This window comes from Spermophilus citellus (genome assembly GCF_964194105.1).
Source record: "Spermophilus citellus genome assembly, chromosome: 12".
In the NCBI taxonomy this organism is placed as follows: domain Eukaryota; kingdom Metazoa; phylum Chordata; class Mammalia; order Rodentia; family Sciuridae; genus Spermophilus; species Spermophilus citellus.
In genome coordinates this window covers 51,470,990-51,615,168 of record NC_138198.1, presented here as the reverse complement: position 1 = coordinate 51,615,168, position 144,179 = coordinate 51,470,990, and the positions used below count along the sequence as shown (strand labels likewise).

Genomic DNA, 144,179 nt, shown 5'->3' with positions numbered 1-144,179 from the left:
TGCCAGTAAGTTGGGGCCTGCTGAGTAGTGGGCCTAGAGCAGTGGTGTGCAGGTGTGTGATAAAACATCTGTGGTGGGGCCATGTGGATCTGCCATTGGCTTCCAAATGGCTTGTGACTGACATGGTGCAGTGTGCAGACCCTTCTATGTAAAGGCATCTTGTTATATGGAGAGGTTTCAGGGCAATGTTCAGAATCAGGTTGCTATGGTCAAGGGGGCAAGCTCTGTGGGATAGAAGCCTGGCTGGTGCATTCTCCTAGGACCTTGACCCACCACACGTGACAGAACTCCCTCCAGCACTGTGTCCCAGTTGAACTCCTTGTATTTCCTGAAGCAAATTCCAAACTCCCAGTGCAGCAGCAAGAAACACCACGAAAAGTGGAGGATGACCCAATGGCTTCACAGTCCACACAGGGAGACACTTAGACCCCAGTGGCCACAGTTTACCTGCAAAGAGAGAATTCAGCACTTCTGCCTCATGTTCATTGGAAAATCAGAAACCATGTCCTCCAGGTCACATAGATGCAGACCAGGTTTGATGGTCTCACTACAAAGGAAGCTAAAGCTCCTGACAACAACATATATTTCAAGTGCCCAACCTCAGAGGCAGTTTCTCAGGAAGTCTTTAGGCCAGCAGAGCTCCACGTTTGTGGAGTGTTTACCCTGTCCCTTACTCATGGAAACTAGTCTACCACTTCCAAGGTTGTGAACTCCTGAGCATTTTCCATTCCACATATGTATTCATAGCATTTCTAACTCTTCTCCTCAAATTGTGTCTTACTTATTGTGAAGGTAATGTCAAGGCAATGTTCTGGATGAGAGTGGGAAGATTTTTTTGTAGCACATATTGGCCTACACATTGGATTCATTTTCCTATTTTCCGTTCGAAATACTGAATCCCTGACACTAACCCATACCCTACTAGGTTGTTACTACGAATACTAATATGATGGAGAAAAATAACTCAAACAGAATAGAAATACAGGCAGTTCAGAGGAGGCCTGGTGTATAGTTGGACTTGCCTTTTGCATTGTAAAGGGTAGGTGTTATAAATCTAGTCCAATTTAATAGAAATAGTTCTCCATGTGTTTTGAAAGTTAACAAATATGTGAATTCCTGTCTCCCTTTCTCTGTAGCCTATTCAGCAACATGCATTTTTACATGCACATATAGAATCCTACCTCCTATCCCATGTCCATTCTTGTGAGGTGGCTGACTTGGCAGATACAAATTGTGAGAAGAGATCACTCCTCCTAAACGCTGTTGGAACTGAAAATTCAACCTCCAGGTGAGCTTCCCACTTGAACAACCTGATACATAAATACATGTTCCGTAAAATAAATATTTTTGGATCTGTGGATGATAAATATTTCATGATGAATTTCGATTGGCATATATATTTCTACTCTTTAATGTCTGTGTTTGTGTGTGGTTTTTTTTGTGTGTATATATATATACACACATACACACACTCTCCAGATTTTTCAAAATACGAAATGTCTGTGTCATATTATATACTCCCTAAATTCATTCATGTTCATATATGTGGATTTATAATCAACTTTTCACAAGATTATTCTCAGAAATAGTCAGCCACCTGAAATACATATTTGTTTCCTAGTGCTAAAATCCTAATATTTCTACAGTAACTGACCCAGTTTAACATGAATGCAAGTAGATTCCTATGGGACATGATGTGTATTTTGACGTTCATTTTTATTCAACACTGGTACATTACGATTTCTTCAGGTGATGCACATCATAGGATATGTATTTCATCCTCAAGTTCACAAATTTCTAGGCATTTATTTCCCTTTCAATCACTTCCTGCTTCAGAACACATGTATTCCTCCAGGTTTCTTGACTGGTCTTTTCATGAGACTTCTTTCCAAACACATTCTTTTCCATTTCCGTAATCCCTTGTGAAGCAAAACTCACACCCCCTTCATGGTAAACCATAACCCTAATATCACCATTAGATGTATAACTGGTTGGAATGAATGGTTGTGTATCAATATTAGATTTCCTATATATTTTCAGATATCAATTCAATCCATTATTTAAATTGGAACCTGTTATAATATTTATTCCCAGTATGGTCTATTCATGCATTATCTCTATATTCATAGACCCAGGGTACACCTATTTGTACCCCCAAAGGCTAATTTATATGTCTTCAACATATTACTCCCAGAAATGGTGGAAGAAACACTCATGTCACCTGATCTACATATACATTTTATCACAGTGATATTCTGGACACAAAATGCAAAGGTCACACTTATGATTGCACCAAAGCCTCATTGGAAAGTGAGCATGGATTACTAAACACATCCTTGTCCAGGTTGCCTAAGGCTCTCAAATGTCAATGCTATTGGTGACTACACATTTGTTTCTTCCTAAGATGATATATTCAACCTCAACCCTGATGAAAATGTCTAATCCACTCACTCACTTTATACTTTGCCTGATTTCCTAATGTCTCTATTGATATCTGCTTTCCTACATATGTTCCCCAGTTCATCATTGTGACTGACTCTTCACATGTGCTGACGTTTACATTCACTCTCTAACCGACACCCTATTGCTAAAGAACTTTGGGTCCAAATTGTATACTCACTCTTCTTCCAAAACTTACCAACTATCTTCCAAATCCTACCTACTATCCCTTTTTGACTGGATGTTCTCTTCTACATTCAGTCATCCAAGGTACAAGGTCCTATGCCATTGTATATCGATTTATCTGAAACATCTGTGCAGAAAGTCATTCAAAGCTAAGTATCCCAATCAAGGGCCCAATGCCCTTCTGGCCTTCAAATCTTACTTGGATTTCTGTTTTCATACATATATTTCACCTATATATTATTATAAATATCGCAGGTTCCCAATACCATTCTTCATCCAGCAGAGTGATTCCTCACCCAAGTCAAACAGGTTCTTAACCCTAACCATACACTCTTCCCTCAATCTAACTTTACAGAAGAGCAGGGACAGAGTGGGTCTTACAATACAGGAATGTGGGGGATCTTCCACCTGCTGAGAACCTCAAAGGTCCATGCAGAAACGATCCCTGGAGAAGATGTAGGCAGCTATGAAGGACCTGAGAGAGCAGAAGTCATCTTCCATGGCAAACAACCTGGTCAGGATGAAGGGATGTGTCTGAATGAGCCTCTCTCTTCTTAATGTAGACAAGATGGACCAAAGCAGGCCTGTGTGGAGAGCTGTTCCTTGGTGCAAATGGTTGATTTACCATTCTAACTTGTGAAAGTGTCACAGGAAGGAGGGGCAGCCTCCATCTCATGGGAGCCTTGGAAGCAACTGTTAGGACACAGCGGTTGCCAAGGCAGTGACCTCATTCAGTTCCTGAAGGAAGTGACCTCACCTCACTTCCTTGGTGATGGAACTCTCTGAACTTGGGATCCAGGAAGCCAGGCACCCAGAGCCAGTCCCAGTCCCAGTCCCAGTGGGCTCACTTGTTTGGATTTACCAAGGACAGAGTCAGTCTTTCTTGGTACCCACTGAGGTGAGGATTGCCAAATGCCAGGAAAGCTCTGCAGAGGGGCCTTTCCTGAGAAAGCAGGTAGTGGCTCACTGCTGGCTCCTGACAACTTCACAGAGTTGGCCAAGGAGGCCAGATGTGAGACAGGACAGGCCCTTTCGGGGGAACATAGTATGGCCCACCAGTCAGACGACACTCCGGGTAGTCACAGACCAACTTGGAAGGAGGTGCCTTTGTGGGTGTGGGTGTGAGTTTGTGGTTTTGTCTCATGTTCTGAGAATAGGTAGGAAAGGCGGTTTGTTTGGTTTGGAGTGGACTGTTTCTAGTAAGGCTTTTGACAAGGTGAGTGTTTCTATGTTTGTGTATCCCACTGTGTCCCTGGTTGTAGACATTAGAAAAGAGAATGCATCAATGGATGTGTCCTGTCTAGTAGAAAGCTTCCCAGCATTCATCCTGCCCAATTTATGAATGGACTGCGGCTTGCCTTATGGATGGGCAACACCTACTATCTTCCTAAGTTCCTGTTTTCTTCCTGAATTCTGGCCACTCTCCAGAATAGGCTCATGGTTTTGTGTCCAACATATGTACCACCTCCAAGCTCGGTGACATGGCCATGTACTGGATAGTTGAAAGGAATGGTGAGCATCTCAGAAAACTCAGATATCAGTGTGACCAGTAAAGTCTCCCTGGAGAAAGCCTGCTTTGGGCCTTTGGCTTACCTATCATTCTGTGGCCCTGAATGTCAGGAAGGCCTTTGCCTCAGGGCACCCCTTTGTGAAGCCTGAAGAAAACAGTTTTCAAATGGAAATGAATGGGCATCACCTGTGGCTCTTTGCTTAATTGCTTTGCAAAGGGATGTGTCTGAATCAGCCTCTTGGCCCTGTGTGAGGCTGTGGCTTAGATTGTCAGCACCTGATGGATCCAAAGAAAGATCCCATGTGTGCATCCAAAGCCAAATTGGCACAAAAGCAGTCATCCTGGATGAGGTCTCTCGCCTTCCTCTGTAAGGTTCCTGACCTCCATCAAGTGAGAATAGGGATCCTTTGTGTCAAATGAGTCCTTCAAAGCCATGCAGAGGCTAGCCCATAGGTGCTTGGGTTTTCTCATGACTCCAGTTCACACAAAGAATCTATACCCGGCAGTCAGTAGGCCTCCAGTTGGAGAAGTAGAGCAGTATTAAAGGCAGGCCTATTTGATCACTCCAGGTCCACAGGAAGGGTGTCCAGTCCACCCTGACATTAGGCAAATGAGAGGCAAGGGAGCTTATTGTGGACACTGTCTTGGGCTGTGCCCCTCATGGAAACCTCCAGCCAGAGGTTATGATGAGTGTCTATATGGAAGAAGATGAGGGCCATGTGGCAGTGTTTTGGTTTGAATTGTGGTGTGGCAGTGGGAAGAGATGACTGGGTCCACCTGGGCTTGAACTCTGGTGTGATTCCCCTTGGAGACTGAGTTCTGGAACTGACCTCAGAGAAGTATTGCCGTGAATTGTGTCGGGATGTTAGGAGGCCACGCATGAGAGTCGCCCTTGGAAACTGAGATCTAGGCCCAGGCTGGCTTTCCACAGAGCACTGGGAATCTCAGCCCGGATATCACATGAGTTTATTCTTAAAGACCTGGCAGCCATCGTGGAGAGTCCAAACACACGTGGACCTCACATTGTAGACCTCAATGGGCCTGGCTTCCTGTGACCTTTTGGCCACTCTTTGGGAAGCCTTGTTTGTGAGAGTTCTCCAGAGCTTTCGTTGAAATGAGCTTCCTCACCATTTAATGGTTCCTGAAGGAATGGAAACACACAGTGCCTCCAACTTCATCCTTTAAAAATGGCTAGCTAGATAAATACCATGACATTTTTGAAATTCCCATGACCAGGTGGCACTGGAGAACCTTTGGATGTCCTGTTGCTGATCATGAGTGTACCAGACAGTGCCTTGATTGAGTGGGTTTCATGAAAATGGTGTAAAACAGAGATGCCAGTAAGTTGGGGCCTGCTGAGTAGTGGGCCTAGAGCAGTGGTGTGCAGGTGTGTGATAAAACATCTGTGGTGGGGCCATGTGGATCTGCCATTGGCTTCCAAATGGCTTGTGACTGACATGGTGCAGTGTGCAGACCCTTCTATGTAAAGGCATCTTGTTATATGGAGAGGTTTCAGGGCAATGTTCAGAATCAGGTTGCTATGGTCAAGGGGGCAAGCTCTGTGGGATAGAAGCCTGGCTGGTGCATTCTCCTAGGACCTTGACCCACCACACGTGACAGAACTCCCTCCAGCACTGTGTCCCAGTTGAACTCCTTGTATTTCCTGAAGCAAATTCCAAACTCCCAGTGCAGCAGCAAGAAACACCACGAAAAGTGGAGGATGACCCAATGGCTTCACAGTCCACACAGGGAGACACTTAGACCCCAGTGGCCACAGTTTACCTGCAAAGAGAGAATTCAGCACTTCTGCCTCATGTTCATTGGAAAATCAGAAACCATGTCCTCCAGGTCACATAGATGCAGACCAGGTTTGATGGTCTCACTACAAAGGAAGCTAAAGCTCCTGACAACAACATATATTTCAAGTGCCCAACCTCAGAGGCAGTTTCTCAGGAAGTCTTTAGGGCAGCAGAGCTCCACGTTTGTGGAGTGTTTACCCTGTCCCTTACTCATGGAAACTAGTCTACCACTTCCAAGGTTGTGAACTCCTGAGCATTTTCCATTCCACATATGTATTCATAGCATTTCTAACTCTTCTCCTCAAATTGTGTCTTGCTTATTGTGAAGGTAATGTCAAGGCAATGTTCTGGATGAGAGTGGGAAGATTTTTTTGTAGCACATATTGGCCTACACATTGGATTCATTTTCCTATTTTCCGTTCGAAATACTGAATCCCTGACACTAACCCATACCCTAGTAGGTTGTTACTACGAATACTAATATGATGGAGAAAAATAACTCAAACACAATAGAAATACAGGCAGTTCAGAGGAGGCCTGGTGTATAGTTGGACTTGCCTTTTGCATTGTAAAGGGTAGGTGTTATAAATCTAGTCCAATTTAATAGAAATAGTTCTCCATGTGTTTTGAAAGTTAACAAATATGTGAATTCCTGTCTCCCTTTCTCTGTAGCCTATTCAGCAACATGCATTTTTACATGCACATATAGAATCCTACCTCCTATCCCACGTCCATTCTTGTGAGGTGGCTGACTTGGCAGATACAAATTGTGAGAAGAGATCACTCCTCCTAAACGCTGTTGGAACTGAAAATTCAACCTCCAGGTGAGCTTCCCACTTGAACAACATGATACATAAATACATGTTCAGTAAAATAAATATTTTTGGATCCGTGGATGATAAATATTTCATGATGAATTTTGATTGGCATATATATTTCTACTCTTTAATGTCTGTGTTTGTGTGTTTTTTTTTGTGTATATATATATATATATATATATATATATATATATATACACACATACACACACTCTCCAGATTTTTCAAAATATGAAATGTATGTGTCATATTATATACTCCCTAAATTCATTCTTGTTCATATATGTGGATTTATAATCAACTTTTCACAAGATGATTCTCAGAAATAGTCATCCACCTGAAATACATATTTGTTTCCTAGTGCTGAAATCCTAATATTTCTACAGTAACTGACCCAGTTTAACATGAATGCAAGTAGATTCCTATGGGACATGATGTGTATTTTGACGTTCATTTTTATTCAACACTGGTACATTACGATTTCTTCAGGTGATGCACATCATAGGATATGTATTTCATCCTCAAGTTCACAAATTTCTAGGCATTTATTTCCCTTTCAATCACTTCCTGCTTCAGAACACATGTATTCCTCCAGGTTTCTTGACTGGTCTTTTCATGAGACTTCTTTCCAAACACATTCTTTTCCATTTCCGTAATCCCTTGTGAAGCAAAACTCACACCCCCTTCATGGTAAACCATAACCCTAATATCACCATTAGATGTATAACTGGTTGGAATGAATGGTTGTGTATCAATATTAGATTTCCTATATATTTTCAGATATCAATTCAATCCATTATTTAAATTGGAACCTGTTATAATATTTATTCCCAGTATGGTCTATTCATGCATTATCTCTATATTCATAGACCCAGGGTACACCTATTTGTACCCCCAAAGGCTAATTTATATGTCTTCAACATATTACTCCCAGAAATGGTGGAAGAAACACTCATGTCACCTGATCTACATATACATTTTATCACAGTGATATTCTGGACACAAAATGCAAAGGTCACACTTATGATTGCACCAAAGCCTCATTGGAAAGTGAGCATGGATTACTAAAAACATCCTTGTCCAGGTTGCCTAAGGCTCTCAAATGTCAATGCTATTGGTGACTACACATTTGTTTCTTCCTAAGATGATATATTCAACCTCAACCCTGTTGAAAATGTCTAATCCACTCACTCACTTTATACTTTGCCTGATTTCCTAATGTCTCTATTGATATCTGCTTTCCTACATATGTTCCCCAGTTCATCATTGTGACTGACTCTTCACATGTGCTGACGTTTACATTCACTCTCTAACCGACACCCTATTGCTAAAGAACTTTGGGTCCAAATTGTATACTCACTCTTCTTCCAAAACTTACCAACTATCTTCCTAATCCTACCTACTATCCCTTTTTGACTGGATGTTCTCTTCTACATTCAATCATCCAAGGTACAAGGTCCTATGCCATTGTATATCGATTTATCTGAGACATCTGTGCAGAAAGTCATTCAAAGCTAAGTATCCCAATCAAGGGCCCAATGCCCTTCTGGCCTTCAAATCTTACTTGGATTTCTGTTTTCATACATATATTTCACCTATATATTATTATAAATATCGCAGGTTCCCAATACCATTCTTCATTCAGCAGAGTGATTCCTCACCCAAGTCAAACAGGTTCTTAACCCTAACCATACACTCTTCCCTCAATCTAACTTTACAGAAGAGCAGGGACAGAGTGGGTCTTACAATACAGGAATGTGGGGGATCTTCCACCTGCTGAGAACCTCAAAGGTCCATGCAGAAATGATCCCTGGAGAAGATGTAGGCAGCTATGAAGGACCTGAGAGAGCAGAAGTCATCTTCCATGGCAAACAACCTGGTCAGGATGAAGGGATGTGTCTGAATGAGCCTCTCTCTTCTTAATGTAGACAAGATGGACCAAAGCAGGCCTGTGTGGAGAGCTGTTCCTTGGTGCGAATGGTTGATTTACCATTCTAACTTGTGAAAGTGTCACAGGAAGGAGGGGCAGCCTCCATCTCATGGGAGCCTTGGAAGCAACTGTTAGGACACAGCGGTTGCCAAGGCAGTGACCTCATTCAGTTCCTGAAGGAAGTGACCTCACCTCACTTCCTTGGTGATGGAACTCTCTGAACTTGGGATCCAGGAAGCCAGGCACCCAGAGCCAGTCCCAGTCCCAGTCCCAGTGGGCTCACTTGTTTGGATTTACCAAGGACAGAGTCAGTCTTTCTTGGTACCCACTGAGGTGAGGATTGCCAAATGCCAGGAAAGCTCTGCAGAGGGGCCTTTCCTGAGAAAGCAGGTAGTGGCTCACCGCTGGCTCCTGACAACTTCACAGAGTTGGCCAAGGAGGCCAGATGTGAGACAGGACAGGCCCTTTCGGGGGAACATAGTATGGCCCACCAGTCAGACGACACTCCGGGTAGTCACAGACCAACTTGGAAGGAGGTGCCTTTGTGGGTGTGGGTGTGAGTTTGTGGTTTTGTCTCATGTTCTGAGAATAGGTAGGAAAGGCGGTTTGTTTGGTTTGGAGTGGACTGTTTCTAGTAAGGCTTTTGACAAGGTGAGTGTTTCTATGTTTGTGTATCCCACTGTGTCCCTGGTTGTAGACATTAGAAAAGAGAATGCATCAATGGATGTGTCCTGTCTAGTAGAAAGCTTCCCAGCATTCATCCTGCCCAATTTATGAATGGACTGCGGCTTGCCTTATGGATGGGCAACACCTACTATCTTCCTAAGTTCCTGTTTTCTTCCTGAATTCTGGCCACTCTCCAGAATAGGCTCATGTCCAAGATATGTACCACCTCCAAGCTCGGTGACATGGCCATGTACTGGATAGTTGAAAGGAATGGTGAGCATCTCAGAAAACTCAGATATCAGTGTGACCAGTAAAGTCTCCCTGGAGAAAGCCTGCTTTGGGCCTTTGGCTTACCTATCATTCTGTGGCCCTGAATGTCAGGAAGGCCTTTGCCTCAGGGCACCCCTTTGTGAAGCCTGAAGAAAACAGTTTTCAAATGGAAATGAATGGGCATCACCTGTGGCTCTTTGCTTAATTGCTTTGCAAAGGGATGTGTCTGAATCAGCCTCTTGGCCCTGTGGGAGGCTGTGGCTTAGATTGTCAGCACCTGATGGATCCAAAGAAAGATCCCATGTGTGCATCCAAAGCCAAATTGGCACAAAAGCAGTCATCCTGGATGAGGTCTCTCGCCTTCCTCTGTAAGGTTCCTGACCTCCATCAAGTGAGAATAGGGATCCTTTGTGTCAAATGAGTCCTTCAAAGCCATGCAGAGGCTAGCCCATAGGTGCTTGGGTTTTCTCATGACTCCAGTTCACACAAAGAATCTATACCCGGCAGTCAGTAGGCCTCCAGTTGGAGAAGTAGAGCAGTATTAAAGGCAGGCCTATTTGATCACTCCAGGTCCACAGGAAGGGTGTCCAGTCCACCCTGACATTAGGCAAATGAGAGGCAAGGGAGCTTATTGTGGACACTGTCTTGGGCTGTGCCCCTCATGGAAACCTCCAGCCAGAGGTTATGATGAGTGTCTATATGGAAGAAGATGAGGGCCATGTGGCAGTGTTTTGGTTTGAATTGTGGTGTGGCAGTGGGAAGAGATGACTGGGTCCACCTGGGCTTGAACTCTGGTGTGATTCCCCTTGGAGACTGAGTTCTGGAACTGACCTCAGAGAAGTATTGCCGTGAATTGTGTGGGGATGTTAGGAGGCCACGCATGAGAGTCGCCCTTGGAAACTGAGATCTAGGCCCAGGCTGGCTTTCCACAGAGCACTGGGAATCTCAGCCCGGATATCACATGAGTTTATTCTTAAAGACCTGGCAGCCATCGTGGAGAGTCCAAACACACGTGGACCTCACATTGTAGACCTCAATGGGCCTGGCTTCCTGTGACCTTTTGGCCACTCTTTGGGAAGCCTTGTTTGTGAGAGTTCTCCAGAGCTTTCGTTGAAATGAGCTTCCTCACCATTTAATGGTTCCTGAAGGAATGGAAACACACAGTGCCTCCAACTTCATCCTTTAAAAATGGCTAGCTAGATAAATACCATGACATTTTTGAAATTCCCATGACCAGGTGGCACTGGAGAACCTTTGGATGTCCTGTTGCTGATCATGAGTGTACCAGACAGTGCCTTGATTGAGTGGGTTTCATGAAAATGGTGTAAAACAGAGATGCCAGTAAGTTGGGGCCTGCTGAGTAGTGGGCCTAGAGCAGTGGTGTGCAGGTGTGTGATAAAACATCTGTGGTGGGGCCATGTGGATCTGCCATTGGCTTCCAAATGGCTTGTGACTGACATGGTGCAGTGTGCAGACCCTTCTATGTAAAGGCATCTTGTTATATGGAGAGGTTTCAGGGCAATGTTCAGAATCAGGTTGCTATGGTCAAGGGGGCAAGCTCTGTGGGATAGAAGCCTGGCTGGTGCATTCTCCTAGGACCTTGACCCACCACACGTGACAGAACTCCCTCCAGCACTGTGTCCCAGTTGAACTCCTTGTATTTCCTGAAGCAAATTCCAAACTCCCAGTGCAGCAGCAAGAAACACCACGAAAAGTGGAGGATGACCCAATGGCTTCACAGTCCACACAGGGAGACACTTAGACCCCAGTGGCCACAGTTTACCTGCAAAGAGAGAATTCAGCACTTCTGCCTCATGTTCATTGGAAAATCAGAAACCATGTCCTCCAGGTCACATAGATGCAGACCAGGTTTGATGGTCTCACTACAAAGGAAGCTAAAGCTCCTGACAACAACATATATTTCAAGTGCCCAACCTCAGAGGCAGTTTCTCAGGAAGTCTTTAGGCCAGCAGAGCTCCACGTTTGTGGAGTGTTTACCCTGTCCCTTACTCATGGAAACTAGTCTACCACTTCCAAGGTTGTGAACTCCTGAGCATTTTCCATTCCACATATGTATTCATAGCATTTCTAACTCTTCTCCTCCAATTGTGTCTTACTTATTCTGAAGGTAATGTCAAGGCAATGTTCTGGATGAGAGTGGGAAGATTTTTTTGTAGCATATATTGGCCTACACATTGGATTCATTTTCCTATTTTCCGTTCGAAATACTGAATCCCTGACACTAACCGATACCCTACTAGATTGTTACTACGAATACTAATATGATGGAGAAAAATAATTCAAACACAATAGAAATACAGGCAGTTCAGAGGAGGCCTGGTGTATAGTTGGACTTGCCTTTTGCATTGTAAAGGGTAGGTGTTATAAATCTAGTCCAATTTAATAGAAATAGTTCTCCATGTGTTTTGAAAGTTAACAAATATGTGAATTCCTGTCTCCCTTTCTCTGTAGCCTATTCAGCAACATGCATTTTTACATGCACATATAGAATCCTACCTCCTATCCCACGTCCATTCTTGTGAGGTGGCTGACTTGGCAGATACAAATTGTGAGAAGAGATCACTCCTCCTAAACGCTGTTGGAACTGAAAATTCAACCTCCAGGTGAGCTTCCCACTTGAACAACATGATACATAAATACATGTTCAGTAAAATAAATATTTTTGGATCCGTGGATGATAAATATTTCATGATGAATTTTGATTGGCATATATATTTCTACTCTTTAATGTCTGTGTTTGTGTGTTTTTTTTTGTGTATATATATATATATATATATATATATATATATATATACACACATACACACACTCTCCAGATTTTTCAAAATATGAAATGTATGTGTCATATTTTATACTCCCTAAATTCATTCTTGTTCATATATGTGGATTTATAATCAACTTTTCACAAGATGATTCTCAGAAATAGTCATCCACCTGAAATACATATTTGTTTCCTAGTGCTGAAATCCTAATATTTCTACAGTAACTGACCCAGTTTAACATGAATGCAAGTAGATTCCTATGGGACATGATGTGTATTTTGACGTTCATTTTTATTCAACACTGGTACATTACGATTTCTTCAGGTGATGCACATCATAGGATATGTATTTCATCCTCAAGTTCACAAATTTCTAGGCATTTATTTCCCTTTCAATCACTTCCTGCTTCAGAACACATGTATTCCTCCAGGTTTCTTGACTGGTCTTTTCATGAGACTTCTTTCCAAACACATTCTTTTCCATTTCCGTAATCCCTTGTGAAGCAAAACTCACACCCCCTTCATGGTAAACCATAACCCTAATATCACCATTAGATGTATAACTGGTTGGAATGAATGGTTGTGTATCAATATTAGATTTCCTATATATTTTCAGATATCAATTCAATCCATTATTTAAATTGGAACCTGTTATAATATTTATTCCCAGTATGGTCTATTCATGCATTATCTCTATATTCATAGACCCAGGGTACACCTATTTGTACCCCCAAAGGCTAATTTATATGTCTTCAACATATTACTCCCAGAAATGGTGGAAGAAACACTCATGTCACCTGATCTACATATACATTTTATCACAGTGATATTCTGGACACAAAATGCAAAGGTCACACTTATGATTGCACCAAAGCCTCATTGGAAAGTGAGCATGGATTACTAAAAACATCCTTGTCCTGGTTGCCTAAGGCTCTCAAATGTCAATGCTATTGGTGACTACACATTTGTTTCTTCCTAAGATGATATATTCAACCTCAACCCTGTTGAAAATGTCTAATCCACTCACTCACTTTATACTTTGCCTGATTTCCTAATGTCTCTATTGATATCTGCTTTCCTACATATGTTCCCCAGTTCATCATTGTGACTGACTCTTCACATGTGCTGACGTTTACATTCACTCTCTAACCGACACCCTATTGCTAAAGAATTTTGGGTCCAAATTGTATACTCACTCTTCTTCCAAAACCTACCAACTATCTTCCTAATCCTACCTACTATCCCTTTTTGACTGGATGTTCTCTTCTACATTCAATCATCCAAGGTACAAGGTCCTATGCCATTGTATATCGATTTATCTGAGACATCTGTGCAGAAAGTCATTCAAAGCTAAGTATCCCAATCAAGGGCCCAATGCCCTTCTGGCCTTCAAATCTTACTTGGATTTCTGTTTTCATACATATATTTCACCTATATATTATTATAAATATCGCAGGTTCCCAATACCATTCTTCATCCAGCAGAGTGATTCCTCACCCAAGTCAAACAGGTTCTTCACCCTAACCATACACTCTTCCCTCAATCTAACTTTACAGAAGAACAGGGACAGAGTGGGTCTTACAATACAGGAATGTGGGGGATCTTCCACCTGCTGAGAACCTCAAAGGTCCATGCAGAAATGATCCCTGGAGAAGAAGTAGGCAGCTATGAAGGACCTGAGAGAGCAGAAGTCATCTTCCATGGCAAACAACCTGGTCAGGATGAAGGGATGTGTCTGAATGAGCCTCTCTCTTCTTAATGTAGACAAGATGGACCAAAGCAGGCCTGTGTGGAGAGCTGTTCCTTGGTGCGAATGGTTGATTTACCATTCTAACTTGTGAAAGTGTCACAGGAAGGAGGGGCAGCCTCCATCTCATGGGAGCCTTGGAAGCAACTGTTAGGACACAGCGGTTGCCAAGGCAGTGACCTCATTCAGTTCCTGAAGGAAGTGACCTCACCTCACTTCCTTGGTGATGGAACTCTCTGAACTTGGGATCCAGGAAGCCAGGCACCCAGAGCCAGTCCCAGTCCCAGTCCCAGTGGGCTCACTTGTTTGGATTTACCAAGGACAGAGTCAGTCTTTCTTGGTACCCACTGAGGTGAGGATTGCCAAATGCCAGGAAAGCTCTGCAGAGGGGCCTTTCCTGAGAAAGCAGGTAGTGGCTCACTGCTGGCTCCTGACAACTTCACAGAGTTGGCCAAGGAGGCCAGATGTGAGACAGGACAGGCCCTTTCGGGGGAACATAGTATGGCCCACCAGTCAGACGACACTCCGGGTAGTCACAGACCAACTTGGAAGGAGGTGCCTTTGTGGGTGTGGGTGTGAGTTTGTGGTTTTGTCTCATGTTCTGAGAATAGGTAGGAAAGGCGGTTTGTTTGGTTTGGAGTGGACTGTTTCTAGTAAGGCTTTTGACAAGGTGAGTGTTTCTATGTTTGTGTATCCCACTGTGTCCCTGGTTGTAGACATTAGAAAAGAGAATGCATCAATGGATGTGTCCTGTCTAGTAGAAAGCTTCCCAGCATTCATCCTGCCCAATTTATGAATGGACTGCGGCTTGCCTTATGGATGGGCAACACCTACTATCTTCCTAAGTTCCTGTTTTCTTCCTGAATTCTGGCCACTCTCCAGAATAGGCTCATGTCCAAGATATGTACCACCTCCAAGCTCGGTGACATGGCCATGTACTGGATAGTTGAAAGGAATGGTGAGCATCTCAGAAAACTCAGATATCAGTGTGACCAGTAAAGTCTCCCTGGAGAAAGCCTGCTTTGGGCCTTTGGCTTACCTATCATTCTGTGGCCCTGAATGTCAGGAAGGCCTTTGCCTCAGGGCACCCCTTTGTGAAGCCTGAAGAAAACAGTTTTCAAATGGAAATGAATGGGCATCACCTGTGGCTCTTTGCTTAATTGCTTTGCAAAGGGATGTGTCTGAATCAGCCTCTTGGCCCTGTGTGAGGCTGTGGCTTAGATTGTCAGCACCTGATGGATCCAAAGAAAGATCCCATGTGTGCATCCAAAGCCAAATTGGCACAAAAGCAGTCATCCTGGATGAGGTCTCTCGCCTTCCTCTGTAAGGTTCCTGACCTCCATCAAGTGAGAATAGGGATCCTTTGTGTCAAATGAGTCCTTCAAAGCCATGCAGAGGCTAGCCCATAGGTGCTTGGGTTTTCTCATGACTCCAGTTCACACAAAGAATCTATACCCGGCAGTCAGTAGGCCTCCAGTTGGAGAAGTAGAGCAGTATTAAAGGCAGGCCTATTTGATCACTCCAGGTCCACAGGAAGGGTGTGCAGTCCACCCTGACATTAGGCAAATGAGAGGCAAGGGAGCTTATTGTGGACACTGTCTTGGGCTGTGCCCCTCATGGAAACCTCCAGCCAGAGGTTATGATGAGTGTCTATGTGGAAGAAGATGAGGGCCATGTGGCAGTGTTTTCGTTTGAATTGTGGTGTGGCAGTGGGAAGAGATGACTGGGTCCACCTGGGCTTGAACTCTGGTGTGATTCCCCTTGGAGACTGAGTTCTGGAACTGACCTCAGAGAAGTATTGCCGTGAATTGTGTGGGGATGTTAGGAGGCCACGCATGAGAGTCGCCCTTGGAAACTGAGATCTAGGCCCAGGCTGGCTTTCCACAGAGCACTGGGAATCTCAGCCTGGATATCACATGAGTTTATTCTTAAAGACCTGGCAGCCATCGTGGAGAGTCCAAACACACGTGGACCTCACATTGTAGACCTCAATGGGCCTGGCTTCCTGTGACCTTTTGGCCACTCTTTGGGAAGCCTCGTTTGTGAGAGTTCTCCAGAGCTTTCGTTGAAATGAGCTTCCTCACCATTTAATGGTTCCTGAAGGAATGGAAACACACAGAGCCTCCAATTTCATCCTTTAAAAATGGCTAGCTAGATAAATACCATGACATTTTTGAAATTCCCATGACCAGGTGGCACTGGAGAACCTTTGGATGTCCTGTTGCTGATCATGAGTGTACCAGACAGTGCCTTGATTGAGTGGGTTTCATGAAAATGGTGTAAAACAGAGATGCCAGTAAGTTGGGGCCTGCTGAGTAGTGGGCCTAGAGCAGTGGTGTGCAGGTGTGTGATAAAACATCTGTGGTGGGGCCATGTGGTTCTGCCATTGGCTTCCAAATGGCTTGTGACTGACATGGTGCAGTGTGCAGACCCTTCTATGTAAAGGCATCTTGTTATATGGAGAGGTTTCAGGGCAATGTTCAGAATCAGGTTGCTATGGTCAAGGGGGCAAGCTCTGTGGGATAGAAGCCTGGCTGGTGCATTCTCCTAGGACCTTGACCCACCACACGTGACAGAACTCCCTCCAGCACTGTGTCCCAGTTGAACTCCTTGTATTTCCTGAAGCAAATTCCAAACTCCCAGTGCAGCAGCAAGAAACACCACGAAAAGTGGAGGATGACCCAATGGCTTCACAGTCCACACAGGGAGACACTTAGACCCCAGTGGCCACAGTTTACCTGCAAAGAGAGAATTCAGCACTTCTGCCTCATGTTCATTGGAAAATCAGAAACCATGTCCTCCAGGTCACATAGATGCAGACCAGGTTTGATGGTCTCACTACAAAGGAAGCTAAAGCTCCTGACAACAACATATATTTCAAGTGCCCAACCTCAGAGGCAGTTTCTCAGGAAGTCTTTAGGCCAGCAGAGCTCCACGTTTGTGGAGTGTTTACCCTGTCCCTTACTCATGGAAACTAGTCTACCACTTCCAAGGTTGTGAACTCCTGAGCATTTTCCATTCCACATATGTATTCATAGCATTTCTAACTCTTCTCCTCCAATTGTGTCTTACTTATTCTGAAGGTAATGTCAAGGCAATGTTCTGGATGAGAGTGGGAAGATTTTTTTGTAGCATATATTGGCCTACACATTGGATTCATTTTCCTATTTTCCGTTCGAAATACTGAATCCCTGACACTAACCGATACCCTACTAGATTGTTACTACGAATACTAATATGATGGAGAAAAATAACTCAAACACAATAGAAATACAGGCAGTTCAGAGGAGGCCTGGTGTATAGTTGGACTTGCCTTTTGCATTGTAAAGGGTAGGTGTTATAAATCTAGTCCAATTTAATAGAAATAGTTCTCCATGTGTTTTGAAAGTTAACAAATATGTGAATTCCTGTCTCCCTTTCTCTGTAGGCTATTCAGCAACATGCATTTTTACATGCACATATAGAATCCTACCTCCTATCCCACGTCCATTCTTGTGAGGTGGCTGACTTGGCAGATACAAATTGTGAGAAGAGATCACTCCTCCTAAACGCTGTTGGAACTGAAAATTCAACCTCCAGGTGAGCTTCCCACTTGAACAACATGATACATAAATACATGTTCCGTAAAATAAATATTTTTGGATCTGTGGATGATAAATATTTCATGATGAATTTCGATTGGCATATATATTTCTACTCTTTAATGTCTGTGTTTGTGTGTATTTTTTGTGTGTATATATATATATATATATACACACATACACACACTCTCCAGATTTTTCAAAATATGAAATGTATGTGTCATATTATATACTCCCTAAATTCATTCATGTTCATATATGTGGATTTATAATCAACTTTTCACAAGATGATTCTCAGAAATAGTCATCCACCTGAAATACATATTTGTTTCCTAGTGCTAAAATCCTAATATTTCTACAGTAACTGACCCAGTTTAACATGAATGCAAGTAGATTCCTATGGGACATGATGTGTATTTTGACGTTCATTTTTATTCAACACTGGTACATTACGATTTCTTCAGGTGATGCACATCATAGGATATGTATTTCATCCTCAAGTTCACAAATTTCTAGGCATTTATTTCCCTTTCAATCACTTCCTGCTTCAGAACACATGTATTCCTCCAGGTTTCTTGACTGGTCTTTTCATGAGACTTCTTTCCAAACACATTCTTTTCCATTTCCGTAATCCCTTGTGAAGCAAAACTCACACCCCCTTCATGGTAAACCATAACCCTAATATCACCATTAGATGTATAACTGGTTGGAATGAATGGTTGTGTATCAATATTAGATTTCCTATATATTTTCAGATATCAATTCAATCCATTATTTAAATTGGAACCTGTTATAATATTTATTCCCAGTATGGTCTATTCATGCATTATCTCTATATTCATAGACCCAGGGTACACCTATTTGTACCCCCAAAGGCTAATTTGTATGTCTTCAACATATTACTCCCAGAAATGGTGGAAGAAACACTCATGTCACCTGATCTACATATACATTTTATCACAGTGATATTCTGGACACAAAATGCAAAGGTCACACTTATGATTGCACCAAAGCCTCATTGGAAAGTGAGCATGGATTACTAAAAACATCCTTGTCCTGGTTGCCTAAGGCTCTCAAATGTCAATGCTATTGGTGACTACACATTTGTTTCTTCCTAAGATGATATATTCAACCTCAACCCTGTTGAAAATGTCTAATCCACTCACTCACTTTATACTTTGCCTGATTTCCTAATGTCTCTATTGATATCTGCTTTCCTACATATGTTCCCCAGTTCATCATTGTGACTGACTCTTCACATGTGCTGACGTTTACATTCACTCTCTAACCGACACCCTATTGCTAAAGAACTTTGGGTCCAAATTGTATACTCACTCTTCTTCCAAAACTTACCAACTATCTTCCTAATCCTACCTACTATCCCTTTTTGACTGGATGTTCTCTTCTACATTCAATCATCCAAGGTACAAGGTCCTATGCCATTGTATATCGATTTATCTGAGACATCTGTGCAGAAAGTCATTCAAAGCTAAGTATCCCAATCAAGGGCCCAATGCCCTTCTGGCCTTCAAATCTTACTTGGATTTCTGTTTTCATACATATATTTCACCTATATATTATTATAAATATCACAGGTTCCCAATACCATTCTTCATCCAGCAGAGTGATTCCTCACCCAAGTCAAACAGGTTCTTCACCCTAACCATACACTCTTCCCTCAATCTAACTTTACAGAAGAGCAGGGACAGAGTGGGTCTTACAATACAGGAATGTGGGGAATCTTCCACCTGCTGAGAACCTCAAAGGTCCATACAGAAATGATCCCTGGAGAAGAAGTAGGCAGCTATGAAGGACCTGAGAGAGCAGAAGTCATCTTCCATGGCAAACAACCTGGTCAGGATGAAGGGATGTGTCTGAATGAGCCTGTCTCTTCTTAATGTAGACAAGATGGACCAAAGCAGGCCTGTGTGGAGAGCTGTTCCTTGGTGCGAATGGTTGATTTACCATTCTAACTTGTGAAAGTGTCACAGGAAGGAGGGGCAGCCTCCATCTCATGGGAGCCTTGGAAGCAACTGTTAGGACACAGTGGTTGCCAAGGCAGTGACCTCATTCAGTTCCTGAAGGAAGTGACCTCACCTCACTTCCTTGGTGATGGAACTCTCTGAACTTGGGATCCAGGAAGCCAGGCACCCAGAGCCAGTCCCAGTCCCAGTCCCAGTGGGCTCACTTGTTTGGATTTACAAAGGACAGAGTCAGTCTTTCTTGGTACCCACTGAGGTGAGGATTGCCAAATGCCAGGAAAGCTCTGTAGAGGGGCCTTTCCTGAGAAAGCAGGTAGTGGCTCACCGCTGGCTCCTGACAACTTCACAGAGTTGGCCAAGGAGGCCAGATGTGAGACAGGACAGGCCCTTTCGGGGGAACATAGTATGGCCCACCAGTCAGACGACACTCCGGGTAGTCACAGACCAACTTGGAAGGAGGTGCCTTTGTGGGTGTGGGTGTGAGTTTGTGGTTTTGTCTCATGTTCTGAGAATAGGTAGGAAAGGCGGTTTGTTTGGTTTGGAGTGGACTGTTTCTAGTAAGGCTTTTGACAAGGCGAGTGTTTCTATGTTTGTGAATCCCACTGTGTCCCTGGTTGTAGACATTAGAAAAGAGAATGCATCAATGGATGTGTCCTGTCTAGTAGAAAGCTTCCCAGCATTCATCCTGCCCAATTTATGAATGGACTGCGGCTTGCCTTATGGATGGGCAACACCTACTATCTTCCTAAGTTCCTGTTTTCTTCCTGAATTCTGGCCACTCTCCAGAATAGGCTCATGGTTTTGTGTCCAAGATATGTACCACCTCCAAGCTCGGTGACATGGCCATGTACTGGATAGTTGAAAGGAATGGTGAGCATCTCAGAAAACTCAGATATCAGTGTGACCAGTAAAGTCTCCCTGGAGAAAGCCTGCTTTGGGCCTTTGGCTTACCTATCATTCTGTGGCCCTGAATGTCAGGAAGGCCTTTGCCTCAGGGCACCCCTTTGTGAAGCCTGAAGAAAACAGTTTTCAAATGGAAATGAATGGGCATCACCTGTGGCTCTTTGCTTAATTGCTTTGCAAAGGGATGTGTCTGAATCAGCCTCTTGGCCCTGTGTGAGGCTGTGGCTTAGATTGTCAGCACCTGATGGATCCAAAGAAAGATCCCATGTGTGCATCCAAAGCCAAATTGGCACAAAAGCAGTCATCCTGGATGAGGTCTCTCGCCTTCCTCTGTAAGGTTCCTGACCTCCATCAAGTGAGAATAGGGATCCTTTGTGTCAAATGAGTCCTTCAAAGCCATGCAGAGGCTAGCCCATAGGTGCTTGGGTTTTCTCATGACTCCAGTTCACACAAAGAATCTATACCCGGCAGTCAGTAGGCCTCCAGTTGGAGAAGTAGAGCAGTATTATAGGCAGGCCTATTTGATCACTCCAGGTCCACAGGAAGGGTGTCCAGTCCACCCTGACATTAGGCAAATGAGAGGCAAGGGAGCTTATTGTGGACACTGTCTTGGGCTGTGCCCCTCATGGAAACCTCCAGCCAGAGGTTATGATGAGTGTCTATATGGAAGAAGATGAGGGCCATGTGGCAGTGTTTTGGTTTGAATTGTGGTGTGGCAGTGGGAAGAGATGACTGGGTCCACCTGGGCTTGAACTCTGGTGTGATTCCCCTTGGAGACTGAGTTCTGGAACTGACCTCAGAGAAGTATTGCCGTGAATTGTGTCGGGATGTTAGGAGGCCACGCATGAGAGTCGCCCTTGGAAACTGAGATCTAGGCCCAGGCTGGCTTTCCACAGAGCACTGGGAATCTCAGCCCGGATATCACATGAGTTTATTCTTAAAGACCTGGCAGCCATCGTGGAGAGTCCAAACACACGTGGACCTCACATTGTAGACCTCAATGGGCCTGGCTTCCTGTGACCTTTTGGCCACTCTTTGGGAAGCCTTGTTTGTGAGAGTTCTCCAGAGCTTTCGTTGAAATGAGCTTCCTCACCATTTAATGGTTCCTGAAGGAATGGAAACACACAGTGCCTCCAACTTCATCCTTTAAAAATGGCTAGCTAGATAAATACCATGACATTTTTGAAATTCCCATGACCAGGTGGCACTGGAGAACCTTTGGATGTCCTGTTGCTGATCATGAGTGTACCAGACAGTGCCTTGATTGACTGGGTTTCATGAAAATGGTGTAAAACAGAGATGCCAGTAAGTTGGGGCCTGCTGAGTAGTGGGCCTAAGGCAGTGGTGTGCAGGTGTGTGATAAAACATCTGTGGTGGGGCCATGTGGATCTGCCATTGGCTTCCAAATGGCTTGTGACTGACATGGTGCAGTGTGCAGACCCTTCTATGTAAAGGCATCTTGTTATATGGAGAGGTTTCAGGGCAATGTTCAGAATCAGGTTGCTATGGTCAAGGGGGCAAGCTCTATGGGATAGAAGCCTGGCTGGTGCATTCTCCTAGGACCTTGACCCACCACACGTGACAGAACTCCCTCCAGCACTGTGTCCCAGTTGAACTCCTTGTATTTCCTGAAGCAAATTCCAAACTCCCAGTGCAGCAGCAAGAAACACCACGAAAAGTGGAGGATGACCCAATGGCTTCACAGTCCACACAGGGAGACACTTAGACCCCAGTGGCCACAGTTTACCTGCAAAGAGAGAATTCAGCACTTCTGCCTCATGTTCATTGGAAAATCAGAAACCATGTCCTCCAGGTCACATAGATGCAGACCAGGTTTGATGGTCTCACTACAAAGGAAGCTAAAGCTCCTGACAACAACATATATTTCAAGTGCCCAACCTCAGAGGCAGTTTCTCAGGAAGTCTTTAGGCCAGCAGAGCTCCACGTTTGTGGAGTGTTTACCCTGTCCCTTACTCATGGAAACTAGTCTACCACTTCCAAGGTTGTGAACTCCTGAGCATTTTCCATTCCACATATGTATTCATAGCATTTCTAACTCTTCTCCTCCAATTGTGTCTTACTTATTGTGAAGGTAATGTCAAGGCAATGTTCTGGATGAGAGTGGGAAGATTTTTTTGTAGCACATATTGGCCTACACATTGGATTCATTTTCCTATTTTCCGTTCGAAATACTGAATCCCTGACACTAACCGATACCCTACTAGATTGTTACTACGAATACTAATATGATGGAGAAAAATAACTCAAACACAGTAGAAATACAGGCAGTTCAGAGGAGGCCTGGTGTATAGTTGGACTTGCCTTTTGCATTGTAAAGGGTAGGTGTTATAAATCTAGTCCAATTTAATAGAAATAGTTCTCCATGTGTTTTGAAAGTTAACAAATATGTGAATTCCTGTCTCCCTTTCTCTGTAGCCTATTCAGCAACATGCATTTTTACATGCACATATAGAATCCTACCTCCTATCCCACGTCCATTCTTGTGAGGTGGCTGACTTGGCAGATACAAATTGTGAGAAGAGATCACTCCTCCTAAACGCTGTTGGAACTGAAAATTCATCCTCCAGGTGAGCTTCCCACTTGAACAACATGATACATAAATACATGTTCCGTAAAATAAATATTTTTGGATCTGTGGATGATAAATATTTCATGATGAATTTCGATTGGCATATATATTTCTACTCTTTAATGTCTGTGTTTGTGTGTTTTTTTTGTGTATATATATATATATATAAATATATATATATATATATATATATATATATATATATATATAAATATATATATATATATATATATATATATATATATATATATATATACACACATACACACACTCTCCAGATTTTTCAAAATATGAAATGTATGTGTCATATTATATACTCCCTAAATTCATTCATGTTCATATATGTGGATTTATAATCAACTTTTCACAAGATTATTCTCAGAAATCGTCATCCACCTGAAATACATATTTGTTTCCTAGTGCTAAAATCCTAATATTTCTACAGTAACTGACCCAGTTTAACATGAATGCAAGTAGATTCCTATGGGACATGATGTGTATTTTGACGTTCATTTTTATTCAACACTGGTACATTACGATTTCTTCAGGTGATGCACATCATAGGATATGTATTTCATCCTCAAGTTCACAAATTTCTAGGCATTTATTTCCCTTTCAATCACTTCCTGCTTCAGAACACATGTATTCCTCCAGGTTTCTTGACTGGTCTTTTCATGAGACTTCTTTCCAAACACATTCTTTTCCATTTCCGTAATCCCTTGTGAAGCAAAACTCACAACCCCTTCATGGTAAACCATAACCCTAATATCACCATTAGATGTATAACTGGTTGGAATGAATGGTTGTGTATCAATATTAGATTTCCTATATATTTTCAGATATCAATTCAATCCATTATTTAAATTGGAACCTGTTATAATATTTATTCACAGTATGGTCTATTCATGCATTATCTCTATATTCATAGACCCAGGGTACACCTATTTGTACCCCCAAAGGCTAATTTATATGTCTTCAACATATTACTCCCAGAAATGGTGGAAGAAACACTCATGTCACCTGATCTACATATACATTTTATCACAGTGATATTCTGGACACAAAATGCAAAGGTCACACTTATGATTGCACCAAAGCCTCATTGGAAAGTGAGCATGGATTACTAAAAACATCCTTGTCCAGGTTGCCTAATGCTCTCAAATGTCAATGCTATTGGTGACTACACATTTGTTTCTTCCTAAGATGATATATTCAACCTCAACCCTGTTGAAAATGTCTAATCCACTCAGTCACTTTATACTTTGCCTGATTTCCTAATGTCTCTATTGATATCTGCTTTCCTACATATGTTCCCCAGTTCATCATTGTGACTGACTCTTCACATGTGCTGACGTTTACATTCACTCTCTAACCGACACCTTATTGCTAAAGAACTTTTGGTCCAAATTGTATACTCACTCTTCTTCCAAAACTTACCAACTATCTTCCTAATCCTACCTACTATCCCTTTTTGACTGGATGTTCTCTTCTACATTCAATCATCCAAGGTACAAGGTCCTATGCCATTGTATATCGATTTATCTGAGACATCTGTGCAGAAAGTCATTCAAAGCTAAGTATCCCAATCAAGGGCCCAATGCCCTTCTGGCCTTCAAATCTTACTTGGATTTCTGTTTTCATACATATATTTCACCTATATATTATTATAAATATCGCAGGTTCCCAATACCATTCTTCATCCAGCAGAGTGATTCCTCACCCAAGTCAAACAGGTTCTTCACCCTAACCATACACTCTTCCCTCAATCTAACTTTACAGAAGAGCAGGGACAGAGTGGGTCTTACAATACAGGAATGTGGGGGATCTTCCACCTGCTGAGAACCTCAAAGGTCCATGCAGAAATGATCCCTGGAGAAGAAGTAGGCAGCTATGAAGGACCTGAGAGAGCAGAAGTCATCTTCCATGGCAAACAACCTGGTCAGGATGAAGGGATGTGTCTGAATGAGCCTCTCTCTTCTTAATGTAGACAAGATGGACCAAAGCAGGCCTGTGTGGAGAGCTGTTCCTTGGTGCGAATGGTTGATTTACCATTCTAACTTGTGAAAGTGTCACAGGAAGGAGGGGCAGCCTCCATCTCATGGGAGCCTTGGAAGCAACTGTTAGGACACAGTGGTTGCCAAGGCAGTGACCTCATTCAGTTCCTGAAGGAAGTGACCTCTCCTCACTTCCTTGGTGATGGAACTCTCTGAACTTGGGATCCAGGAAGCCAGGCACTTAGGAAGATAGTAGGTGTTGCCCATCCATAAGGCAAGCCGCAGTCCATTCATAAATTGGGCAGGATGAATGCTGGGAAGCTTTCTACTAGACAGGACACATCCATTGATGCATTCTCTTTTCTAATGTCTACAACCAGGGACACAGTGGGATACACAAACATGGAAACACTCGCCTTGTCAAAAGCCTTACTAGAAACAGTCCACTCCAAACCAAACAAACCGCCTTTCCTACCTATTCTCAGAACATGAGACAAAACCACAAACTCACACCCACACCCACAAAGGCACCTCCTTCCAAGTTGGTCTGTGACTACCCGGAGTGTCGTCTGACTGGTGGGCCATACTATGTTCCCCCGAAAGGGCCTGTCCTGTCTCACATCTGGCCTCCTTGGCCAACTCTGTGAAGTTGTCAGGAGCCAGCGGTGAGCCACTACCTGCTTTCTCAGGAAAGGCCCCTCTGCAGAGCTTTCCTGGCATTTGGCCATCCTCACATCAGTGGGTACCAAGAAAGACTGACTCTGTCCTTGGTAAATCCAAACAAGTGAGCCCACTGGGACTGGGACTGGGACTGGCTCTGGGTGCCTGGCTTCCTGGATCCCAAGTTCAGAGGACCATCACCAAGGAAGTGAGGAGAGGTCACTTCCTTCAGGAACTGAATGAGGTCACTGCCTTGGCAACCGCTGTGTCCTAACAGTTGCTTCCAAGGCTCCCATGAGATGGAGGCTGCCCCTCCTTCCTGTGACACTTTCACAAGTTAGAATGGTAAATCAACCACAGGCACCAAGGAACAGCTCTCCACACAGGCCTGCTTTGGTCCATCTTGTCTACATTAAGAAGAGAGAGGCTCATTCAGACACATCCCTTCATCCTGACCAGGTTGTTTGCCATGGAAGATGACTTCTGCTCTCTCAGGTCCTTCATAGCTGCCTACATCTTCTCCAGGGATCACTTCTGCATGGACCTTTGAGGTTCTCAGCAGGTGGAAGATCCCCCACATTCCTGTATTGTAAGACCCACTCTGTCCCTGCTCTTCTGTAAAGTTAGATTGAGGGAAGAGTGTATGGTTAGGGTTAAGAACCTGTTTGATGTGGCTTAGGAATCACTCTGCTGGATTAGAATGGTATTGGGAACCTGCGATATTTATAATAATATATAGGTGAAATATATATATGAAAACAGAAATCCAAGTAAGATTTGAAGGCCAGAAGGGCATTGGGCCCTTGATTGGGATACTTAGCTTTGAATGAAAGGGAAAAATAATACAACGGGGAGGAATGAATTACAGTAGAGGGGGTAGAGAGAGAAGAGGGGAGGGGAGGGGAGGGGAGGGGTGATAGCAGAGGATAGGAAAGGCAGCAGAATACAACAGATATGAGTATGTCAATATGTAAATCAATGGAAGTGTAACTGATGTGATTCTGCAATCTGTATACGGGGTAAAAATGGGAGTTCATAACCCACTTGAATCAAAGTGTGAAATATGATATATCAAGAACTATGTAATGTTTTGAACAACCAACAATAAAAATAAATAAAATAAAATAAAAATTACATCCTTTGGCTAAAAAATAGGACAAGAGAAACAAACAAAAAAAAGAAATTCATCATGAAATATATATTATCCACAGATCCATAAATATATATTTTACTGAACATGGATGTATGTATAGTGTTGTTCATCTAGGAAGCTCACCCATAAGTTGAATTTTCAGTTCCAACTGCGTTCAGGAGGAGTGATCTCTTCTCACAATTTGTATCTCCCAAGATGAAATAGAAGACACCATCAGAAGACTACCAACCAAGAAATGACCAGGACAGGATGGATACACAGCCGAGTTCTACAAGACCTTTAAAGAAGAACAAACACCAATACTCTTCAATTTGTTTCAGACAATAGAAAGAGAGGCAGCACTTGCAAACTCATTCTGAGGCCAATATCACTCTGATTCTAAAATCAGGCAATGATACACCAAGGAAAGAAAACTTCAGATCAATATCTCTATTGAACATAGATGCAAAAATTCTCAATAAAATTCTTGCAAATCGAACACAAAACATATCAAAAAGATCATGCATCACAAATAAGTGGGATTCATCCCAGGGATGCAAGGTTGGTTCAACAGACTGAAATTAATAAATGTAATTCAACAGATCAATAGACTCTAAGATAAGAATCATATGATCATCTCAATAGATGCAGAAAAAGCATTTGACAAAATACAGCACCCTTTCATGTTCAAAACACTAGAAAAACTAGGGATAACAGGAGCATATCTCAATGTTGTAAAGGCTATCTACGATAAGCCTCAGGCTAACAACATTCTAAATGGGAAAAAAAAAAATTAAAGGCATTCCCTCCAGAAACAGGAACAAGACAGGTATGCCCTCTTTCACCACTTCTATTCAACATAGTTCTTGAAACATAGGCTAAAGCGATTAGAGAGATGAAAGAAATTAAAGGGTTATGTTTATATGTATTATTTCCCACACCCTCCAAACCTAACCAGACAGGGACACACTGGGGACAGGAGAGGTTAGCGGGGCCAGTACCTGCGGGCCTATGGGACTGAGTCTGGACGCCGCCACGGGAGCCTGGCCGGGCGTTGGGAACCTGCCGTCCGTGCTGGCGCCTGTGCCTTGCCCTGCTGGGGCCCCAACGGACGCCAGAGCCCCAACTGACACTGGAGCTCTTGGGTGGCAGCCCGCGAGCGCCAAAGCGCCTCCAGCCAAGGGCGTGCGCATGTGCGAAGGGTGCAGGGCGGACTGGAAGCCCGGAGCTGCCTGCCAGAAGAAGACCTAGGGGCTGGGGATGTGGCTCAAGCGGTAGCATGCGTGCGGCCCGGGTTCGATCCTCAGCACCACATACCAACAAAGATGTTGTCTCTCTCTCTCTCTCTCTCTCTCTCTCTCTCTCTCTCCTCTCTCACTCTCTAAAAAAAAAAATAAATAAATAAATAAAAGAAAGAAAAGTTGGTTTAAAAAAAGAAGACGACCTAGGGAGCAAAGAGAAGAAAAAAAGGGTCACTGAAGGCTGTGGTCACCTAAGAAAGGGGCTCAGGAGCACACCCCTGCGGGTGGATGTGCACCCCTGGAACACAGCGCCCAGCAGACAGGTGGACGCGTTCCCACAGAGGATGCCCCCGATGGCCCCCGAGCCCCTGTGGGCAGAGGAACACATCCTGGACCACCAGGGTGGGCAGCCACACCCACCAAGGGGTCTCTCTGCACTGGGAGGCTGACAGTGCGGAGCTGTTGCAGCAAAGCCACCGAGTACAGCGTCCCAAATCCATCCCCGCTCACTTGACAATTATTTGGAATCTAGGTCACCTCCTAACAAAGGCGAGCGCTCTACCACTGAGCTAAAACCCCAGCCCCGCCTATATAGCTTTTGCTGTGTTGAGGTATGTTCTTACTATCCCTAGTTTTTCTAGTGTTTTGAAGATGAGGGGTGCTGTATTTTGTCAAATGCTTTCTCTGCATCTATGGAGATAATCATAAGATTCTTGTCTTTAAATCTATTGATGTGATGAATTATGTTTATTGATTTTCCTATGTTGAACCAGCCCTGCATCACTGGGATATGAACCCCACTTGATTATAGGGCACTATCTTTTAGATATGTTTTTGTATGTGATTTGCCAGGATTTTATTGAGAATTTTTGCATCTATGTTCATCAGGAATAGTGATCTGAGTTTTTTTTTTTTTTTCCCTTGATGTGTGTTTGTCTGGTTTTGATGAGATGATGATAGTTTGATTTGTCTTTGCTACTATTTTTAAAAAAATATTTTTCTAGTTGTAGATGGACACAATACCTTTACTGGTTGATTTTTATGTGGTGCTGAGGATTGATACACACATGAGGCGTTCGCTGTACTGCTGGGCCACAACCCCAGTCCTGTGTCTGCTATTCTTACGTGTTGCTTCAGGTTTGGTTAAAACAGTAACAACAAAGAACCGAGCATGTGTTATTTTTGCAATGTGAACCTTTATTTTATAAAAGGAAACAACAAATGGGTTAAATTCAAGTTAAGGAATGGAAAAAAAAAAGAAACGACTCCGAGAAAATAAAACAAAGGAACTACCAAAGTCAAAAGCAGAAATCTGTGAATGAGAAAACCAGGGGGTTTGATCAATAAAGCGGGAAAAATTCTCTGAAAAAGATAACTAAGAGAGAACCCTCGGGGAAAGAATGATCCAGAGACCAGACACCCATAACCCACAGTAAGATAAAGGACCGGCGCTCTCTGCCCTCCCCTCCAACAGTGGGCGGGACTCTTGGTCCGGCACAGGTGGCCCTAGAGTCTCCAGACTTCTTCGCAATCGGGAGGGCGGGCGGGGTCCTGGGATCTTCCCCTTAGACTGCAGGGCGACGGGACCTGCAGAGTTTGGAAGTCCAGTCTTTCCTACAGAGGGCTTTCTGCAAACTTCCCTAAATGCAATAGAGACATCTGCCGTCCCTTAGACTCTGCTAACCAGGTGGAGAGTATAAGATGGGGGATCTGCATAGAGGCCACCTCTGGGCGGCAGCACCCCAACCAGGCGGTCCCGCGAGGGGCTTCCAACCTCCAGACTGCAGGGGGATGAAGGCTGAGCCCAGCGCGTTCTTCGAAGGCTGCCAACGCGCACGCCCGGTTGACGGGCGGCCTAGTCCGCATGCGCAGGGCCAGGCGGGCTGGGCGGGGCGAGGGCGGCCCAGGGGACGGGGCGAGGTGAACGGCCGCCCCCAGGGCTCGTGGCAAGTGCGGGGCGTGTGGAGTTTGGGCCGCGTCCGCCGCGCTCGGCCGCAGTTCGGGTGCCGCCGCCACCCTCGTCCAGGTTCCTACGTAGACCCGGCCCCGTCCGGCCGGGAGTGAGAGCGAGGCCACCGTCCCCGCCACCGCCGACACTGTCGACGGCGGCGCAGACATCGCCGAGGATGGGGAAAATGAGTGTCCCCAACCGTCGCCTAGCCAGCGTCCGCGGTGTGCCCGTGTCATCGCCTCCCGGGCGCCGCGCCCGCCTGTCGGCTCCCGGGACCAGCCAGCAGCCCCCTGAGGCCCGGGAGGAGATGCGGCGCCGCGTCAAGAACCTCATCGAGGGGAGCCGAGTGATGATCTTCAGCAAGACCTACTGCCCGCACAGCTCCCGGGTAGGCGCCGGGCGGAGGGAGGGCCGCGGGGAGACGGAGGGACGGGGGGGTGGGGCCTCAGGGGAGGGGCGGGGCCTCGGGAGGGACGCAGAGGGCGGGGCATCGTGGTGGGGCGGGGCCTCGGGAGGGAGGGCCACAGGGCCTGGGCATGGGGCGGAGCTTAGGTTTGGGGGCGGGGCCTCGGGAGCCGGGAGCCCAGCCCGGCTGAGTCCTGGGACCTGGAACTGGGACTGCTGCCTGCTGGTCACCCGCTTGTCCTCTTCTGGCTTTGAACTTGATGTTGGCTGGCTAAAAATGTGTATCAAGACAGGAAAGAAAATAATTTTAAATAAAGTTTTGTCTTGATAAAAATGGTGGTGCAAACAGAGGGAACGACTTCCGCAGAGCAGAATTCAGATCTCACTGATAAAAACTGGGTGACCTTGACCCGGTTCCAGAGCTGGGCAGAAGCTGCCTTTCCACATCTTGTATAAGGAAGGTAAAGGAAGGCTTTGAAGAGGATTAAAAAGTCAGGGGTAACTTTAAACTCTTCTGCACATGAACTTTGGGGCTGGGTAGGCGCTCAGCGTTATTTCTAGGGATAACTCTACTGAGTGTTAAGGGTAACCCACTTAGAAATGGGCCTTTGGAAGATAACCCACCTGTAAAGTAGGGACTCTGAACATTTTGAAATTTATTTCACATTAGCAGAGAGATGAAATAATGAAAGTTGGAAGATAATATGCAAAGCCCTGAACTCTTGGGTCAGGCTCATGAAATGATAAGCTATTATTCAAATTCGAGGTTACATTGAGGTATATCTATAGTTTCTTAGACCCTCTATTCATGCATATCAATTTTACAGAGTAATAAAATGATTTGAGTGGCCTGGAAGCCGCCCCACCCCAAGGTTAACCACCTACTACTACTCTTCTTTTCCGTTTCCTCTGCATATATATGTCATTAAACAATATTTTGTTTCTTTTGCCCTGTTTGGGGACTTTAAGCAGAATCACGCATGGATTCTTTTGCAGCTTTTTCCTTCAATGTGTGTTTTCAAGATTCATACATGTTACTACCTGTCCTTGTGGCTCATTAATTTTTCTTACTGTGCTATTCCATAGGGTGAATCAGACCATAGGATTAGATTATGCTGTTTCTGGTATTTTGTTCTTAAAAACAATATGTATGCCTATTCTTGGACATACCTCCCATGCACACATATAAGACTTAATTCTAGGGTATCTTGAAGCTGAATTGGTGGGCCGTAGAGGATGCATGAAGTCACACACATTCCTAAGGTGATGCACAATTGCTCCTCCAGTGGTTATACCGGTTTGCCCTCCTGGTAGTATATAATAGTTTCTTTCAGTCTGAAACTTTGCTAACTGCTGATATTTAAAATTTTTGCTATTCCTGCAGTAATGAAGTGGCTTGGATTTTACATTTCCTTGATGAAATTCACATGTTTATGGTGCATTTGAATTTCTTCTTCTAGGAAACGGATTGGGTCTTTTGCTTATTTTTCTACTGAGTTGTTTTGTTTTGCAGATTTGTAGACCTTCATTATATGTTTTGCATACTAACCCTTTGGGTATGTATATGTGTATATATACATACATATATGACTTTTTATTTTTCTTTCTATGGGATATTGTGGTCCAGTGAAGTTTGCAAGTTGAATGTAGCTGAACCTATCATTTTTTTTCCCTTTATAGTTTGTTCTTTTTTGGGGTCTTTATTTTGTTTTTGTTTTTGGCACCAGGGATTGAACCCAGGGGTGCTTTTCCCACTGAGCCACATCCCCAGCCCTTTTTATGTTTTATTTTGAAACAAGGTCTTGCTGAGTTGTTTAGGACCTCACTAAGTTGCTGAGGCTGGCTTTGAACTTGAGATCCTCCTGCCGCAGCCTCCCCAGTAACTGAGATTTCAGGAATGTGCCACTGCACCTGGCTGAAAATTCTCTGATTTTTGAAACATCATTCCTACATTAGTGTTGATCCATGTTTCTTCACTCTCGAATTCATACACTTTAAAATTTTTTTCTTCTCTTGGTTAGCTTTTAAAACACATTGTGGTAAAACACATGCCACATAAAATTTATAGTTGTAACCATTTTTAGGAGTATAATTCCGTGATATTTGACTGCTGGGTGCAGTGGCACACACCAGTAATCCCAGCAGCTTCGGAGGCTGAGGCAGGAGGATGGCAAGTTGGAGGCCAGGCTCAGAAACTTATCAAGGCCACAAGTAACTCAGCAAGACCCTGTGTCTAAATAAGATTTAAGCTCCCATGGGTACAATCCCTGGGACAAAATTCACAGTGTCGCACAACAATCACCACCCTCCATATCCAGAAATTTTTCATTTTTTTCAACTGAAATTCTATACCCATTGAATGTTAACTCCCCTTTCCTCTTCCCCAGCCATTGGTAACCGCCCTTCTACTTCCTGTGCATGAATTTGACTACTTATTACCTCATCCTAGTGAAATCATACAGCGTTTGTGTCTTGTGTCTGGCTTATTTCCCTTAGCGTAATATCTTCCAGATTCATCCATGTTGTAGCATCTGTCAGAAGACAGGACCAGTGAAACTCCACATTACATGAAACCACAAAAATGGGATCCTAATTCGGATAAGTTATGCTCCATGTCTGTATTTATATATAGAAAGAACAGATAAAAAAAATTTAAAAAAAGAATTTTCTTTCCCTTTTTAAAACTGAATAGTATTCCATTGTAAAAAATAGAGCACATTTTGTTGGTCCATTCAAGCATTCAAGCATTAGCAAACAATCTGAGCAGCCTCTACCTTAACTGTCGTCAATAATCTGACAGTGAACATAAGCATATAGTTGTTGAGTCACTACTTTCAGGTCTTTTAGGTACCTTGCTAGAAATGGAATTGCTGACTTATAAGGTCTTCGTGTTTTCAGTGTTCTGTAGAACACTGTTTTACATTCCTACCAACAGTGCACCGGGTTCCGATTTTGCCACATCTTCTTTAACACTTGTTAGTTGGTGTGTGTGTGCGGTTTTCTTAAAGCAATAGTTATCATGATAGATGAGGTGGCTGTCATCGTGGTCTGATTTGCATTTCCATAAAGATCAGTGAGGTTGAATAGTATGTGCTTATTTCCCATTGGTGTATTTTCTTTGGAGAAATATCTATTCAAATGCTTTGTTCAAGTGCTCTGTTTTAAGTTGTGTTTAAGGTTTTTTGTTACTAAGCTTTAGAAGTTCTCTGTATCATGTAGGTTGTGATCCTTTAAGTATGTCATTGTAAACGATCCGTGAAGTTGCTTGGCTGATTTTTTCCTTAGTTGATAGTGTCCTTTGCTGCACCAAACCTTTTGTGTTTTGTGAGATCAAATTTGTCTGTTTTCTCTTCTGTTCCTTGTGCCTTTGATGTTATATCCAAATCCAATATCTTTGCCCTGTGTCTTTTTTTAATTTTTTATTATTTATTTATTTATTTTTTGTCCAGGGACTGAACCTAGGGGTGCTTAACCACTGAGCCACATCCCCAGCCCCCTTTAAAAAAAAAAATTTCCCTTTTAATTTTTTTTGATTGTCAGTGGACCTTTATTTATTTATTTTTTTTTATTTATATGTGATGCTGAGAATCAAACGCAAGGCCTCACACGTGCTAGGCAAGTGCTGTGCCACTGAGCCACAACCTCAGCCCTTTTTATTCTTTATTTTGAGACAGGGGCTTGCTAAGTTGCTGAGGCTGGCTTTGAACTCACTGTCTTCCTGCCTCAGCCTGCTCAGCCACTGGGATTACAGGCCTGTGCCACTTTGACCAGCTGCTGACTTCTTCTAAGACTTTTCTGGGTTTTAGCTCCTACATTTAGGTCTCTGATCCATTTTGAGTTCGTTTCTGTACTTAGCTTTAGGTCAGGGTTCAGTTCCATTCTTTTGCTTGTGGATAGCCATTTCCTTGGTACCATTTGTTGGAGACCGTACTTTCTATTTTGGATGGTCTTGTCAAAAATCAAGACTCTTCCAGAACTCTCCGTTCCCTTCTCTTGCTCTGTGGGTCTATGTTCAGGTCAGTCTCCTTATGTTTGATTACTGTAGGTTTGTGGTAAGTTTTGAAATCAAGAAGCAAGAGATGTCCAGCTTTCAAGATTTCATTTTTTTTTTTTGCGGGGGGGGGGGGTGTGCTATATAGGACTCCCTGAAGTTTCATCTGAATTTTAGGAAAGATTTCAATTTTTGAAAAAAGAAACATCATTGAGATTTTTGATAGGGATTGCATGGAGTCTGTAGCTTGCTTGGTGTATTATTGACAACAACTTAAAAGTCTTCTAATCCTTGAAACACAAGATGTCTTCCAATTTATTGGTATCTTTTATTTCTTTCAGCAGTAGTTTGTAGTTTTTAGTGTATAAGTCTTTACCTTCCTCGGTTAAGTGTATTCCTAAGCAGTTTAATTCTTTTCATGCCATTGTTAATGGAATTCTTAATTTCCTGGTTGACTCATCCATCATTAGTATATGGAAAATAACTAGTCGTCGTGACTTTGTGCCCTGCAACTTTGCTGATTTTATACATCCTAATAATGTCAATGTGTATGTGTCTTTGAAATCTTCAAGTTTTGTACATATAAGATTATGCTGCTTGTGAACACAGGTAATTTTACTTCTTTTCCAATTTGGACAAGAATTTGTCCAATTCCTTTTTCTTGCCTTATTGCTGTGGTTAGGACTTTCAACGCTGTGTTGAAATAGTGACAAAAGCAGGCTTCCTTTCTGATCTTAAAGGAAAATTATCAATATTATGCTATCATGTGTGATGCTACTTGTGGGAAGAGCTCTGGAGTTCTTTGCTCTCATGGTCTGCATCTCCATTGGGCCAAAACTCTGAGGTCTTGTTTAAGAACTAGGAGGAGCATCTGGACACAGTGGCACATACCTGTCATCCTAGTGGCTCAGGAGGCTGAGGCAGGAGGATTGAGAGTTCAAAGCCAGGCTCAGCAACAAGCAAGGCCCTAAGCAACTCAGTGAGACCCTGTCTCTAAATGAAATACCAAATAGGGCTGGGGATGGGGCTCAGTGGTTGAGTGTTCCTGAGTTCAGTCCCTGGTATCTGCCCCACCACTACCCCAAAAGGATGCTGGGAGTGGGGACAGGGACCTGATGAGTAGGACTCTATAAGGGGATTTCTTTTTGGCTTGCCTTTCCCAGCTTGGGACTTTACCTTACAGGTAAACTGTGATGGTGGGGATCATGGTCCCAGTATTTCCCTTGTGCCACAGCTGGGGTATGTGGCTTTTGATCTCAGAGGGGCCGATGGAGCACTGAGCCTCAGTGACTCAGAGTGAGGTGGGGGGTGGTGAGAGGTGCTGGTGCCTGCTATTCTGAGAGATATTGGGAGCTTGTTTTCTAGGCCACACTTCAATTGGGGTTCCCATCAGGCTGACCTCGGGCAGGGGAGGGAGGGAGGAGGAGGATGTACAGCTCAGGGGCTGGACTCTCCCTGCTGTGACTGAGAGCTCATTGATTTCCTTGCATAAACGTTTCTTCATTTGCTGAAGGCACTTAGGAAGTTTCTGGAGCCTGTGAAAATGATTCTCGCTGTTGCACATGTGTTCCCAGTAGGCCAAGGGCTCTGGGTTCAGTTCAGATGGAAATCGCCAGCAGGCAAATACAGCTCCCTTACTGGGCGCAGTAACAGCTCTCCCCGTTCTCTTGTAGCAGCTCCAACTAACAGCTCCTCCTGCGGCCGGAGCTAGCAGCTCACCCGGCCGCCTTACCTGCAGCTCCCAGAAGCTCACCTTCTCATAGTCACCCTCTGTCACCAGTTCCCGCTTCTGGCCACTTTGAGTGCCAGCAGCCTTTAGTGTTAACAGCTCTTCCTGGACCTAGCTCAGCCTACTCTGCTCCAGGTGGACATCATGAATCAGCAAATAATACCCCCTGGAAGGGTTTGTTGGGACTTAGGGGAAGCAGTACAGACTGAGCTCATGGGGGGTGGGAGGAGGGCTGTGTGTATGGACAGAAAGGACCAGGTTGGGCATGTACACAGTGTCCTGCCTGTGGTTTTTTTGCTTGGTCATGTGTAGGGGACAGGCTCCAGAGTGAGGCCATCTGAAGCAGCCTCAGAGGGGCGCTGTCATCCCACCAGGCTGACCCCAATGTGTGCAGGGCCTCTGAAGCTACATGTTCTTTACCAGCAGCCAGGAAGCATGTGCAGAGGCCAAGCTGTCAGGATGGCGGCTTAGCTGGGTGGCCCATGAGGTGGCCACTAGGCAGTGTGCTCCGGGGTGGTGGGAGCCCCTGAACAGCCAGTGTGGGGCGGGGACACCGTGGCTGTCAGCCAAAATACAGTGCATGTGTCAAGAGCAGAATGGAGGAAACACCTTTGAATTGGCAGGTTGGGCCTCTGTGTCTTCTCACACGCTTGGCCATGGAGTGGACCTTCTGAGTGGAAGTGGGACCTCTGGGTTTTGTGTAAAGTGCTGAGAGTGCTGAAGGGGTTTTGTTGTTGTTGTTGTTGTTACTGATGGTTGAACCCAGGGGCACTTAATCCCTGAGCCCCATCCCCAGCCCTATTCTGCATTTTATTTAGAGACAGGGTCTCCCTGAGTTGCTTAGGGCCTTGCTAAGTGGCTGAGGCTGGCCTCCAACTTGCAATCCTCCTGCCTCAGCCTCCCGAGCAGGGATTATAGGCATGAGCCAGCACGCTTGGCTGCACTAAAGGGTTTTAAGGAATGTGGCACAAAGTGGGTTTGAAGAGGTCACTTTGACTGCCATTTTGAAAACCAGAGGGTTTGACAAAGCTGGTGCAGGAAGAACTTTTGGGATATTACTGAGAAATTCTATTAGTAAATATTGATGTCACATGCTAAGATATCGACTGTAGGCAACTAAGAAGATGAAGCAGTTCAAGATGGAGAATTCAGACTTAGTAATTACTGTAATACGGTGGCTGGGAGCGAGTTTGGGGCTGGATGATGTTGCCCAGTGATTCCTTTGCAAAGTCGTTCCAGTGCCACTTTGGCTCCAGGTCCTGATCCTGGGTGTCCAGGGGACACCCATGCTGTTGTTTTTCTGTCCCCTGAAGCAGCAGCGGTCTCTGGGGTTTCTTATTTACACCAATGATGGACCATGCCTGTTCCCCTACTAGAGGGCCGCCACCGTGTCGTGTCCATCTTTGTGTCTCAGTGACTTACAACAGCAAATGACCCGTCCTGGGTAGGTTGGGAAGAAGGCGAGTTGCTTTTGGAAGATGGTACCTTTGGGGCATCCTGGTGTCAGAAGAGAGATTTGAGCACTAGTTGCAGATTTGGGAGTTGTTATAATGGGGCTGTGAGGTGTCCCCAGAGTCCCCGTGGGAGGCGATGCAGGAAGGTCCAGAGGAGTGAGGGGTGTGAGGCCTGAACCGCAGCACTGAATGGCTCCCTGGGGGTTCCCTGGTGGCCCCTGGAGGGAGGTGGGGTGTGGGGAGGAGGTGGCCCTGGGGCTGTGGCTTGGGGTCTCCATTTGTCCCTGGAGAGTGGAGTCCCTGCTCCCTGGTCCCCATGGGAGCTGCTCCCTCCCCACACTCTTCCTCCATGATGTCCTGCCTCCCCTTGGCCCAGGAGTGGGGCCGCCGTCTGTGGACTGGGACCTGGGACACCCTGAGACCCACGTCCACTGTCCCCCTCTGCAGTGGTACTGGTGGGTCCTGGAGTCACAGCAGCGAAAAGCTGACTAAAACAGGAGTCATAAGGAGACAGATATGTCAAAAGAGGGCATGGGGAAGGTTGAGGTTATTCCGGGAACTTGTGTAGTAGAAAGGGTTAAAAACGGGTCATGGGGCTGGGGCTCAGTGGCAGAGCAGTACAGCAGAGCCCGGGGTTCGAGTCTCAGCACCACATACAAAAACAAGCAAATAAAATACAGGCCCCCTGTCTATCTACAACTAGAAAAATAAATTAAAAAACAACAGGCCCAACTCCTATTCCCAAAGAACGTTGTTGTGGACATCTCTTATTCTTCTGCCATATTTCCTAACTTGTTGAAACAGGCGGATCTTTGTTACAGGTGAAAGAACTCTTTTCTTCTCTGGGAGTCGACTGTAACATCTTGGAACTTGATCAATTTGGTAAGTAGAGAGTTAGTGCACCATGTTGTCTGCAGCGAACGCCAGCAAGATTGACTTCTTCCCCTGGGCTTGGTTCAGTTTAATTTGCTCTTGTCTCTTTGGGTGAGATGAGCCATTTTTGTGTATGTTCAACCAAGCAGAAAATGAGTCCTTATGTGACAAATCATTTGGTGTAGATTTTCTTATTATATGTTTTTCATATTTGAGGGAAGGGAGTGGGAGGAAAATATGTAAGCTGCTTACTTGGAATATTTGAGGTATTTCAAATGGATCTGCCAACTCGCGAGCAAAATAGCTGAAGCTGTAATGAATGAAAGAAATAGACTTCCTCTTCCTGGTTGTGTCACCCACGGAGGGGAGCACATGGAGATTTTAGTTTTATACTTTAGACTCCTTGGCATCTGTGCGTTTGATTCTTTGAACACTTTGCTCATGGGGTGCTTTGCAGGGTTGGGGACAGTCATGATCAGAAAATACCTGATCCCTGTCTTCATGAAACTGGCTATTTCCTCCATGTCACTGTGGGAAGTGAAATAGTCTTGAATCTTTTGAGTTTTTTTTTTTTTTTTTTGGGTACTGGGGATTAAACCCAGGGGTGCTTAACCACTGAGCCCTGTCCCCAGCTCTTTTTATATTTTATTTAGAGACAGGGTCTCCCTGAGTTGCTGAGGGCCTTGCTAAGTTGCTGAGGCTGGCCTCCAACCTGCGATCCTCCTGCCTCAGCCTCCTGAGCTGCTGGGATGACAGATGTGCACCACCCCACCCAACATACTTTTGAATCTTTAGGTTTCTCTGCAGAGTACACCACATGCGCCAATCTTAGATAGTCTTGGCCCACTTGTATTTTCAGCAATGGAGAGTCTATTTTAGTCTATGCTCGTACAGATTTCCAAATGTAATTATAGGAAATTTTTTCTGAGTTGGAACAATAGAGAGGGTTCTTATAATTGTCGAATTATAAATCAAAAGCTAATTCAGGGTCTGGAGTTGTGGCCCAGTGGCATAGCACTTGCCTAGCATGTGTGAGGCTAAGCAACAAAACAAAATCTGACCCGGTTCAATCCTCAGCACCATATAAAAATATATAAAGTTATTTTTAAGAAGATTTTTTAAAAAGCTAATTTAGAAGGCTTTTTTTTTTTTTTTTTTTTTTTTTAGTACCAGGGATTGAACTCAGGGACACTCAACCCCTGAGCCCCGTCCCCAGCCCTTTTTTATATTTTACTTAGAGACAGAGTCTCCCTGAGTTGCTCAGGGCCTCGCCGTTGCTGAGGCTGGCCTCCAACTTGCGATCCTCCTGCCTTGGCCTCCCGAGCCACTGGCATTATAGGCATGTGCCACTGTGCCTGGCTGAAGGCTCTATTTTATTTTTTTAGTAGTAGGTAGATACAATACCTTTATTTTATTTATTTATATTTTATGCTGTGCTTAGGATCCAACCCAGTGCTTCACATGTACTGGACAAGTGCTGTACCCCTGAGCCCCAGCCCCAGCCTCTATTTTTAGAGGGATCGATAGATTGATCTTTAGGTTCCCAAGGTTTTCTCTGGAGTCGACATTTCATGAAGTCATGAACACATGACAGATGTGTCACCTGTCCCAGGTGTGTCCCTGTGAGCACTGTAGTGCTGTGACCCTTCAGTCTGATTTACTTGGCACCATTGACACAGGGTCTTTATTGAACGTTTTATTCTCTAGATGATGGGATCCGTGTTCAAGAAATGCTGACAGAAATCACTAATCAGAAGACCGTGCCCAACATCTTTGTGAATAGAGTGCACGTGGGCGGATGCGACAGGACGTTCCAGGTAAGCCCTCCCTGCCTCTAGTCCTCCTTCTGTTCTCAAAAGCATTTAAAAGAGGAGGAAATGGCTTTCGGAAGTCTTTTGACTTGGTCATTTTGAAGTTGTAAAGTGGAAAGTCCCTTGGGATGGTTATCAGCGAACCCTGATGACTACAGGAGATGAGCTTTTCTACCAACCTGAATTCAGGAGCAAGAAGGAGAGCATTTCTGAATGAGGTTACCAGGCCACATAGGTGTGTCCCCTGGGGCCAGGACAGGTCTGCTCCTCCTCGTGGGGAGAAAAAGGAAGGCTGTTCCCCTGTAAAATGAGGTCAGCGCCCACAGTCTTGTCAGGATCATTAGAATTCTTGGCAAGGCCGCTGACCCTGGGATGACTGATTTGCTCAGGGCCATTTAACTTTCTCATCCGTAGGGGTGGAGAGCTTGCCGCGCTCGCATGAGGCACAGGGTTCCATCCCCAGCACCACATACAAATCAATAAATAAAATAAAGGTACTGTGTGCATCTACAACTAATATACATATGTATATTAGTTGTAGATGTTATATATGGATTATTTTTATTTCTAAAATGCATGAAATGGACAGGAGTCCTTCTGTTAGGTAGTAATCGATAAAAAAATTGATATTTATGGGGCTGGGGATGTGGCTCAGGGGTAGAGTGGTTGCCTCGAATGCACAGGCCCTGCATTGGATCCTTTGCACCCCAAACACAATTAAAAAACAATCCTTATTTTATAATTAGTTTATTAATTAAAATTCCATTCTCTTTTGTGCATGTATGCAAATGTTAGCCACCAGCGATTGACTAAATACTGATTTGAAATCTTTTTTTTTTTTTAAAGAGAGGAAGAGAGAGAGAATTTTTTAGTTTTCGGTGGACACAACATCTTTATTTTTTATTTTTTGTGTGGTGCTGAGGATTGAACTCAGCGCCCCATGCCAGGCGAGCGCACTACCGCTTGAGCCACATCCCCAGCCCCTGAGTTGAAATCTTAATTAAGAATTATATTTTGGGGGGCTGGGGATGTGGCTCAAGCGGTAGTGCACTCGCCTGGCATGCGTGCGGCCCGGGTTCGATCCTCAGCACCACATACCAACAAAGATGTTGTGTCCGCCGAGAACTAAAGAAAAATAAATATTAAAAATTCTCTCTCTCTCTCACTCTCTCTCCTCTCTCACTCTCTCTTTAAAAAAAAAAAAAGAATTATATTTTGGTTGGGAAAGAAATGATTGTGTGCATTGCATGTGAATGGGCGATCTGTGTCATTAGGTAACAGCATGCTTTATTAGTTCTAGAAGTTGCCACCCAGTGCGCAAGGTGGTAAGTGCTGTCATTACTGCCCCTACGCACCTTCGGAGCTGGCCTCAGCAGTCCCCACCCGGATTATGGTGTCAGAGATTGGGCCTGGGGGTACCCAGAGAGCAGACCTGTTTCAGAAACACAAGGCTTCTTCTTGGGTAGCACGTCCTAACTAGTTCCACCCTACTTGAGCAGCACGCAGAGAAATGTCAGTTCCAACTTTAGATGAGTGGTAGGTCTGTTGGCCCCAAGAGTTTTTGTAAATGAAATCGATGCCGATTGGACACCGAACACAGGGTGCAGGTAAAGAGCTTTGAGATGGATTTCCCTGAGCACTTCAAAGAGTAAGGAGGCCGGTGGAGCTCTTCTTAGGATGTTTACAAGCCATCGTGGGCGCACATCCTTCATTGGTCACATAGCATCTGGCCGATCCCTGAAGTTATGAAATAAGCACCTTTGTCCGTCTTAGGAAGGGCTGGTTTGAGCTTGTCATTTCTAAAGCTGAGCTTGGGGGATTGGGCAATTGACTTGGCATAAAGAAGGCTTGCTGAGTCACGTATCAGACTCTCACCTCCTCTGAACTGCTTCTGGCCACCACACGGGCCACAGGAGCAAGCGACTCTGGTACAGAACCAGTGTCGTGATCCTTACAGAAAGAAAAATTTGCAAGGGATTTGTTTTGTATAGGAAGTTCACAAGTATAGCTATAAAATTTAGACAGATGTATAAGAAATCAAGAAAAAATTGCTGGTAATGTGTAACAGTTGTTTTTAAAACAAAGACTGGCACAGACTGGGCACGGTGGTGCATGCTGGTTATCCTAGTGGATCAGGAGGCTGAGGCAGGAGGATTGCAAGTTAGAGGCCAGCCTCAGCAACTTAGCAAGGCCCTGTCTCAAAATAAAAAGGGATGTGGATGTGGCTCCATGGTTAAGCACCCCTGGGTTCAGTCCCCAGTACAAAAAGAGAGAGAGAGAGACAGACACATTAGCACAGAGAAACAAGGATCTTGAAAAGTGATGCTTGGTTATTCCACTGCACTTGACCCTGTCTGCCATACGGACAAGGCCACAGCCCTCTTGGCCATTTGACATGTGCTGCCTATCTGGTATAGGTCACAACACGCATTCTAACCACTTCGACTCTACTTGGCCAACACGCAGAGAAATGGGCCGTTCTGCCTTGGGTCAGTCGTAGGCCTGTTGGCCCTGAGATTGTCTGTGGGCAGGGTGTGAGCGCACAGCTCTGGATCTCGAAGTCACACGGTGTTCTTTCTCCTTCTGCTCAAACACAGGCACATCACAGCGGGCTGTTACAGAAGCTTCTGCAGGAAGGCTCCGCGAATGATTATGATCTCATTGTCATTGGTGGTGGCTCAGGTGGTCTCTCCTGTGCTAAGGTACGAACACAAACAAACAAACAAAAAAAAAAAGGTGCCCTTGGAGGTGATTTTTCCTGACCATTGACATAAGCATCTCGTCTGCTTATTGTTTTAAACAAAAATATTTAATGTTAACATCACAATCTTAAGCTTTTATTTTATCAGCCATTTTCATTCAGGGAAAAGACCATGTTATCCCAGAAAAACAGACTGTTTTTATTTGGGGAATGAGAGAATTTTTCTTTACTTGATTTTACTTCTTACACTTTAAATATAGTTGTTGTTGTTGTTGTTGTAGGAAGCAGTCATTTTGGGAAAGAAAGTCATGGTCCTAGACTTTGTGGTCCGTTCACCTCAGGGCACATCCTGGGGTAAGCTGTGCGTTCTCTGATCTTTCCGAGCATCGTTTTATACGTGTGACGTCTCTTAGTCCCACAGGAAGCTCAAGAGCTGAAGTAGTCCCTTCCAGAATCGAGGAGGCCAAGTCTCAGGTCATAGGTCATTGGTGGTGACAGTGCCAAGATAAATGGAGGGACATTTTGCAAATTAAAAAAAAAAAAAAATCCGTGACCGGAGGGTGCTCCCCCTTTGATGTTTACACAGTGACCACAGTGTGTGACCTATGTCCTGGTCGCCTGAGTTGCCATAGACATTTTTGTGGGCGTTTCTGCACCAATATCATAATTGAGTTGAGTGGCCACACGATAAGTCAGTGGCATTAGGATCCATGGTCATCACAGCTTAGTTAAGGGACACGATATGGTTCCCACCCTAGGACGGGTGCTGTAGGCAGAGTGGTCACCTGCCAGGTTAGTTTTCCTCTCTGTCAAACAGAGCACATAGGCCTTGTGCTGGGTGTTTTCTGTCTATACCGTGTTCTCCTTCCGTCTCTGCCCTGCTCCGTGCCCCGAGGACGGATCAGTTGGTGGCCTGGTCCTCTGGCTTCTGGTCAGGGTTGGCCAGTTTGCTACAATGAGGGACAGCAGAGCAGAGTGGAGCTGGGGGTCCTTATGGCTCTGGCTCCTCCATGCCAGTCACTGGGGCTGCCTTCCTTCTTCCCAGAAGGCCACCTCTGTCAGGTGGGTGACACCCTCTGGGTCAGGCCCTCACTCGGGCTTCCTGCCCTGCACACGGACTGCTTCCCTGGTTAGGGCGCTGTGCCGTTCCTTCTTGCTCTTCCAGCCCACATCTTGTAATAACTTCTTTATGAACATTCTAGAATTTTCTAGAACCCTGATGCTAAAATGCAAAAGTCACTTTTAACATTCAAGCTGGCTCTGAACCTTTCGGCCTACAGTTTCATATAGTGGAACAAGGGACCTTGTTTTTCCTTCTGTTATTCTTGTGGTGTGCATGCAGTTGTGTCTTCCCCTCTCGTTCTCTCTCTCTTTGCCTTCTCTTGTTTCTGTTCAGTTCTGCGTGTTTTAATAACACTGTGCAGGTGTTTGAAATCACACACACACACACACACACACACTTGCACTCACACCCCCCCACACACCCACTGTTCCTTTCTTTCTCAGGCCTTGGAGGCACTTGTGTGAATGTTGGCTGTATTCCTAAGAAACTGATGCACCAGGCTGCCCTTCTAGGACAGGCCTTGCAGGACGCAAGGAAATTTGGCTGGGAGTATAATCAACAGGGTGAGTAACGATTTATGAAATGTAGATGGGGAGGGAAAAAAATGTAGGTTTCTTAGATAGTTTCTTATACAACTGAATTATTGTAGAAATTAGGAAATCCATATAGTCAGGAATACCTAAATATAAAATACAACCATAAAGAATAACTGAAAGTCGGTTATAAACATTTAAACCTTTGACTTCATATTAGAATTTAGCCTACTTTAAGAAATGTCATGAGACACTAGAAACCCCATATATTCATGAGTTATAAAAAATATGTTTTTATAGAAGGCAAGTAAAAAGGATTGCCTGCATTTAAATTTTTTCCTCTTTTCTCTGCACATCTTAATTACAGCAATTTCCTTTGAAAATGTATTTTTGGTTCATGTGCCTCTAATCCTCTTTTAAAATTTTCTTAGCAATATTCTTGCTGAATGAATTCTGGCTCCAGATTATGACTAAGATACATTTTGGCTGTATTCATATCTCACAGGTATTGAATTCCTGCTTCTCCTTAATTTCCTCGCTTCCCTGCCATTCAACTCTAGCACCTCGGCCTCAGCTCAATTTCTGCTCTGCCCTATATAATGCATGATGCCACATCTGAGAGACTCAAATGACTGGACGTCATTTCACCTCAATTAACTGTCCTCGCTTTCTCCTCTGTGAAAGGGGAAAGCAAGAGATGCCTCATCAAACACTTACACCTCAGATACAAAGGCATGGATGGGGCCCCCATGTCACCGTGGCTCTGACAGAGGAGGACTCACACACACACCAGCCAATGTGCTTGTGGAGGAGTATTTGAACTCTCTGCTCTGACACCCATGAGCTGCATTAGAAGTTTAATAATACCCACACAGAGAAGATTCCTTATTTCTAAGATTATTAAAGTCCTGAGAAACCTTTTGGTGCCACTCTTCCCAGACAACTCTCATTAATGTGGTTTGTGATCCTGAGCAGAGTTTAGGAGGAAACACCTTTCCGCAGGAGAGGCCTGATGCAGCAACCCCATGGTTTTCCGTGCCTTCCCTGACCTGCCATTTCCCAGATGAGTGTGTCAAAGTACACCCAGCCTCCTTGAATCACACAGCTTACAAAGCCCATAAAAAATGGACACATTTTATTGCCTAACATTTCCCTAAAATGGAGGTTTAGGGACTAAGGAGAGTTCCTTTGCAAGTATGGATGATGACTACCCTGCTTAGATCAACTCCCGAGGGTGAAAGCCTAGCAAGTGCCTTTCTCTCAGGGAGATTTGCATGTGGTGGCAGGATCAAAGAACCAGGGTTCCCCTCTCATTTGCATGGTGTCACTGGTATCTAGAGATCTATGGAATTTATTTCCATTTTTTTTTCCCAAGACAAATGCATTCAGGATAATGGAGGAAAGGGATCACATTAAACAAGTAGGAGATGATTATAAAATGGGTGACAAGCCCAGTTCCCCATATGTCATACAAGAAGCTACAAATTTGATTAGAATGTTTTGAGGAAAGTCAACATTATTAGGAGGAGATCAGACTCTGTCTTTTAATGTTACAGCTAACTGTGCTAAACTCCATGGAAAATTAGAATATATTTCATTTACACAAGATGTGGTTTCAAAAGACGACAAGGCAAATCCAATTTCCAACCTTCTGAAGGAATCAGGGAAGGGGGGGACTTGTATGCTGCATTTCCATTCTTTGCTGTTTTTAGGCATGACACAAATTTTGATATCAGCATTTTGAACCTGTTATTTATTACAGCTTCTGGAATGTGCCCTGTGTCTGCTTCTGTCTGGGACTGAGCCCGTTGATGATGAGGTGTTATGCAATTTAAAATAGCCTGAGGAAGCCTCACGGCAAAGCTTGCAGTTCATTCTGTCTGTGTATATACTTCTCATTATATTTTATTTTTGAAAATCTACATTAAAATATAGTTGGATAGAGCTGTATTTTGGAGTGAAGCAAAACATCACGATAGTTGCACATGCTATTTAGGATTGAATGCTTTTCAATGTAATGATAGTTATTTTCCTGTCAACTGCCATTCTGCAGGCAAAGATGAATCCCAACACTAGCAGCATCCATTGTCTTGAAGTAGGTAAAATTTACAAAACTCCATAGTAATTACACCACAACAGATTTTGCATTTGTGCCTTGTTAGGGAGGAAAAGATTGGGGACAAACCATTTTCAGAGCTGCTTCTTGGGTGTCAGTATCTTTTCCAGGCACTGTTAGAGGAAATGCAGAACAGGATTTCATTACGTGTCCTGGTTGCCTTAGTCAAATCTAATTGAAAAAATAAAGCACTTTGACTTTTAAAAAATATTGTGATTAATTATTTTTGGTGTCATTCAAATAAACTTCATTGGCAAATGCTCCAGAAACAGAATAACAAATACAAGAATGTGGAAAATTAATATTTTCTGACCAAAGAATGGTCATGAGCAAATGGAAATAAGCTTAAAACTCTACACAAATATTTTTAATAAAAATGAAGACACAAAGCACTCCCTCCTCACTCTCTCATAATTTGCAATTTGAATAGAAGCAATAATAACCTGGCCTATGAATTTGCTTATGCTAATCCCTTTTAAAGCTTAAAATGGCATTTGATGGATATTAAAAAATCAATTGGCATAGTCATACACCATCTTCTGTACAGAGCACAATATTTAGTGAGGGAAACAGGTATTTGGGTCATATAAATTGAGTTAGCATAGGATTGATAAATATTAAGTTAAAAAGGCATGTTCATGTTCACTAAAAATTAATACATCAACCTGCTTTAACATCTTAATTTGTGTTTTGTTGTTTTCACACTGAAGTCTCCTACCACAATACCACTGCTAAGAACAAGCACTTAGGTAATTTTAAGAACCCAGGAAATTCCTTCACAATATGACTTGATGAATTAACAACATAATTGCTCTTGACTAGCAATATTGCATAGAAAACCAAAGCTTTGCTCTTTTTTTTTCCTGAATCAAATCTTATAAATGCAACATTAGTTCTTTTTCAAGGTATGCCACTCTGTATGAAAACTGTGAGATAACAGAGTACATAAAATATCAAACAATAAAAACCTTAGCTAAAATTCTCGTATACCTTGTTTGCCACTGCAATTACAGTTGTTGCTAATTTCTGTAACGCACCTCATGTGCTAATGTAAGAGAAGCATTTGTTTTGCTTCATATGTCATTTAAACTATTTCTTAAGCTCTGTATTTAAGGAATTACATGCTTTTTATTACTGAAGAATATGCTCTTGTATACACTTGCCACAATTTCTTTACTCATTTTTCCATTAAAAAATAGTGCTGTTTATTCCATGTCTTTGCTATTGTGAGTAATACTTCAATAAACATGGAAGGGCAGATATCTCTTCAAGATACTGATTTCATTCCCTTTGGATATTTGCTGAGCAGTGATATTTCAAGACCATAGGACAGTTCTATTTTAATTTTTTAAAGAGCCTCCTCACAGGTTTCCATAACAGTTGTGCTACATTCCCTTTCCACCAACTGTGGGTTGTCAATTCCTGTTATCTTTGTCTCAATATTTGTGTTCACTTTAGATGTAAAATAAAATAAATTCCTAATATTTTCAATAAATATGTTGCCTTGTTCTCTGTTTTACCTGTCATGACAGGCTATATATAAGAATACAAATGACACAAGTGGGCTCCAAATTCCCATTGTTATTGTTTTCAAAGTTTTGCTAGACAGAGGAAGGACTCACCCTGCAAGGCAACTTGGGTGGAGGTGAGAAGGCATTGTTAGGAATGCTTTCAGCACGATGGGCCCCATTACCACTCACTGAAGGGCATATTGATAGAACGTTCAGGATGTGTGCGGAGTATGTTGCTCTCTGAGCTCAGTAACTTCATGACATACACCCACACGGAGTGATGAAGACAAGGTTGTTCTCTTTTTAATACTAAGGAGGGTAAATGGGTCTTTGAGTACACTTCTTGAAAGGATTAGTTGAACGGAGTTATGGAATCTTTAGAAAATCTTCAAAATTTTGTTAAAATTTTACAAAAAGAACTGGGCTATTGACATTCTAATTGCATTTTGGAAGCCTTATTTGGGTGTGCAAAAATAACAAAACTTGAATATTAATCTGATAAGTTTAGTAATTTCACATGTAAATGTGAGTCCTGCCTAAAGTGAACTGATGAAAAATCACTTGACCAATTACAACCAGTAATTGGGATCTTGGATTTAAGTCAAGATACAAAGGTAGATTGAGATTAAAACCTAGAATTAGGTTGCAATCTTGAGCAACTTTTAATTGCTCTGTGGTGGTGCTATGGTTCTGGTCTGGAGGCACCTCATTGTCCTGTATGTTAAAGGATTTCTCCTCACAATGGCATTATTGAGAGTTTGCAGGGCCTTTAATGGTAGGGAACTAGAAGGATGTAGGTCATCATGTGCACCCTGAGGGATCTGTGGGACTGAATGTCTTCCTCTTCCTCTCATTGCTGCTTCCTAGTCACAGGTGGTAGGTATTGAGTTACCATATACTCCCCTGTGTGTGATGCGTGACTTTGCCAGACAATCTAACACCAGAGAGACAGTTGATCATGAACTGGAACCTCCAAAAGTATGAACCAAAATAAATCTTTCCTCCTTATAATCTAGTTCTATCTAATATTCTGTTACAGTAATGGAAAGCTAACACAGGTAGCTCTAACAAAAAAAAAAATCCTTTAAATTAACATTTCATGGTTCTACTCAAGAAACTGAAAGGGTGTGGTTCTCATAGTCAGGATTTTTTTTTTTTTTTGCCTTGAAGATATTTGAAGATATTTACTTTATACTTAGGAAAAGAGCTGAACACATTTTTACCTAATTAAATTACATTTATACTGTATTTCAAAATATTTTCTACAATTATAAAATGTGATTTTTATATAGATTGAGTAGTCATAAATTTTAGCACAAGTATGATATTCTATATCTCCTTGCAGGTGCTTATGGATATTCTTTATCATTCTCTAAGAGTTAAGTCTTAAGAAACAAAATCCATGTGGAATATGTAAACATTTGTTACTTGATTTGAAGATGAACTCTGTGTTTCCTTTACAACAACTCTCAGGTTTTTTCTCCACCTTTATCCCTGGATATACCCAGCCACTTTCCCATTTTCTGTGGAAACACAGAAATGGAGGCAGAGGGCTCTGGTCCCTAAATCCCAGGGAAGTCAGTTCAGTGGCTGGGAGAGGGTCAGGGCAGGGGGAGGAGTCACACAGCCAAGGCTGCAGGCCTCCTGGTCTGCACCTTAGAGACCAGAAGCAACAATCAGAGCGAGTGTCCTTGGGACTTGGGCGACTGGGTTCTTGTTGCCCATCTGGTTGCCCCACTCTGTGTTCAGGTAGCTCCAGGAACACATGCACCACTCCCCTGTGGGGCCCCGGGTGGGGACAGGGAGCTGACGTCTGCTGGAGCTGCTTTCCACCCAATTCACTCAAGTCAGCTTTCCAAGCTTCCCCTCCCTGGAAGTCCCAGGACTCCAGTCCCTTCCAGAATTCCAACCTGGGCACAAGGGAAAATTTCTGTTACTTGGACTGTCTGGGTGGAGAGACAGATTCTTGGGCTTCCTGCACTGTGGTTCTCCCAGATATCTCCAACATCAGTTCAGATATTTTTGGAGCCCTTGAACATGTTGGGGTTGCTTAAAATTACACATTTTGTGAATTATTTTCTCAAATTGTAGGTCTTCTACCTTCCATCTCTTCTTAGTCAGAAGTTGTAAAATGAACTCTTCTGTCTTTCCTAGCAAAAATTGAGCTCTTCAGAGTTTCTTTAGACTTTCTTTAGGACAAGTTTTATATAAGGAGTTTCTGTCAGAAATTCTGCAGATGAAAGACAAGTAACTATGTATCCGCAGCAGAAATGAAGCCCAACAGGGAGACAGACCATGTCTGCCTGTGGGTCCACTCCATGCAAATCATTATATAAGTGGCCAACTTCCTACCGGTCACAACTCTCTAAAGACGTGGGTTTTCAAAGTAACATTTATTTAGCAAAAGGATCTTGAAGGTCATGGTGTTCAGTATTTTTACTAAATACTCCTAGGATAAAGCAGACTTTATTAATGGAACAAATTCTAAGAGCATCTTTATATTGTGTAGAAAAACAACAAAAACGGAAGCTCCTGGGCTTCTCTTCCTTGCGTGTGCCCACCGCTGTTGTCTTCATTGCTGTGTTCAGGGCACTGGTCTGAGAGAGACTGTATCTGTGAGAAGTAAAGAAGGTGACCCTGAGCTGTAACCCTTACATGTGTGCGACGTCTTTCAATCACTTTCCTCTCACCTGCCCTCCCCTTCCTCTGTCCCCCACTTTGTCACACAGCACTTCCTTTCTCAGCTTTTAATCTTAATAATATTGATGTATCAAATGGTTTTATTCAATAAGACCTCATTTTAATTTTTGGTACAATGTATATAATTGATTGAATGATTTTACACCAATATCAAAACCTGTGCATGTAACCTATTTGCTGCACCCTTTTGAGTGTCACTGACATGTCACAGACTGCATGATGATACCAGGGTTTAGAGAAACAACTTGTGCATTGACATCTAGGGTCTTCCACTAATGAACAAGCTGGAGGACTTTGAAGCTAAATCCAATTATGGAAACTTAATAATATAAAGCTCTATGTGTAGTGTTGGGTTCAGAAGGGCTAGAGGCCCATTTGGGGGTTGTCTTGTGCCAGGGAGCATGGGCAGACACGAACAAAGACAGGGGTGATGGCCATGTCACTGCTACCCAGAGCCAACCACGGTGGGGCACCTACAGCTTCAGGCCCCCTCATTTCCATAAAGTCAGAGCACAACTCCATGGCAGATCAAATGCACCCTGTTCTCTTGTCTTCCAACTGTAAATCTGCCCCTACTGCAACCTCAGCTATTCTTTTTTTTTTTTTTTCATGTGTATCTTCTAAGGCGAGTGTGCAGGGGAAATCTAGAGAAGAGGTGCTGTGTTGAGTGGAGCGAGTGCTTCTAGATAATCCAGGTGGCCTTTGCACCCAGAGTTCCTCCTAAGGACATTTAAGCCAGAGCTGAACATGGCCACCCAGATGTAGCAGGTCGTCCTGGGACAGACGCAGATTTGGAGGTGCTCAGCTGCACCCCTAGGTTGCTGGGACACTGGCTGCCCTGTTCATCCATGAACCCCACCATAATGGTACACAGAGGGTATATTAAACCCAATCTGTAGCTAACAGTCTCTGCTCCTCCCAGGAATCCTCTGCAGCAGCAACACAGATTAGCTCTTCCCTTTTCATTTAGGAGGAAACAAAGGCACAAAAGTTGAATTACTTACTCAAGGTAAATCAGTGATTCTAAGGCAAAACAGGTTTCAGAGACCTCAGGTTTAAGCCTCGTGCTCCCGTGACTAGTAATGGAAATGATCATGTAAATCAAAGTGTGGGAGAAGAATTGGAGAAAGTGATATGTGAAACAAACTATGATGGAAGAAGAAAAGTTATTTAATTAACTTTTTAATACAAATTCAGAGTGATAATGAAAACAAATCCAGAGGTACAATCCATGTGATAATTTAGGCATTAAGGCAGAGGTGTCAGGAAAGTTAAATCCTAAGTCTAAAACCAGGCCACACTTCATTGTGCATTATGATCCACAGGCATCCCATGTGCATTATGATCCACAGGCATCCCAGGAAGTAACAATTATTGAAATGTAAATGAGGCATTAATGTCAAATATCAGAAATAATATTCATGGATATTTTAAAAAGCTGCACTATTTCTCTTATGCAGCAACTCATGAATTTTGGACCCTCACGACCATTAATTTAACTGCTCACTTGCTAAATGCTGTGTCAGGAAAGATGAGCACCAGTCTTGTGAGCCATCAAAGAAACAGGTCATCCAAAAGGAAATTAATAATTGACTCACCTGAAAAATATCCTGCCAACACCTGGTTGAGTTTCATGGCAGCACGTGTCCCTTGACTACTCTCCTGAATCAGTCCTCCAGAGAGGACCATAAAAGCAGAAGCTGGCAGAGGAAGCTGGCTGGACTTGGCGGGACCTTGGAGAACTGGAAGCCTTGGCATCTGGGGAAAGTTAATAATCAATCAATGAAGCAGTTAAAGCAAAACAAACAAACAAAGAAAAAATAACTAGATTTAGATGTTTCCCCTACTTTCTATACCTCAGTCCCCAAATTAAAAGGCTATATCACCAAAATGCACCCCATGGAGTGTGGAATAGGAAGAAGGCATGAAGCCAAGAGAGGAAACAGATCTCGGCTCTGCTCAGAGTTTTCTTTGAAATGTGGAACTAGAGCAGCAGCCAGCTGATTCTCATACTGGAACGCTTATGAGGATCCTCTGGTATTTTGAGGTTTGAGGGTCTACATAAATTATATTTCTTTTTTATTTTTTTTCTTTATTTTTCTCCTTAGCCAAAAACAAATGATATCTCTATTTTACACAAATTGCACTGAATATCATGCACTTTCTAAACAAAACAAATAGTAATATCTTCCAGATACCAGGATTCTTCTGATTAACTCTGAAAACACTAAAGTCGTGTAACGTGTCTCCTGGAAATAAAGAAAAGTTGAGATGTTTGGTGAAGATCACATTTCCACTGCAGGACGTGCACAGGTCTGATGCTGGACCTGTGGGATGCTGTGGGTGCTAATGATGGTGTGGCCAGTTCAGGTTAGGGAAAACCTCTCTCTGGCCCTTCTACAACCACCTCTATGAGCTAATGAGGGGGTCAAGATGACAGAAGCCCATTGCATTCCTGGCTTCCTGAAGGTCAAGTTGTGCAAACTCTGTGCTCATCCTGAAGAGCCAGTGGCTTTGAAGATCCATCCCCACCCATGTGTATAGAAAGTAGAGTCCTTAACTCTGCCCTCCTTACCTTCCCCAGCACCTTCATCATTTCAAGTCCTCTGTTTGAATGAGGGAGAGCACGGAATCTGTACAGAGCGAAAGTTTCACTTGGTTGTGCTTTTTGACTTGTCAAAGAAGTGATTCATAGTTTTCAAATAATGCCAACTAGTGGGTAAAATAGTTATGGTGAAGAATCAGATAGAGTGAATTGATTGCCTAGTTGATAAACTAAATAAAATTATATTCACTTGAAATAAGACTTTACATAAAATAAAACTAAATACATGTTCTTATTGAATTCTCACAACTTTGTTAGCAAAATGCTATCAGTCTACAGTTCTTGTGATAAATCAAATAATTGAGTTGTTTAAATAAATTATCCCAAATAACAAGATACTATAGGAATAAGGCAATGTTTAAAATCTGATCTGATTCCAAAATCTATCATCACTATATTTTCTTCTCTCCTTTATACTAATTTTAAAGTAAAATTGTTTGTATCAACACTTTAATAAAATAATTTAAAAACCACATTGTAATATGCATTTCTAATAGATTTATTTATTGATACTGCAGATTAAACCCAAGGGTCTTTTACCATTAAGATACATCCAGATTCCTTTTTTTTTTTTTTTTTTTTGGTTTGACACAGGGTCTTGCTAATTATTCTAGACTGGACTTGAACTTGTGATCCTCTGTGATCCTACTGACTCAGTCTCCTGAGATGCTGGGACTAAAGAAGTATACCATTTTGCCCAACTTGTATTTTAAATTATAATCACAATATTATATGTCATAAGATGAATGCCAAAATAGTATTCTCCTACAATTTTTAAAAATGTTATACAGAATAACATGTCCTATGGCCATTTCTAACATGTCATTTTGATTCTGTTAATGGCTAATAATTTTTCTTTAGTCATTTTCATACTAAGTACATTAAATAATTTTATTAAGGAACTTATCCAAGAAGTGTGCATACAATTTTATTGTTTTTGACTATTGGTAGTTTTACTTTATAGTTTAATATGTTATATAGTTGTATAAAAATTTATATAATTTATAAAAAAATAATGGTAGATTTTTTATGTGAAAAGTTTCTACATTACAATGACAATTCAAGAAATTTTATTCATTTTTTTGTTATGCGATTTCAGTGCACTATTTATCAATATGATTTTTCTAGGTCAAGATAAGACTGTTTCTCCTACATAATCAGGATCATTTATATTTATATAAATTTATAATCACAAATATATTAGTTTATAATTATGTATTTAATGTATAACTAGTATAGATTAAAATTAATATAAAATAAATGAATAAGCTTGTTTCATTAATAAGTACAAATTAAAACTGAAATTATAAAAGTATTCCTAAAGATTTCAGATTTGATAATATTGCCCAACAAAGCAATGATATTTCCTGAAAAATATCATCATATGTTGATGACTAACCACTGTTAGTTGGCTCTCCATCACTGTGACAAAATACCTATGATAATCAACTTAAAATGAGGAAAGGTTTATTTTGGCTCTGGGTTGCAGGGGTTTCTTTCCATGCTCCCTTGGCTCTGTTGTTTTGGGTCTGAGTCAGCACAACACATCATGGCAGCCACACAGGAAGAAAAGGCCTGTTCACCTGATGAGGTGAGAGAAGGACACAGGAAGGGGTCAGAATTTTATTATCCCCTTCAAGCAAACGTCCTCCGTGACACAACTTTCCCTACGCCTTGCCTCCTGAGGGATCCAGCAGTGTCCACCACAATGATCTGCAGCTAAGCCTTCAAGACAAGGATCTTCAGGGGTTTCCAGATCCAAACTACAGCAGCAAATTAAAACACATGCATTTTGTGAGGGAGGCCATCTCAAAAGAAAGGTCGGAATGAAATGCACACACCCTTTCCAACGAGAAAGACTCAGAAACTCAGACTGTCGTTATTTAACATATGCGACTAAATAAAGTGGCTGAAGTTTTTAAACCAAAAAAAAATTTAAAAAAAGCAGAAACCCCCAAAGCCCTCACGTCTATCAGTGGAATTGTGCTTTACTTATAAACTGCTATTTTATTTAGCAACAGTTGAAAATTACTTACTCAATCTAAAAGAATAACTGAAACACTTTGGTATTGGATTTTATATTGAGATATAATGTATTTCCTTAGCAAAAGAGAGGGAAAGAAGAGCCTTGGAGAAAAGGCACAGGGTTGGATTGTTGCCTTTAGAAAACCTAAAGGTTTTACCTGCAGTAACGCTCACCCACTGTAAGGGTAAACTCCAATGGCTTGTGAATGTATAGAGCCGGGAAAGTACCACACCATGTTCACCCTGAAACATTCCCACCACACTCAAACCTTCCTTCATGCCAATCAGTAGGTAATCACTGTTCCGCTGCAGCACTTTGCAGTGGCTACCTGCTTTCTATGTTTATAAATTTCACTTTGCTGGAGACTCCATCTAAGTGGAGTCCTGTCGTGCGCATCCGTGTGGGCCCCTGTTCCCAGCACAATGCTTCTGAGCTGCGTCATGGACCTGCCAGTACTTTGTTGCCATTTATTGCATAAAATTCTGTGACTTCACTGTGATATATTTTGTTTATCCATTTTATTGTAGGTGTGATATTTTATTTATTCTAGTTTGGAGGTATTTCAAATAAAATTGACATGAACTTAATATTTGTATGGACAAATGTGATATAATCCCTAGAGGAGATTTTCAAGAATGTATAGCTTGATTTCATGAAAGTCCAGCTTACCATGTTTTTCCTGTTACTCAATTACTTTGCACATATTCTTGAATCAGTTTTAGTAATTTATATCATAAAATTGCAATAATTTTCCTCAAAATCATTTTAATTTTTCTAGAGTCAGTAGGGATATACAATTTCCCTGTTTTACTGTGACAATTTGTTTTTTTTCCTTTTCTTGTATTATTTTCATTATTTATTTGTTTCTTGAAGACTCTATTATGTCTCTTTTTCCATAACTCATTTTTTATATCAATGGCTGTTTGGTTATCAGTTTTCTCTTTATACACAAATTTTTGCAATTTTATTTATTTATTATTTTATTGTTTTCCCCCTCTTAGTCTTATCCTGTTGACAAGCTGAACATTATTCATAGATTGAAGAAGTCCGTGCTGCATGTAATATACACAGAATATTGTATATGCGACCAAATCAAAATTCAAATTTTAATAGGAATTCAAACTAAAAGATATCAAAAGTTTAATGAAATATGTATGACATTTACAAAATGATAAGAATACAACCTTACAAAGTTTTGTAAAAAGTCACAAATGGAAGTAGTATTCATGGATAGAAAGACTAAACACAGAGGGACACTACACACTGGTGTGCAAATTAATGACCATTTCAGCCATAGCATTATAAGGATTGTCGTACAGCTTGAGAAACTCACTTCAAATCCATCTGTAGATATAAATGGTAAAGAATACTCAAAAAGAAAAAAAATGATGGGAGATCCAAGAAGTGATGAAAAGTTGGTCTAAGCAAACTAGCAATTAGGGCTTATAAAGCAAAAAGAATCGTGATCTATTCAGCTGTGCATTGAAACCACTGTAGACAAAGCCAGAGAAAACAGCTGAAAGGAGTTTCATCCTGAGCAAAGGGAGAGCAGCAGGAGGAGAGTCCAGGGTGAGAAGATTAAAGGGCTTCGTAACTATGTTGTCACAACTGGTAATCCGTGTTCTTAAAAACTGAAATCCCCTCCTCCCTCATTTTTCACTGTCATAAATTCTGAGTGGTTTCAAATATTTAATATAAAAAAGCAATATATATATATATATATATATTGCTTTTTTATTATATATATATATATATATATATATATATATATATATATATACACACACACACACACACACACACACACACACACATCTTAATAAACTGTTAGTGAATATATTCAAGTGCAGGAGCAAGAAAAGCCTTTGACTCACAGGACACAAAAATGCACAAGGTGGGTGAGGAGTGGGACCCAGCAGTAGAGTGCTCACCTAGTGTGTATGGTCTCTGGAGTCCATCCCAGGACCTCATGAATGAATAAAGAATGAATAGATGAGTCAATAAATAAATAGATGCACTCATCATTTTTCTGAGTATTTCCGTAGTTCCTGTAATTGATAATGTACATGATGATGGAAATGACAGGAAATGCCTATGTGTGTGTAGATATTCTTGGTTTAAATACTACCAAAAAAAGTCAGAAAACACACTGGTTTGTGAGTAATGATTCAACAATTGATAATAAAAATTTCCAAACAGGATTAGGTGTAAGTGTATCAAAGGAGATATCCAACTAAGAAGTATCTTAGGCATAGCATACATATGATGGAAAGTTTATTTAAATAATCTTTTCAGTCACATTCAGATTTAAATGTCTATAAATAATGCTAGAAAAGTATTTAGCAGTTAGAAAAAAGACACAAATTACTTCATTGTGTCTAAAATTTCTTGTAGGTGGTAGCAAACACATATTATCTTTTTGAATATTCAGTTTATACTTATTCTCAAAGTTCTCATTATTCTTTCCTTACTCTCTTTGGTAGAAACTGCATTGGCTAATCTATAAGAACTAGAACTACTGCAGAGAACTATATGAGAATGTTTCTACCTTTGGAAAGTAAAACTATGAATAATTATGGCCTTCTCACTGAACAACCTCATGATGGTAAACCTGTTCATTTCCAAACTGAGAAATGTATGCAATGGAGTTTTTTGACACATGCAACCATGTCCCTTGGGTATTTGTTTGGGGGGAAAATATTAAAACAATTCAAGAATGGGTGGAGGGCTTCAAATTATATGGAAACTTTACAGAAAGGACACATTTATTTCTATAGACATCGTAAGATATGGGCCTAGATGAAGACTAACATTCAAACCAAATTTTACCCCATACTGCATCCAGGTACAGGTACAGTTTCTGTGCCTCTAGTAGGCTTCTAGCAGCCTCCTGAAATATGCATTAATATTACAATACTGATGCCAGTCTTGATATTTTTTTCTTACCGATGCAATTCTGCACTAAAGGGGAAAATTCTGCCAAAGAGCCTATCCCTGATTCTAGAATACAGGGCAAAATAAGGGAAGGACCTTTCTACCTGTTCATTTTGAGTCAATCAATAGGCTGCAAATAGAAACTCTGCTGCACAGAGAAGGAACAGACACACATCTGCAGTTTTGTAAGATTTTGAGAATGTGGTTCCTGGTTCAGTGAAAAACAATGGTAAGTTTTGGTTTGCTTGTTGGCTTATTTTCAATCTGACACTAACTTTGGTTAAAACTACTCTATCTTCAGCACTAAGATATTTACAATCACTGTACAGCGACATTTTTCCAGAGGGTTCACTGAATTTGTTATGTGTGGACTAACATTTGTGAGTGATGACCCCCCAAATACATGTACATTCTACTCTCCGGGAGATGTCAATAATGCATTCTATGGCAAAAAGGGAGATTAAATTAGTAATTCTGAGAGGAGGACCTCCTTCATGACTTGTAAGGATGCCTTAAATCCAATAAAATGTATTCTAGTGTGAGACTGAAGGAGACTAGAACCACGGAGGAGTCAAGGTAAGGATGAGCCAGAGACTGGAGCAAGGTGGCCCTACGCCAAGGAAACCAGCAGCCACCAGAAGGTGCAAGAGACAAGGCCCAGATTCTGTCCTAGAACTCTTACAGGAAAAACGTCCCTGTGGAAGTCTGCACTTCAGACTTCCAGTTTCCACAATTACAAGAGAATGAATTTCCATTCCGTTAAACCATATTTGTGGTGCTTTCATACAGCAGTCCAGGAAACGCAAGAGGGAAGTGATGCATTTTCCATTCCACCAAACACAGCAGCCACAGGTGACCAAGTGTTCAGATACCTTGCAAACACACACTCCCGAACCTGGTTTCAACTGTAAACACAAAGAGTAGGATTCACCAAGACAGAATTCTGCTCTCTCAGCCCAGCAGACAGCAAATATATCAATCAAGGTGTATACTTTAACAATCTCATATCCATGTTCAGATTTGGGACTTGTGATCTGTGATCACTTACACTTATACCCACAGAACAAAATATTTCCTTCAGACTTGCACAGAATTCTTGGTAGAGTTAGTTGTCAATGTTTTCACAGCTTGTGAAATAATGAATGCACTGGTGCAGAAGCATTCTCCACAAACCATGAGGGAGCACCTGTCCATACTGACTTCAGTCCTTATGTTCAAGGAATGAAAACCTTATGTTCAAATTCCTTTGTCATATTGCAGAGGTCCACTGAGCTAAACCATCCTTATTTGTTATTCTATATAAGGTTAGAAGTATGTATTTTTTTTCCTAAAAGAAGGCATAGAAAGCATTAAAGAAAGATCATTGTATAAGGAAAATAATACATTTCTCAGAGCATCTAAGATAATAAAAATGTATGGCAATTTGTAATTCCCCTAAACAATAAAATTATTTGATATACATTTAGAATATAGCTTCTTGTCACTTTTGCCATTTATTTTTTAATATGTAAATCTTTCATACAATATTCATTGCTGAAGGGAAGATAATATCCATCTAAGCTACTTTATATTTTTCTAGAAAAGTATTACAACTTGTCATTTTAATATAATACATTGTTTACTTTTAATTTTTGGTGTTTTCTGACACTATGATACATAAGTATAGATATCTTTACATGTGTTTGTTTATATTCTGATTTATTTTTCTCAGTAATGTAACTCAAACACCTTTGAACTTTGCCTGGCTTAATAGTATTTGCAAAATTTATGAATAAATAGTGAACTTGACAGGACCCTGTATAATTGATCTTCCTATCATATTTTTTTCAGTATTTAATGTAACTCATTGCAGATGTCTGCATTGTTATATGCCATTGGATATAAATGCCCTAAGAATATATATTTTTAAATGATAACAACTAGAAATACATAACATCTGATGCATGATGTTATCATAGTTAATACAATTTTGTGTAATGCTTAGCAGAATAAAGTCTGTTCTATAATGAAATTCGAAGTATAGTACAATCCACTATGAATATGAGAATATATTAATTTAATATGGAAAAGAAAGTTATATTATTTATTTGTATTTACAAGAAAATTTCAAGGATTTTTTTTTTGAGAAACACAAGAATAATACAACAAACAATGGATATACCAAGACTACTGGTCTTAAACTTTCCGTTAAATATATATGCTGATTTCTGCATGGAATAGAGCTATTTTTCCCACAGTAGTAATCAGACAGGAAGGTGCATGATTTATTATCAACCTCTAGTGTAGATTGGAAGATTTACATTGTTCATATTTGCCTGACATATATGGGTTAATTTCATTTGATTTTTACAGAAATGCATTTCCAGTGTATTAACTGATCTTTGAAAACTTTCTTAAAAATTGTGTCAGTGGAGAGCTCATCATTACAACATCATTATAAAACATGTTAACACCAAATATAACCACACAAATCCAATTCTTGAATTACTTTTACTTGTTTTCGGTTATTAAATTTTAGGGAAAACAACTTCTATTTTGGCAACTGATTTAAGTACAAATTGTAATGCTAATTGGATACTAGGAAACAAGCCATGGAAAGATAGTAAGTAGAATGTGATGATTCTTTTAACTGTACTTTTATTAAGTGATTGGGAAGACTTGTACTGCATTTTATATGCTTTCTTAAAAATTTGTCAGAGCAATAATTGTATAGAATTTTAAATGTGCTCATCTAGCACCACACTGGTTTCAAACATTGGGACAGATGCTCAGAGACACAAGTGTAAACAGTACGAACACCCTCCCAGCTTCAAGGACTGTCTATCCTAGTAGAAAAAATTAAATAAATTCAAATACTTGCAACAACATAAAGAAGACGATCTGTACCATCACAGAAGTACTAGCAGTGTAAAAGTCAAATGATAAAAGTACTTTCTTCCCATGAACTGGATGAAGCAAGGCTTGATGAATACTTTGCATTTGAGATTGACCTTCCTGGGAATGGTAACATCTGAAGGGTCTGAGAGGATTCTTGAGGCAACTAGAACTACAGACAGGGCAGAGTTTATAAATTAGAAGGGAAGAGTATGGATTTCAGCATAATTTTCAATATGCATGAGAATCAACTGACCTTGTCAGACCTTCTGGTTGATATTCATTTGGCATTTTCTCAATTTTTTCTTCCCAGAATTCCTACAAAGCAACTAGTTATTTCAGCCCTCCTTCTCCACATACACCCCCATAAGAGAAAATTGGATCTGAAAGAGTTTCAGTAGTTTCCCAGCCACATAAATGCACAGACTGGGGTGTGGTTAATGGTGTTTCCCTCCAGCATCAGGCTACTCCTGTGTGTTTTGGGAAAAGTCCACTGGGACCCTGCAGGGCCCCAGAAATGCTTGTACTCTTATCCAGATAATGAAGTTCCTGGGTTTGAAGAGGGAAGTGGAAAGTTGAGGACCTGCTTTAGTGATGATTCTGGCAGTGGTATGTAAGATGGACTGAACTGAGGGAAGTTGGCATCGCTGCCCCAGGACATGGATACCAAGGTGATCTTGTAAAAATTGTGAACGGTGGGAAGTTAGGAAAGTTAGATAGTGTTAGGAAAACGGTGGCTGGAGTGTCAGGGAAATCTGAGTTAAGTGGGAACCCTTTTGTGAGGGAGAATTCAGGGAACATGGGTTTAAATGTTTCATAAAATTTGAACTGATGTCGAAATCTGGTATATGTAAGTCTCATTAAAACTGTATGGTTCCCACCAGTTCTGTTACTTCTACTGGATGGAAGATAAAAGATACTAACACATAATTTTGTGGGTGTGTTGATCTTTCTGAGACATAATTTTCTATAAGGCACATAAAATTAATTTATTTGCTAATGATCTGTAATAGTGTGTTTTCCTAAAACCTAATATTCTTCAATATTGTGCTGTGCCTTGTGCTGTTTTTCTTATCAAACCAATGTATGTAGAGAAACCAGCAATAAAATTCATAATTACAGGATCTTCACAGATGGGATATGCTCCTGATAGCATCAAAGATAATTTTATAATAAACACTATCATAGGGAATTACATTTGTGATGAGAGATTAATTATCCTATTAGGCACATGAATTATCTCACAACTTTGATATCATAAGTATGTAATAGATTCTAAATACTGTAATTGTAACTGTAAACAAAAATTGAGAATGGCTAAAAATATTATCCCAGAGAGATGCAACATTAACTTCACTGATTTTGCTTCATATTGATTTCTTCCTGGAATCTTCAAGGTAAACTTATTTTATTGAAAGTAGCCTTTTACTGGAGGTAACCAGTGCCAGGAGATTTTCATTGGAAATTACTTAGGCCATTAACAAAATTGTAGATGAGGACTAACCTATGTAAATGTAGATGCTAGTCTCATAACAGACATGCATCATAGGAAGATCAAGAGAGGACAGATGTCACTCCATGCTCTGTGCTTAGTATTTCACTATCTTAACCTTTCACACGCACATTTGTAAGAATGAAATCAAGTGTTTCAATGGCATAAACATACAAAATTTTAGAAAGGATATGGTTATGCTTTGGATCTCAAATGTCCCCTCAAGTCTCACGTGTACCCAGAGCAGTGGTGCTCAGAAATTAGATCATGAGGGCTTTGCTCTCTTCAAAGGATTGATCTGGTGAGGGTTGAATGGATGACTCGGGGGGTGGGACATAATCAGAGAACCTAGGACACTGGGGGTGTGCAATGGAAGGCTTTCTTCTCCCTAGTTTCTCTCTCTCCCTCCTTACCTGCTGCCTGGCTTCCATTAGTGACCGGCCTTTTCTGCCACACACGCCCACTTGCATGTTCTGCCTCATCTTAGGCTCAAAGCAACGGAGAGACCCAACCATACCTGAAACCTCTGTGACTACAAGTGACGACATCTGCCCACCCCCAGGTTGTTTGTATCAGGTGTTTTAGTCACAGGGATCAAAGACGACTAACAGAGAAAATAAGAAATAACTCAGTGTGAGGAAAAGCACAGTGATTCAAAAGTAAATATGTAGGACATAGTATTGTCACAACAACAGACTGGGATAAAATATCGATTAAATCAAGACCGAATTAATAAGAGTTATTTCAATACTTAATTTATATTTTTTTTTCCCACAAGAGCATGCCCCCTGGGCTTTATGGTTTTTATTTAAAGATTTACCAACACCCATTTGTAACTTCTTCATTAATTTATGATGTTCTAGTGCTCTTAGTTACCCCAAGACCCTATAAGGAACATTGTAGCCTGGGAATAAATAGGTAAATGATGACAAAGGCAATCTGTGCCGACCTGGGGTTGGTGAAGAGCAAGCAACGACTATTATGGGATGGATGCTCAACCCAACAGTGAACAGCCACTGATCCTTAACAAGCTCCATAATGGAAGAAATGAGAGGCTTCAGAAACCAAGCACGGGCCGTAGAAGAGAGGTTTGTGGTGGTTAATGACATCATGCTCCAGGTGGTAGATTGATTGACAGGTCATCCCTATTACAGTGGCACGAGTCAGATCTGCTGCCGTTTCAGGGGTCCGGGATCAGGAGGCAGACACCTGTGCAGTTGCTCCTCTGTTATTCTTGGTGGCGTGATCTTGGGAAGTCACATCACATGGCCGTGTTTCAGTTTCTTCAACACCAGGGGATTCTGTGTCACCTGTCTCTTAGGTTCTAAGGTATAATGGGGCCTCTGGGCCAAATTTGATCTGCCACCTATTTCTTTTTTTTTTTTTAATTATTTTATTGTTGGTTGTTCAAAACATTACATAGTTCTTATTATACCATATTTCACAGATTGATTCAAGTGGGTTATGAACTCCCATTTTTACCCCGTATACAGATTGCTGTGTCACATCAGTTACATTTCCATTGATTTACAAATTGCCTTTCTAGTGACTGATGTATTCTGCTGTCTCTCCCATTCTCCACTGTCCCCTCACCCCTCCCCTCCCCTCCCCTCCCCTACTCTCTCTCCATCCCCTCTACTATAAATCGTTTCTTCCACTTATATAATTTTTCTCCTACTCCTCCTTTCCTCTTATATGTAATTGTGTATAACCCTGAGGCTCACCTTCCAGTTCCATGCAATTTCCCTTAACTCTCACTTTCCCTCCCGCCTATCATCCCTGTTTAATGTTATTCTTCTTCTCCAGCTCTTCGTCTCTACCCTGTCCTTGGTTACTCCCCTTCTTAATTTATATTTTAATTGTGATTAGTCTACTCATCAGTCAAAAGGTGGTGAATTTATGAAACAGAAATTCTGTGAATTGAGTTTTCTCAAAGATATGAAAGGATATTTTAAACAAGACATGGCATGTGCAAAGGCATGAACTCAAATAGCACTTTCAGTTAATGGTGAGAATTTAGAGCACTTACAGAGAGGTATATACAGTATTCTAGAAGGTCGTTCCGAGAGATCATGCATTTCTTGATTCAGAAAATTTGTGCATGGTATCCACTCTTTCAATTATTGGTAATGTACATCCAAATAAATCATAGCTACAGATAACGAGGGGGCAATATATGACATTGTACATCTCTAATTGTCACAAACAAAAGTGGATCAACATGCAGAAACCAATCAAAAATGGTAAGCATTGCAATGGCAGTGTTGATAGAAGTTCTGTGACGCACAGAGAGAGGAGGTGGATTCCTTCACCTTAGCAGATTTCCATGCAGGCATTTATCTACATACCGGGGTTGCTAACATATTTTTCCAGGAATATGGTTATATTCAAAGGCAGAATTGTGTCCCTTTGGTGTCTAGATGTTGACTTCCTGACCTTTAGAATTCAGAAAGAGTTCAGTAATTTACTAATTTATGGAACTTTATATTATTATCAATTTTTAAATCCAAAGGTACTTAATCTGAATTGATATGAGACGTGCACTTCAAGAGGCCATCGGGGGGTCAAATAGGTAGGGTATCTAAAACCTTCCGTCCTGTCCTGTTTTCACACAGCTACAGACTCTTCCTCGGATCTCCAGATGCAAGCAGAAAACATCTCATTCCAAGAGCAAAATGCGATTCAATCCTGGTTTCAGGGAGAGCTCTCCTCCCTGAGAGACTGCATAAAATCAAGCGCAGCCAGGATCCATGGACAAGTTAACACGTTCAGCAGTGACTCAGGGCATCCTCCGGCAGTTATCTCATCCTCAAGTTCGCCACACAGACAGATCTTGGCAGCTTTCTGGGTCTCTTCCAGCAGCTGGAGAGAACTAAGCCTTCGCTGCCCACAGCAGCAGACCAAATAATGCCTCCTTATTCTGTCTTTATGTCTCTCTGCTCCCCCCCCCCCGGAAGTCCTCTCAGATACACTCTATGCACACAGCCCTCATCTCAGATGTCTTGGGGAAACCTAAAGAAAGTGCTGACATGTTAAAGGTTCTCAGATGGCAGATTCCTTTTTGCTTGTTCTAAGGCCCTTAAACTCTCTCCATTGCTTACCAAAGTTATGTGCAATCTTCTTTTTCTGGAAATTAAGGTCATCCACAAAATAGCTACCAATTTTTCTGCATGTCGCATGGAAACCACTCTTTCTCTACAGGAGCATTACTTAGCTGCTGACCTCTGCTTTAATGCATTTCATGTTCCACCCAGTTGTGCTTTTGGACAGGGTCTTTCAACTTCTTAGAATGGTCTTTATCCCATTTTAGCACATCAAAATTGTATAACCTTGAAGATTCTCATCAAATATGATCATCTCCATGAAGCCTTTCCAAATAATTTTCTATAAAATGCACCATTTCGGTTGGAGTATCTGAATCTCAAGAGTGCTTTATTTCTGGTCCTCAATTAGCTTTAATTTAATGATAAGCTAGAATGCCGGGTTCCCTAAACTCTCCTTAATTTTAAATTATGTAAGTACAAGGATTAATCCCAAAGTTTTTATATCTCTACTTCTGATACTCTAACCCATTGTGTAGATGTATTTATCTGTGTGTATCCTCTGTACATCTGATTTATTAAGTGGAAATAATTTTACATGTGCTAACTGAAGAAAATCTTTAAAATAAACACAAGGACAAATATTTCCTCCGGTCTTACTGGCCAGAGGAAATTCCTATTAATATTTTGCTATTCAGTATTTTCAATTGTTTAATTAATGAAAATGCTATTTTATCATCTGATATTAAAATTAATATCCTCATTATTTATAGTCATTTCTTTTTAGGAATGTACAGGAAGTAAACTGTAATAATAAACTCATTAGTATTGGATAGATTCCAGATGCAAAAATGCAAGGGAAAAAATATCTCTTCCTAAAACATATTGATAACCTTTCCATAATGAGTGCACCTGGGATGGGTGTTCTTGCTTTTGTATGAAATTCACTTTTTATTGCAATTAAACTTGCTATTTTTTCATTCTTCTTCTTAAATGTGGATGCTTCTCATCAGATTACATTTGTGACTTTTTAGGTCTCCTATAGATAAAGCCAGCTTTAGGCTAGTCTCAAGTTCTCTCTGCACGCACCTTAAGTTCACTGTAGAGCTGAGTGAAGGTGCTGAGAAGCCCCCAGACCCCAGCCTGCCTTCTCTAGAACCTCCCATTCTTCCACCTAACATGTGATTGGTAGTTGTAGATTTTTATTCTTAGATGTTCTTTATGAATATTTTCCTTCAATTTCTATCTTTCTCAGTGTTTCTAATTAGAAATAGATGTCAATTTTTCTCCAAATCTCCTAAGGTAGTCACTAAAGTGAGTGTGTGACTTTTTACTTTTGATTTTTCAATATAATGAATTACTTTCTTTGATTCAAAGGCAACGAAAAAATCCTATGTGATCATGATGTATTATTCATTTCATGAATTGTTAGGTTATATTTGCTTAAACCACATTTACAATGTTTGCATTTATACATATATGTTGTTATTATTTATTATAGCAGATTTTTTTTACTGTTTTTATGTGTTTTCCAAAATGTGTGTGTGCATGTATGTGCAATTAGGATAATGTTGGATTCCCAGAAACTTGGGAAACATTCAGTCTCTCTTTTAGTATATGTGTAGAATTGGTATTGTTTGTTTTTAAATATTAATCAAATATTTAATTGCTAAATCCTGTAAAATATTATATACTTGGTAAAATTATCCTATAGCCCATTTAGTACAGGAATGTTTTTTACAAGTCTTGCCTAGTTACAAAAAGTCCAGGGTTCAATCCCCCAGCATAACACACACACACACACACACACACACACACACACACACACAATTTGCAACTATATTTTAAAAGAAGACGCAGATTTTTTCAGATTTTCACTTTTTTCTTGGTTGAACATTGATCCATTTTGCTTCGAGGAAATTGTGTAGTTTATCCAAAATGTCAAGTTCATTGTTATAAATTATTATTAACCTACTTCTTATCTTTTTAAAATTTAGGATGTATAGTGATATACTTTGATCATTCACTTTATTGTTACTTTATTTATTTTACTTACTATTCATCTATCTGCTATAAGATTTACCGAACTAATTGATTGTCGCGACCCCTTGCCCGCAAGGAAGACGCAACAACAGGAATCTTCTTTAAGCCGTTTATTCAGGCCCCTGACGTTTCTTCTTCTCTCCCTCGGACGCCCCTCCCAGCCTTAATAAAGCATCCCAAGCCCCAATGCGAAGCTGCTACGTGGAGCTTTCTCATAGGGTGTTAAAAAATCACGTGCCAACTCTCCCAAATAAGGAGTTGTTTGTCACAGACCACAGCGGAGCCAGCGCCATCTTGTAATGGTGACCACAGTCCGAAGAAACGGCTCACCAGAGTTCCCCCTTTTGTTTTCTAAGAACAACACAGGAGAGAGTAGAGGTCCTATCCCACTGTGCAGAAGTGGCTGCATAGTATGGCTCAGCCCCAAGGAGGCGCCTTCCCCAGATCTGAGGCCATATCAGCCGACGCTTTTCTCCGTGGGACGGGGCGTGGACGCGTCTAACCCGCATACAATAGGACATGCTCTCCTTGAGGTCCACTTCAAGGATCACTCAAGTGCAGTGCCTTGCCTCGCATCCTGTATCGTGACGATGGTGGACGAAGGGGGATAGCTAAGGCTGAACTGTGGCTGTATAGAAATACAACGACAAACAAGTTGATAACACCCTAAAAGAAAGGCACGGGTCTTAAGGCGATAGAAAAGCACTAGTGTGGAAACCCATCTGCGTGCAATGGTAGGAAAGCCGGCAGAGTGCAAGGGCTTTCCAACACTAAGAGAATAACAAGGAAAGACATGTCGATCCCAGTGCAATGTCCGTAAGACTTGGGGTGCGACGACCATGTCAAAGATTTACTGTTTAATTTGCGCAAGCCAAACTTGAGGTGAGTTGCCATTTTCTAAAGCTGCAAGAGCTTGTATGATCATAGCTTTATCGTGAGCATTGCGGGCCTTGAGGCGACAGAGAAACCACAAGCAGAGAACCATACCGAAGCAACACATTGCACCAAAAATGCCTACCCCCACCCACTCTTTAAAAAAGGAAAAGGCAGAGGATATCCAATCGGTGAATTGACCCAAAGTTACGGGATCGACATGGGTACTGTTCAAGACAGCTATCTGGGTTAGTTGAGACTGGATCATGTCTTCCGCTGCCATGGACCAATTTCCGGCCAAGTATTCGCCAATGATACGGGAGGCATTCCTGGAATCATTAAATCTGACAGAGGTTATACATAAATGTGCACGTTGGTCAACACAGCCCAAAAGCACCAAATCAGCCAATTCTTCTACCTGAGCTTGGAGTAAATCTATTCTTTGGTTGGCAGCTAAAATCCCTGACAAAATATGTTGATTAATTGTATTCTGGGATTCAAGTATGGTGGAAGTTTGTTGAACAACTTGATTAATGGTGGCAGCAGTCTGCACTTGACTGGCCATGGCCACTCCGGCCGTGACCGCTGCAGCAGCAGATACCGCCACGGCTGTCACTATAGCAGCTGTGATTCCAAAATCCCTGCGGACTCTAAGTAGCTCAACAATGGGGAATTCGTCAGGGTCCGCAGTGACTGGGATTGGGACAAAAGTTGGAATTTTCATAACCACCGCTACAGTCCAAGAACCATTCCAACACTCAGATAAGAGACAGGTAACATTAGAACAATCCAGCACCCCTGACGAGGTGTCATTAGCCAAAAGGAGTAAGAACGGGGATTGGACACAGACCATTGCAGGGGGCAATGTGGCATTATGTAACAGAGAGTTGAACGAAACAGATGTGAGTCTTTTACCTCGTTCACTCTCCCTAACAGTGCCAGAAACATTAGCCAGCCAACTTTTGGCTCCCAGCAATTGAGCCAGTGCAGAAATATCAGCTGAAGCCCCCTTTTCATTGGAGATCAGCCATTGAAACCAGGACCAACCCACTCCTGTAGAGGAGTTGACACTGTTGTTAAAGTTATAAACATACCTCTTAAGAGAGGGGGAAAGGGAGAAACCTTTAGCAACTTGACGTTGCTCCCAAGAATGATCCTGACAAGGCGTAAATGTTGGGGGGAAACCAAGATTAGGGGTACAGTAAGGAGAGGCCTTAAAATGGGTGGCATTATAAAGACTATTAGAAGAAGGAGGCACTGGGATTAGTACCTCGGAGATAATAGCCAAGGTAGTTGTGTTTAAAGCAGAGCTATTTGCGGGGGTTCCTGAGCCTGTTTGTTCCCCTGAGACTACTTGGCTCAGCACAGCACTGAGAATGCTCCCTGAAACCTGACTGGACCGCAATGGGTCCTCCCAGTTAGTCAAATTCTTGGTCTTAAGACTAATACAATGAGTGTTCCCAAGGCTGAAACAAAAAACTCCTGTGAGATTAACTTGAGATTGATTAAAAATGCTATCCACGTCCCCTCTAGGAGAGGCACAGGGAGCAGACATCTCACATGAGGTAGAGAAAAGAGTGGGGAGGACACTAGAATTACCATGAACCGGCATTGGCATTGGCCAAGCCCGTGCCACTGCCCACCACTGCATTGGTGTCATCTGTGTCATCGGCATCAGCACCAGAGCCAGAACACTTAGCAGAATGAAGATCCTCATCACGGGATTGCTGTGGTATTTCCTGTTGCTGGTTAGCCGACGTCAAGACTCTTCTTGTCAGGCGTTCAGGGACCCACAACGGTTCCGTGCGATCCTGGGGAAAAACACATACAGATCCTCGTGCCCATGTCAGCACGGGGTCGGGGCCGTTCCATTGGCCCGTAAGAACATCTTTCCACTTAACATAGCCAATCACAGAGGGCTGAGGGGACACATGTCTATCGGCCGCAGAGCGATCATGAATATCCAAATTCAAAAAATTAATGGTAAAGAGAGCTAAGGACAGGCATTCTTTAGGAGTATGTTCAGCACCTATTCCCCCCTTTTGTTTATGTAAAGTTTCCTTTAAGGTGCGATGAGCATGCTCAACAATGCCTTGCCCTTGAGGATTGTAAGGCAAACCATGAGTAAGTTGCACTCCCATAGTAGAACAAAAAGATGTAAATTGTCTTCCAGTATAAGCAGGTCCATTATCAGTCTTAAGGGACGTAGGTGCACCCCACGCCGCCCAGGCCTCCAGGCAATGAGTAATGACATTACGTGCCTTTTCTCCCGATAAAGCAGAAGCATGAATAATTCCAGAGTACGTATCAACAGAAACATGGACATACTTGAGGCTACCAAAGTCAGGTATGTGTGTCACATCCATTTGCCAGACAACCAATGGCTTCAATCCCCGTGGGTTCACTCCATAAGTAGGGGGATGAAGAAATGTGACACAATGGGGACAGTGTAATACTATCTGCCGAGCATCTGCTCTTGAAATAGAAAAACGCCTGCGCAGTGTTAAAGCATTAACATGAAAATTTTGGTGAAACAATTTAGCCTCCTCTAAGGAGAAAGCCAAACAGATCAACTGACCTCTAGTGGCTGAGTCCGCACAGGCATTACCCTGCGATAACGGACCAGGAAGAGAGGTGTGAGCCCGGATGTGCACTGGATAAAAAGGAGCAGTGCGGCCACGGATAAGCTGTTGAAGCTGATTAAAGTAAGCAGATACATTACGGGCATCACTAATAGCTCCCACAGCCTCCAGGATTTGTAGTGCTTGCACCACATAGATGGAGTCCGAAATGAGATTAAAGGGAAAAGAACACTGTTTAAAAACCTCAATAACAATTTGTAGTTCTACCCATTGTGGATTTCCAGGAGCAAATTGATGCTGGACAGGGGGAGAATCATTAATTACATAAGCTCCCATTCCAGACTTGGAACCATCAGTAAAAATGTTAACAGCCCCCGGAATGGGACTGGATGAAGTTACTTTAGGGAAAATGATAGGATGTTCTTTAACAAAATGGAGTAACGGATGAGAAGGGTAATGATTATCAATATCCCCTTGAAACGAGCAACATAGAATAGCCCAGTTATCTAGAGTAGCACACAAGACACTAAGTTGAGCTTTAGTGTAGGGTATAATAAGAGAAGAAGGTGATTGTCCGAAAAATTGAATGCTTTGTTGAATCCCTTTAAGTGCTAATGCTGCAACAGCATCAGGATAATATTCTAAGGATTTTCCTGGGGATACATGTGGGTGAATCCATAGCAAAGGTCCATCTTGCCACAGTACTCCAGTAGGCTGCCGCATAGTGGCAAGCACACATAACTGGAAAGGTTTATCACTCTGGAGCCTGCATAAAGTAGCATGTTGTATAGCTTCTTCTACTGTCATAAGGGCCGCTCTAGCCTCTTTGGTGAGGCTACGAGGGGAAGTAAGATCTGGATCACCCCTAAGAGTAGCATACAAAGGCTGTAGCATAACATTAGAAATATGTAAATATCCTCGTATCCAATTAATATCTCCCAGCAGTTTTTGAAAATCATTTAGAGTTTGGAGATCCTGAGCTCGTATGGTGATTTTCTGTGGTCGTAATTTGTCACACCCAATTGTTGCTCCCAAATACTTAATAGAATCCCCTGTTTGAATCTTTTCAGGTGCGATATGCAGTCCATATTGAGCTAACAACTTCACTAGGTCTTTATAGGCCTCATGAACTGTCTGCTCTGATTTAGCAGCCAATAATACATCATCCATATAATGAATGATCTTGATGGAGGAATACTTTTGTCTGAGAGGTGCGAGTGTCTTCCCCACATACATCTGACACATCGTGGGACTATTAGCCATTCCCTGCGGCAACACTACCCACTCAAACCTTTGATCTGGTTCCTCGTGGTTACATGAGGGAAGGGTGAAGGCAAAACGCTGCGAGTCTTTAGGATGCAAAGGAATAGAAAAGAAACAGTCTTTAATGTCAATAACAATAATGTGCCAACCCTGAGGAACCGAGGAGAGCAGAGGCAGCCCTCTTTGAATGGGCCCCATAAGTTGCATTTGAGCATTAACTGCTCGTAGATCATGCAGTAGGCGCCACTTCCCTGATTTTTTCTTAATGACAAATATGGGAGTATTCCATGGAGAAGTAGAAGGCTGGATGTGACCCAAGTCAAGTTGTTCTTTAACTAGAGCATGAGCTGCTGCCAATTTAACCGAGGGAAGAGGCCACTGAGGCACCCAAACAGGCTCCTCGGTGAGCCATGTTATGGGTATTTGAGCCCCAGCGGCCCCTAGGAAAAACCCAGACCAAATCTGTCAAGCTTTTGATGACCTTGTACAGGATGCTTACGTCCCTGTAAATGTTTTCCTAGTCCTAGACCTGGCCTATACCCCATATTTTGCATAATCTGTTGAGACACTGGGGAATAGTCATTACTAAGAGTGAACCCCATGTCTTTCATCAGATCACGGCCCCATAGAGAGATAGGTAAATCAAGTACATAAGGCTGAAAGGTACCATTATGTCCTTCTGGATCCTTCCAGACTAGATGTCTACAGCTGATCTGAGGGGCCTGGGCATATCCAAGTCCTCTCAAGGATTGATCAGAAGTCTGCACTGGCCATCCCTTAGACCAGTCCCTAAGTGCTATAATACTACGGTCTGCTCCGGTATCCAGTAATCCCACAATAGATTTACCTTCTATGCTTAATTCCAAAGTGGGGCGATTGCTCATATCTAGTGACAAATAGGCACAATTCCCTCCGGTGGTACCAATCTCATTCCCTGTCCGTGACCTTGAATCAGCAGGGAAGTGATTATGTAAGCTAGGCAAAATTAGCAATTGAGCAATCCGATCCCCTGGGGAGATGGACACAATGCCCCTTGGAGCTTCCACCATAACCTTTATTATCCCTACAGTATCAGGACTTATGACTCCGGGGAAAACATGAAGACCTTGTAAAATAGAGGATGCACGTCCAATTAGCAAACCTACAGTGCCAGGTGGTAGAGGCCCTGTAAACTCAGTTTCCACCAATTGGACTCCCATCTTAGGTGTTAATACGAGTCTGGAGGTGGAACAGAGGTCCAATCCCGCGGCACCTGTAGTGGCTCTCCGCGTTTCATGGGATGGCGTAGAGATGGCCATGTCTCGGGTTCAGGTGTGACATTCTCCACTGCCCCATATATTTGTGGGCCCTGGGGTCGAGGGCCCCGTCGGCCATTTTTTGGCCCAGCTGAAATAGGCTGTCCATGGATGTCCCTCACTGATCTACACTCTCTTGCCCAATGCTTCCCCTTTTTGCATCTTGGACACAACCCCGGTAGACGAAGGCCATTGGAAAGGCCACCGTGAGAAGGTCCAGTAAAATTGTCTTTTTTGGAATTGTCTTTTTTGGGACATTCACGTCTAAAATGACCGGGTTGACCACAATGGAAGCATGTTCCGGCGGCAGGACCGCCCCCTTTTGTAATCCGAAGGACAGCAGCTGCAAGACCTGCATTAGTTAAAGGTCCTCCAATCTCTCTACACACCTTCATCCATGCTTCTATGCCTTTGTTCTTATAAGGAGCGATTGCTGCTTTACATTCCTTGGTGCATTGCTCAAAGACCAATTGCTTGACAAGGGGCATGGCTCTATCAGGATCCCCAAAAATCTTTCCAGCGGCGTCCACCATCCTTGCTACAAAGTCTGAAAAGGGTTCTGTAGGGCCTTGTATAATCTTAGTCAAATTACCAGATACCTCTCCTCTATTTGGAAGTGACTTCCATGCCCGAATGCAAATGTTATTAATTTGATCATATACCTCAAGAGGGAATCCCGTCTGTTGATTAGCAAATCTACCTTGCCCCAAAAGCATGTCCTTATCCCAATGAGGGTGTCCCGCCGCATGGTTTTGGGCGGCCTGCTCTATTGCGCCCTCTAGCACAAATGCTCTCCAGTCCAAATATTTACCTGGGGAAACACAAGCCCGAACAAGGCTAGCCCAATCAGAGGGAGTCATACAGTATCTAGACAGACTCTCCACCTGAGTTAGTGTGAAGGCGGCATCCACCCCATAAGTGCGCACAGACTCCGCCAGAGTCTTCACAATTTTGAAATCTAAAGGCTCATGGAATCTTCCCCTATTATCATCCTGAAAAATTGGATAAGCAAGACCCATCTCAGCGTTAACAGCCCTCCATGTTTGAGCATGGAAAGCTCTCCCCGAAACACCCCCGCCATACGGCGGTGGATCCGGAGGATCACATTTCTTGAGCTCCTGTTTATTTTTGTTCCCTTCTCCTATAGCTAAACTCCCTAGCTGGCGAGACAGCCTCCCAAGCTCCTCCTCCTCATCCTCCTCTTCCTCTGACCCACTTTCACATGGGGGTGTGCGCAGCGCACTGAGATCTGGATACAATCGTCTCTTCCCCTGTTTCACGCTCCGCACACTTCCATCCTCCCGAGATACCTCACTTCCTGCCGTCTCCGATTTCTCCTCATGTAATTGTTCTAGAACTTCATGTCCTTTAGTAAGTGCTTCCTGACATCTGCCATCTGTGAGGCAACTACGGACCATTTTCCAAAGGGGTATCACCCCGCCCTCTAATATGCCCTGCTCAGAAGCAAAGTCAAGATCTTTGCCTAATTTATCCCAACTAGGTATAGTAAGACTGCCCGAAAATGCAAACCACGGTGCAGCAATATCCAACTTCTGTAAAAATCTTTGTAAAGTTCTATGTTTCACTTCCAGGCCCTTGGAACGTAGCAGGCCGTCCAGGGCCAGAAGAAGCGGACTTGAAGATGCGGCACCCATGACACAGCAACAAAAGAAACACAGAAAACAAAAGTGAAATTACACAGTGCAGCTGCAATAAAATATAAAGCTCTCTCTTTCTTTGTAGAGGAGCTGACCCCGCTTTGATCGCGGATCCCACTTACTGGGACTATCCCCGCTTTGGTCGCGGATCCCACTTACCTGGGACTAACCGGTGCACCACCCCTGACGGCTGAAAGTTCTGGTTCCCGGGTTTCGGCACCACTTGTCGCGACCCCTTGCCCGCAAGGAAGACGCAACAACAGGAATCTTCTTTCAGCCGTTTATTCAGGCCCCTGATGTTTCTTCTTCTCTCCCTCGGACGCCCCTCCCAGCCTTAATAAAGCATCCCAAGCCCCAATGCGAAGCTGCTACGTGGAGCTTTCTCATAGGGTGTTAAAAAATCACGTGCCAACTCTCCCAAATAAGGAGTTGTTTGTCACAGACCACAGCGGAGCCAGCGCCATCTTGTAATGGTGACCACAGTCCGAAGAAACGGCTCACCACAATTGATGTTCTCTAAAGACTTCTGGTGCAACTATTTTTACATTTTTTTCTGTGGTTTTCTTTTTCTTTTTTTTTTTTTTAGTTCTTTCTTCACTGTTCATTTTCTTTAAAGAAAAATTTAAACAATGAATTTAAGAAATTTTTGCACGTTCTTACGTAGCCATCCATTGCGTTACATTTTTTTTCCTGCATTCATTTACATTGTCTTCAAACATAAGTGATTATTCAACTTTTGATATTTTCTTTGACATATGTGTTTAGATGTATATTGAGTTTCTAAAGATTTGCATGTTTTCCTAGTGCATTCCTCTTATTGATTTGCAGTCTAAATCCACTGTGGTTAGAACATGTGCATCACTCGAATGTGCTGTTACTTATCTTGGTCCTGCATGAGATCTGTCTTCACAAACCCCATGCACACTTCAAATGAATGTGTATCTTAGCTGCTGTTTGGCGTTTATGTTTTAGTTGAGTCAAGCTGATTGAGTTCTCAAGATTTCTGTGTCCTTTGTAACTCTATCTGCCCTCTCAGATATGCAGACTCCGTGAGTGCAGCCCCAGGAGAGCTAGCTAGTTCTGGCCATTCTTACCTCAAGTGTCCTCAGGCTGTCTCATGAGATTGTGCTCAAAGTTGTTCAGGATTTGTTCCCTTTATAGAGTGAAGTGCCTTTATTTATATCTGGTGATATTTATTATTCTGAAACATGTTTGTTATACTATTAACATAACCACTAGAGTTTTCTTTCCTTAAAAAAATCTTAAAACCATTTTATATTTAGAGAAAAATTACAAACAAAATCCCCAAAATTTCTATATAAAGTCATTCAGTTATTTAATGTACACCGACTCATACACAAATAGTTACCAGTACTTCCTATTTACTGGAATTCCTATTCTAGGCAAGGTGTATTTTCACCTCCTCCACCCCCATTGCTAATTCTAAATTTCCCTGTCTGGTAAAAAGCCAAACTTCCTGCTTCACCATTTACATATTTTGAGAGGTGGTCACAGAATACACACAAAGCAGTTTTGAAATTGCTGTGAATTGTATATTTAAAAATTGATAAAAGAATAATTTTTAATCCTCTCCCCACAAAAAAACTAAAAGATATATTGTTACAGTGATGTATATGTTAATTAAATTTATTAACTCATTCTATACCATAGCCATTAAGCATAGCACTATGTCCCATAAATATACAGATATTGATCAATGAGAAATAAATTAATATTCTTTTAAGAAGGGAGAAAAGTTTGCTATGTTCATGAGAAACAATAAACTGGCATATTTTGGCCTTTTTATTATTTTGGTTTATATTATAGATTTTCCATCAAGTTACTTTTAATGGATTTGTGTCTTGGTGAATTGATCACTACTCTCATTACATTTGACCCCTTTTTCATTGTGTAATGTGATATTTTACCTACCTATACCTTCATATTTAAAGTTCATTTCCTATAGACAGCATATAATTGAGTCTTCCTTTATTCTAACACATTCCAATAGCTCCAATTTTTATTCAGGGCATTTAAACAATTACCATTGCACACATTACTAAGGCTAAGGATAAACTTTTGGTATAAACCCATGTTACTTAAGTTTATAAGTTAATAGTAAGTCAATCAGCTTTTTATATCTTCTCAGTCTAATCCATTTGGTGTTTACTCCACTTTTCTCTCTTTGTTTTTTGTCTTCTTTAGATTAGTGGATTATTCACTTGAATCCTTTCTATTTTCGTTTCTGGCTCTTAGATATAGTTCCTTCTGTGCAGTTTTACAAGTGGCTCTGCCCTGCGTGCTACCCATCACCTCAGTTCAGAGAAAGGCACCTACAGGGGATGCTGTGAGTTCTGCCCCCAACCTCTGGGTCCTATGATCCTATGCATTTAACTCCCACTGATGCTACAAACTCCATGTTCTCTGCCACTATTTTTGTTCAGACTTTAATGTTTCCTTCAAGGTATCAAAATGGTTTGGAAGCATGTGTTTATGTGTTCCTGTAGTCTCTTGAGTGCCCTCCTCCCTTGGAGCTGTCGTATTTACACCTGGTATTGCTTCCTTCTGCCTGTAGACATTTCTGTAATGGTTTTTACAGTCCGTGCGTGCCATTGCTGAAACCTCAGCCTTTGTGTGTCTATGGAGTTTCCACTTCACCCTCATTTATGACACGTATTATTTATGAGCAGAGAATTCCATGTTGACATTTTTTCTCCTATTTTAATGATGTTGCTCACATTTTCACATTTTTTGACAAAAAAAAAATCTGCTGTCATCTTTGTTCTTTTTGGCATATCCTACCTATCTTTTTCTTTGGCTGTTTTCATATTATTTTTAACACAGATTTTGAGCAATGTGATTATGCTATGACTTAACTTTAATTTTCCTTGTTTTTTATGCACAGATTTCTTGATCTTATTAAAAGTATTGGTTCATAGTTTCATTGAATTTGCCAAAATGTTAACCATCAATCTTCAAATATCTATCTGAAAACCCAGTGAGGATTCCAATTAAATGTCTATTGGGCCAGTAGTAGTTCCCCCACAGGTCTTAAATGCTCTGTTCAATTTTTCTCTATATATTTTATATAAATGACATATCTTCAATTTCTCTAACTTTTCTTGCAACTCTACATCTCTTATAAATGTATTCAATGTGACTTATTCATTTATTTCTTTTTGTTTCTTGTTTACATCACACATTTGGTGTCATGATGTAGAACCAGCACACACTTTCCTAAATTTCTTTAATATGCAGTGTGAGTTGTGGAAGCAGTGTAAACCAAGGCAACATGATTATTGCCTCAGTAAGAATCTCTACCTCATGTGTGCAGGCTCTTAGATAGACTAAGCAAGTCCCAACACATTCTGTAATAGTAAAATAAATGGATAAATTAATAAAATAGACCTGAATAAACACATTTCCTCACAAATAAGCATCATAAGTCACATTAGCGCATAAAGCCAGCTCTTCATTCCAATCGGTTCTGCATCTGCCAATTCAACCAACTCTGGATCAAAAAATACATTTTAAATTTACATCCATACTAAACATGTAAAAACTTTTTCTTGCCAGTGTTTGCTAAATAATGCATGGACATTATTACCATAAAACAATTTTATAGCATTTATATTGTATTAGGGATTTTAAGTAATCTAGAAATGATTTAAAGTATTTTTGAAAACTGTGTAGATTATATGCATATGCTACACCATTTCACCTACGGGGCTTGAGAATCTGCAGAATTTGGTACCATGGAGGGGGTTTCCTGGAACCAGACCCCACTGAGCCTAAGGGACAGATGTTTTGGAATTCATGAAGGGAGTCCTCACCTCCACTACTGTGTGACTGGTTTCTGAACTTCCTCTCCCGTGTCCACTTCCCCCACCTTGCTCTTTGGGGAAAGCCTCCGTTGGGCTCTGTCTTTAAAATTTCTTGAGGTAGAAATACGTGCAGTGCAGTTACTGTCCTTTGCTGATGGAATCTGTCATGTGATGAGTTGAATAAGCTCCACAGGTCGCTCCACCATGTCCCACAGTTCTAGCATTTTTCCCCTAATAAGCTAGCTTCTTTCTTCTCTGCAGGGCAGAGGCAATTCACCCCATCCTCCATATACCCTCTGCTCTCCCAGGCCACTGCCTCTGTCATGTTTGCAACTGTCAGCTTCCTACTAGAATCCCAGCAGAATTTTAAAGAATGCCATTTAGAAATGAAACTAAGCTTACATGTTCCTTCTGTCCTCACCACACGCACACATCCTTCTTATGACCGCCCGCGTACCAAGGGAAAGGTGAGGGCGCTGCTGGGAGAACTTCCTCTACTGCAGTGTGGTTTTCCGTGCAAATCACTGGCGTGCACCCACTGTTGTGTTGCTCTGCTCCTGCTAACACCAACGGCTGCCACAGCTCAACCCTTAACAACTATGAAATATTAGGCACAGATTTTCATTTCTTCCAGTTAAAGAAGTGTTCTTAGAGCAAAAATCCTTCCTGACAGATACCTTGATCAAGTTCTTCTGGTTAGGGAACCCCACAAAAGTTGTTTGTTTCTTTGTTTGTTTGTTTGTAAGTTGAGTATGTCCCACAGGTGTTTTGTTATTCTGCATGTTTATCTTTTAAAATTGAAACTGAGATTATTTAGTGGTAGCCTCTGATTGATGAGCACCACTGGTTTGTCACATACAAAGGTAGATAGAATGAAAGGAATTGGAGGTATTAAAGCTAACAGCTGTCAGGCATTAAGGCTTCAGATAATGACAAGAAGATGACAAAAGCATTTTGTGAAGGCTCATGGACACATATTCATTTTCTGGTTGACACAAAAGTGCAGGTCCAGTGGGATTTCTTGGCTATAGGTATTTTTCTTCTGTTTTCGCACATTTCTACTAAAATTAAGCTGATACTTGTGAAATAAATTGCATTTGGAAATTACTCAGGGATACTTTAAGAGATTTGATAACTATAAAAATATTTGATAACTGTAAAAATTCATAAAAATTACAGTAGCAAAATGTTGACCTCATAGTATATGGTATATAAATTTTATTTTGATTACTCTAGGTAAGTTGGGAAAGAACATCACCCCTGCTAATTCCCAAATACATGCATAAATCAGAATCAGGATTGGAATGATACTGCTAAACATAAGTGTGCTCTGCAGAAAACTTGACAGGGTTATGTGGTCATTCTCCAAATCCAATCATTTTAAGATGAAAATCAATGGCAGATATATGGAACCAAATGTATACAATCACCAACTCGCCCAGTGATTTAATGCAGCATGTTCACCTGAGATCTTTCACAGAGTTCAGTAATAACTTCTCTGGAAGTTCCAGAGGGAAGCGACTTCCCCTTTGCTATTAAGTGAATAAGCACCTGTTGTACTTGATCAAAGAACGAGATTTGGAGCAAGCACAGAGAGAGGGCTCTCAGGTTACTCACAAGCACCTCTGCAGAGGTCCCAACCACACAGGCACCAGTCAGTGCCTCTCTGTGGCTAAAGCACAGCTGGGAGATGTGTCCAGAGCCTCTAGACTTCTCTGTGTTTGACCAGGCTCAAGCAGGTGTAAAATTGCCTCCTTCTCCTCTTCCACAGGGCACAGCTGACTGCCTTGCTAGGGCTGTTGAGGATGCACTTGGTTTGGAGAGGGCTGCCCTGACCTCTCCCTTTCTATAGCGTCGTCCTCTTCCTGATGTCTTTGGTGAAAAGACAAATTCTCTGGATCTGGTTCTCAACAATTCACAACCTCATAGCTTTGGGTGTAGTGATTACTCCATGGATATTAAATTAGAACATGATGTGGATGAGTTTTACATACATCAGTTTTGACATATTTAGAAAAAAATAAAATGTTGTAAACTTGAGAATTTTTTCAAGTTAAAATGAGAGTGACTCTATAAGATTGTAGGTGAAATACTTTATGAAAACAAGTGTAAGACAATTTGACAAGTTAAATGCCTTTGGTGGAGGCCTCAGTTAAAAGATAGGAGCATTCACAAGTTAATAAGAGTTAATAAAGGGAAGTAAATAAAGCAGATTATCTTTACTATGTGAGTTGTTCAACATTTCATTTTGCCTTGAAGTATATTAAACAGAGAATTTTCAAAATTACAGGGAAAATTACATGTTGAAGTAGATTATTGCTTGGAGAAATATTTAAATATTTGTAGAAATAATGTTTAACTACCAGATTTTAAGGTCTCTAAAAACACACAAGAGTACAATTACGTAGACCTCCCACAATCAAGAATGTTTAAAGTATCACACAAGAAGTGTGGAGGACACTGTTTAGAAAATAATTGTATATTTAATTTGTTAATTAAAATGCCACAAGACAAATAAGTTTGAGAGAGAGAGAGAGAGAGAGAGAGAGAGGAAGGAAGGAAGGAAGGAAGGAAGGAAGGAAGAAAGGAAGGAAGGAAGGAAGGAAGGAAGGAAGGAAGGAAGGAAGGAAGGAAACGCTCTGAAGTCACCAGGAAATGCTTTAGTCTGCTTGAAGGTCAAGGGGGTCTGGGGCAGCAAAAGGCCCCTGTGCTGCATCCCTGGGGGTGCAGCAGAGCCCAGCCCTGGGTCCTGTTGTCAAGGGCCATGGTAAGGGGCTTGCACCAGGCAGCGTCTGGAAGCAGCTTGGTATTGTCCAGACTTGTGAGCAATAAGGACCAAGGTCAGGTCCAGTGGAGGAGAGGCAAAAAACGTGTCAACTCTAACCACCACCTATGACTCCAAGACACGTAGTGGGAACAGGAGCCGAGAGAAAGACAGATTGGACTCTTTATCCGTCTGACACGTGGAGTTCAAGTGCTGAATATCTCCATGGGTGGGAACCAGCACAGCATTGACTACCATCTCCATACCATGTGTTTAGCATTCTAAACCCCCCAGTGCACACTGGGCTGCAGCTAAGCCAGGTGATGCTCAGGGAGCTGGGTATGCAAAGATGAACCTCCCCGCTTGGGTTAGTGAACACAATTGGGAGAAGCAGAAGGTGTAGTTGGGTTCTGTCAGCTGCTGAGCTGCCGAGCACAGCCCTGACAGCTTTCAGTTCTAGAATGTGGAGCTTTGGGTGGGACTCAGCTCAAGTGTCCTGTTACCTGCACACCCTGAAGCCCACAGAGGCAGCTTTCAAGGGAGGGATGCTCTGTGGAGGAAAAGGGGTAATGAAGAGGCCGCAGCACTGGATGTGATCAGGACCCTGGACAGAGCACAGGAGCAGAGAGGGACCTTCAGTGGAAAGCAGCCCAAGGGAGCAGTGTGCTGGGCAGATACAAGTCCTCAGCCACAGGCTTCATTTTCCAGACATCAGCTGATGTTCAGGGGAACTCAGAAGAGGATGACATTCATTAATTCAAATGGACACTTAAAATTCATACCTCAAGGAAGATGACCGAGAAAAAGAACACAGGTATACTGTGAGGCATTGAAGACGCCAGCCTCATAAAACAATAGTCCTTGTGCAAAGGGAATCATATATTTTTATCTTAAAGATGATCAACATATATTCACAAAAGTTCAATGATGTTCCCCTGGAAGGCTGCAGGCCAGGTCTGTATGGACCACCTTCACTATCACTGTTGTTGAAGCACACTCTCTCAGACAGGTACTTAGAGGGGTTCTCCCCATTTCAACCTGGGTTTCCTTAAGCACATGCATACACAATCATAACTGGTATGCAGGTATTAACCTGTATGTAATTAGGGTGTTTTGATTGCTTGCAGTCATTTGTCCATGTTTTGATGCTACTACTTTAAAAATTCTAATTCAGCATCATAAAATAAATGAAATGGATGAATTTAGAAGTTTTACAACTTACTCTTGACAAAGAGAAATGAACTTTTTCAATTATCATGGTTTCAGTCTACAGATGACAAAATTAGAAATAAGCTTTATTTCTTCTATAAAGATGTGGTCCTAAACCTATGAAGATATTTATTTTTATCACATCTCCTATAAAAGAATATAACAACATAACAAATAAATGAAGCCATGGCATATACTTTGTGAATAAGTGCACCTCCACATGGGTGACATGACTTGAGACGCCAAGGACAACATGAGCTAGGAAGGTAAAGCTGCAGAAAACAAGTCAAGGCTGTGAAGCAGCATCTTGAAATACCTGCCGAATGTATTGGGAATAATGAAGCATCCCTTGAAGATGGGAAGCACACAATTGAAAAGTGGAAGTGTGTCAGTAATAAAAAATGATCTTTAGCACATACTTAATTAAGTAGGTATCAAACGAAATGTAATGTGGAAACAAATTAAAACCCTGATGAGTTCAAAAAGAGCAGTACATTAGTATGTTTTCTGAAGTGGATTGTCTTGGAATTAAAAGAATTAAAATACACGTTTTAATTATACATAGTTTAAACACAGACATATGCCAAAATGATATTTTAATTGATTTAATAATTAAGGAAAATGTATTGCCTTTACTGTCTCAAAAGAAAAAAGAAAAAGGGACCAGAATTTCATTCAGTGGTAGAATGCCCCTGGATTCAAAATTTCAACCCCCTGTTAAATGTCTCCCATAGAGAATGTGCCTGGCTGTATCTGAACTTGCCTACAAGTTTCAAGGTATAATATATTATCCACAAAGAAGTGTTGCTACTGTCTTTAATTTTCAGGCTTTGTTCTCACTTGGCTACCCTAACAGAATCAAAGATAAAATTTTCTTTAATTAACTGTAAATTCATTTCTTTCTCATTTAGCACTGGGAGTTACATGTCAGTTGTAAAGTTGAGAACCCTGTCTCCTTTGATGTTGATGTCCTGAAACGCTGAAGCCTTTTAAGAACTGCAGATTCTCCCCTGGGCCACTATCTCTCTATCATCTCTGTCCAGCGTCTGTGGAAAGACCTGTTGCTCAAGGCAGGCACACTCTCCTCAAAGGACCGGACAAGACATTTACACAGTGGCCAGTTTGCAGATTCTTAAATTCATCATCAGAAGGCCAACTGGGATTCAAGGGAGGCGGCTAGACAGCATCTGCCCTACAATAAGGAGAAGAAATGTTGAAGGCGCAGCTTTCAGGGAACTAGCTGTCTCACCAAGCTGTGACAAACTTAAGCTCATAAATGGTTATGCCGTCTTTTGCAGAACTTGGGTAGATAACAGTAATAGTAGAGCTCAAACAAATGTCTGAAACAGAACACACAAGAAATGTAAATTTGAGCAATAACAATTTAATCTTCCTCCAGACATCATTTATTGCCAAAGTCAAATGGAACATCACCAAAGATAAGCTGAGCCCATATGAGAATAATTTCCACTCTAATTAAATCTGACTAGACCAACATTTTTCCCTGTGAATGTGCATTATTTACTTTTTCATGCATTAGGATGTGCAGATGTTCATGTACCTACAGTTTAAAAACTGTCATGTGTTCAATAAAACGTGTGTTAAGGCAAAATAAGTAGGAGGTCATTAGCTTGTGGTCGTTTCTGTATCCCAAGCTCTTATTTAAGCAAATTGGAATTTGGAAACATTGCTAACTGATGATTAATCAAAATCAAACAAACAAAACCCTCAACCAATCACCCCCAGCCAACCAGTCCCTTTTGTATATAACTATGAACCTTTCTTCTGCCCATATCAAAATAAAGCAAGTGCCTCATCAATCCTTGCCCAAATGAGGCAGATATCTGGCTTTAGCCAATCAGACAAATATATATATATATATATATATATATATATATATATATATATATATATATATATATACACACACACATACATACATATACATATCACATATACATATTTGTGTATGTGTATGTGATGGGGTTATTGAATCCAGGGGCATTCTACCACTCAATGACATTCTGGTCCCTTTTTATTTTTCTTTTGAGACAGTATCTTGCTAAATTGCTTGGATTTTTCTCAAACGTGTGATCTTCCGGCCACAGCCTTCTGCGTAGCTGGGGTCAGAGGCCTGGACCACGGCACTGGACTAGCCAATTTCTCTGCCTCCATCTTTGGCCTATGACAGCCAGCTGCTCTGGATGCTAGAACTGAGCTCTTGGAACCGCCTTTTATTTTGAGTCCTGCCTGATCCATGAGTTATTTGCTCAAATCAAATTGTCTTGAAGTTTTCTTTCAACATTTGAGGTACTTGGATGGCTTTTAACCATTTCTGACATATTTGAAATGGAGTGATTTAATGAATTGGAATCATGCTAATTATGCTACAGGACGGCAATCCTCTCAGTTCAAATGCTTTAATAAGCATCACAGTATGAATATGGGTATTTATATAAACATATAAATACATAATTTATTTTATGTCACTCATAAATTAATATTCTCTGTCCATTCCAAGAACAGTTGCCTTGATCAGCAAAGTGATTCCAAATGATTGAATAACCTTTAAGAAGGTGAGAATTTGTCTTGTAAATATAGTAAGTAACTTTAATCATCACAAAACTTTTGTTATCAACCTTTTCTCCACCTGTCAGCCTTTGCAAGAGTGGTTTTGGGGGTGATCAAAAATTATTTTCTTTTTTGACAGTGTTGTGGTGCACATCTTTTAACTTAAGGGGCTGAGGGCTGAGGCAGCATTGCATATTCAAAGAGAGAAGCAGTTTAGTGAGATTCCATCTCAAAATTAAAAAAAAAAAAGAGAAAGGTCAGAGAATATAGATTTTGGCTCAGTGATAGAGTACCTCTGAGTTTACTCTACAGGGGAAATAAAAGAAATGAAATGTATTATAAATTATAAAATAATGTTTTATAAAAATAAATCTGTCTATAGTATTTTTCCATTCACATAACAATCAAAACCTGTAAACTAATACTCTAATATTTCTTATATCATAATTAAAAAATGTACTTGGTGATTACAAATACAAAACATAGATTAGCCTTTACTTCTGTTGAGTTTGGGAATGAGATGAGGTATTAAGTGGTCCAAACAGGTTGTAATATCATCCCTAAAATTTGAATATGGTAGGGGATATGCATACTATATCCCTATCATATATCATAGGACATCTTTACCTTCTGTCTTCACATTTAGAACACAACTTGGATCAGTTTTGAAAATCTGGGTCATGCTGTTTCTGGACACTGTACAAACACTTTACACCACTGTACCTGGCACTGAGTTTCAGACAGAAATCCTGAGGTCTTGTGTGTGTGTTTGAGATATCCTCCAAGTCAGAGAGGATAGATTTTTCTGTAAAGAACCAGATGGTACCTTCGATTTGAAGGACAGTCTGACATCCACTCTGTGGCATAGACCTCAGAATTTCTAGATATTTTGGTATAGGTTTAATCAGCACCCCTCTGCAAAAGCTTATTTTCTCCTGTTAGCCCAGTTATAAGATTGTATCTTTGTATCTAATGCTTTACTCCATTTATTCACTTTTTCCCAAAATTCTTTATTAAACAATTTATTTTTGTCATATTTTTTGTCACTGTAACCAAAATAACAAATAGAACAGTTAGAGGAAGGCAGGTTTCTTGAGGTGGCTCATGGCTTCAGAGGCCTTAGTAGTGGTCAGCTGGCTCCAAGACAGAAGCACATGGCAGAAGGGCAGGGGGGAGACTTGTTTGTAGCCAGAGAGCCGAGGGAGAGAGGACCAGAGACCAGGGACAGATACAGTTCAAGGACATCTTCCAGTGAACCACCTCCTCCAGCGACACCCTCCCACCCATGGTTACCACCCGGTCGTTCCTTCAGATTATTGATCCATCAGGTGGACTGATCTGTTAATGAGGTTGGCTCTCATAACCTGATTGTTTCACCTCTGAGGATCACTGCATTGCCAACACATGAGCTCTCTGAGGGCAAGAAAGATGCAAACCAAGAAATCACCAGCTGCAGACACAGCAAGGCCCTGGGGCAAAGAGCACAGTGCCACTTCACTGATTCTCCCACTCACCTGTGGGCAGGGCAGACGTCGACGGACAAGTTCACACTATGCTCCAGACAGCAAGTGCTACTTTAAGTAGGACCCTTGGAAAGATCATCTCTGAATTGTCGATAAGAGATGAAACTTTGGCACAAGTCCCCCGTGATGTTTCTCACTTCATCTGCTGATTGATCCTCTATTCTTATTGCATTCTGCATTCCTTTCCTTGCTGACAACTGTTACAGATATTAAAGAGGGCATTCATTCATATTCTGCATGAATTATAAAGACTTTGTGTTGTTGTAAATTATAGTGATATGGTCACATTAGTTCACTCTTGCTGATGACAGCATAAATAAGCATTTATCTTCTTATTTTATTTCAGAAAATTGATTGAAGAAAGCATGTCTTAATGACTTATTGAAACTCTTTCTGCATATCTTGCTGAGATCTTCATACCATCTGCTTCTCGAAAATTGTTCATCCTTTTGGGGAAAAGTAAGTATTCTCTTTGTACTGGGAGCTGTCAGTGCAAGAATAGATACTTCAACTGTAGGCTTGAGCATAAGGTAACCAAGTCACAGCTATGTATGAAAAATGTGATATTTCCTATTATTTTTACAACTTATTAATTGAGTGCATGATACTTAAAAGTTGCTCTCAGCTTGTGAAAATAAAGCATTAAATGCAATACACATATGATTTGTCTTTTGGTGAAGTGAAAAATCTACATTAAGCAAAACATTTACTTAATTGATATTTGATACTACAACCAAATATATGATAACAATGCTGAATTTCAGAAGGATGTTGAATAACATATTACAATTCTTTTAGGTTAAAATTACTATATGAAGTGGCACTTTAAATTTTTTTTTGGGTAGAGTTGAAACAGCTAGCCACTCAAGACAATACATCTCAGTAGAGATTTAAGAACAAATCATAATAAAGATAGAGGTGTGGAAAAATAGTCACAAAATAATCTACCTTAAAATCAGTGCAGATACAGTGGTATGAAATGGTCACTTTCCAGAACCAGCCCAACCACCATGGCCCCAGATTTTCAAAACTGGTCCGAGTTATATTCTAAATGTGAGGACAGAAGGCAAAAGATTTCCTGTGGGGAATATTAGGATTTCAAATAGTGAAAAAGTGAAGCAAAATGTGTCAATCAGTAATGAAACAAAATATTAGGGATGACATTACAACCCTTGTTGGACCACTTAACACCTCATCTCAACAGAAGTAAAAGCTAATCTAAATTTGGTGTTTGTCATCAGGAGGCATAATTTTATACCACGAGTGTATGTATCCATAAGAAATGTTAGCGTATTGGCTTACAGATTTTAGATTGCTATATGAACAGAACAATAAATACTATGCAGAAATTTTTGTATCTCTTCTGTTTTGAAACATTATATTTTGTTATTTTTTATTATATTGATATATGCAATCTAGCACATTCCTCTCAAAGAGCTGTTTGTTATTCTAATGAATGAACTGGGCAAGAAAGATGCAAACCAAAAAGAACACCAAACTGCAAATGGCTCTGTGTGCAGAGCCTCCGTCTTCACTAAGTACATTCATTTATTACCAATGTGGCATAAACATTCCCGTGTGTGAGCATGAGGTATCCTCCACATCGACACTGACACATTTCTGTAAAGAAGTAGATAGTGTCTTAGGTTTGAAGGAGAGTTTGACATCCACTCCCTGGTATCAGCCTTAGAATTTTTGGGTATTATGTTAGGCACTTAATCAGCCTTCCCAGAGAGTATCAACTTGATTTTGAAACTGCTTTGGAAAATTAGAAATCCCATAAGCAAGGTCAGAACTCTCCTAGCTTTACATGCTGGCTGACACTAGATATTGACAATATTTATGAATTTTTGTTACTCCAGTATTCAAGGTTTCTCTGCTGGTTCTGCCTATACCTAGCCTTTTTTAGATTTACTGTATGACAGAAAGGACTCTGATTTTTGAGTGAATGAAACTGAAATATTCTCATATTCAAATATAGCATTACTTGAATATGCACTTTACTTACAGAAGAGACAAAACATGTATAAGGTCAATACTTTTTCAGGTATAGTTTAGAATTTTACAGCCTGTATATCTGTATTTATATCTATCTATCTATCTATCTACACATATATATTATTATTAAAAATACTGGGTTTATACAGGTAATTTTTTTAATTATAATTTTCAATTTCTCTTTATTTGCCTATAGAATATGAGAAAAATCTAGTGATAATAATGCAGAATTAGAGATGAAGTCCACATATGGCACAAATTATAAATCCTTGTGGTGTGTGTGTGTGTGTGTGTGTGTGTGTGTGTGTATCACCTTTGACTACTGGAAATACAATTATCAAAAGCTCTATAAAATTAAAAAAAGGTAACCATAGAACAAGACTCCCGAAACAATTCCATTTCTCATTTATTTTTTGTATTTTTCTGTTACACAAAAAGAAAATAATTATCTGAAAACACTTAGACCATTTTAATCAATTTTCTGGTTGAGTCAAAATCAAAAGTGAATACATAGATCTATGCTGAGCAAAGATCAAAATTAGTCCAAAAAATCAAGCAATCATTCTTCTCATTACCTCCTCAAATGAAATGAAAACCCCTGTCCTTATAAGTACATACACACAGAAGTTTATGAAAGATTTATTTATAATTGCCAAAGCATGGAAGAAATGAGGATGTCTTTTTGTAGGTGAATGGATAAATAGACCATGTATCACAAATAATGGAATATTATTTAACACTAAAAGAACTGAGCTATCAAATCATGAGAGTATATAGAGGAAACTTAAATGTACATGACTTTGTGAAAGAAGATACTCTGAAAAAGCTACCTTCTCTTTAATTCTAACAGATTTACACTTTGGAAAGGCAAAGCCATGAAGATGGCAGAATTTCCTGGGTTCTTTCTCAAGGTCTGGTGTCTGTGTGTGGTGGGGGAGAATTCAACAGACTGAGCAGGGGAATCTTTGGACACTGGAACTACTCTTCATCATGCTAAATTGGTGGAACACAGCACTATACTTTTGTCAAAACACATAAAACGCTCACATCAAGAGTGAACCCCACCTGAAAAGATGGACCTGGGCTGACAATCTGTCATGTGGGTAAGTGAATTCTACCAAATTCACAGCTGCCTCTTGAGATGTGGACAGGGGAGAGGCTGCCTGTGTCCAAGGCTTAAATGACAACTGTGTAATTTCTGCTCAGTTTGGCTGGGAGTCTAAAATTGCCCAATCAGAGTCAGTTTTAAAAATTGAATTCACAATTATAAAAGTTTACTCAGAGGAACCAACAAGCCTGGCTCCTGAGTTTTGATTTTAATTTTCACGCAACAATTAAAGCAGGGAGATATGAATATAGTGAATTATCTTTTGTGTAAACATCTGTGTCGTCTGTGATTAAATACAACTTATTTCCTCTTCTCCCAACTTAATGCCACTCACATCTTTCCTGTCTTGGACTGCCGCACACCAGCAGTCCAGTGCTGACCTGGAATGGCAAAGGCAGGTATCCTTTATTTGCTTGTGATCATAGGGAACACGTCAAAGGCCCTTATTGAAAGGAAACTTCCTTCTCTTCCAAGTTTTTGCAAGTTCCTATTCATAAATAAGTGCTGAATTTAGTAAAATCTTTTGGGGCTTCTATTGAAAGAAATCTAGATTGACTCCTTTATTCTAACGATATGGTGATGGACTAATATCTGGATATTGAAAAAGCTTGCATTCCTGGATGACCTCACCCTCTCAGCATCATGAGGCATCTACTCTAGGCATGTAAAGTTGGACTGAATTTGATAACACTTGTTAAGGAATTTCCCATGATGGACATTGGTCTCTATGTTATTTTTCTTACAAGGCATTTCCAGGCTTCGTAAGACAAGTTGTACTTTATTCCTTCCTGCTCTGTCTTCTGAAGCAGTTGGGTGCTCCGCCCAGGTCCTCCTTGTCTCTCACAGGCCTGAGGCCCTCCTTTGCCCAGCTCTGAAAGTGCAGGTGGCTGGCTGCTCTCAGCTGAGTGAGTCCCTTGCCAGCAACTTTCTTAGCTTGAAAAAGCTGCCTTTCCCAAGGCGTTCCGTGACTACAATGTCACAGGCATTTGAAAGGTACAGGAGTTATGCCTGCTGGGGACAACCCATGCATGCGGAGGGACACACTTTGAACATCTGAAAGGAGTAATCATGTAAAGACTACTCTTAAATCCAGCAGTCCACTTGTTATGATACTGCAAGTCTAGCATCCCCTCTGAGCTGAAGGGCAGTGAATCTGATGATTAGGTGCAGAGGTCAATTACAGCAGCAGAAAGGTCCAGAAATAGTTCAGTTCTTAACAAAGGATCTTCCTAGAATCTATAAAATGTTATCACCTTCAGTAATCCCCTATTGTTTGACTTTGAAGCAATCTACCTCTATGATCAAACCCAAATTTGTACTAGGAATAGCTTTAAGGGAAAACCTTGAAAATGAATATTCGAATGTAGATTTCTGGAATTTAATAACCAATTTGATGAGATTAAATGTATTTAAAAACCTGTTTCAACTGATAAAAAGTATACTAGGTACACATCTTACAATGGTAGAACACTTACTTAAATTCTGCACCTATACATACACAAGGACATGGGATGACTAAGAAGAACATCTTTGGGCAACAAAGTATCTGCTGTCAGAGGACACCCTAATAAAATAAAGAGTGTGCCCTGGCCCCCTACTTGGTTCTTTGTGTAGCGGAGAAGTTGATGGAAAGAGACCATCCACACACTTGTGGTCACCGAGTCAGGATCCAGGTCAAGAACCAGCAGCTTATTTTCTTCCCCCAAGAACTGTCTCCTCCAGCTCCAAGTTGAAGATTAGGGAACCAGAGATGCAAACTGTCGGTGGGTCAATTTCCACCCAACTTTTACCCACAGTCTCAGGGCCTGTCATGTTGAAGCCAGGACATGAGCTGGGAAGGAGTGAGATCCTCACACAGAGAGGGGGACAGCCAGGCGGATTGCCTTGGAGTTGGGGATCTGGCAGCTGTAAATGCTGTCAAGCCCCCTTTCTCCCAGAAGAGCCCTCTCTGTCTCTGGCGGAAGAGGTCGTCACCTCCTGCCGGAAGAAGCTGCAGCTGCCCCACACAGCTGCTGCCTTCCAGGCCTAACCAGTCTTCCCCCGGGAAGTCCTCACTGTGCCTTCTTGCTCCCAGACCTGCAACTGATTCGCCTCCCAGCATAAGCCAGAGGACAGCCAGGGAAGTGTGTCCCTGTTCCGTTGATAGGACTGAGAGCAACATTGGTGGAAGTGGCTGCCACAGCCATCAGATCAGGGTTACAGGAATGCAGTGTTGCATCAAGGGGAACGTGTTCAAAAACAAGCTGGTCACATAGGGATTCTGGGCACAAGGCTTTAGGTGAAGGTTCTGAGAAGGGCTTTAATACACTGTTCGTTCAGTTGACTGAAATTTGAAACTAAAACTGGTGCACTCCAAATTAAGTTAAAATTCATCCTGGGGATGTCATGGAGGAAGGAGGATGACGACCCAGGGAGACTCACTTACCAGGACCTGTGTGTGTCCTTCAGGGTCCCTCTAGGAGGACAGAGAGAGAAACCCACTCTTGGAAAGGAGCCAAGAATCCCTGGAGGACTCTGGGAGGACTCTTATCTGTAGATAGGAAAAGGCAGTGGGAACTGCTGCCATCAAAGCAGGTCCTTTGAACTCTGTGAAAATGATGGTACCCATGGCTACGCGGCAGGTGGTACCACTTTCCCACTCCTCCCAGATTGGTCTGGTAAGCCCAGTGGAGCCCGTTCTGCAGCCACGGAAGCTGCTCCCTGGTTGGCTGGAGCTCCTAGGTCCTTCCGTTAGATGTGATCTCTGGGTACTGTTCTGGGTGGAGCAACCTGGTAATTACTCACCTGTTCTGCAGAACTTCACATTTCACATCCGTGGCTTCCCATCCAGCCAAATGATAACTGAGGTGGTCTGTGCAGGTTTCTGCATCTCTTTTCAAAAGCCAGCTTCTGTGGAGCCCTGAACTCTGTATCTCTTCCCAGGGAAGAGAACATGCTCTCTGTCTTTGGGACCACTGTCCCCAAAACAAGACCCAGAACACCACCCCAAGCACAGGCCAGGTGAGCTGTGATGCACCTCCCTTGAACCCCTTCTCTCAGGGGGTCACCACCGTGAGCTGAGATCACTGGGTGTCATAAGGCAGGGGACTCATGCAGTTTGCACAGACACCTGGTCATTCGCAGTGGGAGGCTCTGCCTAATTAGACCATGGACAGAACTGGTCCTTCCTCTCCCTGTCCTCCCCTCTACTAAGAATTTTTTAGTGCTTTCTTTACTGAGGTCACATTGTATCAAACTATGTCAACTCACCTTCCTTTAATTATTTGGGTTCTTGTCAAATATCTTAGTCTCTTAACTCCAACATCTACACCAGTTTATGTCAACTGCTTTTGATTTGTTTACTATATAGAAATCATTTTTTGTTTTATTTAGTGTTTTTATTTATTTAATCAGATACATGTATCAGTGCTTGGTAAAAATTAGAGTACCTGTATGTCCTTACCTTTCTTAGAAGAGTGTGGATTCATTTCTCAGAAGGTTTGCAGATTATCAGATGAACTGCAGCAGTTACTACAGCAGTTCTTATCTCAGTTCCTCTAGATGTAACACATCTTTAATGTGTGTACACATGTATCTTTAAATACTCTGTATTTTGTAATAGCTTTGTTTCGTTTTTAATTTTTTATATTTTATGCATGATAAATAATAACATTTAATGCCTTATTTCATTGTTGATAGGCACTCTTTTATAAATCTTATCACAGTAAAAGTTAATTTAAATCTGTATTTACTATGCTCATCTGAGTAATGATATTTTAAACGTACAAAATTAAAAATTTCCTTGGATAGAGAATTATTATTTCTAAATATTGATGTGACAAGCAGCACACTCTGTTTTTAAATATTCTATCAATTTTAATCATTACTGCTGAGTTGAGGACATATAGAAAATGGAGAAAACCTGGGAAGGTGGACATATTTATTTCCAGCCTGAACTTTGGTTCTATTTCTCATTGTCTTTTCTTTGAGCTTTAATTCCTAAGTTTAATTACATTGGTTAGATTAAAACAGGTAGGGAAACTTCCTTCTGGCTCTGTATTATATCAGTATATTTTTTTCTCCAAACTTGAGAGAAGGCATGCAAAAATAAGCCCATGTTTTCTGTAAGTCCTAAATCAGACTTTCCATGAATAGCTCGCTTCATGCTTTGTGTATTCTTGTCTTCAGAGGCTTGAGGAGTAGACATAGCCCCAGGCCCTTTTATAAATATCACCCATGTGGAAATCAGGAGAATTAAGAAGCTACAGAACAGCACTACCTTGGAGAGAGAGACGTTACTTCTTTACAATGAAAGTATTTCCTTTCTCTGTTGGCAAAACTACTGTATCTTATAAGTCTGCCTCCAGCCTGCATCAAGACTGAATGGGGTGGGGGCAATCTTGAGTTTGCTCTGGCTGTTTGAATGTGTGCAGCTCTGGAAGTTCAATAACAGTCTTCAGAAAAAGCATTTAGGACGTGGTTGGAGTCCTGAATTATGAGTGCAAACTTCAGCTGTGTCTCCTTTGTTCCCTCATGCCTTCTTAGGCTTAGACGAAGATTTTTAGACTCAAGAATTTGCATAGACTAAATGAAGTTTATGGATCTATGCTGTGCAATAAGCAAAACAAGATTTATTATTACCAAACATAAACAAAGCCTGTACTTATTGATTTGCATTAGAACTTCTGTGTTGTATCCGTGGTAAGATTCCACGGTAGCTGAATTGATTCTTCACACAGTAGGTGATCACCGCATGCTTATTGTAGGGTTTGAGAAAATTGCATTGTTGCTACTAAAACAGATTCAAATTTCAATTACTAAAGAGAGTAAATATTCTATATAAACTGATAGCTTCCTATAATTTTCTTTGAGCTGAAGTAAATTAAAATAATACAGAGAAGGAGATTGAATTGGTAGTTTACATGGATACCCAGAGGAAGTAGTATTATTCTTTCAAAGTCTTTCTTGGGAAATTTAAATAAAAATAAATCCTGAGTAATATAGGTAAAGGTTTATAACTTTTTATGTCCAAGTTTTATGCTAATAGATGCAAACTCATAGTCAAAAGAACCCACTTTATCTCAACCTGAAATCTGAAATCATGAAATGTACTGTTCCAGATTGGCTTAAGTTTTCCATTTTGCTTTGAAATCCAAGTTCTGCTGATTTTCTGAGTAACTCTGCTTCTAGTAGAGGATAAAGACTTCATCTTTGTAGCTCTCCTTTTGTGAGATTTATTTTAGGTCGTTTCTCTCCTGTCTACATCCTGAACTGATTCCACTTTGCGCAGAGTAGATTGTGGCAGAGCTGGCTGGGCACACATGCTGTGAAGCCTTCCTTCCCAGCCTCCCTCCTGCCTTCCGCAATTACTCGATATTGGGCCATCCGCGAACAGTTTAAACTGAGCCCCAAGCTGTCCGTCAGTGAAGTAGTACTTACATTATAAAGATGCCAAACAATAAGATAAGAATATAACGCAATTACATTCATATGCTGGACACAGTGATCACTCAAATACCATTAGCATTTACAATCATTATGACAGGAGCCTGATTCTTTATAGTGATTGTGCAAAGGAAGTGAATTTTCTAATGTTAAATTATTACCTATGAGATCTCTGGACATTTTTTAAAATTGTGGGAGCCCTACATTATAAACCATTTCCATTTTATATCACAAACTTAGAGGACTCAAACGCATACTTATGAAGATTTGACACAGGCATCATGTAAAAAAGAAGAAGATGATAGCTATTGTGTCTTCTTTAGTATTGAATTACCCCAAAGGCACTTTCTGAGTTGTCATAAGATAAAGATTTTAAATATGTTAAGTGCTATTTATTTTTTTTTTACCTCTCATAGTGCACACATTGTATAAGAGCACACATTCACTAATGACTAAAGTTTCTTTACATCAACATGTAAGTCTGCTTCATTCTTCAAATGTTTTGAATACATATGTATAATACACACACACACATATGACACATTTGTGTTTTAGAGGCACTATAACATTAAACTGAAATGAGAAGTATTAGGAAATATCTGCTATCCACTATTTGCAAACAAAGCACCATATGTAATTAGTTCACACAAACATTGAATAATCTTTGAAAACTGATTTTGCCAAACAAAACCGAATTTTATTAGCTTGAACTTCTCCCCTGAGCTCCAGCCTAATGTATCTGGTTTCACATTCAACATCTTCACTTAGCTGCTTGTTGGGGCCGAGAAGCGTGACCTCCCTCATCTCACCAGTACCTCTGACTCTAGTGCACACTATCAGTCTTGACATCATGTCACACTCCTGTCACTTTCTCATACACCGCAGCCCCTTCAGACCATGCCTGAAAATCCTCTCATTTTCACTAAAAGCAAAAGCCCAGCTTCATGCAATGGCCCCTAAGTTCCCATAGGATCTGTTCACTCCTCCAAACATCTCTAACTCTTCCTCTCCTACCCACATACTGCAGACATCCCATGCATCCTGGTCTATGTAATGAGTCTTCCTTGGTTATATGATTAAAATTTCAACCCCTATGTAAAATTCTCTATTGCCTTCTGTATTTTATCTCCCTGACATCACTTAGCAACACCTGATTTAATTTACAAATGATTTGCATATTGTCTATCTCTCCATTAACATGTAAATATTTTTAAAAAACAGGAAAATTTTATTTGATGGGAAAAACTGCAGCTCAAGGATTATGGGATAAATGAAGAAATACCAATCATTTGCAGAAACAGGACACAGACGCATCAACTGGAAGAGAGCATCTTCTTTTGAATCCAGAAAGAAAAGGTCATTGGAGAGGTTAGCACTTTTGAGTCAGAGAGACAGAGAAGTATTTTGTACAAGAGTAAAAGTTCTTCTCTCTCTATTTCTCTGTCCATAGTTTTAGCATGGCCAGTTCTATATCAGTGTGTTAGTCAGCTTTTCATAGCTGTGAACAAAAGAATATCTAACAAGAACAACTTAGAAGAGGACAAATTTGTCTTGAGTTCAAAAGGGTTGAGGGGGTTCAGTTTATGGCTGGCCACCTTCATTGCTCTGCGCCTGTGGGGAGGCAGTGCATGATGGTGGAACAGCACTGCAGAGGAGAGCTGTCAGCTCATGGCAGCAGGAAACAGAGACAGAGGAACCAAGGACAAGCGTGACCCCAAGGGCGTGCCTGCAGTGACTTCCTTCCTGCAGCCACGCCCTACTTCCCACAGTTACCTCCCTATGATCCATTCAGATTATTAATCCATCATATGGATTAACCTATTGAATTAGTTACAGGACTCATTATCTAATCATATCACCACTGGACATTGCTACATTTTCTCATGAGATTTTGAAAGACAAAATATCCAAACATAAAAAATAGTGTCACATACATAGGTAATATCAGTTTGGGAGGATAGCTAGCATTTATTTTAATGGAAGAATTTTTAAATTATTAACTGTACATTGCTGGTATACAAATCAACTATGAATATTTTGACATTCACATAATGCTTCTTAAGGTTATCATATTGGTAGAGAATCAGGGAATCACATCCAACAGTTCCAGAACTTTAACTGATGCATACTTAATCTCCAACTCTTCTCTCCCTCTCTCCCTCTCTCTCTCCTTCCTCTCCCTCCCCGTTTCTGTCTTTCTCTCTTTTTGTATGCTTGTGCAGTGCTGGGGATCCAACCCAGGGCCTCCTGCTTGCTAGGCACTACTCTACCACTAAGTCCCATCCTCTCTTTCCTCTTGAACAGATAATTGGAAAATTGCCTCCTTCCTTCTTTTTCTCCCCCTTCTCTCCCTCCATTCTTTCCTATCCCCCTACTTTCCTCCCTCACTCCATTTCTTCTTTCCTTTTCTCTTTCTCCTGACTCTGGTCTAATAATACTCTTTAAAAAACTACTGATCTTTGTGCAAACTGAGTAGAAAGGATAGAACAATGCAGCCTTGATTTTCACCACCCACCTCTCTTCCAAGGTGTCCCAGGACTTTGGACAATGTGATGGTTTCAATGAAGGTGAGATACTCTGGCATAAGGACTAGGTTGGGTTTCTCTCTCTACAACTAATCCAAGTCTAACTTAGATTGAATAAAGAAATAAGTGTGGTATTTATTCACCATGACTCAAGCAACAACCTAATCTTATGCAGAAAGTCAGCATGTGGAAGGATGATCTGCATGAGGCCTGACACCCATGTGACAGGAGCAGGCAGCACCATCATGTCGAGCATGCAGAGAAGGGCTTCCCAAAGAAGTCCTTGAGAACAGAGGAGAACCCATTACTGATTGGCTGTCTTATTTTCACTACTTCAAAGTTTGGACCAAAATATAAATATTTTAGGGTTTGCTATTGTAAAGAGAACATATAACAATTGCTAATCTAGTAAGTAACTTTGGAGTATGTGTTGTGCTTATGTTTTATTTCATACCACGCTTGTTCAGGACTTTACTTTAAATCCTAAGTTAGACCCTAGAGAAAAAAAGAATATGAATTTATGTCTAAATCTTTGTAAGTCTATCCTTAAATAACATGTTTAATAGTCAATACAACTATACTTTCTAAGGTTTATGTGAGGTAACCAGAAAAACAAATAACTAAAGAGTAATCAAAGAAAGGTATAGATAGGTGTTTTGCTCAGTGTTATAGCACTTGCCTAGCATGCCTATGGTCCTAGGTCCTAGGTTCCATTCCCAGCATGACAGACGAATAAGTAAATACACATAAATACATGAATAGATAAAAATTACAATTATTATGGGCTGGCGGAAGTTCTGCCTATCATGTGCGAAACCCTGGGTTTCATCCCTTGCACTATATAAAAAAAGCATTAGTATGGTAAAATAGCACCTTTTCCTTTAAGGACAACAGCACCACATATAATCCACTTATAAATAAGTTTATTTTTTTTTCATAACTATGAAACTCTTCAGGTTTCCACTGACTTGTTAGAAGTAAAAGAATTTTGTTTTCCTACTGAAGAGAAATAATAATGAATTTCAGAATAACATATCATAAAACTAAGGTAATAAAATTACTACATATAGTACTAATAAAGTAAAGCAATATAAACTGTGAATGGTTGGTTTAATTTCCCAAAAGATATTATTATATCCACATGGACTTAAATAAAATTTAAAACATTTTCTTGCAGAACTGAATATATATATATATATATATATATATATATATATATATATATATATGTGTGTGTGTGTGTGTGTGTGTGTATGACTTTTGGGGATATAATTATAAAATCAACTCTGAAAGCATTTTATCTGGTGTCTCACCTGCCATACCACAAGCTTTATCAGTGAGCCAAAAATAAATAACCTAACCCTTCTATAATAGCTGTCACTAGAAAGCTAAACAAAGTCACCATTCATCTTGCTCACAGTCATTTTACCCTTTAGCAGATGTGCTCTTTGAACAAATTTATTGGCCTTATGAATAAAGACTAGCACTCCTCTGTTCTACTCTGTTGGGAAGAACATTATTCTACTGTAAATGGACATAAAATTCAACTAAATGAATGCTTTAAAAGTAAAAAAATAAAAAAAAATTCTTTGAACTAAGCTTTCTGAATACACTGCAGTACTGGTTTTCTCACATATATTTAATGACTATTTTAAATATATGGACACCCACATCTGGAAATATATATATATATATATATATATATATATATATATATATATATATATATATATATATAAAATAGGGTTAACACACTGTACCCTCTAAGTATATACAATTATTATGTATCAATAAAAAAATTAAAAAGCTATGTGAATTTTCAGTTTAATTTTGTCATGTGATTGGTAATTTAATGCAATTACATCCATAGTTACAAAGATTCTATATGCATATCAATATTGTTTGTTTTCATCTTTAAATTTCATTTATCATAGTTTCTGAATATTGATATGTATTTAAACGTGTATGACTCATGATGGTTTATGTACAGTTCCCCTTCATCTAATTCATAGAATGAATTTATATGTTGAACTATATAATTGTTTTCAGATTGCTAAGCATGTTCTGTGCTCATATGCATGTTATATGTAATGTAACATAGTTATGTCTAATTTTGCTATAAGTGTTCATGAAGATTCACTGAGACATATATATGTGTACATCATGAAATATACAATAACAAAAAAATTAGATGAACATATTTTTATGTTTTTATATGTGACAATGGAACTCATTTTATGAAAGCATGCCACTAACATCAAAAGTATGACCTGGGTATTTTATTGTACATAGTTACCCACTAAGTGCCACTCAGAAAGCTAAATTAAACATAGTTCTTGACCACCAGATGTGTTTAATCTACAAGAATGAGAGTTTGATTGAAATTTAAGACTCATTAAATATTCCTGCATCTAAATTAATTTTGCAAGTCACTTAAAAGTTCACATTTTAACCTGTCTTTCTTCAGCTACTCTTAAGGATTGCTTGTAACTCAGAAAACCAGTAGACCTGCAATCTCTGTTGTTTAACCCCCTCTTTTATGTAGACGTTCAATGGTTCAATGGTGCAGTAAAGAAGTGAATTCATGTGAGGATATGTGTAACATTTTTAATTAAATATGGCTATAAGCAATTAAATATATTTAGTACATGATCACTCAACTATGCTATGGGCAATCATCTGTGACATTTACACACAAAGTGTTAAAGCATAAGTTTAGTATTAAATATATAAAATACAAACTCTTATGTGTCTTACTATGAACATGCTGTGAATAAACTTTCAGACTCATCTTTTAGTTTAAAAGCTAGAAACAACTGAGAGAAAAAAAAAGGAAAATAATCATCAGGTTTCTGTGGCTGTAAGGATTAGAGAAAGTAACAAAAATAGAGGGCATTTGGTCTTGCAAAACCTACTTTATTCGTTGATGATGGGCAGGTATGATTTAGTGGGTGCTTTGAGCTGCAAAGGATGTGTAGCATATTATAATCTGATGTTCATATGCAGAAAAATGGGCTGAACTGAGCAGATCCACAGCTATTGTCCTGCATGGGATCTGGAAGATGGCAAATTGGAATCCTCCAGCAGTTCTCTTCTCAGTGCCAAGAAGTCTGGACTGGAGGTGCATAGTCAGACACCACAGCAATATTTTTAGGGCTTTCTGCTGCACTTGTACTCCAACAAGGGAAATGCTAGGGGAAGTTTTACTTGGCTTCCTGGAACAGGTCTATCGGTTGGCCAAAAAAAAAAAAAAAGAAGATAGCTTTTTTATATTTTTCACTTTGGCAACACGTTATTCAATCAAACATTTTTTTTTCTTGGCAGTTTCAAGCATACTCAAAAGGCATATTAATGGCATTTATTCCAGCAACACAGCATTGCTATAAATTTTAATAGGATCTCTCAGATATTTTAATTAGCAACTCTCACATATATAGATTTATGAATTATTTTTGGTGTTCACAGAAACTATAAAAGTAAGAGAATCATTAGAGAAATGAAGTTAAGTTGAAGCTTGGAGATCACAAAACTATCTGGCTCCTGCCTTAGATCTTCCTAAGTTGACCATAAAAATGCCATCTGTAATAGCAGCCCCTAAGACAAAGGACAAGAGCAGAGGTCATCTCTAACAGAGGGAGTAAATGGATGGCGGCTTTGAGAAAGCAGTTTCTGGATTCTTAGCAGCAATCCTATCAGCAAATGTGATTGTTTCTTGTTATCACATCTCTGTATCTTCAGAATTAGAAGAAAATTTGGGGCAGTACTGTGGGCTTCATCTTTTGCCATGTGTGAGTCTTGCTTTGACTCTGTCATTATTTTTTATTTGGAATCAGGGCAGACATCCAGTTGGTCAGACATTGAGGAAACAATAGGAATGTTCTTAGCTTAGAAGTAAACATAGTCCTTATTTCCACAGACGAAGAGTGCGACTTTATTCCCCCTGCTCTGGATTCTGTCCACCACCTTCTCATAGGTTTTATCCAACACATTTACCACATTCATTTTGATGATGATCTCCTCATCCTCCAGCCCAGAGACATCAGCCAAGCCACCCTTTTGTACCTCTTTGATGAATGAACCAGGTGGACCCCCAAATTACATTTAAGAGAAAACTCCAGCCATTTTAATCTTTAATCGGCCTGCGGAGTGTATGTAGGCTTATGACTGCTACTTCCTCTATGGTGTCTGGACTTGAGACCTCCAGAGGACCAGGGATAGGGATTGGACCTGCTTTGACAGAACCGTGAGGCATTTCTTAACTTTGATAGTAGAGAAATGGAGAAAATGAGCCAGTGCTATATGTTACCTTTTTCTTTGTCTACCACCAACAGTGAAGTCTGTCCTGGATACTGTCATGTTTGAGGGTTTCCATAGACTCACCATTAACAGCAACTACAAGATCATTGTTCTTAAAGCCAATTGTGTTAGTGGGACTTCCAGAATCTATATCCTTGGCTGCCTGTTTCTGTTCTGGGTCTGCCTTCAGATAGAAACCACAGCCAGGGCTTCTCTTCCTCACCACAACTCAGGCCCAGTGGGACAGGAGTTTCAAAGTGGTGTTTCCCTTTGGAATTGTACCTTCTGTTCACTTCGACACTTGCCAGCTTCTTTGTCCATAAGCAGGAACAGGACATGGCTTCCTGATGTCACCTTTTCCACCACTTCCTGGTGGCTGGCATTCTCCACATTCTTTCCATTTACTTCTCAGGTGATCATCAACCAGGCCACCAGTTTTTATAGACACACCCTGAGGTATGATACCAGTCATGGACACTTCCTTTGCACCTTGGACACTTTTTAGAGAGACGCCAGAGCTGTTCCCCTCCTTCACAAGGCAGCAGAGCCGTGGCTGGATCCAAGTCTCCACTGCTCCATTCACCACAAGGACCAGTTTCTCATCATTTGAACCCAGCTTCTTCTGGATTTGACCCAACTCTTTCAAGTATACCCATTTTTTAAGGCTTTCTCATAGGAATCTTCATCCAGAACTAGTAATGTCACTGAATTCCTACTCTTCCTAACCCGATCCACCACCAGCGTATGCTCTTCCTGTCAACAAAGATACTGTTTATTTTAGGAACTCTGTCTCCATCCAGAAGACCAGCCTTCTCTGATGGGCTACCATTCTCTACCACCAGGATCATGTATCTACCTCAATTTTCAAGAAGAATCCATAGATTTGCCCTTCTGGTTTGTATGGTTGGGATTGAAAGTGGAGGTGGTTTCTGTGATGAAAAATACAAATGGATAAATCCCTTGGAAAGAATATTTAACTGGAGTAAAAACCTTGTTCTCCCTCTCTTGTGCTTCTGTTCTTCCATGTTCCAATGTGGCAATGTTTGGAGAGAAGCAGGCCATAATCCAGGACTTGCTATTTCCCTAAGGGTGACTTTCACTTGAGGTTTGGACCCACATGTTCAATTAGGTACTGGACATAGATGCTTCATTTCATTGGCTCCAGGCAAACTCCTCTTTGTCCTCTGACCTCTCAATCAGACATTTCTTAGTGTAGAACTGAAGGTCCTTACACTCTTGCCTTTCTAACTTCTGACACTTAAAGAAGCAGCACTGAGTTTATTTTCAATGGAGAAGATTATTGAAAGTGTGGAAGCACATGAAGGTCTTTTCCAAGGTCTTCATGCATCACTTCAATTACCTGTAATTTTTTATCCTTTACTTATTGTATATGAGGCTAATTTGCATTACTCTACATTTGTCAGCATTAAATTTCATTTGCCACATGTCAGCCTACTTAAGTAGCAAATTCAAAGTGTATTAGAATATACTAGATGTAATTTGAATATCACTATTTAATAACTTTTTTCACCTAATCTCAAAATTGAAACACCCTCCAAATTAAGATGAGGCTAAATGTCTAATTTTGTTAATTGTAGTAAAATAAAGTGTAGGAGTGAAAAGAATACACTGTGTAGAAGAATGCATTGAACGGGACATTTCCCCCCAGTTTTGATGGTGCTAGGGATTGAACCCTGACTGAAGAATATTTTAATTTTTAGATTTTTTTAAGTAAACAACACTAGTTTTTAAAATTTGAAATTGGCATCATCATTTGAAGGTCTAAGAATCAAGTAAAAATTGTTAATACTTATCAATTGCATTAAAGAAACTGTTAGAATAACAATAAATTGGCAAAAGCAGTAAATTATTACCTTTGAAGTTTACTTCAATTATAATTAAGAAAGAAAATTATTGTTATCAAAGAAAATTGTAAGAGAGTCATTGAGCAAAAGTGGTAACAAAGCAATCTGAAAACAGAAATCTTTGAGTATATACAGTTAAAGTTGTAAAGAAATTAATATTTGTGGAATGAGATGTTGTCAGTTTTGAGAAGAAGGATGTGGGAAAATGTGCTACCAGCATATTTTGCTGTGTGAATGTTTTCAATTGCAATTTAAGGCTACTTTGCAATTTAAAGTATTTATACAGGATATATTACTGCATTGATACAGGAGAAGCTTGTATTGATAGACTGTTCTTGGAATGAGCTCAAGATAATACATTTAAAAGATTAAGAGAATCCATAAAAATATGTCAACAACTTAGAAGAATTCATAAATAACCATAAATAGAATAAAGTATATGAACTCAATAGGTATACATTCTGGAGCCTTATTATATATTTCAAATACTATTAAATTTTGATCAGAGGTGAATACAACACATTTTACCAACACATACTTCCCCCAAAGATTTGAAAGCAGTGATTCAAAACAGTGTTTTTGTCCTTCTGTTCAGAGCAGCATTTTTTATAATACACAAAAGAAGCAAACCAACCATTTACTGACATGTGAGTGGGTCAGCTATAATATATGTATACATGTGAAATTAGTCATGAGAATTTTATCAATTTATTATTCATATTATTATTCAGCTTTTAAAAAGAAAGGGAATTCTGACATATGCCACAACATAATAAAGGTTAAAATATCCTGCTAAATGAAAAACTGCTTACAAAAGGACAAATGGTGTAGACTCCATTTCCTGAGCAGTGAAATTCACACATTAGAAAAGTAGAGTGGCAGGTGCCAGGCTTGGGAAGGATGCATAGAGAATAACCTGTTGAGCACAGTTTCAGTGTTGCACAATGAGAAGCACTGTATAGACAAATGGTGTGATGGTTGCATAGTAATTTGACTCTATGTCACTGAACTACTCATTTCAAAATGATTACAATATTAATTTTATTATGTGTATTTTACATTTAACACAGCAACTTTGTCAATATTTATACATTTGTATCATTAACTTCATGATAGCTTAATGTTTAAAAAGTGTATCATAAAAAAGGAAAAGAAGGAAAATTGCATTTTATGATATGATATGAATTCATATTTTATAATTGCTGGTGCAATTCTTAAAAGCACAGAGGAGAACAACAGATATAAATTAAAATGATTAAAGGCTAATTTAATTCAATTGATTGTGAATATAAAGAAAAATCCTGACACCAACATTTAATTTGAGAAGGATTTAATAATTGGGTTGGCCTAGAATGACATTTCTACTCTCATTGTCTTTTCATGAATGTTGGTGAAAAGAACTTAAATGTGTTGATAAATTTGCCAAAAATACCATAGCAGCATGTGCATTTTGAAAATTTTAACTACATATTTTAACTTCTAAATATTTGGCTTTGCAATTTTAGAATATAATTATTTTTTAAAAAGAGTATCATTTTGAATGTTCTTAATTTGTAATCCTCTATACTTTAGCTTAGATAATTATATTTTAGCTTTATGTTTTCCTAATACACGTATTAAGATATCACAACATTTGAAATAGCTTGAATTCCTAACTTTAACACTTTATAACTATATTACTCATGGCAACAAAGTGATTAAAAAATATTTAAGTATGTCATTGAAGACGCCAAAAACATGCAAAATCCAGGGTCATGTATATATGACCCCATATTTTTTTAAGAGAGAGTGAGAGAGAGAGAGGGAGAGAGAGAGAGAGAGAATTTTTTTTTAATATTTATTTTTTAGTTTTCGGCAGGCACAACTTCTTTGTTTTGTATGTGGTGCTGAGGATCGAACCCGGGCCGCACGCATGCCAGGCGAGCACGCTACCGCTTGAGCCACATCCCCAGCCCCCCATTATTTTTAACTAAAACTTTTGCAGCCATTGATCCACACTTGATTAATTTCTATGCGTTGTTTGTTTTAGGGATCTTATATCATGCTTTCAATGTGAATGTGCATTTGCTTCAGCACTAGTTGTGAAGAAACAATTCTTCCCCCACTGAACTGTCCTGGAAACTTGTCAAAAATCAATTGGTCATGGATGCAAAAATTCATTTCTGAACTCTCAAATCTATCCTATTGACCTATAGGTATTATGGTGCTAGGTCACAGCTTTTTGATCAATTTATCTTTGCAATAACTTTTAAAATCAGGAAGTATGATTCCTCTAACTTTTCTATTCACTAATATTTTTGCTCTCATTCCCACTTCAAATTGCTGTGAATGAAATCATCAGGTTTACCATTTCTAAGAAAAGGATATTAGATATTTGATAGGGATTTTTCTGAATATATAAATAACTTTGGAGAGTATTGCCTCTTAATGTTACTAAGTCTTCTAATCCAAGAAAGAAAGCAAGTTACCTTTATTTTTTATGTTTAGGTTTCTTTTAATTATCTATAGAAATGTAGTTTTCAGTGCAAAAGCCTTTCACCTCCTTGGTTAAATTTATTCTTAGGTGTTTTATTTTGTTCTTTCCAGTTCTAGTATAAACAGAAGGTTTTATTACATTTTACAAATTATTCGCTGCTGGTTTATAAGAAAAAAACATATTATTTTATGTTGACCTTACATCTTGCAACCTTGATGCATGTGTTAATTAGTTCTAATGAATTTCTTATATCTTAAAGAATTATTTGGATATATATGTGTGTGTATATACACACATATACATTTATATATATATATATATATATATATATGTGTGTGTGTGTGTGTGTGTGTGTGTGTGTATATACACACATATACATTTATATATATATAAATGTGTATATATATATATATATATATATATATATATATATGGATATATATGTCCATCTCTCTCTCTCTCTCTCTCTCTCTCTAGAGACATGGAAATATATATCTATATCTATGGACATATATATCCATATAGATATGGATATATATATAAATATATATGTGTGTATATACACACACATATATATTGAGAGAGAGAGAGAGAGAGAGATTCTCAATTTCTCAATTATTCTCAATTCTGTCCTACTGACCTATAGGTCTTATTGTGCTAGGTCGAGAGAGAGAGAGAGAGAGAGGGAGAGAGAGAGAAAGGGAGAGATTGATTTTTTTTCTCTTGGATCTTCTAATATCCCACAGGATATAAGCTGTAAAAATAGACACCCTTGTCTTCTCACTTATCTTAAAGGCAGCTCTTTCATTCTTTCATCTTTGAGTATGATGTTAGCTGTGAATTCTTCATAACTATCCTTTGACAAATTGAGGAAATTCCCTTTTATCCTTGTACTTTTATCATAAAAAGATGTTGGCTTTTGTTGGAGGTTTTTTCTGTGTTAAGTGAGGTAATTTTGCCTTGGAAGTTTCTTCCCTGATCACTCTATTAACATGGCTTAGAACATTGATTTTGGTGTGTTGAACCACTCTTGCATTCCTGCTATAAATCCCTTTTAGTTCTGTTATATAATCCGTATGCTATTAAGGTTTGGATCTGCAGTGTCCCCCAAAGACTCACGTGTTGGAGGCTTGGTCCTCAGTGCAACAAGGTTCAGGGGCTGAGCTTTGGGGAAGTGATTAGATCCTGAGGGTTCTGATCTCATCAGTGCATTAATGACATTATTGGGAGGTGGAGGAGACTGAAGGAGGTGAGACGTCTTTGGAGACATTGGGTCACTTGAGGCCTGCAGTGGTATATCTTGTCTCTGGTCCTATGCTGTCTCTCTGTTGGCTGGCTGGCTGCCTTGAAGTGGGCAGCTTTCCTATCCACTCACTTGTGCCATGATGCTCAGCCCCACCTCGGGCTGAAAGTGATTGTGCTGGCTGACCATGGACTGAACCCATGAGCTAAATCAATCTTTTCTCACGTATTCATCACAGCAACCTAATACACATGCTGGTGGATTCAGTGTGGCCAGTTGCTGAAGATTTTTGCATACATATTTATAAAAGCTATTCTTCTTTAGTTTTCTTTTTTTATTTTTGTCTGGCTTTGGCAACAGGAACATTCTGGCTTCATAGAATAAGTTACCAAGTATTCTTTTCTCTTCTTCCTTTTGGAAGACTTTCAAAAGGATCAGTAAATATTTAAATGTTTGAAAATGTTCATCAATAAAGCCATGTGGCCCTGGACTTTTATTATTCTTTATTACCCATGTAAGGATACAATACTACAGCCCAGCTCATGAGTGGATCTGCATAATAAGAGGGGAATTACTCTTGCTGGGAAAGGTTCCAAGCTGTGAACATAGTTACCAAGATCATTTATCAAAAGATACTACCTCAGGTTAGAATATACCTGGAATCATGTCTAATAGAGAACCATTAGATTGTGACATCAAAGGAGAGAGATTTAAAAGTGAGGGTCAATGAAGTCTAGGAAAGAGGCAAATGGAAAGACATATGGAAGTTAACAAAGAATGTGAAGGTCTCATCCATGCTTACAATACCTCATTTTATAAAAGAGGCATCCATGTCACAGGTTGTCCAGGTGTCTCCATTAGTTTATGTCATGCAGAGCTGGCCCTAGTCTCCCAAAGCTATGCAAAAGGCCCATGCACAAAATGTCCCAACAGCCACAAAGGAGGACATTCATAAAAGTAGCAGTGCATGCTCCATCATGATAGCCCTCTAATGCTGATTCTACATACCAGGAGGAATATCAATAACATCAAGATGGGAAATGGCACCATCTCCTTAGGATACCATCCTGCCACTAAATGGCCCATTGATTATATCACGTTTCCACTATGGAGGGAAAATTGATTATAAAAATTGGCAATTATACTCTGAACAGAATTTGTACTGTATCCACTATTTTTAGCAGCACAATAATCAGAAAGCTCAAAGAAATCAGTATACTGATATTTGGATCCTATGACTATGTCTTCCAACAAAGAAGTCTATTTCAAGGTGAGTAAGTTTCAATGACCACGATAATTATCATATCACTGGCATGTATCAAATATGATACATAAATAAATGACTATTGAGGGGCTGCAGCTATAGCTCAGTGTTAGAGCGCTTGCCTAGCATGCATAAGGCACTGGGTTCCAACCTCGGCATCACATAAAAATAAAGAAATAAAATAAAGGCATTCTGTCCATCTACAACTACAAAAAATTTTTAAAAAAAGAACCGGCTATTGACTGTGCCAGATGGATTATGCCACCGTGTTCTAATATACTGGGCTCCAGCATGTTATAAGGAACCAGAAAATGAAGGTGGGAAGAGTAACAATGTCTCTTACCATCAATCCTACCGAAAAACCACGAGTGTGTTCTTCCCATCTCTTCATCCTAGACTTTGCTAAATTGTGGCTCTTGGCTGTTGGTGTGAGAGTGTCTGAGAAGCTTCTCACTAAGTGTTCTGAAGTAGCTAAAGTTATGATTCCCACGTAGAAACACCGAGTCTTCATGCTGGCAGACCAGGAAGCAAAGGGAAGCATTACCACGGTGGTTTAGAAAACCAGAATGAACTTCTGTGGTACTAGGGGGAGGTCTGTACCTCGCGATACCCTGTGGCATAGTCTGGGGTCCCTTGCCTAGTGATAATCACAGTATTTGTTGACCAACAGTTAGATTAGCAAATCTTGACCCTCTCCTGGGGAAAGATGTGGGTCACCTGGCAGGAAAACAATCAAGGCAGCAGAAGGTCAACCATGGGTGAGGGGCAACAAGAGATGGTTATCCTTCTCCATCACTGGCCTGGTCCCAACGACCCCACAATCTCTCCTCTCCTCTGCTCTCCTCTCCCCTCCCCTCCCCTTTCTTCCCCTTCCCTCCTCTCCTCTTCTCTCCTCTCCTCACCTCCCCTCTCCCTCCCTCTCTCTCTCTCCTCTTATTCAGTCTCCACTTGTTCCTTCTGTTAGTGATTCTAGCACTGGTACAAAGAGCTAGAGAGAGAGTGCACTTACTGTGATTTCTAAGTGGATTGAGCAGTGCAGGGTGGGAGGGTGGGAGGGATGCAGGGGAGCTTATGGGTGCCAACATTTCTTTCCTTACCTGTGCTTCATAGACCCCGCTCTTCTGTGGGATTCCCTCTAGAAGCCTTCCTTGTGGCTTTGATCTATTAAGATTTTGCTGGTTTGTAGGACACTGCTTTCTGGGCATTTATGGCGTGGAAGGTCAGGCTGGTTCCCGTAGCTGGAGGAAACCCCTAAAGGGGAAGAGGATCTGTCAGTAAATACTCAGGCCATTATTGTCCAGAGAAATTTTGTGATGAATTATCCACAGCTCCTCAGAGCTCTAAGGTGGAGTGAGCTGTACTGTCCTCCGGTGCCTGCTGTGGGCCACACGCTGTGGGGGCCGACTGCTCCTGCCTTTCTCCTCTATGGTCCCTCAGGCTTTCTCTCTCTCTCTGACCTGAATCACCTCCCAGAGAAACATCTCATGTGCAAGTCCTTGTCCCTTGGCTTCTTTCACATTCACCCAAACTAAGTCAAAGTGTGCACACACACTTCTCTCTCCAAGAAATTACCCCATCTTCTCTTTTACCAGCCAGTCTTCCATAGTTTCAATGATGCACCTTCAAAGCATATTTCCAAGTAGCAGCACCTTGGAATCCTCAGATAGAGCACTCTCCAATTTTTCACTTCAAAAAATATCACTTAATTAAAAACCTTTTTCTTTATTTTTTGGCTTTTTAAAATATTTGCTTTCAGGTTTTCTTATATTTAAACCTCTCGCATAATCTATCAAAGTGTTTGGCAATAGCTGTTGAATAAATGACCCAATGTGAGTAAATGAATAAATATTTCATACATCCCTAATATGCTCCAATTCATGTAGTATTTATAAGAATATACAATGGTTATTTTTTTTAAAATCTTAGTCATGGCTATATAGTAACCATAACTAAGAATCTGAGTGTGAAGTTCAATGGTTTCATTGAATGCTAATGTCTAAACAAATATAAATGTGCTTATTGCATCTAAAATCCTGTTTATTGGATATAGGTAGTGTTCCTGATATTTTAGGTGAGATATAGGGCTGAAATATAAATATAATATGTGATTTTTGTATAATTATTGCCTTGTGATAAATTACTTAATGAAAAATGCATTCACCAAAAATGTCCATATTTTAATCACATATTAATGATGTTCAACTTAGAGTTCATTAGAATTATTTAATAACATAAAATGATCAATTCACATTCAAATACCCTTAGTTGTCTAAAAGTGTCTTTTCCTAACTTTTTCTTCAAATAGGATTCAAGCTGGTCACACAACTATAGTCAATTCTTACATTGATTATCACCTATTTTTTTCCAAATCACGTCATTCTAGCAAATCTGCAAAAGCTACTGGTTAATTGGAGAAATTTGGGTATTTTGACATTGCATTCCCTCACAATTTTAAATGACTAACTACTTTCTTAGAAAATCCTCTCTACTTTGTTTTCCACACTTTTATATTGTCTACCTCTTTGGAACCCAATGGCTAGATTAGATTAGATTCAGGATGAATTATTTTAGGCCAGAAACCCAATTTGTTGTTATCAAGTATTTTTCTAATAATTTTATTTCTAAAAAGAAAGTATAATAATCTACTGCAATTTTGGTGAAGTTAAGATAATGAGTGAATTCAGCTCACATCACTCTGGTTTTCTTTATTTTAAAATTTCTGGTGAGGAGCTAGAGTTGTGGCTCAGTGGTAAAACACTTGTCTAGCATGTGCGAGCCCTGGGTTTGATTCTCAGCACCACATAAAAATAAAATAAAGGTATTGTGTCCAAGTACAACTAAAATAAAATATTTTTTAAAATTCTGGTGAAAATTGTATCTAATATTTCCATAGGATTATCAATCTTTTAATTTTTCCAAATATGATTATTAAAATGGTGCTATTAAAAATAATGCAATCATCATTTTATGAAATAAGAATTATTTTAATGCCAAAAATGTAAAATGCATACTTTCATAATAAAGGATAATTCTCCCAAAGACAGTTTTAACTTTTATCCACAGGTGGGCACAGATATTGATGTGGAAAAATGCATGCACACATCTACATGAACACACACACCCCATGTGCACACAAATGCTGCATCCGGTTATTTTTTTCTTTGATTTTTCTGAGGTCAATGATGACTTTATCTTTGCCTGGCATCTAAAGATGGACTTTAGTTGAGAACCACTGCCCCCCATCAAACGGGACACACAGAAGAATGATATTCACTAGATTATATTGTTTTATTGTGTGTATGTACAAATATGTAACAACAAATCCCACCACTGTGTACATCTATAATGCACTAGACAAGCATGGAGGAAAGGACAGAAGATTAAACTCTGTACCAAATGTGTGAATGCAAAGGTATTCCAAGCTAATTCATTGATGATCAGTAGGTAAAGTTATAGTCCATAAGTTCTGGGAATGTGGTGAGTTGTAAGGGTTCTATCTTCGGGATTGGGGTGTCTGATAGCTTCATGACTGTGGCATACTTGGTGGCTATGGAAGTTTCTGTGCAAATGCACAGAATGCCTAGCTGCTAGGAAATGCCTGGCTGCTGTAGCAATGCCCTGCATGAGAAGGCTCTGTAGTACAGCTGTGCCTCAACCTTGATCTCAGGCACACAGCTCCTAGAAATAAAGAAACTGGTTTGTTAAGACAGCCACAATGTTTCACCAAGCTCCACTGTACCTAAACTTGTTCACATAATAGTAACTTTAAACAATGGACTTTTTTGAGAGCTACACAAAGCTCCTTACATTGCATATTGCAATTATAGTATGTAACTGAGGAATAAACTGCATAATGTTGCTAACTCTGTAACCTGCCTAATGACACAACAGAAAATAATGGACTACTGATCCAGTGACCTAATATAACCTATTGTATAAATAAAGCTGGCAACTTGGACAAAGGACATTCGCCCATTCTGCCCTTCTGCCTTTGCAATCTTCTCTCTGTGTCTCCTTTTGTTTTCCTTACAGTGAGCTTTCAATATTCTTATCCCTGTGAAATGATTTAGTTGGAAATATTCTCTATAGAAATCTTTCCCTGAGTAAGGATGCAGCTATTTGAATACAATATATAAAAACAGACATGGTAAATGCTTGATTATTTTACTTATTTATGAGTTTTCAAATAATCAGTTGATATTTTAATAACTTTTAAAATGAGTGAAGAAATTCATTACTATTACTACCAAAGCATCATAATCTGTGGTAAACACACCTCTGACCTCAATGAATCCAGGTTCCTCCGTTCCTCTGTGCTTGAAATCACCATCAAAGGAATACAGGAGTCACTTTGGATGGATGTGACCTATTCATCTGTGTTGCATTCCCTAGTCTTCTGCTGTATAAGATGTTCCAAGATCTTTTTGTTGATTGTAGTAGGACACCTTGAAGCAACTATTTCTCTAAGGAGCAGTAGTTCCTTCAATGGGGAGCAATACTGAGAGACCATAGTGGGAGTGCAGGGAGGCCATTGCTAGTTATGCCATTAGCTTTTAAATATGCTCAGTGAAGAGAACAGAGCCATGAATATTTTATGAGCTCACAATTCCAATCTGAAATGTTTAACTCTTTATGATGATAGGCTTTGTATAATTTCCTTGATTTCCTATGAGTATCTTTTTCCATTTACATAGCAAATCTTGGTGCTGTTATTATTAAAATTACCAGTTCTTTGTTTTATGTTACTATATGTAATAATATTTTCAAAGTATAAATCTATTGAATGCATTTGAGAATTTAAGAAATCCTTTCAAATATTTCCCTTTTTTGGGAGGGAGTTTATTGCTATTTTATTGAATTATAAGAGTTTCTACAAGGAACTTTTGGGAATTCCAGTGGCTATATAAAAGATGCTAGGAATTAATAATCATCTAGGAAATGTGAATCAAAACCACAGATTTTACCTCACACCTGTTACAATGGCTACTATGAAAAAAAAGATAATGAGTTGACAAGATTATGGAGAAATTGTAATCCACATAAACTCTTGAGGATGATGAAGAGTGGTGTGGCTATTATGGATAATATATATGTTCCTTGAGAATCTTAAAATAAAATTGCCATATGATCCAGCATTCACATTACTTACTGGGGGTTTCAATTCCAGAATTCTGAAGACATACCTATATCCTCATGTTCACTGCAGCATCATTTAAGATAACAAAGACTTGTAAATACCCTACATAGCCATCATTACAGGAGTGGATAAAGAGGGTGGGACATATAAGTACAATGGAATATTATTTACCCTTTAAAATGATAATCCTCTATTAGCAACATTTGTAGACCAAGAAGACAATATTCTAGGAGACTTAAGTCAATCACAGAAGGGCAAATGCTGCAGGATTCCTCTTACATATGTGGAATATCAAATGTATTGAAGTAGACAACAAAATGGTTATTAGGGACTGGGAAGTTGTTGTTTAATAGTCATAAACTTACCCTGCCACTGGATGAACAAGTTCCAGATCCACTCTATTTATCATAGTTTCTATTGTTCATAGTAAGTTATTGTGCAATCAAAGAATTAAGAGGGTATAGCTCATATTAAGTGTTCTCACCAAAACATGCAAACAAACAAACAAACAAAAAACCCAAAACGTCCCAAGTAAACTTTTGGAGGTGAATATGGTGATGATAACATGAATATACACATATATTTGAATATGCATTAGTTAAGTGCAGTTATTTATATATCATTTATACTTCACTAAAGCTTGGAATATAATAAAGTTTGAGATTTTCAATGATTCTTTGTGTCTTTAGAATTCTAGAGGGAATTGCAATGAAAACACCATGTTATAATTTCCCTTGGATAAATTATGTTCTCTGTACCCTTATGTACCAATTTAATACGAAGTTAGATTAATGACTTTTTTAGTTTTATTATAAGCAAAAGGATATTGATTGATTTTGGAACAATGCCTAGCATTAAACATTATGTTATAGAACTGAAATTATACTAAATAAGAAACATTTATTAAATTTTTACCTACTAAAATATGCTAGGATGAAACTGATTTCAAAGATAATGGTCACATGGAGTGGAAGATGTCATTCCATTTTGTACTGCAGGTGTTAGTTAACCAATATAATTAAAAATACATTGAAAGAACAGAAACTGGAAGAAAAATGTAAACAGGCTATTTAGAGTATGAAGTGATTGGTGCACCAATATTATGCATTAGATACATAACAATACATGCAAAAATACATATATATGCTTGTTACCTTTGCTATTTTATTGGGGATGCTATTTGTTGAGGTATATTTCAAATTGCACAGTGAGAGCTATGGATACTACTAAAGTGCACCCGTGATGCCAATGACCCTTGAATGCAGAAACTTGCCATTTGGGGTGTAAATGGTGCAATAATGTCACAGACTTCTGGGAGTAGAGAAATCAATCAATATGTTGGTTCCATAGCAGAGGCACCCTGGGATTCCTCTGACAAGTGGTGCAATCTCCCATTTTCTCTCTTGTTCCTCTACAACTCTATTCAAACTTTTCAATAGAAAGCCTGGCCAAATGCCACAGAAGGAGGAAGAGAAAAAGTAAGAAAAAAAAAGTAGAAGTCAAATGTTAGAAAATAAAAGTAACAATGAATGTGAACTCCCTGACCTTAAATAAAAGGGAAAAAATGTACAAAGTGTGGTGCTCAACAAAGCCTTGCTAGAATAAAGGAAGCTTGGCTCACTGCCTGTGCGGTCCCTTAACAGATCAGATTTAACTGCCAGTACTTTCTTTGTACATTCTGCATTTCACTGCAATCCTAAATCCATAATCAGCTTTCCCAAGCATCTGATGGCGTTCAAATCAACTAGATACAACCAGGAATATTCTGGTAGTCTAAATCACACATTGTACTGGAACATTTTGGGAAGAAAACGATCAGATTTTCCAAAGAAATGATAAAGGATTACAACTTTCAAAATAATACAATATAATAAGAAGAAAGCTCTTTATTCTCTAAAATTAAATTATTCTTTCTTTAGCCTTCTTCATTTAATATTATGTACTTTATTTTGAAATTTTGAATTATCTTCCAAATTTAGTGAAATGTGAAAAAATACTTAATTTCAGAAAAATCTTATATCAGCATTATATTAAAATATGTGTATTCTTATTATGACAATTATTTATTTGGAAAAAATAGAATGTGAGTTCCATTTATGTTAAGGAATATGGAATTGGATTTTTTTTTTAGATGAGTTCATACAAGGAAAAGCACAGATCTCAAGAGTGAAATTCAGTTCTTTTCCTTATTTCTCTACCAGGCCTCTCCCTTGATAAAGAAGCTGTGTTTGACAGCCTTTGCTCACCTGGGTAGGAGCCCATAGTCATTCCATGACCAGAATACATTGTTGTGATTGGCTCCACCATATGTTAATTTTGCCTGTTGATGAACTTGATGTAGGTGGGAATTTAGTCAGTATTACATGAAATTCATCCCCATTACTATGTCAGGATAATCTTCTAAGGAATTATCAATAGCACCACAAACTTCTGGTCTTTATAGAAAGAGTGTTTTGAATCTGGATTTGCATACATTCCATTGAACAGTTTGGTAAGCATTGACACATGAAAACAACCGAGAAACAGTCACCAAAGCCAAGTTATAAGCATATCCAGCACCCTCATGCTATCCCATGGTGTGACTTATCCCTGCCATCCCTAGGAAGCCACTGATCTACTTCTGGCAGAGCTGTGGGCCAATGTGCTTCTATTATTTTACATAGAGGAATCATCTGGACATCTGTAAGTTTTGTATGTTGTCTTCTGTCAGTATAATCGCATTAAGATTAACCCTTGATGTTTGATTTATTCACATTTTTTTTACTTTTTATTATTGAGAAGTATTCCAATATGTTTATGCAGTACACACACACACACACATTCATTCACCTACTAATGCACATTTGAGTTGTTTCAGTTTTTTCACAATTGCAAATAAAACTCTCTGGACATCTATATACACATTTTTGCATGGACAAATGCAATAAATTTTCTTGACTAAACATGGAGGAGTAGAAGGGCTAAGGTGTTTGTATATACACAATTAATTAATGATAAACTTTCCGCCTCTTTTCCAAGTAGCTTTAATTTACACATTTCTAATGAATAATGTGATAATACTATCCAATGGGGCTTTTTATCATTTGTACAATGCCTTGTCTAAGAGTTCTACTTAAATACTTTGCCATCTGTAACTAGATTGACTTCATTTTTTTAAATTATGAGAGTTCTTTTCATAGTTTGGTTACACATATTTGTCAGAAGTGTGCTTCTTTCTTTCAGTGAACCACCTTTTTATTTATCAGAAGTGTCCTTTGCAAAGAAGAATGATTTAATTTTTATTAATCCCAATTTTTTTTAACATGGTACCTACCTTTAGTTGCCTATATAAGGAATTTTGACAGTCCCATGCACTTTCTGTCACCAATATTATATTTTCATAAAGTGTCTATTTGGATTTCATGAAATGGGCAACTTTCTATTGTTTTGTTTATTTTCTGATTATTGAGTATCCTCAGTTTTTCAGGTACTCTGACTGACTGTTATTTTGGTGGGTTTTCATCACTGTGACCCAGACAGACAATAACCATTTAAAAGGAGGAGAGAGCCATCTGGCCCTGCAGTGGCAGGGGTTTTAGACCATGGTCTGATGACTGCGTGGGTTTAGGTCTCACTGCAGCAGAACGTGGGGGCAGGAGGCTGTGGCAGAGGCAAGCCCCTGGCTCGTGGCACCAGGAACCCGACAAAAGGAAAAAGGGACAGAGATGAGTTCTATCCCCAGGAGTCACGCCAGAGACCGTCAGCCTCCAGTGTCCACCTGTGTGCATTTTCCACCACCTCCCACTAGTCCTGTTTATTATCAACCCATCAAGTGGGCTGACCCATTGATGAAGTCAGAGCCCTTCAAGGTGCAATCAATTTCCGAGACCCCTATCCCTGAACTTTGCTGCGTTGGAGACCAAACCTTCACGGCATGAACCGACAGGGGGCGCTCCAGAACAGAACGTCATTGTTTTCGGAATCTCTGACAACATCTTGGATTGTGGGCGTGATTGCATAAACCTGCTTTATTTTTTTCTTTCTCTCTCTCTCTCTCTCTCTCTCTCTCTCTCTCTCTCTCTCTCTCTCTCTCTCTTTAAACACTTTCTTTAGGCAATAAGCTGTGGCAATGATAGGACAAACCTTGTTGGTCTCCTGTAACATGTCTTTGCTAATTGACACTCCCCTCTTAGAAGAACCCATTCACCTCCCTTTTTAATTCCTCTCCCGGGATCATAGAGTAACTAGTGCCAACCTGAACACAAATGTGACAAATCCACCATCAGATGGAATAGCAACTGAAAACTGTCCCCTCTGCCTGTCCATCTTTGCAGGGGGTAGTATGAAGCTCTACAAATAGCCTTCTTTAGGTGCTTAATCTATTTTGAACTCATACTACACAAAGAGAACTGCCTTATATCCTTAGAGTACAATTACTTTTGCATTTATTTTATTTTTTTCTACTATGTGCCCTTTTAGGATTTTTTTTTTTTTTTGTACCTTGTTGAAAAAAAAATCTGGAAATAGCTGTTTTGACTCAGGAAAATCCTGTGGTTTCTCAGGATGTAAGTTGCAAAGTCCATCATATTTGGGGTCTTCCTCATTTGTTTCCCCTCTTTCATTGCCACTTCGGGGGCCCAAACAAATATCAGCAACAGGACAGAGAAAGATATGAGGCTTTCAGAATATCTTGGCTTAGCCGTAGTTTCTGCATTGTGTCTTGGTATTAAAGACCTAGACACCATGTAGCCCTGTCAGAGCCTGTAGATGATTGAACCCGAAGGATGGTTTCAAGTTAATTGAAAAGTATAGCACCTGGGTTGACAGAGCAGCAGTTTATTATGCACAAACTCAACTGTTGAATTAATTGAGAATTTTCAGAAAACGGTTCATTCTCTTCCATTCAAAACAAATGAGTAAAAGCCAATACCAAAAACTTCTTTACTAATTTAGGCAGAAATCTCTGGTTAGGATTATTAAAATGCCTTGTCTTCTGTACACAGAAGAAACACACACACACACACACACATACACACACACACACACACACACAGAGGACTTTATTACTTTAATAGTAGACACAATTTTGAGTTGGGACTCAAAAGTCTCAAACTCTGAAAGAGTAAGTAGCACTTCCATTAGTTGTCATTCAGACATTACACATAACATAAAATTTAAACAAATGCCCATTTATGATCACAAAGCTGCTTTGGCATTCAGCCATAGCCCAGACAGGTTGTCTGCTCCTGATTGTCTCCAGGGCTGCAATCAAATCATCCCTGAGGCCCAGGGTCTCTAGTGAAGGCACTGCTGAAAGCGGATCCAGATTGCATGTGTGGGTTTGGGTGGAGTTCCTTCCTGAAGGGCAGCGGGGCAGAGGGCCATATTTCCCCTCTGACTATGGAGCAAGGCATTGAAGTTTCTTGAGATGTGGAGCTCCTGCACATGGTAGCTCTCCTCCTGCCCAGGAGGGGAGGCGTGTGCTAGCAGGAAGGAAGCCTAAGTCCCTGCAACTGGTTCCCAGGACCTGATGCCATCAGCCCTGCCTCACTCCATGGTGAAAAGAATCTGCACAGTTCAAGTTCATTTACAGAAGTAGGACTCTGACCCACACCATGTACATACTTCCCCAGAAAATCAACCTCCCTTCTCACCACACACACACACACTCACACACACACAAAATAAAGATAAGTATTTGAGGTGACACATGTGTTACTTACCTGATATAGCCATTTCACAATGCATACGAGGGTCAAAACATCATGCCATATACTTTTATATATATATATATATATATATATATATATATGTACATATACATATATATTTATAAAATAGTTATATACTTTGATTCAGTTTTCTATAATCATAATTATACATATATAATTATATATAATTGTTATTATATATATATATATATATATATATATATATATATATACAATTGTAAAAGTACAGGAAGCCAATCTATAGTCCAACCTCTAAGAAACAAGACAGGTGTCTCCAGTGACAGTCTTGGAAACTGACGAGTCATTTCTGTATTGATCAGCCCCACATGGCCGGGACTAGATTACTAGCTGACAGATTCCTTCATGTTTAAACTTGTGACCAACCAGGGACAGCTGATTCCACACCCCCAGCCAATCTCGCAGGCTGCAGCACTTCTTGTCACCAGGCTACAGCCCCCCCATGCCAGTGCACCTCACCAGGGAAGCTGGGGCCTCCCCTTTCCATGTGGAGCGCTCAGTGCCTGCCTGCTTCTGAGCCTCTGCCAAAACAGAGGGGATGCTGGCTGACGCCCTGCCGCAGCAAGCTCAGAGTGAACCGCTGCTGCTTTTCTGTGTGGTTTATGTCCCACCCCATGCAAGGGGAGGAGTGCTGAGGGCCATTACCAAGTAGAAATGACGCATCAAAATTTCCTTGCTAGTGTACCCCATGTTAATGATTTCGCTGTTGACATTGCATGTAAGGTGACCTTGCTCAAAGACCAAGGCGGATCCGGGTTTAGAGCTGATCCAGGTTTGAGGAAGTATCCCGGTCCTTGGGTTTAGGGCGTTCCCGGTTTAAGACAAGGGTTTTAGGGAAGTTGGAGGTTGAAGATTATTGCTGCCGGGATTAGGGCGTTCCTGCTGCCTGAGCTCCCATTGAGCTCTCATGAGACTCAGAGAGCATTTTGGGAGAGGGAGCCTCGTGGAGTAGGTGAATGGGGTGGCAGGAGAACTGGGATTGCCCCAGAACGTGTGTGGAGGTCGGTGTGAGTTTGGGAATAAAGAATTGCTGTTTGAATCTACAAAGCTGTGTGGTGGCTCGTGATTCTGTGCCCAGCCAAGACTGCGGCAGAGGAGAGATCACGCAGCTGGGGACACGAGGGTATGGGACTCGGGGGACCATCTTAGACATCCAAGCACTACAGGACCGAGGCCCGTTTTCTAACCACTCACTCAGACACAGTTTTTCTTTGCTTCCAGGCATTCTAGTCTGAGGTGATCATTCAATTCTATATCTAGAGTTCAAAAATGTGATACCGGTTATTTCATTTGTTATGCTCCTTGAGGCCAACGAATTCCTGAAGCAGGAAATGGTTGGAACAGTGCTACCACTCTAAAAGCTTCAATTCCCATGTGTATTTTACTCTGAGTCCCCAAACCCATCAAATGTGTGCTTTCACCATATGTCTCCTAAAAGTGAGAACTGTTTTCTGTTCATCTCTTGTTCAAGTAAAGATGGCTTCCAAAGTTAAAGGGTCTGGTCCTTTAGGTTCTCCTCAAATTTTTCATTCATATCAAACTTAGACTCTGACTTAGAAATTACATCTATGAAATTTAAACCTATTGTTAAGTTCCAATAAATGCAAGATAATTAGCTATGAAAAGAAGTAGCCCTCAAAATAGAAAACTGAATCAGAGTTTGAATCACCAACCATCTGGGGTCACCCTTACCTGCATGGGTAGCATCCCTATCCACTGAGAGTCCTTATCTATCTTTATATCCTCATGGCAATTACTTATGCCTTCCTAGCAAATGGCCACACGATGCCTCTACTACAAGGGCATGGTCATCTTGACCAGGGAACAAGTGCTCTGGAAGGAAGGGACACGCTGCCATTCAGCCAATGCACTCTGCAGGGGCCTCAGAGAATCCAGTGCTGAGAAGAGAGGACTGTGTGGAGCACAGGCAGCACTGAGGCCCCACAGGCAGAATGCTTTCAGGAAGAATGCGTGAGAGACTAGGTTAACTAAGAGGGGCGATCACGTCCAGGAGACCATCTGAGAAGTGTGCACGTGGCCCCGGAAGAAGTGATAGCAGCAGTGGTGGGGTCTCCAGGGAACTAGCTAGGCTGTATCCACAGGAGCCTGTCCCCCCAAACACAGTGGAGACTGGCAGCAGGGCAGCAGTCTGTGTGCTCCGCGTTTCCCTGGGCATCCTGGAGGACACCCGGCCCACTCAGAGTCCTCTGAGCCCCACTTCTCCCTTAAAATCTGCAGTGGCCTCACCACATGGCCAAGGTGGAACAAGGAGGAGCCAAGGAAACAAAGGCTCAAGACCCCAGTCCCCAGCGAGCCCAGCATCCTTACTGCTTTCCTTGTTCATCGGTGCAGACTAGGGAACCAGACAGCCGGCCTGCTTGTCCCTGTTGCTGCTGGTCTGCGGGAGCCCTTTAGCTAATTGGCCCTTCTTCTTCCTAAGAAAGGTGAAACTGTCGGTGGAATCTAACTACTTAAGTTTGATGGGTCTAACTTCAGCATGCACTGAAGAGGGCATATTAGAATAAATAATACCAGGAGAGAGATATTGCATAAAACACATCTTTCCAAAAGTATCTCTACTTAATATTATTATGTGCATAAGTGTCCCACTATATCATTTTTAATTAGCTAAATTAATCTCATTTTATGGAAGGAACACAATTTAACCTTATTGTTGGCTGTAAGTTGATATTAATTTATTGTAATAGTGTGCTTTATAATAAAAATCTTGGATTAATATTTTATACACACACTTTTTCCTTTTGAAAAAGTAGGTTTATTGGTTGAAAGTTATGTCAGTTTTTGAGAAGAAGTTGTGTATTAGCAGCAGTTCATTACTCTAGAATGTTTATGTCAATTTATACTCCCAATATATTCCTATTTAGTTACTTGCTGATTATTAACAGATGCTATTATTTTGTCCTTTTTACTCTTTGATTTTCTTATATTTTGTTAATTTTCACATGTATTTAACATTTCTTGGTTATTAATTAGGCTGGATTTTTTTTTTTTTTGGTGTTGTGGTGTTGAACATTTCTTTATAAATGATGTCACCTTCTCCTCGTATTCACATTTTCCTGTTGGAGATCTTTTGACTTTTCTAATTAGCCCTTTAAGAAATCTTTTTTAAATTGTTCAAGAATATTTTAAACTTTTGCTTGCCTCTAAGCTTTCTTTTATTGCCTCTAATATTTCTACATTTTTAATATTCCAATTTGAATAGTTTTCAGCAACATCAATTTGTGCATGTAAATGGTTCATGCGGAGATCTGTCAGACTCACCTGTTGTGTGAGGCCACTGGCTCTTCTTCCTGGTAGGAGGAGGAGCTCACAACTTCCGTCCTGCCTTCCATTTCCAAGTTACGGCAGATTTATTTCATCTACTAGCTCATGCACTGATTTTTCTATTTGTTATGAACTCAATATGGAAAGGAAGACATTATTTATTTTACTGGATCTCAGAATCCAAACACGTATGTCCATATTTTCTCAGATTTTGATAAATTTTCTAACTATTCAAACAACTCTCAAATGTAAAATCCTGGAGGGGTACACTTCTGCTGGCATGGTTTCATCTCAATGACAGAAATTAATTAGGAGATCTTGGAAAAGGATTACTCAGAAAAGGTGACACACGCATAAGGTGAAATTTAGGGACACTCTATTCCCTTGGTAATTCAGTTTTGCAAAACAAAAGCTGGCATATAAGAGGTGAGGTAAGAAGTTAACATAATGAGCCAATAGCAAATTCACTTAGATTGTATGCTCCTGTCTGTAGACTCTCCCAGTTACATTTTCTGCTAATTTTCTTATACAATGAGAACATACATTTGTTTTCTCATGTAACATACCAATGCCATTCTTAATGTAGAAGCATAAAAAATTGTGTTGCAAACTTTTTCTCAGATAGGTCTAATTTATGAAAAATACAAAAATGACATACTATGATTCAGAGGAATTAATATTAGCTCCATCTCAAAATAATAAAGAACTTTAATTTACTATCAGTTTTTATTTGCATATGTGAAAAAATAATAGAATTGTCCACGATAATATCATAAATTGTAGCCTAGGGGATTTTTATGTTTATGTATTGGATTGGGAACACAATCTAGCAAGAGCTGAGATAGAACAGTCAACAGCATGTCAGGTTAAGATGGGTCCTTGGTGTGCATGAACCTCAGCATGTCCCTGGTTTACAGTGACCTTGCTCTCTATCCACAGGTCTCCCTTGGCTTGGCTTCTGCCCAGCTGTGGCTGTGCTCACCTCCAACTAAGGGGAGCAGCTCAGGCTTCCCCAATGTCCTCATGTTCCTTGGTCCAGGGACTCTTCCAGGTCATGTTCTCAGAGCGTTAGGAGAACTGCAAGAGGGAAAGCAAAGGGGCACGTGTTGAAGTTCACTCTCATCTTCATGTTCTGGGTCTTCCTGGTACTTCGGTCAGAGAACATCACAGCCGAGCTTTGTTTTTGTCACCTACTCTAAGTGTATGTGACAAGAAAGTAAAGAATTGGGAACAATAATATTATCTACCAATGTAGAATGTGGAATGTTAGGACTCTAAGTGAATGCTTTATAGAATATTTTATTTTTTTAAAAAAATATCAAATATTCTTAATAAATTTCATTGGGTTAGAAGATGATTATAGTTGAAGTAGACAGGACCCACTCAATATCTGGTTTCCAAATTCACTTTCATTTCTTCTATATATTAACTAAGTAGACCTTTACTCATAGTTAAAGACATGTTTCTTCCTTAAACTTCAATACATTTAGGAATCTATCACATATTACTTTCTGACATTTCTTAGGCATTTTGCAAACTTTGAATGCTATATTTTGCATTTTTTTCTAAAGCTTATGTAAAATATTTTAAAGTATTATTTTGTTTTTCTTAAGGATTCCTTAGCATTCTCCATTTTATCTAAAAGTCTACATTTTGCAAGAATCTGAGATGAACATATAAATTATGTCCCCTGAAAAATGCTTAACATTTCCCTATGGTAAATACAAAATTTGTCCATTCAGCACATAGATTTTTAAGAAACTATATGTAAGTTTTGCTTTGTTTGTCTCCTAATATGAAATGATAAGTAATTACATCCACTTCTTCATAATATGGACACTATGTAGTGTTAGTAATCTTCTCAAATAGGGTCAGAGCCCCTGAATTCAAACTCCAGCTCCATGGCTTACTGCATTGCTTAGATGCCAAGACATCTCTGTCCCACGAAATCATATAATGAGAATGCTAATGTGTACTTCAAACTGCTTTTGTGGAGATTTTTATGAGATTTCTTATGCAAATAGCTGGAATGGAACACACTTAATTGGTCATTTTAATATTAAATCAAAATTGTCTTTGACATTTAGGAATAACATGAAAGCTGAAATTTAAAATTACCTGCTGATGTAATTATATATTTATATAGTGATTGTTTCACTTGACTTTTTTGCCAAATATTATAAGTCCCATAGGCAAGTCCGTGCTGATCTCAGTAAGAAAGAGAGCCCTTCACACAGTGTGAAAACACTACATTCAGTGTGAACAAATATGATTATAAAAATTGAGAAACAAGCAAAACCCAATCAAGAATGTCTATGTCAAATCTTCATTCAGTAACATATGTTTATAAAATAATATACAAGATGAAGAAAAATAATAAATGGGGATACAGGAATTTTTAGTGTACTTCAAGTCTTCATGGAAATCAGTTACCGTTTTGTAACTAAATTAAAAAAAATAATGTTTGAGAGGAAGAAAACTGACTGTTGGAATAAAAGTATTTAAATCATGTAATTTAGGGAAAAATCAAAATAAAGCAAGTACATGAAAGGCTATCTGTAATGAATAACAAATGATAATAATTTGTAAGCATCCTTCCAGGCAGTTCACTATGCCCGTATATCAAGAGCACAAGTTAACATAAGTAACTGAATACAGCCTATGTTTGCTTCACGGCCTTTCATTCAAAATTTTTATTTTCTTCAATTTTAAAAACTGTATTGGTGATTTACAATCATGCATCGTAGTGACATTCCTTGTTACACATCCATCTGTGCATACAACATGATGTGGTTGATTTCATTTCCAGTACCTCCCTCCACCCCTTCTTCTGGCTTACTTCCTTCTATTGTTCTCAGAATCTCCCCATTTCCCCCTGTTTTTTTCTCTCCAGCTTCCACATGTGAGACCCTAGACTTTCTGCATCTGGTTTACTTCACTTAACATAATGCATTCCAGTTCCATCCTTTTTCCTGCTCAAAAGGAGTGATGGAGAACCATGTGTTCCCAGTGCCCTCTGCACATGGCACAACTATCCTCTGCAGTATGTCCCTACCTCTCCTCCTCCATCAGGCCCAGAGCACTCCTGCCACAGACTTTCCTGAGCAGCAGTAGCCGCACACCATGCCCAACCTCTCTGTGGACTTGTACATACATGTTGCTCTTCACACTTTACTGCTGGGTCCTTAAATGTAGTTTAATGTGACAATGACCAAAAGTGAGCTGTGGCCACAAAGTCATTTTTTTTCCTCATGAGTATAAAACTGAACTCTCAGGAGATGAAGCATGTTCATCAACTTGCATCTACACTTTGCTCTTGATATGTCCTTAACCTATGTAATTATGGTTCATTACTTGATGATTCACATTATAGAAATTCTTTGAGGCAAGCAAAACATGATGCCTTCTGCTGTGTTTTATTATTCCAAATCACCTAGTCACGCGTATGCTCCAAAATGAATACTTAACCATTTTTAATTGTGTGATTTTCATTGAGATCCACCTAAATTTAAGAAATTGTGCTTACAGTATTCCACCATACAAACAAAATATATCCTGTTATACAATTATTTTATCCCTCTATACATTTTCTTTTGATCATGTATATTGTACCTGCTTTGCTAGGTATTTTCATTGACATTGCATTGATGGAGAAAGAATTTTCTCTCTGACCTGTCTTCAGCACCCTCTGAGAAAGTGACCATGCCTTCTGCACTCAGGTCCACAGCTCCATGGTACTGGAAAGGGTCCTCTATTCACATTATTGTCACACGTTTTTTGTGGATACTCTTTTTGGAATCAATAAAAGTTTTCTTATATGTATTATGTTGACTAACTAGTTTTATAAAATATAAACTAGCTTTATAAAATAACTTTATTTGATGTTCTACTTCTGAACTTTTCTACCTTGGCAAGATAAATTGTATCTAGTTGTATTATTCATTGATGTTTTATTTGACTGTAAGCATTAATATTTTATTTACAACTTTGTATCAATATTTATATACAAAATATTATCTTTGTGCCATCCTTGGCCAGCATAGCACTGCTTTATAAATACTCCCAGATGGTATCATTTCCCTGGGTGCCATGGAGCTGTGTAAACAGCATGGGGGTCAGCTATTTGACTTCAAGTGCAAGAATTCACCCATAAATTCATCTGGGTATAGACAGTTTTAGGGTACAAGCTGTTTGAGAAAGTTCTACTCATTTCATAAATCTTGATTTGTTTATATTGTTTGTATATCCCCAATCAATTTTTTTTCTAACATCATATCTTTTACCTTGCATATTTATTAGAGAGCTAATATGTGACTATCCTATTTTGGCTAAAAATGTATTCATTTTGCTTTTATAAATCAATAATTTCTGAGCACAAATCAGATGTTAGTAATTGCTGAATATTAAAGATTCAATCCAAGAAAAAAACAAGGTCTCTGCCTTATTGCAATTTATTCTCTATAAGAATCAGGAAAGGTGGAAACAAGTGAATACATAAAAAAATGAAGGCCCAGAGGGTTATGGGTAATAAATGGAGGGTGCTCCATGAGAAGAGTGGTCAGTACATATTCTGCAGTGTCATGGTAGTCCAGCCAGTCACTAAGAGCAGGTGAAGAGCAGGACAAGGGACATATGGGCAATATCCCCTATGAGGAAAGAAGACTCGTCTCATTATTAAGTAGGAAAAAACTATTCCATTTGTAAACAAATAATTCTGGGTGGCTTGAGAGTCCCCAACACAGGGCCTCTGTCATTTGACCATCCTCTCCAATTGAACCTCTAAGCTTTCTTCAAATTTCCATAGTCACACGTTTTAGAGAAATTATCATCCATTATTGCTCTTCTGCCCAGAGTTTGTAATTCAACAACTCAACCCACACCACCCTCCTTCCCTGAGCCATAGATACCCTCACTGCAGCACGGGGAATCTTGCTGGTTATGTGTGGGAAACCATCCACTATCTCTTTCTGCCCAACATTTTTTTTTTTACATTTCCTGATAGTAAACAGCATGTCTCCTTACTTACAGTGTTGCCACTGGCAGCCCCTCTTGGGCAAAGTGAATCACTGTTCTGGTGACAAGTCCATAGCTTAACCTCATGCCACCAATGCCACACTGCTGTAATGAAACTCTTGTCTCCAGAACCCCGATCATCTTGCTCATGACTGCAATACCAGCACCCTCCATGGCAAGAATGCTTAAAGACCATTCATTGAAGCTTTGTGGTAAAATACAAATCTTAAGATCTCATACTTTCTTCCTGCTTATAAATAACATATATGTGTCAGGGATTTTAAAAGTAGGGTCTCTGGAAACCTGGTCATAAATATTTTTTGAACCGCTTCCCGTCTCTTTCTAGACTGAATTTTTCCATGGGGTCATCTTCATTTTTTTTTTCATTCTTTCTCATGTACTACTGCATTTGACATAAATATAAAAGTTTATGTATGTGTATGTGCATTTAATGAAACAGTACTAAAGAGAAAACTAAGCTACCATTTCACTTTAGCATCATGAACTAAAACCCATTCAGAACACACTGAGCCATGTTCCTTTATATTGTTCTTGGAACTTAAGGCAAATGTTACACCTCTTGATAAGCAATAATTCATTAATAAAGCCAAAACAATTTTGCCATCATAGGTGGCTAAATTAATGAGTTGCACAGATAGTCATTAAGTGTGAACCCATTTTTCCACTTCTAATGAAATAGAAGGAGCAATTGAAATCTAAAGCACTCTCACTGAGTAAATGCACTGCTTTATAAACTTCCAACATAAATTATGAAATAAAAAAAAAAGAAAAAAGGGAGGCAGGTGGGGGACTCCTCAGTTATCCGTGCATACCAACACCACTCGCTGTGTGCTCACTGGAGCTGGTGATTGCTTTCTTGCCTGCCTGGAAGGAGAAGACAGTCTCAGAAACCTCTGGGGAGCAGACTTTCAGACTGACAGCAGACGGAGGCCGCCAACTCCTGTCACCATGGATGTCGTCAGTGGCAGAAAATGTAACCAAGAGTTATTTCTGACTAATTCCTTTCCTAGAGAGACTCTTTTATTAATTATCTTTTCTCTGTCTTGCAATGAAGTACAAGTGTTTAAAGATGGCCTTGAGAAGTGTTTGCAGTTAATTAAGTCGACTTTACTCCTGAGTGGCTTTTTCTTTTTTCCTACCTGCTCAAGGCAAGATGTCGTTATAAAAGAACCACAAGTGAGCAACCACGTCTCAGATTCGAAATCAGTGGTGTCTGTCGTCCCCATTTGTGTATGAAAAAGGACAGATTTTAGGAAAGCAGAGTTAAAAATAAATCAATACCTTTGTATTTTAAGGAATTTTTAAATATTGGTACCTAAAGAAAGTTAGTATTTATGAAATAGACAGAAATTAACTTTTAAAAGTAGAATGATATTTACCATAAAACCTGTAAAAGCCATCTTATTTGCTAACCTTTATTTTTTTTTTATCTAGATAGAGTCTATTAACATCTATGCCCATGAGAGGACATACTTATTGTGTTTTTTCTTCCATGTTTGATTCTATGGGAAAATACTATAATATGGAGCAAAGCATGTTTTGCATAACACACATTTGGTAGCTTGATGCTCAGCTCTCCATCGTGTGGCTACTTTCTATCCAAATGAAGCTGATATCAGATGGCTCAATATTATTCAGTCCTTCTCACTCACCGGAAGCTTCTTTCACATTTTCCAAGACTTGCTCACTTTTTCTGTACATTTTACTGTGTGTACAGACATAGAAACCATGAATTTGATGGAGACAGGAGCAACATTCCTCAGGTTGTCAGTCAAGGCGAGGAGCACCCTCCTGTGTGACTCAGTGCTGCGCACTTGGGTGCAGAGCTCCTATACATACCCACCACGCAGAAGCAGAGGCTTTGCTATGACATTTGGAAGACTGCCATCCAGGGTTCATGCGGATTAATTTACTCCAGAGCTGGAGCGTGCTACAAGGACAGGCTTTGGCTAGGGAGTGGGTGGGAAGGAGACAGCAGAGAGCCAACACAGACAGTCTGATTGATGGATTTGGAGAGTGGTTGCTGATCATTATTTTCTCACTGCTGGATGACAGCATGGATGGGAGATAAGGGGAGGTGTGGGCTGCAGGAATGGGTTAGAGAAGATGAGGAAATTCTGAAGCATGGGACTCATTTTGTGACATATTTTTTCTATACTTACAAGACAACCAAGTATGTCCGCTACTAACTTGCATTGCACATCTGCTTGGGCTTGTGGGGTTCGTTTGTTTTGTTTTTGGAGTTTCTCCTTCTGAAAAAACCTCAGCTTGCACCTGCTGAGACAGGAGGAGATGAGCCTTTAGAGTGACATGGTCTCTAAGTGCTCCTCACTGCTGTGAAGCTACTAGAATTTTTGTCTGTCCTCTGAAATGTCCTGTCTGGATGTTGGGTGACATGTCAACACCAAAAGTAGGCAGTGCACACAGTAGCTCCCTGCCAGTTCCCCACAGCAGCCTGCTCAGCTCATTCCAAGCCTCTGTCATCCAATCCACATGCTCTGATAGCTCATTTTAATATCTGAAACCTCATTTAGACCAACACAGTACTTGGGATTATAGACACACTATCCTGATTTACCTGATGGAAGAAATTCATAATTTACCATGAGCCTCTGGGTCATTCAGGGGTCAAGTTATCTGCCCAAGATCTCAAAGGTAGGAAACAAATATTCCATCAGGTAATAATTCAGATTTGGTAAAATTAGTGGCTCAAGACAGCTCTGTTTTGCACTTTCCCATCATGAGACATCCCAGAGGCAGCCATGGCTGGCACTGTGGTACTGTGGGTGTGGAGCCCAGGGCTGTGTGCTGAGAGCCTGGGCAAGGCAGCCTCCCCTGGTGAGGGAGGCACTGGGCTGTGCCTGCCACCCAGTTGGCAGCAAGGTCTCAGTCAGACTTTCTCTTTGAGTCTGGTTTCCCAATGGCCCTAAGTGGCAGTGACTTACTCTTGCACACCCCTTACCACCACCCTCAAAGGCCGGCTGTTCTTGCTGCTGTCCTTTGTTTCAGTATTTAAGCCGGTGCTTTTCTGGTCCTAGTAACAGGGGAGTTCAGTAAGGAAAAGGAGGACATTGGGGACATGGCGGCCTCTGAAACTGAATCCTAGCTTTCTGTCATCTCGGAGACTTGGCTTCTTTCCAATGTGAAGCTGAAGAGTAGGCAAACCCACTCGAATTTAAAGTTTGGAAGATATTTCTTATCGAATCGATGCCGCATTTAACTTTGTACTTTCTCGCCACCATTTAGCTTTGCACAATTCCCAAATTTATCTCTAAGCTGATTTGCTTGCGTTTCTCAGTCATTTGATAAACCTGCTGCAAATCACCCTTCCTCTGCATATCAAGATCTTAATATCAATTAAGTTTGAAAAATGAAATAAATTAAAACGAACTCAAAACACTAAAGTCATTTCAAGTCACTTCCACAACCCCAAAGCTGTCTAAGCTGCAATCAAATAACCCCCTGTCCTCTCTGGTGTTCAGAAGCCTGAAGGGGAGAGTCTCCTTTTGTTCTTCAATTAGGCACATGAGATTCCTCACGATGATCACCAGCCCTTCTCTCACATCCTCATCGTTGCATTCCATCACACACTCAGAAATTCCTGGTTCACTTGAAGTCTTCACCTCTAGCCTTCATGGGTCTACATCAGATCTCATGTCCTCCTGGACACCTGCATTCAGGTGCTTCATGGATTCACAGGGCCCATCTCTGAAGTCCTGTGCTTCCTTAGTTCTCACACATATATTTTTTCAAATGAGTATTTGAGGTCCCTCCTCATCCACCATCACCTTAATCCAATCCAAGTGCACCTGAGCAGTCATGGTAACTGGGGGCTGTGGTAGCTCTAGAAAGGCTCAGGATAGCTGTGTTCCTGGCAAGCCAACCGTAATCTCTGCATCTCAGGTGCTGCTGACTTTTAGACTCTCTAACATGCAAACATGCACTTGATCAGATGTATGCACACATGTGCAGGCACACACGTGACCAGGGTGCTCAAGAATTAGTGAAGCCCTCTGTGATATTGGCTGCCTTCAGGGCACTCAGTGCTATCCAGATTTTGTCTCCGGACCAAGCCCCATGTTCCCTGAGCTGAACCGAGGACAGTCACTCTGCCCCACTGGGGAGCCCACTCTCCCAAGGCCCACCGTGGCTGTTCCCCGGCAGCCAGACCAAGCTGATGAAGAGAGTAGCCTTGTGCTTTGAGAGGCCTTTCTAGTTCTTTGGGGGAGCTCTGGTCTGACCCCTGCGCTCCATCTTTCCTAGACACAGAGGATGTCTCAGGAGACTAATGGTAACCTGTGCTTTATTCTTTGATTCTTTTGTTCTTACAGCTGGAATTTACCTAAATAGAAGATAGGAAGTAAGGCTTTCCAATACACCCACAGGGTGAGCCCTCTATGATGATCAATGACATTTTCACCTATTGCATAATAAGGTACCGTACATAGACTCCACAAAATGCCTTGCTCCATAGGGCTATGAGTGGACATTAATGCTAGCATATTTGACAATACATGACATTTTGTTTTAGGACATGTTGAATCTTTGTTGGCTTTTCATGGCTTCATTGAGTGTCCAAGTACAAGCAGTGATACTTGACTCCTTGTGGCATGGGTGCATCCCCTTGGTTCAAGAAAAGGTTTCAAATGAGGAAGAATTCTGTTGTCTTTCTCCAGTATCAGTTATTATATGTTTACTTAAATCTTCGAAAATTGCTTTTTGTAGTTTGACTCTACTTACTTGTTTGCCGTGTAAATAACTTTGAACTGGTCTTCACATTAAAATTTCTCATCCAGGGCTGAGGTTGTGGCTCAGCAGTAGAGCACTCGCCTAGCATGTGCGCAGCCCGTGTTCGATCCTCAGCACCACATAAAAATAAATAAATAAAGTAAAGATATTGTGTTCAACTACAACTAAAAAGTAAAGATTTTTAAAAATTCCTCATCCAAATAGACCTATGTGTATTACATCAGAGGACTTTGGCTTAAATTGCTTTTCTCCCACTAAAGAATATTGAAGTTTAGGTTCAAATTTTTCAACAGAAGGGCGGGAATTATGACATAGTCATGATGAAGTTGTGAAAATTACATGAAAAAAATGTGTTTCAGGATTAATATCACCAAAAAAGGAGTATGGCTAGATAACAGTATTCCTGAGAAGAACTTAACTGAAAATGATCAGTTATTGAAAATTAAAACCTGTGAAAAAGCAAGGAAATTTGAAAGAAGCAGAGAGTACACACAGGACATGCTATTCTTGATTCCTAGCTTCTCACCTGACCTACCAGCCTATTTTCAGAAATTACCCTTGAAACTGGATCTTTTGTTACAATATGAACTAAATCAGTTGTTGAAACTTAATTCGATTTATGATAAAGGGGAAAAAACAGATGCATATATACTATTTTTGATATTTTGCCTCTTTGAGCCTCTTTGTGGGTCAGTACGTGAAAGGGAAAGGAAGCACAGGTGGTATATTAGAATATCTGGGCAAATGTCATTTTAAAAGTTTAATAGAGTTTATAATTCACAGAAACAGATTTGTTTTTATAAAAGGGGAAGAGACTGAAATATATACGTATTTTTTTTAAAAAACTGAAATATCCTTTTATAAAATTAAACATATGTTCTGTTCTGCTTAGTACTCTATAGTTATTTCTGATTTTATAAATTTCAAAGATAATTTTTTATTAAAAATAATAACTCTCAATCTATGGTGATATATAAAGGAGGGCTTGGGGGAGATGGATACAAAATTACAGGTAGGGAGAAAGAATGTGCTGTGGTGTACTTCACAATAGGGTGACGACAGCAGACAATAATTATTATACATGTCACCATGGCTAGAGAGAGGACTTTTAAGGTCATCACTACAAAGCAACGATGAGAGTTTAAAGGGGGAAATTTTAATTACTTCAATTTAATCATTACACAATGTATGCATGTATCAAAAATAACACACTGTCCCCATGCATATGTTCCATCAATAGCTATCAATTGAAAATAAAGTAAAACTTTTAAATGTATTATACCCTCCATCCCTCACCCCTCCCAACAGTGTTTTCCTTCCATCAGCCTCAAACTGCAAGCTTCTTTTTGGCTCACTAGTGCACATCTCTGCTGAATGAAACCATTAGATTAAGCAGACAGAGCAGATGTCAAACACAAATTATTTTTTCTTTCACCTTTTAAAATATATTTGTTAGGCAATCTATTACATCTGAATAAAATATGAGCAAACACCATGAGTTTTTAAAATTTTGTTGACTAGAAAACAATAGGGTGACAACAGCTGACAATAATCATTAGACATTTCAACATGGCTAGAGACAGGATTCATTTCAATGAGAAAAGTCTTGTTTCACTAACTTACAGTTTAGCCAAACTGTATCTGAATTCTTCCTGTTTCGCTCACATTTAGGCTCTTTTCCCCTTTAGCACTGTGCCTTGCCATAGGAAAGTGCCTCTTTGAGCCTCTTTGTGGGTCAGTACGTGAAAGGGAAAGGAAGCACAGGTGAATGTGTTTGGCTTCCTTTTTTGCATCTTGAAGGATGGTCAGGTGACCTAAGGCAAGGAGCCCCATCCTTAACACTAGGGTGAGCTGCACATCTGAGAGCACGCGGATCTCTAGAGGGTGAGTTCACATAAACTTCAGCATCTGCAGGTAGAACAGCTGTTTTGTTGTAGGTTTCTAGCATAACAAAAATAAATGTGTTTCCTTTTTCTTTGCTGATTTAAAAGTTTTATTTGGTTACTCTGTTATGACTGCTAGTAGTCATATCCTCATTTGGACTTTCTCAAATCAGGTAATAGCTGTATGTGGTGTTCATTTGACCTCTGGAATCAAGAAATGGCCCAGGAACCCCATGAGCACAGGTGGACTGCATTCCTCACATGGCTGCACCTCCTGATTTTCTTACCTATAAGCATCCAAATTTATATAAAACCATGCTCCAGTGGGAGGGAGAAGCTGTTTATTCTTCCTGATTCCTTCCATTCTGTCTTTCACAGGAGGCTGGAGCCCACCCTGAGTTCTGCAGTTGTGTTTACTCACAGATATATCCCTTATTCCACAACAAAACAGGCAGAGCCCTTGAGCAGATTCCTGACTGCTAATATCTGTGACCTCTAAGAAACATTTTGGATATTTGTTTCCTTTTTAAAATTGCCAACCTGTTACACTCTCAAGTGGAAAAGAATCATCAGAAATGTGTTTCCTGCAAACATCTTGCTGAACTTCATGTTACCACCAAGAAATGTATTGTGGGAAATAAGAATGAAAATTCCCAGCCTTGAGGGATGGAAACATCTAATGATATTGCCTTCTCAATTCAGGTCCTGCTGTCCTTTGCTCTGCACCTAAAGCCACCTGTGTCTTACAAACACAGAACTGGGCTGGTGGACACCCTCCTGTCGAAGTCTGGGGTCTATAGAACTCTTGTTGTAGATCTGAAGTAACTGCTCTTAATCCACACTTCTTCATAACACTATTAAGTAACTCTTGGTGGTTAAGCTTGGTGAATTGAAGGACTGTCCTACTCCAGAGAGGAGAGCATTGGACATTCTTCTGTTCTTTACAGCAAAATGGCTAAGAAAAGAAGCAGAGGGGCCCGGAGGATGGCACATCGTCACCGTCCAGTGCTTTCCAGAATGCAGACCGCAGTGCAGGCTGGATGACTGACAGGTGCCCATCACTGGACTCATTTGAACAGTTAGAAGTTCTGAGTGTATAAGTGACATTTTTCTCTGGGTTGAAGGTCCTTAGAAAAGACATGCAGACAAGCCCAACATTTCAGTCACTATCACTGCTAAGAAAAGTCTCCAATGGAGCCTTTATAAAAGATTAAAATTTTTTTAAAAAAAGAATCTCTGAAAACAAAGTCTCTGTGGATCTCAGGACCTCAGGAGCCAACTTGTACGGTGGGGTTTTGCAGATTATAGGGAACTCCGTGGAGTATCAACACACGTACAGGATACACTGGAAATAGCAAGAGTGTTTTGGAAAATACTCACACAAAATCATCTTTGAAAATAATAGTCTCAGGCAGCCCATAAATTTCATAGTTTGCTCTTTATGATTCCCATATCTTTTGTCAGCAGTTACTTTCTACCTCAGCAACTCCACGCCTTTGATTCAAATAAACATCCTTACATTATTGTTGTCAAACTCCAATAAAGAGACTTTATTTTTTAAAATTTTGCCTTTTGTTTTGTTTGTTTTGTTCAGTTTAATTTTAGGTGTTCAGTTAATATAATTCTGAAATCTTAAGACTTTATTTTTCTAAAGCAAAAAAAATTAGCTTAACATGTGTAATGTTATGAGATTAAATTTATCTTGGTTAATCTGGGGATCTTAAAGAAATATATATATATATATATATATATATATATATATATATATATATATATATGTACATATATAAATAATAATGATATAAATGATGGATATAGTAAAATAGATAATATGTCATTTAAAATATATTCTCCTATTATAATAACACATAAAAGACATATTGTATAAATGTATATATATACACATATATATCTATGTTTATATACACACACTTTTTTAACATTCATGGATATTTATCAAGTTATTATAACAGGATGCTAAATTAAAACCTATACCCATAAAGTGTTAATGATTTCAAATAAAGTGTTTGAAAATATCTAACCTGATGTGACTTGAAGCTGACACACTTGGGCTGATGATTTATTGTCTATTTTGTTTTATAGAATAAGTCTTTGGATTATATAATACTTGTATTTGTTTTATTGAAAAAGTCTATTAGTTATTGCATATTATATAATAAATCAATAGAATAAGTCTAAGTTGACTTTCATCTCTATTTTACAATGTGACAAAACATGTGTTATTAATATATCAAACTATCTTTAAATGACAAAAGGTAGCTATATTCTAAATTTGGCTATGCCACTATCTTATGATTATATCCTTTATCTTATGATTACCCCAAGGCAATAGGAAAACTCTTCTATGAGAAATGGCTGCAAAAAAAATGCAGACCAAAATATCTTACCACCATAAAACTGGATAGAGTACACCAAACTAATGGATATGCATCAAAGTAACCCAGATGTGTACAGCACATTTTGGTCAGTGATGGAGCACTTACTTAATGGTGGTCCCCAAAGCTGATATTGCCTAATGATATTATAGTCTTAATTTCTGTAAGTACATTCTCTTAAGTTTTCATGGAGAAAGAGTCATTTAATGATGGCTTTCTCTGTATGGATTTCAATCATTAAAGTAGCCCATGACTATATCAATAAAAATGAATGGTTTCAATCCCATAACACAGATCTTGGAAATATTGCTTTAAAAAAATGAGATGTAAAAATAATGGTATATGCTATAAAAATGCTATAAACATGGATATACAGTATCACAATAGTTTTCTGAATTTAATTATTTAAAATGATACTGAAAAGTGGTATAACAGTCCAAGAACCATGAGGTTATTCTGCATGCTAATTTTTCAACAAAAAATTTAAATTCAGTCTTAGTAACAGGGAAATTCTAAACACAGGGAGCGCTTCTTACATATGTATCAGGTATCAACAAGTCAGCAATTGCAGTTTTTGATGAGTTTAAAAATACTTAATGAAAGTTTTGTGATGTCCCTTCTCTCCTGAATTAAACAAATGTCATAATAGATCAGAGTGTGTCAACCAATAAAGTTTCAAAAGAAGCCCAACTATGTATGACAAGTTGTCTAGGAAAATCTATCAACACTTTTGAAGCAAAGAGTAGATTCATATTGAACACTTAAAACTATATTAATGTTGCTAAGAGATGGACAAAAAACGCATTGAAAATGAGAAGTGTGAACATATATAAAAGAAGAAATGTGAAGTATTCCTCTGAATGATACTCCATTAAATTGGAAAACACAGAGACGAAACATCTTTATTTCCCCCCACATTTTTAAGTGGTGCATTATAGTTGTACATAATAGTAGGATTTGTTTTACACATTGGCACATGTACACAATATAACAATACAGTTTGGCCAATATCCTTTCCCAGCACCACCCTCCTCTCTCCCCATTATTCCACTTCCTCTCTTCCACTCATCTCACTTTACTCTTCATGTGATTACCCCACTTATCTTTTTGTTTGGTACAATGTGCCAAACAAATTATTATTATTTTTTTAAGAGAGAGTGAGAGAGGAGAGAGAGAGAGAGAGAGAGGAGAGAGGAGAGAGAGAGAGGAGAGAGGAGAGAGAGAGAGAGAGAGGAGAGAGGAGAGAGAGAGAGGAGAGAGGAGAGAGAGAGAGAGAGAGAGGAGAGAGAAGAGAGAGAGAGAGAGAGAGAATTTTTAATATTTATTTTTTAGTTCTCGGCAGACACAACATCTTTGTTGGTATGTGGTGCTGAGGATCGAACCCGGGCCGCACGCATGCCAGGCGAGCGCGCTACCGCTTGAGCCACATCCCCAGCCCAAACAAATTATTTATATTTAATTGTCTGTGAAGCAGTATTGACTGTGTTATTAAAACATATCTTCATTGACATACTCAGTTTGACTTATTCCGTCTAACACAAGGGTCTCAATTTCTATTCGTTTGCCTACAAATGACCTACTTTCATTTATTCTTATGGCTGTATAAAATTCCAGTGTTTATAAATGTCATGTTTTATCCATTCATCCATTTATGGACATCTAGAATGTTTCTATAGTTTGGCTATGTGAATTGTGCTGCTATAAACATGGATATACATTATCACTATAGTTTCCTGAATTTAATTCTTTAAAATAATACCGAAAAGTGGTATCACTAGGTTATATGGTGGTTCCTTGCTGCTAGTCTTTTGAGAAACCTCCATATTCATTTCCATTGTGATTGAACCAATAGTGTAAAAGTGTTCCTATTTCTCCGTATCCTCTCCAGCATTTCCTATTGTTTGTATTCTTGAGGAATGCCATTCAGACTGGTCTAAGATAAAATCTCACTAGTTTTGATTGGTATTTCCATAAAGCTAATGATGTTGAACATTTTTTATATTTTCTGGCTATTTGCATTTTTTCTTTTGAAAAGGGTCTGTTTAATTCATTTGGCCATTTATTAATTGAATTATTTGAAGTATATGGTTTTGTTTGTTTGTTTATTGATTGATTGATGCTGGGAATTGAACTCCAGTGCCTTCAACCACTGAGCCACATACCCAGCCCTATTTTGTATTTTATTTGGAGACAGGGTCTTAGTGCCTTGCTTTAACAGAGGCTGGCTTTGAACTCATGATCCTCCTGTCTCAGCCTCCTGAGCCACTGGGAGGTGTATGGTTTTTAACCTTTTGGTTTCATATATATTCTAAATACTAATTTGTCTTTCAGAAGAGTAGCTAGCAAAGATATTCTCTCATTCTGTAGCTTCTCTGTTCACATTCCTAATTGTTTCCTTTGTTGTGCAGAAGCTTTTTAATTTGATGCCAACATATTTCTTAGTTCTTGGTATTATTTCCTGAGTTTTAGGTTTTGCTGCCTGGGCCTATATTTTGAAGTATTGACCCTATATTTTCTTCTAGGACTTGCCCAGTTTCTGATCTAATTCCTAGGTCTTTGGAGCATTTTGTGTTGGTTTTGTACAGGGTGAAAGATAAGGATCTAGTCGCAGTCTTCCACATATGGATAACTAGTTTTCCTGACACTATTTGTTACAAAGCCTGCTTTTTTTTTCTATGTATGTTTTTGTCACCTTTTTCAATGATCAGATGACTGTAAGTGTGGGTTGGTCTCTGTGTCTTCTATTCTGTACCATTGATCTGTGTGTCTATTTTTATACCAGTTCCAGGCAGCAAAACATCTTTTTGTGAAGAAAATCAATGAGGGCCAAGATTTTAAGAAATAGGTAATTATAGACTAGAAAGGAAAATAGAATGGATGTAAAAACATAAGAAGTCATGGAACCAATAAAAATGTGCATGTAATTATGTGAACACACCTAAACGACATTGAAAGTCACAAAGGGTGATCAGTGGGTACTAGGTTATAATCAGAAGAAATAAGAAGTTCTGTGGTGCCATTGCAGATGGAGGATACTATACACAACAAAGATGTGTTACAGATTTCCAAAGGCCTAAGCGTAAGATTTTGAAAGATTTTACCTGTAGCTATGGTATATACATGTTTGAGAAGATAAATGTTTGACCTGATTTAAATATTTTATTCTACTATATCTAATAAACTGCATGTATTGAAACATACACAGTACTCCATAAATATTTTTAAAAATTGCTTTAATGTATCATTTAAAAAAAATGAAAAAAATCTTGGCTAAAATCAGGTCAATGACAGATTTTACTTGAAGAAAAGAGTTCCCAAATTCAAATATAAAGACCAAGTGATTAAACAGATATAAGATCTAGGTATGAAATTTTAATTTCAGAGAACAGGTATAGGAAAATTAATTTTCCTAAAGAAGAAAATATGATGTGTTAAGTGGAAACGTATCTAAAATACAGAAATTTCCTTTAATCATTGGAGATCCAAGTGTGCAGCTGACAACAGTGTACAACGTGCCAAACAAAATTATTTATATTTAATTGTCTGTGAAGCAGTGTTGACTCTGTTATTAAAATTTGACCATAAGGAAAAAATTCTGCTGGTTTGAAAGAGAACTCTTGTGTCAGCTTCATAGACTGAACTTGGCCAGTTCACTCCCTTCTGAATATCACAACTGCTAGAAGACAGTTCAGTACTACTAGCTGAAGTAATTTTATGGGGAGAAATATATAGTCCACAAATTCTAAATGTGACAATTTTTTTCTGGAAAATAATTACTATGTGTAATAATCTAAGGGCAAATGCACAATTGATTATCTATTATCTCCAATAAGGTCAAAATTTGGATTACACCAGAGTTCTGTGATTACCAGCCACATACATACAATTTGCTGCTGATTTGTATATAACAAGACTTCTCAAACTTGGTATTTGCAAATAGATGTAGATTTTTTTTCTTTCTGAGGTCTACACATGCCTGCCTCATTAAATGACAGCATGTCATTGTGTGGGTAGATCTGGGGGTCATTCTTGAGACCACATCTCCCTACACCACCCTGAATCCATTGACATGTCTTCATTACTCTGTGTCTGAGACACATACCACACCCACCATGTCCTTCCTATTACTTCCTCTGTGCAAGTCCCTGCTGCTTTTGGAAACGACTGGCCCCAATTCTTCTCCCGGACACCATTATAATACATTGGGCATAATAATCAATGGAAAAAACACAAATTTGGTATTTGAATTGAATTATTTCATGCCTTACAAAATTTCCATCTCATCATGGGAGGAAGGAGGACACCCAGCGTCTTATCAGGGTTTATAAAGAATGGCAGTATTGGGATCCTTTCCACCATCCAACTCCTTCCCACTTAATCTCCCCCATCCCACTCTCCTATACCCACTTTGCCCCATTCTCTCCCCCAAACTCTTCTCTGTCCAGCATCAAGTCATGTGATGGCCTCATGTGAATCAAACAAAGGCACCCCCTGTTTAAGTGCTTTGGAAGCATTCACTTGCTCTGAGTACAAAATGCAATTCTGTTACAAGTGCCTATAATTAGGGTACCCACACAATTTAGTACCCTAAGGAGAGCAACTGAAATCTAAAGGCAATGTGGTTGACAATTAATCCAGAATAACAGGAATAAAACTGAATTGTCCAAAGCGTTCTGGGTAGATGCTTTCCTAGCCCTGCAAATTAATTTTTAATTTGTAATTTGGTCCCTATCTTGCATTCCCATATGGAGTATCTTTGAGAGGATCACAAAACACCCATTGAATTAATTTCCATATGTATGATGTCCAATCTACTCATGTTATTTAAATAAGTCCCTTTTAGCCTCAGATATACTTACATTATTGGAATGTTTGAAATTCCAAGATTCTAAAAGCAATCCATATTCTATTGTACTTGTGATAGTGGAGGTATATTTCTGCTTATTTCTTTAATATCCTAAAATAAGTTTATGGACCCATGAAGAGTCGTCAGGGTAGTTTCTTCTTGCAAACAGGAAAGCAAAGCAAATTCTGGTTCTCTAATAGAAGCAGAAACATTTACAGATAATTTTCCTTAGAACAGCACTTGATGTGGAGAGTGAGTCTGGAATCATTTAGGGACAAGTTTATGAAAACACCTCTATCAGGACCACTGGAAATAGGATGTGGATTATTTTAAATAGGATAGCATAAAAGCACATTTGAGCAGTTATTTTCTGTAAACTATTTTCAAGGTGAATTATGAGAAATTCCAGTATGTAAAATGAAGAATATATTTATAAAGTATTGTTTTCCATATTTTTTTTTCTGAAAAATGGTAAATTTTCTTTCATCTCCATGAACTTTGCTAGCTGGGCCCCATTTGTTTTCTGTGTTAACTGAGTTGAAACAATCTCACTTCTTCCAAAACAAAAATAAACTTCAACAATGAGGAAAAAAAAGTTTATGTCATTTTACTGGAGTTTTGAAAGCACTTGTTTATGTAAAATGGGAAGCTTTTCAGTGGGTAACAATTATCTTCCAAAGTGGATAAAAAACTACTGCATATAAATATATTGCAGCTTAAAATTATATCTCCTGAAAGCTGGTAGAAGGAAGAAGTAAAACTGAGGAAACAAATAAGGCAATATTACATCCTGCTGCAGTCCCCTTCGTGGGCCGCATGATAGCTCTTCATGAATAAAGATGGAGTAAACCACATTTGTAGCATAATAAGAAAAGGTAATTAGTTTCATCTATTCACCACTGTTAGAATTTGACTAGAGCAATTTGATTACGTTTATCACATTTTAAACTTTGAGTAAGTTTTTCAGTTCTGTAATCCAGTTAGTGGTGAAGTGTGGAGAATATAAGTCAGCTTCCCAGTATGATTGATGAGCACAAACTCAGAGGGATAGGGCTGCACAAAATAAAAGGGAAAGAAAAGAAAAAAAGAAGGAAATTGTAATATAGATACTGCCTATTGGTTTCAAAGTAAATCTCATCTAAATCATTTTGAATCTGCAGAAAGACTTATATAAAACCAACAGTATTTCTTTCCAAACAAATACAAAATACAAAAAAAAATGTGTGCATGATGGAATGTCTCTGTACATCTATGGAGAAGAAAGGGAATTAATATT

General features: G+C 40.1%; 1 protein-coding gene and 1 pseudogene across 2 annotated transcripts; one reads left to right on the top strand and one right to left on the bottom strand.

Annotated features, from left to right (window-relative positions):
• Positions 1-30,016: 30,016 nt before the first annotated feature.
• On the top strand, positions 30,017-92,780 carry LOC308631634 (thioredoxin reductase 3-like; the record flags this gene model as incomplete). The annotated part of the gene is made up of 7 exons (XM_081263011.1): positions 30,017-30,569; positions 38,582-38,642; positions 40,341-40,450; positions 43,042-43,146; positions 43,427-43,499; positions 44,652-44,771; positions 92,689-92,780. The coding sequence occupies exons 1-7, from the start codon at positions 30,357-30,359 to the stop codon at positions 92,778-92,780; spliced, it is 774 nt and encodes a 257-aa protein (XP_081119137.1). The 5' UTR covers positions 30,017-30,356.
• A 9,805-nt stretch (positions 92,781-102,585) lies between these two features.
• On the bottom strand, positions 102,586-103,844 carry LOC308631633 (Na(+)/H(+) exchange regulatory cofactor NHE-RF3-like; annotated as a pseudogene). Its single transcript has 3 exons — positions 103,279-103,844; positions 103,081-103,180; positions 102,586-102,764 (listed from the first exon to the last, which is right to left on the bottom strand). The product of its transcript is annotated as a Na(+)/H(+) exchange regulatory cofactor NHE-RF3-like (transcript).
• Between the last annotated feature and the right edge of the window lie 40,335 nt (positions 103,845-144,179).